At 46.1% G+C, this 140,419-nt stretch overlaps 5 protein-coding genes across 13 annotated transcripts in view; 4 read left to right on the top strand and 1 right to left on the bottom strand.

Annotated features, from left to right (window-relative positions):
* The first annotated feature begins 7,154 nt into the window (after positions 1 to 7,154).
* On the top strand, positions 7,155 to 12,145 carry LOC101941952 (olfactory receptor class A-like protein 1). Its single transcript, XM_042852691.2, has 2 exons — positions 7,155 to 7,510; positions 9,417 to 12,145. Exon 2 carries the CDS (start codon positions 9,875 to 9,877, stop codon positions 10,826 to 10,828), a length of 954 nt encoding a protein of 317 aa, XP_042708625.2. The 5' UTR covers positions 7,155 to 7,510; positions 9,417 to 9,874; the 3' UTR covers positions 10,829 to 12,145.
* Positions 12,146 to 26,486: 14,341 nt separating this feature from the next.
* Positions 26,487 to 61,160, top strand: CAMK1G (calcium/calmodulin dependent protein kinase IG). Of its 3 annotated transcripts, none has more exons than XM_005303580.5 (13): positions 26,487 to 26,703; positions 35,447 to 35,564; positions 48,030 to 48,158; positions 49,236 to 49,310; positions 50,923 to 51,061; positions 52,420 to 52,543; positions 53,770 to 53,845; positions 54,351 to 54,463; positions 54,998 to 55,076; positions 55,472 to 55,559; positions 56,487 to 56,902; positions 57,472 to 57,600; positions 60,523 to 61,160. In XM_005303580.5, the coding sequence occupies exons 2-12, from the start codon at positions 35,473 to 35,475 to the stop codon at positions 57,560 to 57,562; spliced, it is 1,422 nt and encodes a 473-aa protein (XP_005303637.1). In that variant the 5' UTR covers positions 26,487 to 26,703; positions 35,447 to 35,472; the 3' UTR covers positions 57,563 to 57,600; positions 60,523 to 61,160. The 3 variants fall into 3 exon arrangements, with proteins under 3 accessions (XP_005303637.1, XP_005303638.1, XP_065447552.1); XM_005303581.5 differs by having other exon boundaries at positions 26,597 to 26,703; positions 60,414 to 61,160; XM_065591480.1 differs by lacking the exons at positions 26,487 to 26,703; positions 35,447 to 35,564 and adding an exon at positions 42,763 to 42,965.
* Positions 60,092 to 122,339, bottom strand: LAMB3 (laminin subunit beta 3). 7 transcript variants are annotated; one of them, XM_065591477.1, is made up of 24 exons: positions 122,204 to 122,339; positions 107,259 to 107,323; positions 106,249 to 106,403; positions 87,234 to 87,348; positions 85,845 to 85,918; positions 84,974 to 85,165; positions 83,582 to 83,645; positions 82,877 to 83,070; positions 81,516 to 81,636; positions 80,571 to 80,759; positions 80,298 to 80,453; positions 78,842 to 79,038; positions 76,036 to 76,147; positions 75,272 to 75,644; positions 74,402 to 74,562; positions 72,501 to 72,709; positions 71,332 to 71,391; positions 70,738 to 70,941; positions 69,748 to 69,892; positions 66,875 to 67,082; positions 65,424 to 65,565; positions 64,765 to 64,941; positions 63,621 to 63,774; positions 60,092 to 62,030 (listed from the first exon to the last, which is right to left on the bottom strand). In XM_065591477.1, the coding sequence occupies exons 2-24, from the start codon at positions 107,305 to 107,307 to the stop codon at positions 61,897 to 61,899; spliced, it is 3,585 nt and encodes a 1,194-aa protein (XP_065447549.1). In that variant the 5' UTR covers positions 107,308 to 107,323; positions 122,204 to 122,339; the 3' UTR covers positions 60,092 to 61,896. The 7 variants fall into 7 exon arrangements, with proteins under 7 accessions (XP_065447549.1, XP_065447550.1, XP_008169961.2 ...); XM_065591478.1 differs by lacking the exon at positions 122,204 to 122,339 and adding an exon at positions 108,288 to 108,353; XM_008171739.4 differs by lacking the exon at positions 122,204 to 122,339 and adding an exon at positions 108,234 to 108,330.
* A 1,450-nt stretch (positions 122,340 to 123,789) lies between these two features.
* On the top strand, positions 123,790 to 125,109 carry G0S2 (G0/G1 switch 2). The gene is made up of 2 exons (XM_005303578.4): positions 123,790 to 123,927; positions 124,622 to 125,109. Exon 2 carries the CDS (start codon positions 124,653 to 124,655, stop codon positions 124,962 to 124,964), a length of 312 nt encoding a protein of 103 aa, XP_005303635.2. The 5' UTR covers positions 123,790 to 123,927; positions 124,622 to 124,652; the 3' UTR covers positions 124,965 to 125,109.
* A 12,853-nt stretch (positions 125,110 to 137,962) lies between these two features.
* The window catches only part of LOC101932631 (11-beta-hydroxysteroid dehydrogenase 1-like), a 9,633-nt gene continuing 7,176 nt past the window's right edge, over positions 137,963 to 140,419 (top strand). Inside the window, exons 1-3 of the mRNA XM_005303577.5 lie at positions 137,963 to 138,334; positions 139,004 to 139,134; positions 140,147 to 140,258. Coding sequence (XP_005303634.3) covers positions 138,247 to 138,334; positions 139,004 to 139,134; positions 140,147 to 140,258 — 331 coding nt within the window. The 5' untranslated portion in view covers positions 137,963 to 138,246. The remainder of the gene's footprint in view (positions 138,335 to 139,003; positions 139,135 to 140,146; positions 140,259 to 140,419) is intronic.

The raw sequence follows: 140,419 nt of genomic DNA, 5'->3' as shown, positions 1-140,419 counted from the left end.
TCGCATTTTTAATCTTATATCTGAATGTCTCTCCTATTAATATCTCCCTCTGGGATAAGAGATTGAGGGGAGGACAAGAATAATTCCATTCGGTCATGTTACTCTTGCGAACCAAAGCCTGTCCATTTGTTAGCAGCCAGAACATTATAACAGACTCTTGCTAGGAGCATAAAGAACAGTAGCAAGTATAATCATTGTTAGATTAGCCATGACAATAATGAAAATTCTGCATGTTGACAGAGGCCACTACAGTCTGCAGCCCAAACCATGTATCCTTCAGAGTAAATGCTGTGGGTACAGCCATACGATCAACTGCATGTTGTCAAACCCTAATTCCCATCATCATGATTTAGCTTGCAAAACCAGTATGCAACAGCACAGCCCTTGAGTGAATTTGCTGCCACGACCTATCTGGAGCCATCATGTAAAAGTACTAACGGACTCTGATGTAATTCCTGTTTCATTTCTTAATCAACACCCTGCTGCTCCCAGTGGGAGACTCTGTGGCCACCGTTCAACATAAATACTGGAAAATAGCTGTATTATTATTTTTTCTTGAACATATTTTGGCAGAAAGGTAAAAAAGGATTTGCATACGATCAGGCATAGCCTGGTCTGTTTCTGTTGTGCTATCAATTGTATCAGTTGTTTATTCTTATTGGTCCCATTATATGTTGTCTTATTTGGAGCTGATAATGTTACAGGGATATTTGTTTTCAGGGAAGCCCTTGAAATTTAAGATGCCCTGTGTAACAAGGATCTGACATACAGTGCTAATAAGAAATTGAGGGGGCCTGGTTCGTGACTGCCTTGCACCTTGTCATGTCATTTACTACCAAATCTGAATGGTACCATTTTAAATCCACTCTGCCTCCACTTTCCATTGGGATACAGATGCAGGGAAATAGTGAGCTGGGGTCTGAAAACTCATTTCCTGGCTCCAGCCACGTGATCTGGGCCAGGGCTCTAAAGACTAAGTCATCTGTCGCATACAGTCACCACTAACGTTACCTACATGTTTTTGTGTTTTCTGAAGTTCTAAAGTAAGATGTTGTAGACAGAACAGTGAATTCTATCTAAAACTTCATGAAGTGAGACAAACCTATCACCCTAAGGAAACAATGAAATGGCGGGGGTGGGGAGAGTTTGTTTTATTTTTGTTTTTAAGGGTTTTTATTATTATTTAAAACTTTTGTCAGTGGAACATGCAGCGTCCAGCAGGATAAATGTTTTGTTCTGAATCAGCAAAGAAAAAAAGAAAATATCCTGAGCGGCAGATACCAAATCCTCCTGCTGACAGAGCATCCAGTCGTGTATAAGATCACAATATAATTCACAACTGTCATTAAGTTTTGCATCAGCTACGTGTTATCCCTTTTCTTAGACAAATCAGATGGAAGTGACTCTCCAATGTTCCATTCCATAGCGGAGTCAGGAATATAACTCAAATCCTAATTACGTTTCTGACATTTCAATACATTGCAAAAACCAGTACTGTGTATGAATGCCAGGATTGTAACCACGGTGTTGAGAGGTATCATCTTGCTGGTGTCAATGTGATAAGGGCAGAGGTCAATTTAAAATAATGGGTTGGAGGTTCACTCTCCCCTGGGGAAGGAGAAGAAATAAATAGACTTGGTGACATTTGAAATATGGCTGTGAGATAATTTCTGTCTTCAAAGGCATATGCAGGCTCTTCACAGGTGCTGATCTACATGCTGCATTTAGCAAAATGTCTACAGATTCCCCTTACACCACTTTGATACATCTGCCTTTTGCTAATTGGGCACTAATCCACATAATTGTTAGTGGTGGTTTGAATGAATGCAAGTTGACAGGTGACTCTTTCATATAAATGTATTACAATTGTAGGCTCTTGTGTATTGCTGAATGTGCTCTGTATTACAGTGTTAGGTTTGGAATGTGTTCCCATTCCTAGAGGGGGAAGCCCATATAAATTCTCAGTCTCAGCCGATCACTTATTCCAGACTCCTGAGCTGTTTAAAATCCCTAATTTTCCAAAAGTGAGGGATTAAATCCTTTCAATTGACACTGAGTTTATACACTGTCCTTTTGTAGATGGATACCGGCCTCAAATTAGCCACTTCAGACCTATTATGTAGCCTATGAGTAAAAGTTTTCTAAATCATGCATCTTTGTTTCAAGAAACCTGCACAGCTTTGACCCTTGCCCATAACATGGAGATGGCTAAAAAGACCCTTTTAGATCTTTTCCATCTCTAATTTTTAGGAGTCCAGGTTTTTCCATCATATCATCCTACACTGCCAGTACTTCCTGACAGTGCTCCAATCCATCCATGTATATTATAAACAGATTACACTTGATACAGTGTTATATTTTATATAGTCTGGATAACTCTCCAGAAGACACATCCTAGCAAATCTGGAGGTTTTGGTAAGTGAGGTTGACAAGTAATATAATATTTAATATGTGCCATATTTGACTTTACATTTTATCAAGAAGGCAATGGCAAATGATTGTCAGTGAGAAAGAAGGGAGACATGTAATGATAAAAAGGCTTGCTATGTTTGTGTACGGAATGCAGGTATATTTAATGAATATGTGCAAAGTGAGCATAATGGCAGTTGACCAAAATCATGGATTGGAAACTGAAATAGACACTGGTCTAAATTTTTACATAAGTTTTCAGACTTTAATTTTAATCCTGCGTCGAAAGGATTCCTTGTTGCATGAGCTGATAATGGAGAATGCATTCAGAAAAAGTTACTTGTTTTGGACAGAGCATCACCTGAGGCTTAAAATTGCCTCGGAAGATGTCCACAAATAGCACTTTGTTTTCCTTACTGTCCCCATTCAGTTTCACTGCAGGCAACAGGCAGGAGTCTTCAGAACCTCTGAATGAAGCATGGAGAATCCAGCAGAAACTGAAGAAGCCTGGTCTCTGTCTCCTGCTGCTGCACGTGTTTTTGTTTGCATGTTGACAACGTGACATGGACGGATCCCCTCTATGCCTCAGATAGACCAGCTGCAGATGAGGGTTTGTTTGTTTGGTTCCTGATATGCTCTTATTCCTGTTTATAATCACGGCCACTGACAAAAAGGTTCTATTAAGAATGAGGTCAGCAGTTCAGAGTAGAATCCCATGGATACACTTTCACATGTACTGGAGTGAAGATAAAACAGCATGTTCATGACTGTAGAATTCACTCCCATGATCTATCCTATTTAGAAAATACCATAGGCTTAATGCATTTAATCATTGCATTGCCACCTTCTGGATTGTACTCGTGCTGTGACAAATTTTAGGCTTAGGCTTCCCTGGGGCTGACAAACAATGCTGTTACACATAGGAAACAATGTATATTCTGGCCCATGTGTACCTGAGGACAATGATGGGATGAGTCAACATGTCTATTATTCACCACCTCAATGATCAAGGATAATTGAGCTCTGGTCAGACAATGAAAACACATAGAAATTACTCTGTGTTCCCAGTAGTGACTGCTGAGAAACCAGCAATAGTTTGTTTTCCCCCTCGACCCAAAAGTAAATTCATCTCCTCTTTAGAATGTTAGCTTTTACCTGGAGCTTAGGTCAGAGTCTGGTACAAAGCACAGCCCCTTCCCCTCTAGATACTCCTGACTGTCAGTAGAGGGGCAGGGAGCGAGAGGTGGGATAAATCCTTTGCCCAGCACTCACTGGCCAGGTATGAGGGGTGAAGACAGTAAGCTGCATCCTTTCAAAGGCTGTGGCATCTTAACCCCAACACTCAACCTCCTCTCCAAGAGCAGGAAGAGAGTGGTGGAGGGAAGTGTACCTCAGAGCAGCGTTGGTGGCACAGTGCCTTCTCCGGCTACTGCTGGGATGGTGCAACTCATAGACCACCATTTGCTCATGGTTGTGCCTAAAGGTACAATCTACCCCCAGATGTTTTGGCTTCTGCCCCTTGCTGGCTTTATGGAACTCATGCAACAGTTCCTCTCTTTGGTCCTCCTGCTTGGACTTTCATAGACAGCTAGTGAGAGTGCTGCCAAGAGCCATGTTTCAAGTAGCTCACGTGAACCTCTGTTAGGAATACGGCATTGACTGACCTGAATTGTCCTTGCCTGTGGGTTGACATCATTTGCATCTTCCTGGCCACTGAGATGCTTCCCCAGCTCTGCTGCTCTCCAAGGCAGTGGGGGAGCTTCCATGAAGAAAGTTAAAGAACTAATTTTTTAAGCTCCTCATTTTTCACTTCTTACCCTAGTGCAGACAACATTCAGATTTCATGAGCTTCTCCCTCCCCAGATGCACAACATCAAGTTCTGCTTTATTATGGAGCCATAATTAGCCCCTGGAGAAGGCATCTACTTAAACCTCCATAATTAGTACTTAATTTCTCTAAAGCTAATGAAAGGCCCTTTTAGGTTCCTAATTGGCTGCTACCTCCTATTAGCATTCACTTTGAGCATGAATTACCAACTTGGGAAATAAGTTACTTTCACAGGAGTAATGCAGTGGCTGGGGACGTGAGCAGCTTATCAACCCAGGAGTGGAATGGGAGGATGTCTTGGACTGCTGGCCAAATACGTTTCACGTTTCACCCACGTTGCAACTGCAGAATGTAAACGAAATCTGCTGCCAGGTGTCGCTTGAGTTGGAACGGTCTAGGCACAAACCCAAACCAGCTGTGTTCAGGGTGCAGGGCACCATCTGAGTTCTGTAAGCTCCATGTGGCAGGTATTTGTCTCATGCCACTGCCATTTTTAATGACATCCCTGGTTAGGCCCATAGGTGGGGCCTCCAGATGTAATATCCTGAGCCTTTCCCATTTGAGATAAAGGACCAGGCCCAGAGGTAGGAGCAGACGCATAAACCTATATATACCAATGCAGTGAGGCACTGAGAGGCCATACTGACCCTCAGGCCTCCATCTTGTCTTGTCAAGTTATCCCCCCATAACATGGCTCTCCTCAGCACAAAGTTATGGTCCTGTCTCCCATCGACTAGCTTCAGAGAAGACCCATACGAGAGATTGTTGACAACTACAAATTCCCAGCCATAGGAAATCTTGAGTGTTCCGGGTTTTTTTAAAAAAATGAAATATCCTGCAAAAAATGTATTTTGTAAGAAACTGAGAGGCAACAACATTTTTACTGCAAAAAAGTTAACCAAACTGGGGGAGGGAAAAAGTTTTGACCAGCTCTCATAGTTATCTTTGGACATGCAGCTATCAGAGGGGACACATTCGTTGGTATAAATGGAAAGCCAAAGGCTAAGAGAAGATGAAGTGATCATTGACAAGCTTAAAAATATTTTTTTAATTCAAAATTGGCACTAACATGTATAATGCTCACCCTTTCCTGTCTCTGTTGAGTCACTGACCAGGTGAAAGTTAATGGTTCCTTATGGCACTTCTTTTTAAAATACTCAAAAATCCTGAGACCTGGCATTCCCTGTGACCGTAGAGAACAACACGACCTGATTAGCTACATATTCTCTATGCCACACCCTACTTTATAAAGCACTTTGAAATGCCTGGAGCTTTAAAGGTACTAGAGAAAAACAAACTTTCCCATATTCAGTATCCCTACTGTTTCAGGGCAGACTGTGGTATGGATTTCTGATGGATGCAAACACACATACTGAAAACTATTTTGGCATATTGCACAAGAGTTTGAACACTTGAAGGAATTTAGAATTTCTCCAGCAAGGATCATTTTGAATAATTCTAAATGAAATATTATCATTGAACAGCTTGGAGACTTTCATCAAGCTTCAGTGAAACTTAAATGCACTGATTCATATTACAAAGGTATTTTGCAAAAACCAGACAAACAATTGTGCAAGCTTTTACTGTTCTTTACAGACAAGTGTCTCTCTTACGTGTAAGGACATGCTTCAGGAAGATGGGCCTCTCTGTGAAAACAGAGTTGCATCAGAAGAGACTGTCTAGATTTATTTAGAGCTTATTAATTAAGCTCTAGAGTAAATGTACCATTGAACAACTTAATTAGCAGTATGTTTATTAGGAGCTAATTACATAATCCCTAAGCATTTTTTAAAATTAATGATTGCCGCTTAGTCCACAGAATCTAATTGACCAAGGTTAAGGAGAACATGCAAAATCTGTTGCAGAGTCCTTTTGCTAATAGAGTTAATTATTTACTGTTACTTTCATTGTACAAACAGGGACCTGGAAAGAGCTGCTTAGCCCAACAGAAATTCACTGTTGCATCCCACATATACACAGAGGTGTCCTCAGGAAGGAAAAATGCTTCCAATATGGTAAGAATTGGAGGACAATGGACAAACCAGTTCAGATAAAGTAATTTTCTCCTCGCTTTCACCATTTTGAGTCCACACACTGAAGAATAAAGTCTTTGTGCCACAGCACCTTCTCACCTAGGAATCCAAAGGCCACATCAGAAAATTTAAACATGGATCTCCCATAAGACAACACAATGCATTAATGCTGAGACACTATAGGTATGAACAGCTATGATTAAGAATGAAAGTAATGCCTAATTTTCCTATTAATTCTTCCAAAGCATAATCTGTTTTTATACCTAAAGTGGAACCTAGGAGTCTGGACTAAGTCTCAGGCTGGTTTGAATTATTTTTGTGTAACATCAAAAGCCACCTGTTGAAAGGATTACAGGAAGATTTTGTTTTTTTAGGTGCTGTCCCTTCTAATTCTGACACCACTTCTCCTGCTAGTCCTTTGATTAACATCTATTAGCAATTTAAACAAGTCTTCCATGCTCATGATGTCTTGCATAATCTCCTTTTTGTGTTCCTGCTGGACTACATGGTGTCATTCAGTCTCCTCCCTGTCAGGGCCAGCTCCAGGCACCAGTGAGGGAAGCACGTGCCTGGGACGGCACATGCTAAGGGGTGGCATTCCCTCCATTCTTGGGGCGGCACAGTCCGGGCGGCTGCACTTCCCCCGCCCCCTCTTGGGGCGGCAAAAATGGTAGAGCCAGCCCTGCTCCCTGTTCTGGGCTACGTTCTATGGTTTCACTCAGTACATGAGGGGGAAACCTTGAAATGTCCATGCCTCTGATTCTCACCACACCAGTCTATGTTGGTGCACAGAATTGTGATCTGTATAAGCAAGAGCACAAAGGCCTGGAATTAAAAGTAGCTATGTAAAGACTAAGAGACCTATGGATCTATTGCTGTAGCTCCCAAACACTGCATCTCTGCTCTCCACTATGCCTGGGCTTTTGCCAGTATGCTGAAGATTTACATGTAGCGTTTGTTTTCATATTCTAATTTAGACTGTCCGACTGTATTATGATGTTTCAAGAAGAGCAGATTTTTGCAATCCCATGCTGGGCATCCCAGAGCCCATGCATGTCTAGTAGAATATATGGGATTAATCTCAAGCAAGTCAACTCCCAGCTGAATTACACCCCAGTAGCGAGGGGGAAGTATAAAGAGAAATCTGTTTGGTGCCAGCTTCAGTCTCACTGCTGGAACTCATGAGAAGGCAGGGACAAGATTGCAACAAGAAGTCTTGAATCATTTCCTGGAGACGCAGGTATTGTAGAATAATTTTAAATATTGCCTTTTTCATTTAACATGGTGTTTGACTGGTAACTGTTGCCCTGGTTTTGTTTTCAGTATCTATTTCCCCTTAGTAGTCTATTTTAATTTAAAAGGCATTGACCATTTTGAATAATGTTTTTATATAGGAAACATTTTATTGGCTTATTCTTATAAAAATTAGGGCCTGGTCATGCTTGGGTGGTAAGTACTCTCAGTTCTCACTGACTTTAACACAAGGTGAGGAAATTCAAGCACTTTTTGATTGGGCCTTTAAAAGCAGACCTAAGATAAGAAAAAAATATATATACACACTTTCTTGTGGGAGGTTAATAACGCCTTTCACCAAAGAGAGGCAAACCAGGTCTGCACTTCTTGGAAGTTCAAAAACAGATCCAGCAATTAAGAGATGTGTATTTATCTTTCTAATAATGGTAAAATAACTGCTTTGTCTCATTATTTCTTTACCAATAATTTGTATAGTGCACTTTGATGGAAAGGCACCTGGGTTGTGTAGGTAAAGCAATGCCAAAGATTAAATATCAATAACTGGACCCAGTCATCTGGCTACAGCTCCCCCAACCCTCTTGTAATTACATAATATTACGTTTTGTTAATGTAGTGGGAGTCTCCAAATAAGAAGGTCCTAACTATATCTTTATTGAGAAACAAGAATCATTAGAAGTATTCCTGGACATAAAGAACACCACCCCGGCGTATGGTTTTTATGAGATGTTCAGTACACTCATCTGTGTGCTGCAAGGTACCTGCTTCTAAATGGCCAATGACCCAAACACACAAGGGGTGTGTATATGCAAACTTTTGAAGTATTTTTCAAATGCCATTTTTTCGCAAGTTCTGTTTTTTACTTTTTTGCAATCTGTTGAATTAATTGAAAATCACTGTTACAAAACCTATTGCCCCTGGGGATTTGAACACCCTCAGCGGCTTGTGTGCTATCTCTGCTCTACTTGCTCCATCGCCGGAATTAACCCTTTCTAAATTGACGTTGCTGGAAATAGGCACCCAGGCAGATGTATTAAAATAGCACATTTCATGCTGAAACTGGACTGGGAGCATTGGAACAATCTGGGGATTTTTTTTTTCTGATTACGGCTTTTATGTCTCAGTGAAACTGTGACCAGAAAGCAGGCTTTCATTGCGATGATTTTAGGGAGCGTGCATTCTTCTCATATCTGCTCTGGAACTTTTTACCTTACTCATCAGACACTACATCTTAATCCATAAATACAATCAATTTCAGACAGTGCCTTACAAGTTTTCAGATCTTACAGAATCTAATTGATTACCCACTTCTGAAAATGTTTCGTTATAGAGAGAGGCCTTACATGGATGCAAAATCTTTGCCAGCCGTGCAAACGAACTTGCTATCGGCTTGAATGAAAACACTCCTTTGTGCAGAAATTCCTGTCAGGATGTTTCAGCATGGTCTGGAGGAATGAGCGAAGGTGTAGGAGTTGGAAGGTTTCCCTGCCTCTATCGCAGACTCACTTTATAGCTATGGACAAGTCATTTCAGCCCTCTGCTTCAGTTCCCCATACGTAAAATAAGGACAATAATATTTACCTGCCTCTTTTGGGGGGTGTTATGTGAATTTAGCTTGTAAAGTGCTATATAAATGCTACTTATTATTGATAATTAAATAAACTAATTCAGTGCATAAGCACTGTACTGATTGGCACTCTGTAAAGACCTACATATAGATAGCATTAATTAATTTTGCCAGTTGGTATTGTGACCAGCAAAAATTAATTCTAACACCTGTTCACTAAGAAAAAGCCTCAGACCACCGACCCTTTTCACATAGGCTGTTGAACAGCCATCAAAGTAGCACCTGGAGCACAATCTTGTGACTGAGCTTTGTATGTTTGCTTTTGCAGGATGGTCCTCGGTGCTCTTTCCCTCACAAATTGGACATGGCTAGTGACACCTGAGCCCATTATTTGATGAGGATCTTTAAGAAGGTCAAAATCTGTCCTAACTCTCTGTATGTAATGACACCTCTGACGATCTGAATCCGGGTTTGAATCCAGAACCTTCAGTACCACAACACAAGCTTTTAACAGTTGAGCTAAAGGAGTAACTTCACTAACTGGTAGCATTAGTAGGTTGTTTTCTTATATTGGACCAAATGTTAGAGGGCATTAAAGACACCCACTTTGCAAGTACATTATATGACTTGAAAGTCCCCAGTTTCTAATGTACATACCATTTCTAATGCACAATGTCTTTGCTTTGCAGAATATACAGAATATACTAACAAATAAATTTTTTAGTCTCTAAGGTGCCACAAGTACTCCTGTTCTTTATACAGATCCATCCATTTGCAGGATCAGTTATGGGAGCCTGGTTCATCTTTGACATGGTTGGCTTAATTTTATTGGACATGGTGGGGATCCCAGGGAACCTAGTCATCCTCTATGCCTTCACCCACATGTTAATGTGCCATGGAAAAGTCACGCCCTCTGAAATTATACTGAGCAACCTCGCGCTCTCCAACCTCCTGGTTATCCTGACCCAGGGGATCCCCATCACCCTCAAAACCTTTAGGCTTCAGAACACGTACAATGACCTGGTCTGCAAAATTACCCTCCATATTTACTGTGTGGGCAGAGCCATGACCATCTGCATCACCTCCCTGCTGGGCTGTTTCCAGTGTATCCTCATTGTCCCATCTCCTTGCAAATGGTTGCGCTTGAGAGAGAACCTGCTGAAAAATCTCTCCTCAGTTATGATTTCCATGTGGTGCTTCAACCTTTTTGTGTGCAGTACCCACCTGGCTTATTCCTCCTCCCAGGCTGCTGCAAACTCCTCCATCATCAAAAGCCACACTGTGGTGTACAACTTCTGCTACATGGTGTTCCCCAACCACCTTTTGTACTTCGGAAACGGGGCGGTGTCTGTCATTCGGGACTTGTTCTTCCTGGGAGTCATGACTCTTTCCAGCTGCTACCTTCTCTCCATGTTTTATCAGCACGGGAAACAGGCAAAACATCTGTTGGGGCTGCACACAAAGCACGCGGAGATCCAGGCAGCCAAAGCCGTGGTGGCCCTGTTAATCATGTACCTTCTCTGTTTTGGGCTGGACAGCCTTTTCTGGATCTCTACCCTCTGTATGTATCCTGTCTCACTGAGCCTCATTGATGCCCGGATGTTCCTTGATTCCTGCTACTCGGCCATCAGCCCACTGCTGATTATCCTGACCAACAAGAAGGTACAGACAGGTTTGAAATGTGCAACCAGGAGGAGACAGTTACCAGGTGTAGACAGCATCTCAAAGTATATCCAATAAGAAACAAATGGGCCAGGTAGCAACTTTCAGGCTTAAGGCTCATTCAGCTTTGTTTTTAATATTGCAGTTATTATTGTTTCTACACACACACACACACACACACACACACACACACACACACACACACCCCAATTCATACTTCACGTATCTCAGAACAACAAAACAAAAAAACAACAAAAGTAAATTCTCCATGAGGCAGAGTGAAAACACAGGGTACAAAAATCTGTATTTGACTGTACACCCAGGCAATAACAAGAGAGGAAGGATGGTCTTGTGATTAAAGCATGACTCAGGAAACCTGGTTTGATTCCCACTTCAGCCATAGAATTCCAGTGTGAGTAGAGAAAGAAATTAGTTTCCTCCCATCTAAATAATTAACAAAGTTTCAGTAAATATACCTGAAAACTGGGGTACATTTTCTGAAATAGTCAAATTGGAAAGTGATGCATGCCAATAACTTTGTTGTAAAGTAACTTCCAGACTTGTTAGATTGTTCCTTGATGCTCTGTAAATGTGCATTTTATCTTCATAGTATGTGTCTAAACCCCGGAGAAGGTGTCACAAGCTTAATAGGCATATTTAAATTCAATATATGTCACTTATGCATTTTGATGTCTATCAAACAAAAGATGAAAGCCACATCAGAGCCAAAACCAGTGGTAGACTTTGAACATATACAGCACTGCAATATTTAATGTCTACAACACAAATCTCATGTTCAGATAGTAAAAACTAGGTTTTATCCCAGGGTTCTGTGGCCTTGGTTTCAGAAGTGCTGAGTATCTGCAGCTCTCATTGAGTACAGGTGGATATGTGGATTCTCAACACAATGCAAATCAGTCTTTGGCAGGCTGCATGTCAAAACTGTGATATAACTATGACATATGCCTCTTTAAAATGTGTGAAAAATTCCCCAGCAACTTTTACAGCATGTTAACCAATAGGCTGCAGAACGCAAGTGAACTAGTTAACCAATCATCTTTAAGCTGAGACACTATTAATAATGCAATTTCATCACCTAACACTGAGCTGTAAGGGACTGCTCCAGTAGCTTGTTAACATAGTATGTTTCAAAGTTATTTTAAATTTGTGCAGGAAGTTTGTGCTAGTTTAAATGTTATAAAAATCATTCTGAAGAATAAAAATCAAATGACAACTCTCTCTGAAAAATGCCACTGTTTTCCATTTGCTTGAATGACTAAGACAAGAATTTTTTCAAGCTGATGTAGTTGTTAACAATGCTGTCCACGCTTGACACTGAAGATCATTGCACTTGTGGATCAAGTCAGACATCACGTAAAATTATTTGAATTTCCATCAGGGGAAAAGATTCTGTTCTATTAAAATTTAATAAACAACCCACTTGTCTGTTCTTCTGTTACCCAATACCACTTACATTCAATGCAAAAGATTTGAGCTCCTCTCACCTTCCTGATGATAGACAGACACACACACATCTACACAATTCTTCTCTGAGTAGCTGTGACTAATTGCCTTGCATCTCAGTGCCACTGTGATTATTACTAACCTCCCTCATTAATTTCATAGGACAATATTTGAAGGCTGCTAATAGTGTCTCTCTATACTTCTCCTGATCATGCTCATTGTTCAAACGAAGGTGCTAATTTAAACTTTGAAAAATGGAGTTTCTTGCCACCTTGCGGTGCAGTACCTCCTACACCATGCTGTTAGGGTTATGGCCAAGAATAAACACCATTGCCCCAAATCTAAGGGATATTCTCTAGGAGCATCTGCTCACATACTATTGTTCTACAGCAAGAACAGAGCCTTAATTGCATGTCCTATATTTTAAAGGTGAAATCTAAAGTCTCCTAGGGAAAGGCCATCATAAAATACCTTATGTATAAGTGCCACTTATATGAAAAAAGTTTATTGTATGAATCTTGCATTCCAAAATCTGTCAGAAGATTATTCCAGTTAGGTTTTATTTATATGGCTAGAAAATAATTTGTAGGAGTTGGATCAAACTTTAGAAAATAAACATTGACACTTTGAGAAATTTCTGTCTATGGCATATTCATAAATCTGTAGAAATGTCTACAGTGTGATGACTGGATCTAGAATTTAAACTATTTCTCAGTGCCTCCCATTCTGGCTGCATTTCACTGTGTCTGGTATCTTACTTACTAATAAGGAGGCTTTTTAAGCATAGACAGCTAAGCAAGACCAACTATTAAATCAGAGAGCCACAATACATCTTCTGCTCCTTGTCTGCCAAGTGTATAAATATTCAAAGACCTGGAATTGATAAAGTTCATTAGAAAAGATTAATGGTTCACTTGGGAATAATTCCAGAAGGGAACTGAGTTGAATGTGTAGGTCAGGGAGTTATGAAAGAATAAAAAATATAATTAGACTATTTTCTTAATATATCATTAAAAATCAGATACTAATAGATTGCATACCTGTTATGCGCCTCACTGAAGTTGCTTTGGGGTTCAGAAATTGGAAGGATAGTCTGTTGTGGTGAAAATTGCCTTCATTTCCTCCACATGCATCTTACTGGAACAATCCTCATTTGAATTCATCGGTAACTGAGGCATGTAAAATGAACAGTACGTTTTGCAGTGTAGAAGGAGCTTCACTGAAGGTTCATCCAACTCACTTTTTTTGGTGGGTCCTAGCTGAATCCAGTCACAACCCCATCAGAGAACTGGAGGATAGCAGACTGAGGTGAGAGAGAACTAGTGAGAAGTGTTATGGGCAAAATAGCATTGATCACAGTGACTGCTGAGAGTATTGTCCTTGCTTTTCTCGTATTTGATGGGGTCAATAGCCTGAAAGAAATCTCTCCTGAACCCCCTTTTCTGGCCTTCAAACTACACCCCAGCCTCACCAAGCTCAACTCCAGAAGCAAACTCCCCATAGACCAGGACCCACCTACTTAAAGAGGTGCCAGACCCTACCAGAACAACAGATGCAAAACCTGCAGCCACATCTCCACTGCTATGGTGATCAATACTTCCCCCACCTCCCCTGCAACACGCCTTTCAAGTTCCAACATGTGGTGTACCTCATCCAGTGCACTAAATGACCCAATAATGACAACGCAGGTGAAACCAGACAACCATTATGCTCTCTAATGAACTCACACTGGAAATTAATAAAAGACAAAAGCACCATCTCCACCCATGGGCAAAAACTTTTCACATAACGATCACTCTATGGCTGACTTATCAGTCCTCATCCTCAAAGGAAACATGCACAACAGTTTCAAAAGATGAGTCTGAGAGCTTAAATTCATAACTTTGTTAAACACTAAAAATCATGGTCTTAATAATGACATTGGATTTATGGCTTATTACAATAATCTGTAACCCATTAACCCTCCCTTTTCTGTCCTACGATTGCAGAGCTGTAAACAGGCCACTTCACCTTGAGTGGTCTCTTACAACATGACTTAAATAACTACTTATGCTAAACAATCTGTTCCACCTTGTATTTAGCTGTGACACTCAGACCTGAAGAAGAGCTCAGTGTAAGCTCAAAAGCTTGTCTGTCTCACCAACAGAAGTTGGTCCAATAAAAGATATTACCTCACCCACCTTGTCTCTCTACTAAGACTAAATTGTGCTTTTTGGCATAGCCCTGAGCACTGAATGGAACATGAGCCGTGCTGTTCCAGGGGCAACCTGGAAGGCAGTGTGACTCCATGTATCAGAGGGGTAGCTGTGTTAGTCTGTATCCCCAAAAACAACGAGGAGTCCAGTGGCACCTTAAAGATTAACAGATGTATTTGGGCATAAGCTTTCATGGGTAAAAAACCCACTTCTTCAGATGCATGGAGTGAAAATTACAGATGCAGGCATAAATATACTGACACATGAAGAGAAGGGTGTTACCTTACGAGTGGAGAAACAGTGTTGATGGGGCCAATTCAATCAGGGTGGATGTGGTCCACTCCCAATAATTGAGGAGGAGGTGTCAATACCAAGAGAGGGAAAATTGCTTTTGTAATGAGCCAGCCACTCCCAGTCCCTATTCAAGCCCAAATTAATGGTGTTATATTTGCAAATGAATTGTAGCTCTGCAGTTTCTCTTTGAAGTCTGTTTTTGACATTTTTTTGTTGAAGGGTGGCTACTTTTAAATCTGTTATAGAATGTCCAGGGAGATTGAAGTGTTTTCCTACTGGCTTTTGTATGTTGCCATTCCTGATGTCCAATTTGTGTCCATTTATTCTTTTACATAGAGACTGTCCAGTTTGGCCAACGTACATGGCAGAGGGGCATTGCTGGCACATGATGGCATATATCACATTATTAGATGTGCAGGTGAATGAGCCCCTGATGGTGTGGCTGATGTGGTGGGGTCCTCTGATGGTGTCGCTAGGGTAGATATGGGGACAGAGTAGGCAACGGGGTTTGTTACAGGCATTGGTTTCTGGGTTAGTGTTTCTGTGGTGTGGTGTGTAGTAGCTGGTGAGTATTTGCTTCAGGTTGGAGGGCGGTCTGTAAGCGAGGACTGGCCTGCCTCCCGAGGTCTGTGAGAGTGAGGGATCGTTTTCCAGGATAGGTTGTAGATCATTGATGATGTGCTGGAGAGGTTTTAGCTGGGGGCTGTATGTGATGGCCAGTGGTGTTCTGTTATTTTCCTTGTTGGGCCTGTCCTGTAGTAGTAGATGACTTCTGGGTACCTGTCTCACTCTGTCAATCTGTTTCCTCACTTCCCCAGGTGGGTATTGTAGTTTTAAGAAGGCTTGATAAAGATCTTGTAGGTGTTTGTCTCTGTCTGAGGGATTGGAGCAAATGCGGTTGTATCTTAGGGCTTGGCTGTAGACAATGGATCGTGTGATGTGTCCTGGATGGAAGCTGGAGGCATGTAGGTAAGTATAGCAGTCAGTTGGTTTCTGGTATAGGTTTCTGGTATGTTACCATCACTTATTTTCCACTGTAGTGTCCAGGAAGTGGATCTCTTGTGTGGACTGGTCCAGACTGAGGTTGATGGTGGGGTGGAAGTTGTTGAAATCCAGGTGGAATTCTTCAGGGGCCTCCTTCCCGTGGGTTCATATGATGAAGATGTCATCAATGTAGCGCAAGTAGAGGAGGGGCGCTAGGGGACGAAAGCTGAGGAAGCGTTGTTCTAAGTCAGCCATAAAAATGTTGGCATACTGTGGGGCCATCTGGGTACCCATAACAGTGCCGAAGACTTGAAGGTATAAGTTGTCCCCAAATCTGAAATGGTTGTGGGTGAGGACAAAGACACAAAGCTCAGCCACCAGCTGCGCCATGGCCTCATCAGGGATACTGTTCCTGACAGCTTGTAGTCCATCCTCATGTGGAATATTGGTGTAAAGAGTTTCTACATCCATGGTGGCCAGGATGGTGTTTTCAGGAAGATCACCAATGCATTGTAGTTTCCTCAGGAAGTCGGTGGTGTCTCGAAGATAGCTGGGAGTGCTGGTAGCGTAGGGTCTGAGGAGAAAGTACAAATAGCCAGATAATCCTGCTGTAAGAGTGCCAATGCCTGAGATGATGGGGCGTCCAGGGTTTCCAGGTTTATGGATCTTGGGTAGCAGATAGAATACCTCTGGTCGGGGCTCTAGGGGTGTGTCTGTGTAGATTTGTTCCTGTGTTATAGCAGATATAGATATAGCAGACTCCAGAGTTGCCTCTGGGAGGAACAGTGCCCTCCTTTGCTTCCCCTTGATCCTGGATTACTAGCAATTTTCTAGCAATAGTAATTAATTCATAAACATCATGAGTATATATTTTACTTTTACATTATCACTCACAATTAGCTGTGGGCTCCTGGGGGGACTCTGCTGTATTTTACACTCTGCAAAGGATTTGCAAATGTGATTGAACCTTGCAGGGATCAGATTTCCCAGAAGATTCCATATGTGTATCCACTGGGCACTGAAGTAGACAATCCTGCTGTTTACAATACATCCAAATACAATTCTCAGAGGCACACGGTGTCTTTATCAATATCCCCCTCTGATGCATGTCTGACTTTAAAGGGAAAACTCTGCTGCAACAGGAGATGGGTGTAGGTGACTCCATCAGCAGGATGGACCCCAATGAAGTATTACGGTCTCCATACTGCTTAGGGGGCTCTTTGCTGCAATGGGAAGTGTGGTCTTTCAGAAGCTGTGTAACATCTAAGGGCTTTCACCACCCGTAACAAATACATGATCTCACTTGTGAAAGCACTTTTCACAACTGTCATGGCAATATCCAATGTGCCTTAGCTGACGTCTACCTCTGGATGTTACATTCTGCCTCTCAATTCCTCCTGCAGTTTTCCATATATGGATTCTTCTCTTCTTTTAAGCTCTTGTGCATTGTTGTTATTGCTGATAGATACATATTTTGGGCCTTGAATTTGAACAGCAACTCAACCTGACCCTAACATTTTGCATTTGCAACTCTTTACTTCAATTTCCCCATGTGTAAAATGGGTACAGTAATACCTACCACCCTGCCTCTTAGTTCTGGGGGAAGGATTAACTGCTTAACAGCACCTTGAAAATTACAGGGACAGATATTAAGCTTGAGAAAATCAGTGTGGATACACAGCAGCTGAGGATCTGATCACATAATGTAGTCTATAGATGCTTCTATGTATATAAATGAAGCTTTTTAGTCCCTCTAAAGCATGGCTAGTAACTGCACACATTCCTAGTTATTACAAACTATTTCGTTGATCTCTGAGAATAAGGAGATATGTATAATTGCTATGTAAGTTTCACTATTAGAAAAAGCCAACCACTAAGGAAAATAAAAAACATTACAACATTTTATTCTGCAAGGAGCACATAATTAAATTAAATTTAGCTCAGAGGAATTGATCCAAACATTTAAATCCCTCTGCCAACTCCTTAGAAATCCCATATGTCCTGCTTTTAAAGGTCCATATAAAAAAAAAATGTTTTGCCTCAATCAAAACGGTCCTTTCATTGGTTGTACTACACTGCTCTCTGCTGGCACCATGCTGGGATTTTCTGTAATATTACAGCTAAATAATGATAACGACCTATGCCTTGATCCCACCAACTCTCACCAGCCCGGCAGGGTGTGCTGGTTGGTAGTCAGATGTGTAGATACAGTAGAGTACTGCAGGAAGAGTTATTACTTGTTTCAGAGTCAGGCTCCCAAAAGTGCTGGGCTTTTTAAAAAGAATAAATTTGTGGGTTCTTTTTATTTCCCTTCTGTTTTTTAAGCATTTGGGTGGCCACATATTCAAGCTCTTTGCTGCAAGCAGAAGGGCCAGAAATGTCCTCTCTTTCTATGAAAGTGGAGATGCTCACTCAGCGCGACTCCAAATATTGTATCACTCGTGATAAAATCAGGGTTGGCAACAACGTTGGTGATTCTTCTGTCTGGGTTAGCACCAAAGCAACCCCCCAGCCTGATGTTAAGGGCACTGTCTGTCCACACTCTTTATCTGATTCAAGGTGCCTTCATCTTAGCAGGTCGAGGCTATTCTCTTGTTGTTGGGGGTGTTGTTTATCAGCTGTAGCAGCAGCATCATTAGGGCAAATCCCAAAGCGATGTAGCCTCCTTGCAGATGGAACATGTCCCAGGAGATTGATATCTAGCTAGGTCCTTAAAACAGTCTGCCAATGACAGACATAGAGTGAACATCCAGCCAATTTTATAACAGCACCATCTGATCACTGACTGTATAGCGGCATTCTTCGCTAAACATGCTTTACTATAATTTTGTTAGTCTTCCATCCTAACAGTAAACGTTTCTCAGCTGAAATGTAAAACTCTGGTCCTGGTTTCTGGTGGCTTCTAAATATCCCATGGCACATCCAGCATTCCAAATTGCCAACCTACAGTTTTCCTGCTTTAAAATACCCTCCTTTAGCTCCAGGTCAACAATCCCCCAGAAACTCCTGTGACCTGCTGTCTTGTACCCTGGTTGCTGTTTCTATTGGTCTCTGCATACTGAAACGACTTAGAATTTTTCGACATTAGAGATTTTTGCAACCGTATCGCTACACGGATGTGCAATGTGTAATACTCAGTGTAATGTGCTGCACTGAAGTGACTTACCCATTTTGAAGTCAGGGTAAGTCACATGAGTGTGGCAGCTTGCATCCATGTAACTCCGTCAGGTAGATAAACCCTTAGACTCAGCTCTGCACATGCCCCTCTGGGTCAAGTTTGCAGGTGCTGGCAAGGGTCAGCGTGTGCAGGGATTGGACCTGGTGCTGTGAATAAACAAAGGACTGTAGTCTTCAAGGCTATCAAACCAGCAACTTTCAGCAGCCATTTTAATTAAGGAAAGCACCCACCCACTCACACACACACACAGTCACAACCGAACACAGAGATTGTTTAGGGTAAGCTGCCATCATGCTGGGAGTACAGGAATAAAAATTGCTTGGGAGAGTGGGGCCTATAGGGCCAGGAAAGTAATTTATACCAGTGCCCAATTTCAGAATGATGATTGAGATGACAATATTTTCCCCTAATATGCAAGATTCCCTGAGTCCTGTTATTAGCACCAGGGACCTGTGATTGGAACAGGAATCCTCAGCTAACTGTCACTGTACACAGTCTTCTTTCCAAATCACATCTTCATCCTGCATGTCATGCTGGGCTTCATTGCTCTTTACAGAACATGGAGACTCTTGGACTGTGCCTGTAATGCCTCCATATCTCCTGCTGCTTGCTTGAGATCATGTGTACATGCTGTCTGCCTGGGCCTAAAGCATTGCCCTTAAAGATGAGACCCAGCTATGGTATTCAGACCCAGACCTGAATTTCTCCAGATTTCAGAGTGTTGTATAGATCCTGGGGTGCGGTAAGAAATGTTTTTTCCTATTACACATAAAGCCACACAAGTTGTGTACAGTGGGGCAGAGGGTTGTGTGTTTCCTTCAATATTTCTACTTCCATCCACAACCCACAAGTGTAAAAAGTACAGAGGGGCTGAAATTAGAGAAAATTAGATGTTTATCTAGATTCTTGTGAACCTCAAAGTTTTGGGGGTTGATTCTAGTCTCTATAGGTTCTTCTCCTCAGTGTGATATCTGAGTATCTTCCAGTTGTGCAGTGAACAACGTGACTAACACCTGTCATGTGTGGTGCGTTCTTTCACCCTCTCCCAGGGTGGGGAGGACTGTGTGAGCAGTGTAGGGTTTGATTTTTTTTTTTAATGTCCACACTTCTCTGTGTTTATATAAGAGAACACAGGTCAAAGACATGTACTTGGCACTGGGAGCAGGGCGGGCAGAGGTTGGGATGGACCTTAGTTCCTGTGGGAATTTGTTCTTCATTCAAGTTCTGGCAAAGACTCACCAGTGCGGGTTAGGGGGAGAGGGGTTCTAGTTGTTTTCCATATGCCTTTGACTGTTCCTAGTAGAAATCCTCTTGATAAACAGAGCAGTTGCTTTATCAGTGGTGATATTTCTTGCTAACTGATGTTGCCATCCAATTACACATTTTGCTAATTCAAATTCAGATTGGCTTCCAGGGGAAACTGACATCAACAACAAAATAAGAATTCCACTAAGGTTCCTCACTTGCAAATTACTGCATTCATCATACATATTGATAATAACCAAAGCTGTGAGGGGCTTTGGCCTAATTATCAGACTAATTAAAAACAATCCTGTATTCTGATGATTAGAAAATCAGTCAGCTGTAAGAAAACACAGTTTTGGAGTGGTGTCTCTTTTGTTGCAAAATTACAACGCTTTAAATGTGGTTGATGGATAATTCTCACAGCAATCTATAAAACCTTGTTTCCTGCAGTCTCATTACTGGAGTGCCCTGTTGATGGGGATTCAGTGTTCCAACTTGGGAATTCAATATGACACACAAATTCTGCATTTGGGCACTTAAATTAACAGTTAATCACTTGAAATGAGGAATAGTGCAGATTTTCTATTAGGGTCTGGATCTGATATGCAGAAGTTTAGGCATGCAAATGCATCCATAAACTGTGCTTACAATTGTGTGTCTCATTTGCAGCACAAATATCATAATTTGGGCTTGCAGCTGTGGTCACAGTGCATGTGAAATTACCACCTGTGTCTAACTCTTCATTTGAGCATGCAGTAGTTGTGATTCCATGTGTGCACACAACTTCTGAGCCTACTATAAATTAGCATGTATAAAACTGAGTTTGTGGTGAATATCTTGTGTTCTCCCCTGATATGTTTGCCCTTTGTGGTTCCCGTGATGCCACAGAAATAATAGTGTAGTAGAAATAAATGATACATCATCGGGGTCAATGAACTGGTGATAGTAAAGCACTCTGAGATCCATTAACTGTGGACTGTGGAAATGCAAAGCATTATAATTACTGGGTCAATTCCTAGGAGATACCAACCTCCTGAACGTCTCACTGGCTTCAATGGTAGATGCAGGTGCTTAGGCACTGCTGAGGTATTGGCCTGAATCACTTATTTTCCTGAATCCTGGAAACTGAGTTTAGCTTGTGTTAAAGCAACTAAGGGTAATGGTGCTGAGATTGTGCTCTGGAGAAGTCTAGCTTCATTTCTATTCTTTTCTTTTGCACCCTAAGACAAAAAAATCTTGCTGCCCTGTTGCTCGTCTCCCTGGCAACATTTAGATGGTGTTTCTCTGTTTTCTTTCCTCCTCCCACAATCCACAGAAATGTTTCCTGGCAGATCCTCAGCTGGTGTAAATCAGCACCGCTCTGTTGCCTTTGCAGGGGCTGCCCCCTGTTCTTAGCTGAAGTGTAGGGAAATCCTCAGCGGGTGTAAATTGACTTAGTCCAATAAGTGCTGACTATTAGGAGCAGCTTCTGTCTGCAGGGCATTGGAGCTGACCCTTCTCAGGATCAGGATCTGAGAGCATAACCAGACTGCTTCCCTTCTCAATCTCCCCTATATGTTCTTACCCCTCCATAATGGTTTATTGTTCTTCCTGATGTTCGTTGCGGAATATGCTGAAGGATACAACCCTTCTCCAATCAGCCTGCTCTAATTTCATAAACGATCTGGAAGAAGTGAGGTGGCAAAGTTTGCAGATGATACAAAATCATTCAAGATAGTTTAGTCCAAAGCTGTGTCCGAAGAGTTACAAAGGGATCTCACAGAACTGGGTGACTGGGCAACAAAAGGGCAGATGAAATTCAATGTTGATAAGTGTAAAGTGATGCACACTAGAAAACATAATCCCAACTATACGTACAAAATGATGAAGTCTAAATTAGCTGTTACTCCTCAAGAAAGAGACCTTGGAGTCATTGTGAAAAGTTCTCTGAAAACATCTGCTCAATGTCAGTGGCAGTCAAAAAAGCGAATAGAATGTCAGATACTATTAGGAAAGGAAGAGATAATTAGTCAGAAAATATCATAATGCCTCTATATAAATCCATGGCACAATCACACTTTGAATACTGCGTGCAGTTCTGATCACCTCATTTCAAAATAGATATATTAGAATTGGGAAAAGTACAGAGAAGGGCAACAAAAATGACTAGGAGTCTGGAACAGCTTCCATACGATGAGAGGTTAAAAAGATTGTGACTGTTCATCTTAGAAAAGAGATGAGCAAGGGGGGATATGATAGAGGTCTATAACATCATGAATGGTGTGCAGAAAGTGAATTGGGAAGTGTTATTTACTCCTTCACATAACACAAGAACTAGGGGGTCACCCAATGAAATGAACAGGCAGCAGGTTTAAAACAAACATAAGGAAGCATTTCTTCACACAACGCACAGTCAACCTGTGGAACTCATTGCCAGGGGATGTTGCGAAGGCTGAAAGCATAACAGGGTTCAAAAAAGAATTAGACAAGTTCATGTAAGATAGTTCCATCAATGGCTATTAGCCAAGATGGTCAGGGATGCAATTCCATGCTCTGGGTATTCCTAAACTTCAGACTGCCAGAAACTGGGACTATATGACAGGGGATGGATCACTTGATAAATTGCCCTGTTTTGTTCATCCCCTCTGAAGCATCTGGCATTGGCCACTGTCAGAAGACATGATACCGGAGTAGATGGACCATTGGTCTGACCCAGTATGGCTGCTCTTATGTTCTAAATTATGCCTCTGCAGAAGCACTGGCTTTTCTTTTAACAACTGCTAGTTTTATTCAAATCCATTTACCACTCAGTGAGTGGCCCTGAATTGAATAGCCTATTTTCCCAGAATTCTAAGGTGCAGGGTTAAGAGGCACCATCTTGATAAATTTATTTCACAATAAAGCACATGGGGAAATTTTTATTCCTCTTGCCTCCACTGGATTATTGATGTTGTTCTCAATACTTCTCTGAAGGCCAAACTCTGAATACAGCTGGTGCAGGAAAACTCGATGGCTCTTGTCTACCGAGTCTAAATAGAGCCATTCTGCTTGTTTCTTTGCTCGATCAACTTTCTTCAATAGCTGTTTCTAACCTCCCCTCAGTATAGTCATGCTCCTTCTAAAGCTGCTATTCTGGTCTTTGCATTGTTTCCCATTCTGAATACAGTAAATATCACACAAAAGCCAAAGATCGCAGTGCAGGAAGTTTTGATTATTTTTTTCACGTTGCTTACTTTTCAACCATGTTCACAAGGCAATCGGGTCATTCTGAGCAGTAAACTTAAAAAAAAATTACTCACATTTAATTGTCATGACATTAACCAAATGCTGGCTGCCTTAATGCCCAGGCACAAGGCGCTCCAGCCATCAGTCTGTGACAGGGTAGAATCAATACCAATTCCCCAGCAAGCAAGGGAAGTGGTTCTAGAGTCAATCAAGAGGAGGAACTCTCATCACCCCAGTGAAAAAAGAGGGGAAGCTGCTCCTCCAAGCCAGGGAGAGGAGGGGAGCTGAAACCCAAGCTGGGGAGGTATGTTTCCTGTGGTGTATGGTAGCTTGCTTTGAATTACGGTTATAAAGAGTTGCTCCTAATAAAAGACCTTGCTGCTTTGTCCAGTTTCTTCTGAGTTGCCCCACCAGCTTCCTTCAGGCATTTTGTATGGTGCTCATCACTGTGATATCTGAGTGTCTTATTCAAGTTTGGCTATGGTTAAGCATTCCCTTTTCCCCAGGTTGTCCCCTACTTAATCAGGGTCTTGGCTTACAAGACTGTTTCCTGAATGGGGCATTTTGTTGGCCGATGTGGGACTGGGGCTAAAGCATTGAGCAGTGTCATGCAGAATGTATTTTTTTATCCATCTGTGCAGGATAAATGCAGTACAATTAAAGTGAAGTGCCCAGATTAACTGACTGCAATGTTTCCAGGGAGCAGACATAAACTGAACCTGGAACACTTGCCCCATGCTAGACTATGCTCCTCTTTCGTGCCAATCTGATGTACCCTGCAAGCTTATTATTAATTGTTTATATGCTAGTAGCTCTTTGAGGCCCCAGCCAAGACTTGTATCCCATTGTACAAGGCACTGTACATACACTAATAACAGACAGTCCCTGCCTCAAAGAACTTGTGATCTAAACAAACAAGAAAAAGGAAGTATTTTACAGGTGGGAAACTGAGGCCCAGACATAAGTGACTTCCCCAAGGGCACAAAGGAATACTGTAGCAAAGATGGGAAATGAATCCACATTGCTTGAATCCCAATCCAGTGTCTTAACTAGAAAACTGTAATTCCTTTGCTGCTATTGAAATTCTAGGTAAGCTCTGCTTTGTTATTTTTCTTTACAGAAATGAATTTTAAACTACTAAATGCATGAACAGATTTATAATAAGACCAGAATGGGAATTATGGTGAAGAGCTGAGCAGTGAAGGCGACAGAGATAAATGACCATTAATAATGATGAAAAAATACAATTGATCTTTTTCCTTAAAACTAAGATGAAGGATAGGAACAGAATATGAAAATTGGCAGTTCTTTTGTTTCAATGGGAGTTTTGCATGAGCAAGGAGTGTACATTTGGGCCAGCTGTTCATGGAATAAATTCATCTAGGCCAATTTAAACCAACTGAGAGGTCTGGTGCTTGGCTTTTAACTGATGTATCTGATCGGAACATGGCCAATATCTGCCACTAGAGGGCAGCATATACTTACACATTTAGGGGGATAATGTAGACAGCCTCTGTGCCCGGGCAGGCTGGAGATTTTTGTTATGAAATCCATCTTTCTTTATTATCACTGTGAGGCAAAGTTATAGGCTGAAGTGCCATTTGTTTTAGATTGGAATGCAAATTCCTGAGCCAGAGTCCTGCCCAATGAGAATCCTCTGGCATTTATATAGTCCAGAGCTAGGAGCTAGGAAGGACGTTTTCTTATAAATCCAGCATATTTTTTTAACATTAAAATTTCTGCCGATGAAATATTTGCTCTGTAGTGTGGGGAAAAAAGTTGAAATGTGCTTCCAGAGGAATAGAATTCATGGTCTCATTGAAGAATTGCCCCTCAGTATTCTGTGTATGACACAATGAACGGAACTGACCTCTTCTGACGCTGGAAGAAGTGTGGGCTAGTCTTCGCATGGATTGGGATTGGGAGCCAGGGACTTGGATTCTGTTTCCAGCTCTGCCCACCGACCTGCCACATGATCCTGGGCAAATCTGTCTGGGCCTCTGTTTTTCCTCCCAGACTGAGTGGCAGAGCAAATGGTGGTGTAAATGGAGGCAGGATAGTATAACTTGCACTAGCATTCAGTGTGTGTGTGTTTTTGCGCATGTGCAAAACAAGTGTGACACTCGTGTTGTGGGGGCAGGAAAAGCAACAGACAGGAGAGTGCATGATCAAGTAAAGGGAAGATTGTTAAACTTTTTAGGGCAGGGTCTGTAACTTAATATGTGTTTGTGCAGCACACAGCACAAATGGAGCCTTGATTCTGTGTAGGGCATACAGATGCTACTGGAATACCAATAGTCATTGCAGGTGAAATGCAGAATACTAAACTGATGTCTCCCGGTTCATCTTTGAATTAAACAATAGTAAAGCAAGGAAAATAATGTGATTATCCTGTATTGACTAAGTGTTGCTTTATTCCTGATATCGGATCAAATTCTGCACTGAATCATACCCTGTTTGTTCATGCAAGCCCGTTATCTTATATGAGGGTATAACTCAGCTGGCATTTCTGCCAATACTATTTTTATAGCCATCCCACAATATTCTAAACTATCTTAAAACACTCAAACAGCAACTATTATTTCCTATTTTTTACTATATGGAAGCTAAAAACATGGTACTGTTGAAAACTAGACAAAAAACATTGGCTGGTTTCAAGAAGCTCAGAGTCCCTGACAATAATAATACCTAGCTCCTCTGATAGCACTTACGGCCAGAGACCTCAGTGCGCTATAAAGGAGGTCAGCATCACTAGCCCAGTTTTACAGATGGGGAAACTGAGGTGCAGAGAGGCTTGTCCAAATTCACCCAGCAGATCAGCGGCAGAGCCAGCAACAGAACAGAGGTCCCCTGAATCCCAGTACAGTGCTCTGTCCACTAGGTTCCACTGCCTCTCTCTGAACATTTCCAATGTAATGCAAAAGAAAGTCTGACAAATTTGTATACTGAGAAGCCGAGTATTTGAGAAAATCAAATTACTTTGCATTCGACGCAAAAATGTTTTGATAGGAAGTGCTTTCCTTGAGAAAGGGCATTGTTGCTGTTATCATAACCAATCCCTAGCTCACAGGTGGGGTAAGCCTTGTCTGTAAAGTGCTTTGGGATCCTCAGATGAAAGGTGCCAGGTATTACTGTTATTGCCAGAGGCGGGTGGGCGGGGGGAGGAGAGAGTGAGAGGCAGAGGTGCACATCCACAGACAAGCATATCCCGATAGTCAAATTACTCCCCTTTAAGTGCTGCCTGGTTACCATCTCATGAAAGAAATCTCCTGCATTCCTCCCCTTTAATCTCAGTTTATTGCTAGCACCAGACCAGTCTCTAATCCCCGCAGACCTGTAGGAGTGGAACAGGAGTCAGAACAGGAGCTGCTTCATCTGTGATCATTTGGGTAAGCGAAACATATTTTCTTAATAACCGTTTGCCTTCCTTGCCTGTTCTGTGCACAAGACTTTAGGTTCTGTACAGTATTTTCTGTTTTAAGGTCACTTTTATTATGTCATAACAAAAGGAGTGGAGTACAGCGTTGCAGAGGTGGTTAATCTAATATTTCTCAGCTCGCATATGTTACACATGTGACCTCATATAATATGGGTGGTACAGTTTTACTTGTAAACTATTTAAACTAATCTGTTTACCTGGAAAATGTGATTCAGCAGAAGTTCATCCCTGACTCCAAATTAATCCACTGCTTTGATATCAGTAGCATAGTTGGATGAATATAAGATGTTTAATGTAGGTTTGGTTTTAATGCATAACAGCTGGGTTTCTCTGCTGTTCACTTCCTCATTATGCTGTCCCCTAAATGTGTCTAACACTGTCTGTGTCTGTTCATTCATTTACATGCAGAACAATTATTTTGTTGCATTTTACAAAGGAAATCCTTTTGACCCTGTATTCCCACCCCATCCTCTTTTGTATGTACTTTTTGTTCTAAAGATAAAACCACTCTTCATTTCCCCCCTCTCATGCATTGTTGTCGCAAGATTATGAATCAAGTGTTACGGCAGTTTTGCTAAGGAAATTCAGAAGAAGAATGTCTGCAGATGGATCTGCTGCTGTGTGATACGAAAGCTGAACCAATTTCTCAGGGAAATATTTAAGCAAGATCATAACAACACATTAAATTCTAAGTAGTGATGCGTCATTCCCTGGATCAGACTGTACAAAGCAGCAGTCCGGGTTATTGCTCTAGTCTCTGAAAGAGCAAAAAGGTTAGGCATGACAATTGAAATTATTTGTCATTTACAACACAGACACTTGTCAGCCTGGAGTAGCAGAAGGGATCGATATTATACAGTCCTGCATGGTTAATTAATTCATTGTTGTGTGGTGGCTAAATACATTAAAATAATACTTAGCACTTCAAAAGCCTTTACAAGCAGTAACTACTTAATGAGTATTTCCATTTTATTATGCAAACTCAATATACTGAAAATAAAAAGAACGCCTATTGTTCTTGCATTGCCAAAGGGGTATGGAAAAGATGAACATAGAAGTCTTTTCTCACTCTGACATCTAGGATTCTATAAGAATGTATTTTCCAAGCACGTATTGAGTCTATTCTGCTCCTGTTCTTTCTTTCCCTGTGTGTTTTCCATTGATGCGAATGGAAGATACACAGAAAACAAAAGGATAATACACATACTAATAGAGTGTCAAGAAGACATTGACAGAAGGAATATAAGTGTATGTTAAGTATATAGATATAACACATATATGCAAAATCGTTAGAAAAATATGCCAGGCCAAGCACAAAATCTTCTTGCCCAATTTTTACCATGATATTTTACTTCTCCATGGAAAAATAAAACTAACACAAACAAGTGAGTAGAATTAGTAAGTATTTATTTGTATTGCGGTAGTGGTCTCAGGCAAGGTCAGGGTTTGCACTAAGCACTGAATGAACTAAGTAAAACAAAGACAGTCTCTGTCCCACGCCACACCACTTTCTAGGATTAGGGCAAATTACAAGAGGTGCATAAACAGACCAGTGAGGGAAGGGTGGAGGACAAGGTAAGAGTGAAGATAGGTGAATTGCATAAATCGCCAGCCGCAGGTCGGAGTCGTCCAGGGATTTTTGCAAGGCTTCTGTGTTGTGTGCAATATCCTTGTGAGACTAGTTCTTTAGTAAATGTCTGGCCGGGGGGAGGAAGACTTTTGAAAGTCTCTATGTTCTGCCATGAGACGAGGCAGATGGGCTCTTTGTCAAGTACTTACCCAGCCCCCATATCTTGGCACCCCATAAACATTCAGTGTATTTAGCTCACAGTAATGCCTCCTAGGCCACTGCTCCCCACTCTGGGGCAGGTAGGAGAACTGGGATGGGAAGTGACTGGCTCAGTCACACAAGCTGGCCTGTGGCAAAGCATGAAATGGAATCTGGATCTCCTGAGTCCCTGCCCCAACCCATCCCTAAAGCACAAGATCATCCTGCCTCTCCCCAGGCACAGACAGGCAAAAAGTAACTGCCCGCATAAAATAGAGGGGGTAGAAGGGGAAGCTAATCATATGATCAGATGAATGATAAAGGAATATATAGACACATGATTCCTCATCTAAAAACAGTATCCGTTAAAAAAACCTGTTGCAAATAGAATTAAGTATAACCCTCCCCCCTGGAAAGATCTAGTCTGAATGAGCAAACATCAGGCAACACAAAACTAGTATTCTAATGGGTGTAAGCAATAGAGAGAGTACATTGTGCAAACAGATATTGACTTGATCTGTTAGCAGGGAGTGCTGGAGAGGGGCAGGGTATGAGCTCAGAGGTGGTTTCACGTGTCATAATTCTGCAATTGCCTGGTAGGTTTCAGATGAGTACTCAGCCAGGGATCACACTGAGCCCAAGTGCTCTTTTGAACGTCACATGTTGGATCTCCTTTGTTTCTGGCTTGGGGACTGTCTCATTTGTTCTTCAGTGTTGCACACAGCTGGGTCCCAAACGTCCCAGGGAAGGGGCTCCCTTTCTCTTGCACAGTTCACTGCCTCACTCACGTTTGGATACTGTCTCCCATTTTTTTCACAAGCTGAATACAAGCAAGCCTGAACTGCTGGCCAGCGGCTTCCCCGCTGCTTCTCAGATAAGAACATATAAACATAAGAACATAAGAAAGGCCGTACCGGGTCAGACCAAAGGTCCATCTAGCCCAGTATCCTGTCTACCGACAGTGGCCAATGCCAGGTGCCCCAGAGGGAGTGAACCTAACAGGCAATGATCAAGTGATCTCTCTCCTGCCATCCATCTCCATCCTCTGACAGACAGAGGCTAGGGACACCATTCCTTACCCGTCCTGGCTAATAGCCATTAATGGACTTAACCACCATGAATTTATCCAGTTCTCTTTTAAACTCTGTTATAGTCCTAGCCTTCACAACCTTCTCAGGTAAGGAGTTCCACAAGTTGACTGTGCGCTGCGTGAAAAAGAACTTCCTTGTATTTGTTTTAAACCTGCTGCCTATTAATTTCATTTGATGACCCCTAGTTCTTGTATTATGGGAATAAGTAAATAACTTTTCCTTATCCACTTTCTCCGATCACTCATGATTTTATATACCTCTATCATATCCCCCCTTAGTCTCCTCTTTTCCAAGCTGAAGAGTCCTAGCCTCTTTAATCTCTCCTCATATGGGACCCGTTCCAAACCCTTAATCATTTTAGTTGCCCTTTTCTGAACCTTTTCTAGTGCCAGTATATCTTTTTTGAGATGAGGAGACCACATCTGTACGCAGTGTTCGAGATGAGGGCGTACCATCGATTTTATATAAGGGCAATAATATATTCTCAGTCTTATTCTCTATCCCCTTTTTAATGATTCCTAACATCCTGTTTGCTTTTTTGACCGCCTCTGCACACTGCGTGGACATTTTCAGAGAACTATCCACGATGACTCCAAGATCTTTTTCCTGACTTGTTGTAGCTAAATTAGCCCCCATCATATTGTATGTATAGTTGGGGTTATTTTTTCCAATGTGCATTACTTTACATTTATCCACATTAAATTTCATTTGTCATTTTGTTGCCCAATCACTTAGTTTTGTGAGATCTTTTTGAAGTTCTTCACAGTCTGCTTTGGACTTAACTATCTTTAGCAGTTTAGTATCATCTGCAAATTTTGCCACCTCACTGTTTACCCCTTTCTCCAGATCATTTACATTTGAGTTCTTTCAGAACTCTTGGGTGAATGCCATCTGGTCCCGGTGACTTGTTAATGTTAAGTTTATCAATTAATTCCAAAACCTCCTCTCGTGACACTTCAATCCGTGACAGTTCCTCAGATTTGTCACCTACAAAAGCCAACTCAGGTTTGGGAATCTCCCTAACATCCTCAGATGTTCCATTTCATGACCTAGCCCAACCATCTCTCAGGAGCTTAGCTTCCTGCTGGGGCCCATGTGAGTTGGCTGCTTGCTCCATGTCATGGGAATGCCCGGCTGGGAGCTTTCCACACACTGGCTGGTCAGTATGTCATTCCTCACCAGTAATGGGGGCATGCGTAGTTCTGTTCCAGTGGTACCTACAACTCCTTTGCTGCTCTGATGACAGCTGTGCAGTGGCCGGTGAAAAAAGGAATTAATGGCTGTTAGTCCATTTCCTCGTGGACAGGTGATGACGTCACATAAATCACCATTATAGCTGGAACCAAATGGCACCTGTGGAGCACAATGATTGGATGGGATTGGGGTACGTCCCTTTGGGGAAGAGAGGAGGCATATCGGGAGGGTAAGGTGCTGCTGGTGGCTAATCTAAGTGCTAGAATTGGGCCAATAATTCATAATCATTATTTTGACCAATTTCCTCCCCCCTCCGCCCCCTCCCGGATACAAAGCAATGATCTTCATCATTCAGATTTATTCAAGCTTTGCAACTTTTACATTTGGATACATCATATGAAACTCACTTTCAGTCAGTCCTTAAGCATTCATGCTTAAAATCCATTTCTGCGAGTGATTTTTCAGAGAGCAAAGGTGAAAGTGTTGAAAGAACGGTCTTGAATGAAAACCTGCTTACGAATTCAAACAAATATATGCCAGACAATGTTTTGCATTAATTGCTCCACGCTGCTAAGAACTCTTCATCAGCACTAATTAAATAAACCGCAAAATAGGGCTGCTGTCCACAGGACTTGCATTGAACTGTCTGAACACATCAGAATCTATAAAGTGGATAAAAACTAAGTCTGATTTGGCCGTTAAAGAGTATATAGACTGAAGCTGTCATTCTTTTGCAGCTGAGTCAATTTCTCTTTCAACAAAGTTGAATTAACCTTTGAAATCTCATGTTAGGGATCTGAAAATCATTGTAGCTCTGTTAATTAAGGTAACAAAATCAGCTTGGCAGGAATCAAAAATCTAAGCTCACTGTCATGAGACATTATTTTCCAGCCTCTTTTTTGCTTTGGTGCTCTCTGTCTCTTCTGAACACTTATTTTTTCTTTAACAAAAGACTCCATTTTGTCTCCCAAAGATTCAGCCATGTCTTAAAGTCTTTTATGGAATGATGTGATTGATCGTGAGTAGTGAGAAATGGAGTGTCTTAAAGGCAGTGCTTTCAGCATGCAATCTGATTCTGCTAAACGGAGAATTTTCAATGCATTTCCTTAGTACGCTTGGCATGGGGGAGTCTCCTCCAGTATCCAAGGTCAATGTTGGTTCCAAAGTTCTTTTCTCAACTCAGCTGAGAGCCTCATTGATCATTTTCTAATATGGACTGTTAGATTTGATCTTATTAAGAATACTCATAGAATCATAGAATATTAGGGTTGGAAGAGACCTCAGGAGGTCATCTAGTCCACTCCGCTGCTTAAAGCAGGACCAACACCCACTAAATCTTCCCAGCCAGGGTTTTGTCAAGCCGGGCCTTAAAAACCTCTGAGGATGGAGATTCCACCACCTCCCTAGGGAGCCCATTCCAGTGCTTCACCACCCTCCTAGTGAAATAGTGTTTCCTAATATCCAACCTAGACCTCCCCCACTGCAACTTGAGACCATTGCTTCTTGTTCTGTCATCTGCCACCACTGAGAACAGCCGAGCTCCATCCTCTTTGGAACCCCCCCCCCCCTTGAGGTAGCTGAAGGCTGCTATCAAATCCCCCCTCACTCTTCTCTTCTGCAGCCTAAGTAACCCCAGTTCCCTCAGCCACTCCTCGTTAGTCATGTGCCCCAGCCCCCTAATAATTTTCATTGCCTTCCGCTGGACTATCTCCAATTTGTCCACATCCCTTCTGTAGTGTGGGGACCAAAACTAGATGCAATACTCCAGGTGTGGGCTCACCAGTGCCGAATAGAGGGAAATAATCACTTCCTTTGATCTGCTGGCAATGCTCCTACTAATACAGCCCAATATGCCGTTGGCCTTCTTGGCAACAAGGGCACACTGTTGACTCATATCCAGCTTCTTGTCCCCTGTAATCCCCAGATCCTTTTCTGCAAACCCTACTCATGGTAGAGTTGATACTGCACTTCACACCTTCCAGACCTTTCACAAACATTAACTAATTCTCAGAGCACGTCAGTAAGCTCCAGTAAGTAGTGGTATTATTTATTTGTATTATGGCAGTGCTATACAAAGTCTCTGCCCTGAAGATCTTACTGTCTAAATAGACAAGGGCAGACAAAGGGTGGGAGGCAAAACAGAGGCACAGGGAGAAGTGACTTGCCCAGCAAGTGGCTGATAAGAACTAGGTTTCCTGAGTCCCAGTCATGTGAGCTGGGGAAATCAAGACAGAGAAGAGTGGCATGGGCTCAGGCCAAATTTTCAGGGTGCCACCTAAATAAGTGTCCTGATTTTCCAATGTGCTGAGTGCCCACACCTCCCACTGAAGTCTTTGCTAACTTGCCTAAATCCAGGTACCTAAGTGTAAAAGTGATGGTATACGTGACTGCTCGACAGCCATCCTGCAAGTCAGTGGTAGAACTGGGATTAGAACCCAAGAGCTGCTGACTCCTAAATCTGTGGTCTGACTATTAGAGAACACTGCCTTCCTGACACACTGCAGAGTAACCAGCGGCGGCTCCAGGCACCAGCGCTCCAAGCATGTCCCTGGGGTGGCAAGCCGCAGGGGGCACCCTGCCGATCCCTGCGAGGGCGGCAGGCAGGCTGCCTTCAGCGGCTTGCCTGCGGGAGGTCCGCCGGTCCTGCGGATTCGGTGGCAATTCGGCGGCGGGTACGCCAAAGCCGTGGGACCGGCGGACCTCCTGCAGGCAAGCCACCGAATCTGCAGGACCGGGGACTTCCCGCAGGCATGCCACCGAACGCAGCCTGCCTGCCGTGCTTGGGGCAGCAAAAAAGCTAGAGCCACCCCTGAGAGTAACAACAGAAGAGGAGAGGGTATCATCATAGAGACCTAACTAACTTTCCCTGTAACGAGTTGGATCCCTCTTTCTGTTCATTAAATAAGATGAGTAGAAGCAAGATGAGGTGCTGCAGCTCTGTCGTCCCTCTAAACCTGTGGTTCTCAACTCGCGGCCCATGGGCTGCTGGTGGCCCAATCAGCACACAGCTGTGGTCCATGTGACATCCTCAGGGCCATACAGGTAGTATACATATTCTGTGGATGCGGCCCACGTAACACAGAGAGCTGCATAAGCAGCCCACAGTGGTAAATAGGTTGAGAATCACTGCACTAAATTTACAGTAATTGTCCTCTAAACTCATGTGTTCACATTCCCAGGCCTTGCACTTTGCATGCAAATGTGCAGGTAGCCACCATAATGAAGAGATCCCATGTGACTGTTCTCATGAGTTGAGATGGGGCTGGAAACAATGGAATGGAAGTCCTCTGTGTGGTGATTCCTAAGGCAGCTGCTGATTCACCAAGGAGCATGGAAAGAAAACAAAGAGAGCCAGTGAGGGGTAGACATTACATTTAAGGAGAGCTTGTTTGCTGTGCTGGTTGTGTGGAACGGGAATAGACTGAGCTCTGTGACAGCTGCTGCCTATGCTGTGCCTGGGTCATGGATAAGTACCAGGCTACCAGCCTACTGCACTGTCAACCTGACATCTTCCATCAGAAGCAAAATTAAGACCAAAACCAAAACCCCACCTCTGTTTGTGACATCACAATTCTCTCTACAGCCACCATTGTGATGTCACAAGCTGGTGACTCCACATAAGGAATAAGCAGTAAGGAAAGGTGGAGATTCCTAAGTAACAATCCAGTCTCCATGCAAATATCCCTAGTAATAAAAAAACAAAAGAAAAGTGATACAGCGCATACTAGCTAGATCAACAAAATCTTTAGTAAATTTCCTTTGAGTCAACACCAGCTCTTTAACCTATTTTAATATTCAAGCAATTAAGCAACTCTAATATAACCTCCCTGCATCTTCAGTTGCATCTAACTTTAATCCATTATATCAAGGGTGCTTTATTAGGTTAGCATTAGCAGCCACCCAGCAAGCATAATCACAGCTTTAGCCATTATATATTCAGCAAAATATAAACATTTGTAATTGCCAATCGCTCACATTTGTCATTAAATGAATATCCCCAAATGACAAGTCCCACCATATGAGTGCTAAATTCTCAGCCAAGATGTCTAATATTAACTGAAATGCACATTTGGAATCTGATGCAATTTGATATGTAAGATCCAATAGAACCTGAAGTCTCATCTTGTTAGTGGCTGTGAGTGGAGTGCACTGGTAATTTTCAAGGAGAGTGATTATTTTGTGTCAAATTCTCAGAAAAACAATTTTCCTTTTAAAGGGGTACAATTTGTACTTGCATTTTTGTACTGGCAATTGTGGGTAAAATTATTTCATCATTCTACCTGGTAGTCACATGATTTGCACCAGCAGTTTATTTTGTGGATGCAAAATTGACTTCCTTGCATCTTGGCTTTGACAGAGTCAAAAGGAAATGTTCAAAAATCTCTAAAAGAGAGGTTTCAGAGTGGTAGTCTGTATCCACAAAAAGAACGAAGAGTACTTGTGGCACCTTAGAGATGAACAATAAATAAATAAATTTGTTAGTCTCTAAGGTGCCACAAGTACTTGAAAAGAGAATCCAAGCAAATGGGTACTTTGCAGGACACTATGCAGAGGTTTAAGTTTTACACACCACTGGCTCCTGCTGTTGATACTGTGAATACCTGACCGCTCAACCAGTGCTCTTCCCCTCTTTCTGGCAGAATTCCCCGCTTCAGCTCTGGAGAAAATGGGCCGCAAGGAAGTGGATGACACCCGTTCCTGGAAGAAACCGACCAACAACATCCGAAAAACATTTATCTTCATGGAGGCACTAGGATCGTGAGTACCGAGTATCATGGCTAATCTCTGGCCTCCTCCAAATTGGAAGCAAGGCTTTTACAAGCTAGAACGTGTGGTAGAAGGAGTAAAGCACATGTTACTTAAGCAAGAAAGAGATGCACTTTAAATAAAGTGAAGAATAAAACTGTTTATTTAGTAATGGAAGGTTCGGACAATCTTTGGGAAATAACATCTTTACGTGACACTAGGACAGGTCTGCCAATTTCCTCCAAACATTTGAAATGTATTTACACCTTTTGTACCCCTGCCTCTCAACTGCATTTCAAAGGCTTCACTGTCTCTCCATCTCCCATTAATTTCTATATCTGCCAGCATGAGAGACATCCAAAATTGAGGACAGATCTGAGAGTCAGGAAGTCCTGAATTCTAATCCGAGCCTTGACAGGAATGACCTCTCTGGTGTAGAATGAGTCCCTTAATCTCTCTGCCTGTTTTCCTGGGAGATGAAGGGAGGTTGTGCCCTCTTGATCCTGGGTGAGAACATTTGGTAATAGGGCAAAAAATCACTGGCAGTTGTACAACCCCAAAGCGTTTCATGCTATTTTCATTAATTTATGTTTGTAAAATGCTTTGAACTACTTTGATGAAAGGTGCTGGAGATGTGCAGTACAAGAATCTTTATGTATAGTTATTTGATTATATTGCTATCGTTTTTGTTGTGTGTGTATGTGTGTGAGACCTCCTGCCTACACACCGGCTCACACACACAGTTCTCTTGCTGCCAGCACCTTCTTGTCCATAAGGATCAAATTCTGAAAGGCAGCCTTTATGTTTGCAACTTCCCCCACATTTACACATGCAAAACAGAGGAGTAAGATGTCAATCCAGTTTGCTCATGTAAATGTGGAGCCTTGCTTAGAACCATGTTGAAACCTTGGTCCTAATCTGCAGTAAGAAAACTGATGCCTTTCTTAGCTAAACATACTCAGATCCGCTGTGCTTCTGCCTGGCACATGGATTTCAGGATGCAGACTGTACTTGACGTGCACAGATTAGAGTACTCATAGTTCAGTATAGCTACAGTCAATACTTGCATTGCAAAGAGCAATCCCATTTCCAATTTTGTGTAAGAAAAAAAGCAGGTGCCCAAGCCAGTTACTGAATGGCTGAATCTGCACGAAGCTTTCCTCTGAAAACAATCCCCATTGCTCTAGCACTGGTGCAAACCCCAGTGTATACAAGACGCCTGGGTTTAGGCAACGTGTGGTCTATATCTCCTTGGAGCAGGCCTGCTCGGGAATGTGCCTCCAAAGCTACTTCAAATGCAGTGTCACTTCCCAGCTCTCTGCTCCGTTTGAGTGAAAAGTAATATGGAAGCTGCCTGGAGGCATGCTGGGGTGACCAGATGTCCTGATTTTATAGGGACAGTCCCGATTTTGGGGTCTTTTTCTTATATAGGCACTTATTACCCCCCACCCCTGTCCCGATTTTTCACACTTGCTGTCTGGTCACTCTAGCCTCAGCTAGCACTAGGAATTTATCTGTACAAAATCCTGCCTGCGCATTCCTATGTGGTGCTGGGTGACATCTTCTTTCTGCACACTTCTGTTTTGTATACCTGTGCCCCTTTAAGGCCAACATGCTATAATAACCTGTGAACTGCAGAATCTTGGCATTGTATCAGCCATTGAAGGGTTTGAAGCCTGCTGTGATAGCTGTGTTGTTTGTTCTGGACCTTTCCTCTAGATTCACACGAGAGTGCACGCTTCATTCACAACTCTCAGTCTGCTAGAGAGAGGTAATGTTTTCTAATGCTTAAAACAGGAGGCTGGGGGTCTGTTCCTGGTCTTGAGATGGGATTGTTATCCAATAGTTAGAGCAAGGGAATGGGAGACAAGACTGCTGGGGTCTACTCCTGGCATTGCCTTGCTGTGCAAATGTAAGGAGGCAGTTTAGATGTGCCTGTCATCTCCAAAGGGTTTTACCAATTTCCTTGGACTATGAATAGAGTGGTGGTGGTGATGATATCCTAGAGTAGAGGTTCTCAACCAGGGGGGTACGTCTACCCTTGGGGGTACTCAGAGGTCTTCCAGGGAGCACATCAACTCATCTTGGTAGCATAGTGGGCAGGGTAAACACCCTGCAAGGGTTAGAGACCTTGATTCAATTCTTCCCTGGGCTGTATGCGAAGCAATCTGAACTGACAACCATGAAGCTTTCTTGTTGATGCTGTTCCACTTTAATTATCTGTTAATTGGGCCAAAGCAAGACTTAAGCCTAAGAAGCTCTCTGTGGTGTAGTGGTCACAGCACTTACCTGGGATGTTGGCCTGCTTGGCTGAAATCCCTGCTGTAGCAGCAAAGGTGTTTCATTTGAACAGGGAGCTCCCTCAGTCTTGCCTGTTGGTGCTGTTCCCCTTTACTTAACTATGAATTGGGACAGGTGAAGGGCTAGGATCACTCTATAGTCCAGCGGTTGGGTGCTTGCTTAGGAAGTGGGAGATCCTTGGATTTCCTCCCTCTGCACCTTTAGAAGGGTTTTGAATGGGGAAATCCCAACTCCCAGGTATAGGGCTTGCTTTGGCTCAATTAACAGTTAATTAAAGTGGAACAACTTCAACAGGAAAGACTAAAGGAGCCCTACCTCAAAGTCCAGCACTTAGGACATTCACTTGTGATGTAGGAGAATGCTGCTTAAATCCCTTCTCAGCAAACAGAAGGGGGATTGAACCAAACTCTCCCATAGTTTGGGTCAGTGGTTCTCAGCCAAGGATATATGTACCCCTGGGGGTACTCAGAGGGTCTTCCAGGGGGTACTCAACTCATCTAGATCCGTGTTGCTCAACCTGGGGGGTGCAGCCCCCAGGGCAGGTCATGGGACAGGTTTAGGGGGATTGCAAGTGCAGGGCTGCAAGTAGTAGGGGTGGCAAGAGGGCAATTGCCTGCGACCTCATGCCACAGGTGGCCACGCAAAGCTGTTACATGCTTCAGACCCCGGCAGTGGGTCTTGGGCTTCAGACAAGGCTCACAAGTGAAAAACAGGCTTGGGTATCACACTGAAATATAAGTACAGGAATGTGACCAGGATCCGGGGGGGGGGGGGGCACACTCAGATTGCTTAATCAGAGCAACCTGCAAAGAATGGGGCAGACATCCCCAAAACTGGTGGCTATCTCTAATAATTAAATTCACCAATCCAGCCACAAAACAGCTTCTACAATACCTTACTGGTCACCCAGAAGCCAAAAATACAGTTCCCTGAAAACAATCCAGCCTTCGGATCCCACCCAGTCAGCCAAGTCAAATCATATATAAAGTTCTAACAATCCCAAGGGATTGGATACAGCACCAGGTCAATGAAAATTTCAGATCTTACCCAAATACACGCTTACAGCCAATTCTTATTAACTAAACTAAGGTTTATTCAAAAAGAAGAGAGAGAGTATTTGTTCATATCTGTATGTATAACGATCTTTTAACCAAATTCTTAGGTCAGTTTCATAGTAGAGATGGTGAGCTGCTGAGTTGCAAAAAGTTCTTTCAGAATCAGTGCCACAGTTCACAGTCCAAGTAGGCAGCCAGTGTCCAATATCAGGGTGATCCAAACTGGAGCTGGAGACCTCAGTCTTGTGACTCAAACTTCCCCTGACGAAGCCTAAGCAGGTCTGAGATACAGGATTGTAGCCCTAGAGTTCTTTTATAGATCTCTGGCAGGCTGTCGATAGCCTCTTGATAGCAGATATTCCTTTGGTGAAGCATTGTGGCTTTGAAGTAAAACCTCCTATTTCCTATGTATACACAGGTAATTAGTTGCATTCATTAGCATCAAGTTATTATCCATTACACAGTTCATAGACAGTTTACTACAAACTTCAAAGAGAAATATAGACAATGATATTATCACACCCAAGTTTCATCTAAATGTTAATATTAGCTTTTGAGCTCTGAATCAATAGAATATAGTAACAGACAGGAACTGTTTGGTTACATGGTTAACATCTAACAAGATATAAGTAAACACAGACCAATACAATCACTATCTTCTTCCAATTCTCTAACAATACATATTTGCATTCCAACGTTCCAGTCTATCTAACATGGCTTTGTTAGCTATTTATAAGGAATGGCCCTAAATACCATTCATATACTTTTCTATTATGTCCTTAAAGGTTGAATTTGGATCGTTTAGCCTGCTAGTTGCTTAAACCTCTCTGGCCCAGTGTTACAAATATTTATATTCCAATTGATTTATTTGATAATTCTATGGTAAAAATGAGACAGTAAACCATTTATCAGTAAGTGTGCTGTGACACTTGTGTATTTTTATGTCTGATTTTGTAAGCAAGTCATTTTTTAAGTGAGGTGAAATTTGGGGTATGCAAGACAAATCCGACTCCTGAAAGGGGTACAGTAGTCAGGAAAGGTTGAGAACCTCTGTCCTAGAGCCCCAGCCAGGAATGTGGTTAGAGTCTACACTACTCTTCAGCATGGGTTTTACATTTGGAGAAGCAGAATGGCCCATTGTTCGGGAGCAGGAATCAGAAAACCTGGGTTCCTTTCTCGATTCTGCTTCTGACTCTTCGCATGATTCTGGGCAAGTTGCTTCACCTCTCTGTGCCCTGGTTCCTGCATCTTTAAAATGGGGGTGACACCACTTGCACACCTCCATAAGGAATTGGTTAAATACCCAGTGAGGTGCATGGAAACTTAAATCACTTTGATGAAAACTGTTTCATCGTGCTCATACTTCAGAAAAGCCACCACACGCTGCTGAATTACACGGAGAAAATGGGATCTCTTTTCCTAACCGCCCCCTTATAATTCTTTCATTCTATTTGACAAACAAAAGCACTTTGTTTTCCAAGAGCCCCTGAACCTGCTCGGCTTCCGCATCAGTGGCTTGATTGTGATTTCAAGACTGAGTGAGCAAAAGATTTCTCCTTCACATGCTGCATCCTATTTAATTCTCTCTCAATGTCTGAGACTCCAGCATCGCACCGTAAGTGTCTCTTCCCCTACCTCCAGTCCAATCAGGATGTTGCCTCGCTCCCCAATTATCCCTCCAAAGCTGGACTGGCTCTGTGAGTAATGGGTTGTTTGGGAGACAAGCAGCTGTAATGACATAACTGCTTAGTCACTTTCTCTTAAATTTACAAATCTGCCTCTTAAGTTTGCTCACGCTGACATCCACATTCTCAGCCAGCCACAGATGAGATGCCTTACGCACTCAGAGGCTCACCCATGGCTTTGGAAATGATACTAAAAGCAATTTGGTCCTGTCTGCACTAGCTTCCATATACAGCGCCGTCATTCTCTTTTGGGTCTAAGAAAATATCAGGAAAACAGACTCTCTGGAGATTTCTAGAATATTCTAAATTAGTCTTGGGTGCTCCCCTATTTTCCTGTCTCCTTTCTGGGCTCAGAACTCTGCAGCTGCATTACTCGATTCCTGTTTTTCACCTGTCCTCTGCTTTCCAGCTCATTCCTTCAGTGTATCTCTGCAGGGAGCATGCTCCCCAGTTCCCCAGCTCAACCCTGCATTGCAATATTACAGGATTCCCCACATATTCTTCTTCCCCCTCTGATCACTCTGCTCTTTCAATGCCCTGGGTGAAGAGGGGGGACGACCCTGGCAGAACGTAAACAGTAAATATGTAGTTCAGGTCCTCAGACTCTGGCTGCATTGCACTGTGCAGTATAAACAGAAGTAGCAAGTCCCATAACAAATAATTCCACTCCTGCATTTGGATGAAGAGCAGCAACTCTGCCTTAACCATCCATCTGCTGCTACCCTGAACAATCAGATCTTCTGGAATCATACACTGGGGGGATATAAGGGGGGAGGGGATCAGGAGAGGTGGCGAAATGATATGTCTGTAGCCATAGACAGCCTGCCAACGGCCCAGGCGGGACGCAGAGAGAATAAGGAAGCCCACTGCTCAGTTTTACCACATGCTTAATGAGGAGAATGACCCAGACACAGAGAATATTCGTTTGGTTTATGTTCCAGTCTGCAGACACCACCATGTTACTCCAGGGCAATGTTAGGAGGAATGAGAAGGGCTGCAATGAATGCAAAGCACTTCATTAAGGTCCCTCAGGTTGCTCTCTGGAAATACTAAAATAAATAAGTGCAGTTTATCATTCGCACGGTAATGGTTTAAAATCTGAGGGCTTGGTTCCCTTGAAAATCCCCTGGAATTGACAGCAGAACCTGGCCCCAGCAACAGGTCCAGATCCAAACGTGACTGTCCCTGATTCTAAACAACAACCTGGATCTAAGCCCCCCCCCCCCCTCCCCACACACACACACTGATTAAGGGAAAAGCTCAGATCCAACTTCTAGTTCTACTAAGAATTGATATGGCCAGTGCTCGTGATTAATACTCAGTGAGCAGGAAAGATGCTGTTTTACCTCTTCCCTTATCCTTCCTGTCACATTAGGTTGTCTTGTCCGCCTGTCGTAACCTGGTCCGCCTGTCGTAACCTGGTTTGTACATTCTCTGCGACACAGGCACCATACAAGCACTTCTTTAAAAGACAGCCCAGTGCAATACAGCCCTAATTCCTTGACTGGAACCCTTCGATGCTATAATACAGTAATAACATGGGAAGAGTTTTATTGAATTAGGATTTTAAATGAAAATTTCCCAGAGCTCAGAAGCACTTAGATGCATTTTCCATTCACAATACAGGCTTCCAAGCAGACCTCAAATATGTAGGATTCTAATTTTTATTTTAGTTGCTTGGAAATTTGCTTTTTTCTCTCCTCTCCCCACCATATTCCACCTTCTTTACCACTGACCTGTTCCGTGCTGAATGTTACATCTTGGGAAGTTAACCGCTTGACTAGTTCTCGTGTGTGTACAAAGCTGGTAAAACTTTAAGGCAGTGGAGTGCGAATCGGGCTGCTTTTCAGAGCAGGGAATTCTATAAGATGAAGCTTTCCTGTGACTTAGGAACCTGCAGTTGAGCTTCCATGAAATTCAGCATGGTCTCCAGAGTTAAGCTGGTGCTGTGAACTGAACTTGGCCATGGTCAGCCCCAGAAATGAGTTAACTCAGTGGTTCTCAGCCAGGAGTACGTGTGGGTATGCAAAGGTCTTCCAGGGGTGTACTGGCTCAGCACTGGAGTGGAAGGGGTTAAGGCAGCACTCTTAGCAGCAGAAGCCCCGCCCCCTCGACCTTGCTGGGCATGTGCCAACTGCTGCTGCAGTATAAAAGGGAGCAGCCCAGCCCAGTCTGGGATGACTGCTGAGGAGGAAGGATGCACTTTGCTGGCTCCAGTTGAGGAGCAGCCAGGAACCTGGACTGAGCAAGCAGGAGATGCTGAGGCCCAGGTGGGCCCCCAGGCACCTGTGGATGCCCTAGGGAAATTGCAGTTGCCACCTGAGGTGCCCTGAGACGCTGAAGACACCCTGACTTCAACTACAGGAGTCATGGTAGGAAGCAGCCCAGGGAGGGACTAGCCAGTGTCCCTGTAGCAGTTGGTGTGTTGTGGGTGGCTTCTCTGGTGGCTTTGTGGTGAACCCTGTTGCTACTACCAGGGCCTTGGGCTGGGATCCAGTGGATTAAGGAGGGCCTGGGCCCTCCTACATGGCTTTCCCCCTTGTGGGGCAGCCACTGGGCTGTGCTTCCCTGATGCTGAGGGGAGCCCTGCGGCCTCTTGGCCATGCAGCCCTGAGGCTGAACGCAGCCATATTGACTTAACTGTCGGGCTACCATGTCCTTGCCTCACCCCCTGGGTGATGGGGTGTACTGGCCCTGTGACAAGGGGGTGCATCAACTCCTCTAGATTTGCCTAGTTTTACAACAGGCTGCATAAAAAGCACTAGCGAAGTCAGTACAAACATATAAACTGACTTGTTTATACTACTTTATACGCTGAAATATAAGTACAATATTTGTATTCCAATTGCTTTGTTTTATAATTATATGGCAAATGAGGAAATCAGCAATTTTTCAGTAATATGCCATGACACTTCTGTATTTTTGTCTGACTTTTTTGTAAGCAGGTAGTTTAAGTGAGGTGACACTTGGGGGTATGCAAGACAAATTGGACTCCTGAATGGGATACAGTCATCTGGAAAGGTTGAGAGCCACTGAGTTAAATTATCCAGCAGCACTGTGAGGGGAGTGAGGCTCAAGGGAAGCTGTGTTCCCTTCTAGCCAATTTGTTGATCCATAATTTTTTGATATGGGGGTGTAATTATTTATTTAGGAATGAAATGTGGAACAGATGCTCTAGCATCTGATCTGTAGGTTGTTCATTTCCTACCATTGCATTACAAACCAAGATGGTATTAGAAATGAGGATTTGTGCCACATGCAGTGGGTGTTTCAGTAGGGCAGCATTAATTAGCACTGAAGAGAGTTGAGTAAAATAAAGGGAGATATCAGTAAAAAAAACCAGAAATAAATGGAGGCAGCAGTATCCTAGGAAGTTCCAAGGATTCCAAGTGCAATAGAAAACCAAAGAAGTAGCTTAAGCCATTTAAGTGGCTTTCCAAGGGAGATTGTCCTATCAGGCAGCGTGGGTCCCAAAAAAACCACCTGTTTTGTGATCACTTATTTAAAATTATTCATGGAAAAAATGCCATTGCAAATCCAGTTTGTCAGGATTTCATTCTCAATGTGACACTCCTGCTAAGGGGAGGGGGACAGGCAGGATGGACAGATGTGAGTACGAGGGACCAGTTTGTCTATGCTTGTATGAAGATGAGTATGAAATAGAAGAGAGCATGGTGGGTACTGAGCCTAAAAGTGTCCCAATGGGAGATGCTGGGTGCTGAGAACTCTGGAAAATCTGGTCCTTAGTTAGGTGCCTGTAAATGGAAGTGGAGTTCTCTTGGGAAAATGGGGCTCCCATTCCAGGTGCTGAGCATTTTAAAATCTGGCCTTATGTCTATGAGGGTGTTCAATGAATTAAAGATTGGGAATCAGGAACACAGGGAGATGAGGGCAAGACAAGGTTGCGCAATAGTGATTTGTTCTATAGAGTTGCAGAAAGGGATGGGTGGGGGACCAAACTGAGTCTGGGCACAGGACAATTGAAGTCAATGGGCTCTCGCCTGCTGGAATCAATGCTGAATTTGGTCTTGAGGGTGAACTGTGTTCCCCTTGGAAACCTTCTGTTTGATGCCAGTCTGGATTGGGCATGTGGCTTTGGAGAGTTTTCTGCCCCAGACTGCTCCCTTCTGGATGTCCAGGGAGCGCAAACTGAGAACAGCACTGTGATGGTTACAATATCAAGAGAAAACGTCCCTTCCCCGCCCCCCCAACAGCTCACTAAGATATGAGAAGACTCTCTTCAGTGTAAGATGCTCACACCTTAGTGCCAGTTAATCCTCAGTTGATTCCGTGTGAAACTCTACAAAGGTTGTATCCTTAACTTTTAACTCCCTAGACTTGCTGCTTCATAAACTTTTCCCTGATTTCTGCTTCCAGAGTGACTGGAAATTCTCTTGGACCATCCCTGCTCCAGGGCCAGATAAAGGGCCCCTTGCACAGCTCCAGAATACACGGAGCACCAAGGTAGCTTAAATCGGAGATGGTCTGATTTGAGAATCAGGCCCTTGCACTATTTGTGCCTTCTGCCTCCATAGCCTGCTGGAACCACAGTGCAGGAGAGACCATGAAATGGAAGGAAGTTTTTTCCCCCAAAAAAATGTTTGAACCTCAGAACATCTCAGGATTCACTCTGTTTCAAACAGTCATAGACTGGTTCTACTCCAATTCAGTTGGCTCTCCCCCAATGCTGACTATGATATGATCTGCACCTCTCCAGGCCAAGCCAGCACAGTCGCCCATCTGTGGGGAAGGGCAAAAAGGACATGTCAGGGGCTAAGATACATGGGCAGGACCCTGAGTAACGTGGCTCAGGGAATCTTTCTCCCTACTGCAGGCGAGTCATATCTGGAGCTGCTTTCGTCTTGCTCTTCTTTTTGTGCATGAGTCACTGCCGCTGGCTAGCAACTGAATACAAAATCAACCAGCTGTGTGCCAGATGGGTACCACTCTGTGCTTAGCCAAGCTATCTGCACAACATACTGGGCGCTTTATTGAGTGGGATATGAGAGTGGCACGTTTTCTGTTCTTGCTAGTTATTTTCATTACCGTAGCATCTATAGGTCCCAGCTGAGAACCTGGCCCCATTGTGTTGGGTGCTATATGGACACATGGTAAAACACTCCCTGCCCTGAAGAATTTACAGTCCAAATACACAAGAAAGACAGAGGAAGAGACTTGCTCATGGTCAAAGAGCTGGAAACAGACCCCAGGTCTCCTGAGTGCCACTGGATCCCCATTGGATCTCGCTGCCTCTCAAACCATTTTTCTCTTACGTTTTCTTCTCTATCTCCCTTAAATGCTCACAGCTCTACTGGCAATTCTGTGTCAACACCATCCGTTAATCTGACGTGCAGGTGATGAGGATTATTTGAGACGAGCTTGGTGCAGTGGCACCATCACCTGACACGTTTAGCTGCCTAAGCAAAAACCTTTAACAAGATTGTAGGCTTTGGCAATGTTATAAATATTCACCCTTCGTTGTAATGAGTTGAACTCTGCTATGTGGGATGCGTTGGACACTCATCCATTGCATTTTAATTCAGGGCATACAGTTGTAATCTGGTTGTGCGAGAAGCCAGGGCCAAAGCCATCCGATGCCAAAAGGAAATGTTATGCAGTGAACTGGGTTTATCCAGATATTTCACATTTGATTGGCAGAACTTGGATTAATGCACAAAGCACCCAAACTGTTTTTCAATCTATAGGCAAAGTAAAACTCTCACCTAACTGACATGCAGCCACCTCTGGGGCAGGACACAGCCATTCAGTTCAGCTCTGAAATGTCACTGACACAGAGCTGGGGAAATGAATATCTGCCTTCATTGAAACAGCAGAGGGATGCTGAGGAGGCAAAAGATAATAAATCACTCATGTTAGAATTTGGCTGGGATTCCATGAATACCTCTGCCCTGGCCCAAAAAAAGTGCCGTGGGATCTTTAACGGTAATGAGTGGACAGGTCTTTGGCTCTGTGCCTCATTAGACAGGTGCCAATACATTCTCCTAGCTGGGATTGCATTAGCATTTAGCATGGGGAAATCCTGAGAGTGGGTCCCAACAGATTAAGGTGCAAAGGCTGAGAGGCAGTAAAATGCCATGCCCTCGGCTCCATCTCCTTTCTCCTGTTCAGATACTGATCACTGAATGCCTGTGCTGTCAAGCGGTATATGGCACCTGCCTTTCCTGAGATGGACTCTAAATCTGACACCACAGGAGTCGTCTCATGGGCTGGCATGTACATAAGGAGCTATTGGATTGTCTTTACTGGTGTGGTGTTCTCCTGACTGTTGCTACTGTGATTCTGTATCCAATCTCTCTTCCTTTTATCTATCTGTCAGGAAGGTTCCATGCTAGATGTTCTGTGTATTCAGCCCTTTCTCTACTCACTACCTGCTTTTCAAAGAATGGCCCTACACCATTGGGCACCTTCACACACTGGAACTGAAGTGGGTTCTCTATACATTGGGTCCAGGGCCAGTGCAAGGAAGTTTTGCGCCCTAGGCAAAACTTCCACCTTGCCCCCCCCCAGCCCTGTGGCAGCTCCCCCCCTCTGCCCCGAGGTGCCCCCGCGGCACACACCCCCCTTGGGGAGCCGTGCGGCAGCTCTCCACCCCAGCTCACCTCTGCTCCGCCTTCTCCCCGAGCACGCCACCCCCGCTCTAATTCTCCTCCCCTCCCAGGCTTGCAGCGCCAAACAGCTGATTGGCACTGCAAGCCTGGGAGGCGGGAGAAGTGGAGCGGCGACCGCGCGCTCGGGGAGGGGGCGTATGAGCACTGTAAAAAAAAAATTGGGGGGACCGCTTTTTGGCGCCCCCAAATCTTGGTGCCCTAGGCAACCGCCTAGTTTGCCTAAATGGTAGCACTGGCCCTGATTGGGTCAAACCATGATCCTGAATCAGAACACACCCTAGATTTGGGCTGCCAGACATTCACTTCCAGATCTGTATTTTTCAGCTTTAACTTACCTAAATTAGCACATCTTTGTCTGCCTCTTTCAGAAAAGATTCTTTGTTAGGTGTCTGCAGGTACTGATCATTTTACATACATCATAATAAATACATTGAGTACTAGAAGTTGAAGTGAAACTCTATAGGCTTGGTTAACAAGGTTCAATCAAATATTTTCTTTGTTTTTAATACATCTCAGGTTCTTGTCTCCCAAATATTGCTGATCCCTTGCACAGTCTTAAATTGTACATTTCCAAATGGCAACATGAAATCAATAGAATTTTGAAGCCATATATACATCACAATAATGGTATCCTAGATATGTGGCAGCTAATTACAAATGCCATCCACTTATAGTGGAAGCTTTAATCATTATTCGATTACTTGCCTGCTTTTTACTGCAGCTCCTTCTCCGCATGTATTTGCTTCCAGCTTACAACTTTGCCATCTATTGAAACACCTTTGTCCTTCATCTGTGTTTTCTCCGTAGAGGTGCTTTTTCAGAAGTTTTCCTAGTGAAGCAAAGGACCACTGGGAAGCTCTTTGCTCTAAAGTGCATCAAAAAGTCCCCTGTCATCCAGGACAGCAGCCTGGAGAATGAAATCGCAGTGCTGAAGAAGTGAGTATAATTTTGAATGTGAAGCAGAGCAAACTATTTTTGCCTGACCTGCACCTTTAGAACCAAAACCATCGATCACCCTAGGTATAACGGCCATTTGCCGCTGCTGCACAAATTTGCATCTCATTAAAGGTGGAAGAATGAGATGAAAAGAAGATCAATGTTTGGTATTTATTTAAATGATCAGAAAAGAGGGATATTTGTAAAGTTTATTTACATATGCCCCTTGCCAAGCCCAACAGTTTTGCAGGAGAACCAGAAAAAGAAACCGACTAAAACCAAACAGCATAAAGAGTGACAGGAAAATTAAATTTTCACCACTGTCTAAAAATAACAATAGAGACTTGTCCTTCGCTCACCAAAGGAATGCAAAATGCTACCATTTTGCTTTGACAGTGTTTAACACCCACTTTGCACTGGTGTAAATGGCGACACACTGCAGGGCAGGAAAGCATCAGCCACAAAGGAGCGAATGCACGTCAGCCAGGCCCACGTGGACAGTCAGTCTTCAGCAGGCTAGTGCAGGGTCAGTTCACACCTCCGCTTGCCACAAATTAACGTTCATGCAGACAAGCCCTGATTCTCCCCTCTCACTCCTGCATAGATCAGGAGTCACTCTTTTGGAAGTGAGTGGAATTTTGCCCAGAGAAAAACTGGTGTGAAACAAGAGGAAGATTAGGTGCATGACTTTCAGCTTGACAATGCATCTTAACCTTTTAAGTACATAAAAGGTTGTTACAAGGAGGAGGGTGAAATATTGTTCTCATTAATCTCTAAAGATAGGACAAGAAGCAATGGGCTTAAATTGCAGCAAAGGAGGTTTAGGTTGGACATTAGGAAAAACTTCCTGTCAGGGTAGTTAAGCACTGCCTAGGGAGGTTGTGAAATCTGTCCTTGGAGGTTTTTAAGGACAGGTTAGACAAACACATGTCAAGAATGGTCTAGTTATTACATATTCCTGCCTTCAGTGCAGGGAACTGGACTAGATGACCTATCAAGGTCCCTTCCAGTCCTACACTATTATGATTATTCTCATCAAATAAGTTTGTAACCTCTGTTCGTCTTTGCTGGTTGCAGAATAAAGCATGAAAACATTGTGACCCTGGAAGACATTTACGAAAGTGCAACCCACTTTTACCTGGTCATGCAGCTGTAAGTATCTCTTTCTATGCTTCATAGAAACAACCATAACATTTTCCTGGGTGCCGAGTGTCCATTTCAGCATTCCCATGCAGGATTCAGGCACTCAAATCTGAAAGTCAAATGCACAAAAATATCCACTCTGACATGTGCTTCATCAATGAACTGTGAACAACAGGGTTTGAGATACAACTACCCTAGACATTTCTCCATTGTGCATGGGCCTTCTTTTATATTAGTATATTTCTAAACTCAGATCAGGATCTAATTCCTCACCGTTTAGCCGGACAGGAATGGGCAAGTTTCTAATTAAAGCTATGCTATGTATTGGGCCTGTGAAAGGGAAAATGGGCAAATGTGTCAGCAGTAAAGAAAGCAGCTAGCTGTAAGGAACAGTTGAAGGTGTCCCTGTTGTGATGGATAGATTAAGTGTGGATTCCTCTAACGAGGATTGTTTTACTCGGATTAACTCTCAATAAATCAGGTCATGTGATGGAGGCTGGAGACAGCTCAACACACGAAGCTGAAAGTCAGAAGGGAAACCCCTCCAAGCCCCTGGGGGTTCAGACAACCAGGTAGCAGCAGCATAACCCAAGGCAATTTGGGTTTAAGAAATTTTCCAGTTGTACTTATTGGCTCCTTAGGAATTATACTAGTGAATTATTTATGGAGCATTTCAAATGCTTGTCTCAGATTGAAGAGCCAAATTGGCTGCATCGAGGCAATAGGTTTCAGGGCTATCCCAAACTTTGCTATGTACATGTCATGGGGCTGGTACACCCTGTCACCCTTTGGGGGAAGGGGGAAGGAGCGTTATGGCCCCGCAACTGAGTTTAAATGACCACTCCTAGTCTTGAAGCAGTATGGCCTAATGTTTCGGCATTGTCAAGGTGGTCCTCCTACACCGGGCTGTGTGGCCTAATGGCCGGAGTCCATATAGCTGCCCTCTTTGTCAGGGCTGTGTGGCCTAGCAGCCAGATTGGTTGGAGGGGTGGGCCGCTGCCTCAGGGTGGGTGGCAGCCAGGGTAGGAAGACCTGGGCCCTCCCCACTCCACGAGGTCCCAACCCAGGGCCCTGGCAGTAGCGGGGTTGCCTGCCACCAGTTTGGCAGGGATCCTGCCAGAATACTCCAAGCTAAGCCCCGGTTTTTCCCCTTTAAGTTTCCCTGAGTCACTTGCTACCCGTTCCTCCATGGCTTGTCTTGGGATTCCCAAGGCCTCTCCTCCCTGTGGTGTCAGATGTCGGGGGGTCATGGGTCATCACCATCTAGCTGGTCTCCATGACCTGAAGTGCTGCTGGCAGTCCCGCTACAAGAACCTGCAGCCCATGTCCCTTCCCTTTGGCGGTCAGTCCCGCCTGAGCCGAGTTGCTCCCTTTTATATCCGTGTTCCAGCTGGAGCATGCCAGGCAGAGCTGAGGGGGCGTGGCCTCCTTGGCCCACAGAGTAGGATTAACCCCTGCTGAGCCAGTGTTTATGCATCCATTGGCACTTGTGCAAGGAAAGCCTAGATACCATAGTGATTGTGAGCTAGATAAAGATCAAGTAAAATTTCCTGCTCTTGCCTTTTATTAGTTTTTAATATCCATACTCTTTAGCTGATGGTGTGTACTAACTTCCCTTCAGGGTGTCTGGCGGGGAGTTATTTGACCGAATTTTGGAACGAGGAGTTTATACTGAGAAAGATGCAAGTGTAGTGATCCGACAGGTCCTGGCAGCAGTGAAATATCTCCATGAGAATGGAATAGTTCACCGAGATTTAAAGGTATGTAGCCCCTGTGCTTTTTGGAAACAGCATTGCCCTGTGATGTTAACAATGTCTGCAATGCAGCACTGCAGGGTTCACTAGAGCACACAGTGAAATTCTACTAATGCTCACCAGCTTTTTAAGATCATGTTAATATCACTATCACCACCCAATAGATCATCCCCTTGGACTTTCATCACCAAAAGCACACAAGGCTCCTATGTAAGGTGCAGGGGCCACTCCATTTGGTGGTAACAGTAGCAGGTTGCACCAAACACACGTATCCATCAAGGTGTGCTCAGTGAGTGTTAACCTGACTCCTGAATTCCACAGAGCCACTGCCTGGAATTGGAACCTCACTCTGTATTCTGTGCAGTAACTTTCTAGAGGTTTTAGTCTGAGTCATCCTACTGTTCATTCTGCTGGCCTAGTAGTCAAAGAGCGTCTTGAAATGGCAAGTGAACTGTTTACAAACCAATTAACTCCAATGGCTCTCTTGACATAGGGGCCTCTAAAGAGAGGTCAGTGGCATAATCCATTGTTTATACCAGTGTCCCCTGGCGCCAGCAATAGGAACTACATATACAAGCATATGGGTACGTAACAGGGCAAGTCATTGCTGGAGACATTGCTGGTGAGAATACAGACATGGGCCTATTCTGGCCTGGATTCTTTAGACAATGTCACTTCAGCTCAGGATATCAGAAGTCAAGGTTATCAGTTTTTCCCCAAATAAGGCTGCAGCATCAGCAACAAAATACAGAACTCCTTTGGACTGAGTGTCAATATTGAAGTAAAACTATCTGTACTACGGTAGGGTCCAGGGGCCCCACACATGTAGTGCAAAACAGCCCAGGCCCCAGGGAGTTGACAGTCTAGGTTCTAGAAGGGTGCTTATCTGATGCTCATCTCTGCAGTATCTGAATGCCTTGCTCTCACTGATGGGTTTTTATCTTCAACAGCCCTGTGCAATAGGGAGGTATTACCCACCCTTCTAGAAAGGCAAGTGAAGCACAGGGTAGATGAAATGACTTGCCCAGGGTCACTCACAGGCTGTGTGGCAGTCAGAGCTAGGAAATTAACTTGGGTCTCAAGTCCCAGCCCAGTGCCCTACCCACTAGAGCATCCTTCCTACCTAAAACAAAACCAATATAAGAGGAAACTAGTTGGTAGAGCAGACAACAGGCATGGTGGGGAGAGCCTAGGAATGTATTCATCATTTTACTGATGTAGTTTTAGAGTCACCATTATATCCCTGGCCACCATTATTTTTATTTGTGCATGAACAGAAGCACAAATGAACCTATCATTTGTTGATTGTAGTTGTGCCTCTTTCTCAGTGCAGCATTTAAATTCTGACCATTTCTTACCGACAGCCTGAAAACCTGCTTTACCTGACTCCTGAAGAAAACTCCAAAATCATGATCACAGACTTCGGCTTGTCTAAAATGGAGCAGAATGGCATCATGTCCACCGCTTGTGGGACTCCAGGATATGTTGGTGAGCAAGGGGGAAAGGATGGACTCTCACTGATGACCTACATGACACAGGCCCACATAAGGCACTTTCCGGAAGAAAGCCACAAAATAACATGCTTATGCATATTAGTAACATGCTAATAATAAATACATTATGTAGGCTACAGAAGAATCAGATTAGGGACATATTTTTTAAGGATGGCAAAATCTCAGAAGGCTTAAAAGAGAGTGTGCAAAATAAACTTTTTTTTAAACATTTTCATCCTAATCTTGAAGTTATTCAAGAATTCATTTTCTAATTTAAAAATTGAAAGCAATGGAAGTTTTGCTTGCGTAAGGATTTCAGGATTTGGCCTGTAAGAAGTAGTTTTTTGGGACATTCCCTTGTCTGGTTAGCAGAACATGTCTGAGACAGCTTGACCTAATGGCTTGAGATCTCCAGCATTCCAGCGTTCTAACCCATCTCCAAATTGCACTCTGGCCTTGTGCCAGTCAATCAGCCTTCCTTTGTATGTTGCCCATCTGTAAAATGTATTTATTTCATATGTCTAAAATGTAACAGTAGGGAGCCCATTCTAGGTTCTGGACCCTAGTCCATAAATTGAAAATCACAATAAAAACAAATTAGTATAATGACCCATATATCACAAGGGATGCTAGAACTAATTAATGTCCAAACAGCATTTTGAGGCTATAAAGTTCTGTAAGAACAACCAAGTATAAAAGGTAAAACAGAGAACCTGGCTCTTTGAAACACACAGGAACTGAGATCCAAAGGTTGGAAGCTGAAGCTAGACAAATTCAGACCATAAGATAAAAAAAAAATGTAACAGTGAGGGGAATAACCATTGAGGGTTTACATGGTGGATTCTCGATCACTTCAAGTCTATAAATCAACACTCAATGCTTTTCTAAAAAGAAGAGGCCGATAGCTCAACCAGAAGTTATAGGCTTGGTGCACACATTACTGAGCGAGGTTCTCTGGCCTTTGTTATGCAGGTCAGACTAGATTATCATCATGTTCTTTCTGGTCCGAAAATCTGAGTCAGTCGCCTTGCTGCTGCTTGGGATTTGGTGGGTGGCAAATGCACAGAACTGTTTATGCACACAGCAGACACTAACTCCCTCTCCAGTATGAAAGCCTCACAAACCAGGTCGATGAGAAGCCATTTTTTTATGTCAAATCATTCACTATCCTGAAATGGTTTATATTGCCTATAACTTTGACTTGCTTTTGATTTCCTGTAGCTCCAGAGGTCCTAGCACAGAAGCCATATAGCAAAGCTGTAGATTGCTGGTCTATAGGAGTCATTACCTATATCTTGTGAGTACAAGCCAACAGCACCCTTGCTTTTTTGACACATGCTCAGGATTCTTCAGTGGTGTGGCCCCTTGTGTGACCCCCACATATGCTTGTGCAAAATGAGTGTGACATGCCACCAGCTTAGGAGCCCCCATTTGTTCCCAAGGTGAAAGGCAGTGAAACTCAGTGTAATAAAGACCGCAGTCCAATTCACTATAGAGCCCACCCCCTGCACTATTCCTTCAGTACCATAACTATCACTCAGCATCTCCTCTGTTTCTAGGTTCAGCTGCATCCCATTAGCTGCACACCAGCTGTGGCTTTGTCCTGACATCGCTGCACCGAAGCTTTTAACCTTTTTCTGAATTGTTTCACCCAAACCGTGCTGTATGGTGAGGATACATACAGCATCGTCCTCTATTCTTCACTTATCCCTGGGATACACACCAGCTGATCCTGGTAAAATTAAAAAAAACTTGTGTGCGTGGAGAGAGGAGCTAATCCACTTCTTCCTGTTCTGCTCCAGGCTGTGTGGATACCCTCCCTTCTACGAAGAGACAGAATCCAAACTGTTTGAAAAGATTAAAGAAGGCTACTATGAGTTTGAGTCTCCATTTTGGGATGATATCTCTGAGTCAGGTAAATCTCACGCACTGGGAAGCACATTATTAGCACCCTGTCCCCTCTCAGGCATACAACATCTGCAATCCAGAATTCTCCTGATCTTGGATAGGCTGAAATCTACAAGGGAGTGCAAGTGAAGGGGAGTTAAGTGAATCACATCCTCACATTTTCCACAGCAAGTTATTCTCTTTGCTTCCTGGCCACAGTTAAGGGTTTCCATGCACCTTCCTCTGAAGCATCTTGTACTGGCCAGAGTCAGAGATGGGATACTGCAGTGGGTAGGCCACAGGTCTGATCCACTCTGATAATCGCTACATTTTAGCAATAAAACTTGACCCATCTTCAGTTACATTGCTTAAGGGGCCATGTTCTCTCCATGGAGCACGTGTCCATTTTACCTTTGGGACGGTGTTACAATACTGTGAGTTTAGACATGGAACACTTAACACTTAAGCAGCACGTTTTATCTGCCAGCATTTGTTGTGTCAGCTTTAGGACTACTTCCTGTACGTGCTAAAACATGATTCTATCTCTGTTTCTCACAAACAGCCAAGGATTTCATCGCTCACTTACTGGAGAAGGATCCAAATGAGAGGTTCACCTGTGAGAGAGCCCTGAGGCACCCCTGGTGAGAGGAACAGGTCTCCTACCGTGTGCATGTGCACTTAACATTGCCAGTCTCAGCATTTTAGTACTAGAGGGCTATCTGTAGCCTACAGAATGGTGATGTGTTACTATTCTCTAGTATTTTCTTTGCAATCTGACTTGGAATGTTCCGTCTGTCCTTTTTTGTGAGGAAAGTGGTTATTTGTGCACAGTTCACCTTTAAGATGGAGGGGAAACAATCCCACTGATATTTTCTCAACTCAAGTGTGTGTGTTTGTATTATGTTTTGTTGCTGTTTTTCCTTTGGGTTTAATTACTCTTGATTGAATGTACAAAGCAGTTAGCTGCCTCCAGAATATGGAATGCCTCTCAAATGCCATCTGCCTACAAGCCTGTTTCTTCTCTCCCCATCTGCAGGATTGATGGAAATACAGCCCTTCACCGGGACATATACCCATCTGTCAGTGCTCAGATCCAGAAAAACTTTGCAAAGAGCAAATGGAGGGTAGGTTGTTTGCCATTGGGAGCTCTAGAACCATTTCCAGCGCAAATGCCAGTTGCTGCCATCTAGCCAAGAGCACACCTTCAATACCATGAATAAGCACCCACAAATTGGACCCCTTCCCCAGAACTCAGTTTGGACATCTTACATGATCATTATTTATATTATGGTAGGACCAACAGGTCTCAACTGAAATTAGAGCCCCTCTATAGTGCTGAACTTAATGCAAACACAACCCCACACACAAAGGGTGGGGAGAGGATGGATTACAGTCCCATATTACACCTGGGAAACTGAGGCACCAAGCAACTGACTTGCCTGTGGGAATTGAACCCAGGTTTCTTGTCTTACCCACACACCTGTCCTTCCTGTCAGCTAATCGTGCGAGATTGGCACTGCTTCCTGGTTGCAGTGAGGTTGGCAATGCTGCAAGAACAGCCTCTTCCAAAGTTCTTAGTTACTTTGTTCAACAAAGTGAAGTGAAGCACTGGAATGGGGTCCCTAGGGAGGTGGTGGAATCTCCTTCCTTAGAGGTTTTTAAGGTCAGGCTTGACAAAGCCCTGGCTGGGATTATTTAGTTGAGGATTGGTCCTGCTTTGAGCAGGGGATTGACTAGATGACCTCCTGATGTCCCTTCCAACCCTGATAATCTAGGATAGGGTTCAGTTTTGAGCTAAATCTTGCAGCTCTGACCAGTCTGTAAGCAACAGTAAATTCCACAGCTGACTTATCAAAAAGGGGGTGGGTGAAATTCTCCCCTGCCTTTGCTTATGCCAGGGTTGAACTTGGCCCATCAGAGCAGCATGGCACTGGGCAATGCAACTGCAGTAAATCACTATTCAGGAGATATCCTCCATTGACACTGCAGCATCCAGGTAGCTTAGCAGCTTGGGAGATCGTCATGGTTGTTTTATGTCTCCTCTTGCTCAGCAAGCCTTCAATGCTGCAGCTGTTGTGCGCCACATGAAGAAACTCCACATGAACTGCCATGCACAGCCTGACATGAGCCTCCCTGTCATACAAGTGTCAGAAGTATCCAGACTCAACAGCCCTATGGTCACCAGCCAAGAGGTACCCACTCAAGACAAGAAGATGCTAATCCCCATGTTAGCATGTCCAATTCCTCCCAGCCAGCTTGACCAAAACACCCGGATGACACAGAGCAAGTCACTAGATCACTTGGTTAATGGGTCACTCCCAGTCGACAAGTGCTTGATCCTGCCGGACAATCAGAGCCCTCCAACTCTAACTTCTTGCGGTTGCAGTTCAGCCTCTGAGGGGCATGAGAAGGTGAAGACCATCTTCTGTTCGGAGTCAGCGCTACTTAAAAAAGCTGCCAAAAACCAGTAGGTAGCCACCTTGTCCATTCTAAATACTGACCCAGGTTTATCTTCACAGCACAGTCCCTGCAACCAAGTGGCACTGGGCTTTGTGGAAACCTGGCGGATGCATTCCGTTCCAAGCACCAGGTGTAGGTGGGAAAGAGGGGAGGGGAAAAGGACAGATGGAAATTTGCAGTGGTTGTATAGGTGTGGCCAGCCAAACCCCCTCCCACTCCCTTGGAGGGGAGCCTGGGGCATCAGGTTGAGACACATTGGCCAGGTGACATGGCAGAGCTTGCAATGTACTGATGTACCAGAGGACTTCACTCCCCAGCATCCTCAATCTGGTGCCTTTCCATAATTTGGAAGGGCCTATGATTTTTTTTTTAATTTTTTTTTTTTTTTTTTGCAGTTGCTAAAAATACTGGTCCTGCTCTTCAGCTGGCATTAATCATAGCTATACCATCTGAGTAGCTGGCCCACTGTTAATATTAAAAAAAATAGTTATTTCTGCTCAATGGAAGAATGGACCTAGATTTTGCTCTTCACTTTTTTTGCATTTTTCTCTTTTCACCCCTCTCCCCCCAAACCAGTCACTTCAAATCAGAGGTTATCGTACCCATGAAAACCAATAACAATTCATACCGTGGCACTGGGCAAACTGGTGTGTGTTTGGTCATGTGATTGGCAAGTCATCCATTTGAGCCAACACGTCTTTAACGGTAAGTGCACCAAGATCAATAGAATTATTGCTATAAAATGAAGCAAAAAGTCTGGCTTACAGAGTTTTCTGGGTGGAATAAGTTTGTTTTGGTTGTAATCATAGCTGATGGATGTCGTGGCAGCAAGAGTCTGACAAATTGAAGCATCTTTCAACTTCTGTTTAGACCAATTCTGTGAATCCAGGGGCCAGATTGGTTTCCATGGGAATTGCTCGCATCCTGTTGCATGAGAATAGGGCCCCTCTAGGTTCTATTCTGTAGAAGAGAGGTAGCACATAGGCCTGCCATTCTGAACTATACGCAATTGGGCGTTATTAAATCAGAGCAACTACACAGTGGCCAGGTCTGTGACATGGGATAAGTAGCCTCTGGCTAATGTCAGTAGTGACCGTAAGCTGTTGCCATATGACTGCTCTGCGGTAGCCTGTATAAAATGTGATTTGAAGGAGTCAGTCCAGCACAGAGGAGGCAAGTGTCCACATCACACAAACCACTAGCACGGTCAGCACTAACTGGCTCCTTTGGCATTCTCAGCAGACATCCAGGACTGATTGGGCCATGGAACCTGAACTACTTTCCCATCCTTAGCTGGGATCCACCCAAGTCAGGTCTGAGGCACAGTGACCCCGCAGCATAGGGAAGCCTGCACTGCTACCCAAAGCTCTGCTCTTGATTAAAAGAGATCACGTAGCAGAGGCTTTAGGAATGTCTGTGTGAGTGTGGAAGTGGCTTTCAGGACTGCAGATGAGATGAATTATGGATTAGTTAAGCAGACATTTGCACTACTGTAAGTAAGCACTAAGAAGTATTACCATTAGACATTACATGAAGGAAAATATTCCCCAAACAAAAGTAAGAATGTTAGCTCAGTTCTCCTCCCAAGTAGATGTTGAGAAGTCAGTCTTGCTTTATATCAGGGGTCGGCAACCTATGGCACGCGTGCCAAAGACGGCACGCGAGCCGATTTTTAATGGCACACTGGAGCCTGCCGGGACTCCAGCATGCCATTAAAAATCCTGCCCAGCCCAGCCCGCTCTCCTCTGCCCTCCGCTCCCCCCGCGGGGGCAGGGAGCAGAAGCATAGCCGTGCGCATGGGGTGGGCAAATGACCCCACTCTCCCGGCACGGCAAGCCGTGGGGTCCGCACTCCTGGGCCGGAGCGCAGCAAGCTGCCGGCCCCTCTCGCGCCTTCTCCCCTCCCCTGGAGCTCTGCCGCCGTGCGCGCAGCGCTCTGGGGTAGGGGCTGCGTGCTCCCGTGGGGCAGTGTTTGGCTCCGCGGGGAGGGAAAGACGCTCCCCGCTCACCCGGAGCCCTGCCGCTGCGTGCAGAGCTCTGGGGGCCGAGGCTGCACGCTCCCGCGGGGCAGCTTATCAGGCTCTGCGTGGAGCCTCATGGTAAGGGGTCTGGGGCTGGGGGGGCTGGATAAGGGGTGGGCATGGGGGCAGTCAGGGAGCAGGGGGGGTTGGATGGGGCATGGGAGTCCCGGGGTCTGTCGGGGGGTGGATAGGGGTCAGGGCAGTCAGGGAACAGAGAGCAAGGAGGGTCCTGGGGGGGCAGTTAGGGTGGGGGGTCTCTGGAGGGGGTGGTCAGGGGACAAGGAGCTCGGGGGTTGGGAGTTCTTAGGGCGGCAGTCACCCAGCCCTCTCCCCTGAGCCCTGACCCCCCCCCCCCCACATACACACCCTGCCCTCCACCCTGAGCCCCGCACACACCCCAGACCCCTGCCCTGAGCCCTGTACCTCCCTCATACACACCCAGCCCTCTGCTTGACTACTTCATCCCACCCCCACAACCCTAGCCCTGACTCTGGCACCCCCACACATCCCCAGCCCCCCCTCTGCTCTGACACCTGCACCGCCCCACATCCCCAGCCCCCCCATACCCCATGGACCCACCACATCCCCACCCAGAGCACCAAACGGGAGCTCCTGCACCCCCCCCACATTCCCATCTGCACCCCTCGTATCAAATGGGAGCTGCCCAGGTAAGTGCCCCACACCCGAACCTCCTGCCCCAACCCTGAGCCCCCTCCCTCATTTTAGCTCCTGGCCCGACCCTTCACCCCCAGCCCTGTGCTCAGTGCACTGCCACCCTCAGCTCAGTGCAGAGAGAGGAAGAGAATGGACAGAACCAGGGAGAAGGTAGGTACCCACTGTATGTGGGGAGGGCCAGGACCCCAGACTGGCAGCGGGCTGAGTGGATCTGGGAGCCAGGATCCTGGCTGTCAGAAGCCGGTGGATGGAACCCCTGAGTGGCAGTGAGCTGAGCCGCTCAGACCACTGCCGGTCTGGGGTCCTGGCCGCCGGCCCCACACAGCCCACTGCTGGTCTGGGGTTCTGGCTGCCGGATCCTTCCCACCAGGGTCCTGGCCGCAGGCCTCGCTCAGCCCGCAGCAGGCCTAGGTGAACAGAACCCCAGACCAGCAGCGGGCGGAGTGGGCTGGGTGGCGTAAGATCAACATTTTAATTTCATTTTAAATGAAGCTTCTTAAACATTTTGAAAACCTTGTTTATTTTACAATACAATACTAGTTTAGTTATATAATATATAGACTTATAGAGAGACCTTCTAAAAAACATTAAAATGTATTACCGGCCCGCGAAACCTTAAATTAGAGTGAATAAATGAAGACTCGGCACACTGCTTCTGAAAGGTTGCCGACCCCTGCCTTATATTATGGTTCCAATTTTTATATAAAGGGTTAATAGATGATAGACATGAGCATATGTGTTATAAGTGGCTTTATGCACATCAGTAGAAGGTTATCAACCTGTTGGAGTCTATTTCAATGTATTAATCCTTTATAAACTACAGATTAACAAAGCCAAGATGGCCCTGGTGCTGTTTGTTAAAGCAATGTGTGCTGGAGGAACTGTCCACTGAAACAATTCCAATAGTGACTTTGAACTCTCTCCTGTTCCAGAAGGGCTGATTTACTCATTTCTGCGCTTCACAGCCAGACAGCAATAGCACAAGCAAGAGGAGAGGAGACTGAATCCTGGCAGAAGCAGATGGAGAGCCATTGTCTCAAAGGAGAGTGGCCATTTGTTGGAGAGCTGCACACTTTTTACTCTTAAGTAATCCTTCAGAGCAACAACCTTGAAGAGTATCTGGCTCACTAGAACATGGAGCAGTTGCTTTAGAGAAGGGAGGTGTATGGGCACAAGGCTTCTGCTAGCACCTTCCATGTATATGACACATACATCATTGCACAAGGCTGTATCTTGGTTCTTAATATATATTGTGGAGTTGTTCAATGTGTAACAAATGTGCTGCACAGTATAATTCTTTTAAAGCAAAGCCATATGGTGTTTATTTAGTCACAGGCATCCCAGCAGTTTTTACAGTCTATACCTCTCTGTTAAGACTTCAACAGGCTGGAGCTCAGATGTAAGAAGTCGTCCAGTAACAATGGCCTGTCTTGGGTGTGCAGTTTTCCTTTTAAGCTGTGAAAGGAGAGAGCCTGCTACCATCCTCCACATGCCTGATGATAATCAAAGTGAGGTCTGAATTCCCTGTTTCCAAGTCTGTAATTGTGTAATAAACACCGTGCTTAATAAAGCTGACTTTTATTTTGTAAAGTGACGATTGGTTACAGGTGGAAGTACTCTCTTAAATCTCCCAAGACAAATTCCCACGGCCAGCGCAGAGTTGTTCCCTACACTCTTCTGTCTGCAAAGTATTGTTTGAAAATAAGCAGGTGCTGACGAAGTCAATCTGGGTGGTATTTAACGCTACCTTAGAGCACCACTGCTCTTACATTTGTGTAAATAGGGCTTTTAGTGTTTACCTCAGTTAACCACTCCTGGGAATGGTCTTATATTTAGCTGTGGCCTTCATCCTGCCCCTCTTATGACTTTCTTTGAAGAACTAAATGCAATATACCAGAAAAGGTTATTTTTTTTAAAAAGGCCAGAGTTGAGGTTTTCATTCAAAAGGTGAAATCCAGGTGCTAAAATGAATAAACATCCCCTATCAAGTTGGCAAACCTCATGCAGAAATAACTCCTTCCAAAAGGCTTTATTAGTTACTGACATTAGATCCATCTTCCCCCTTTCCTAGAGCCACTCAGTGTGGCTTTAGCAAGGCCACATAACATTCATTCTCCCTAAGGGACCTTGTTCTTTTTTGCTCCATGCTAGCTATTTTCTAAAGGTACAGTAGGTCTATTGACAAAGACCTTGAGAACAAGAAACTTCTACGAGCCAGGAGATGGGACTAAGTCCCCCAGTCAGTGTTCGAACAGAAGGCAGACAATGCAATTACATGGCGAGATGGAGCCCCAGCAGCTCATTGATTAGCAACTGGTGTAGTATGTGATTCGTTCATGGATATGATCGTTGATCTTTTCCACCTGCTCCTTCAAGCCTGCGAGGCTGGCTGACTTGACGATTAATGCATTGTTGCTTTTCTGAATTTCCGTTTCTATAGCTAAGGAGAGAGGCAGTTGGAGTTAGGGGAAGATAGTCCAGGAAAATTCTATTATGCCCTCAAGCCTTCATCACCCTTCTGAAAATCTACACCCTCTCACCGTAAGTCAGGAGAGCACTATCAGAATCCAACAGAACAGCCAACCATGCTAGCCCTGCCTAGGACATGCCCAACCCCAATCAATAAGTGCATCATAAAGCCACTCCTCCACTGTCCAGGGCACCACATAACATCAGTCAATGTTTCTTTCCAATAAAGCCTGCCCCCCCACCCCTCCAATAAAGCTACTCCAGACAGTGACCATTGACGTCAATGGAAATTCCATTGCTGACATCAATGGCTGGGCAGAAACAAGCCCATACTGTATGCACCTCATGTTCTGGAAGGGAAATTGCACACAGGCCTATTTAGCAACGTCAAGACTCCTTGCTGAGCTCAGCAATCTACAAGCAGCATTAAGTGCCTGGTACGAACAATAAGCAGCAGCATCCGATCAAATCCCTGACACGGAGAAGCACCTTTGATAAATGATGTTCACTAGAGCCACTGCTTTATCACTGAAAGCGGTGCCAAAGCTCTGGCCTGATAACTACTTGGGCTCAGTGCCATTCTCCACCAGCTTGAAAGGCTCGAGCTTCTGACCAGGGCACTTAATCTGCCCCGTGGCTGGCACCCAAAGTATACTGAATGAGGCCCTTAGACACGAGCGCTGGAAATGGAAATGAGTGCATGGCACATCAGCGTACATGAGATGAAATAGAGAAGCAGGTTATTGAAGCTAGTCCAGAGTGGCACAGTGGAGTTGGTACATTGGCTTTTGCTCTCCAGATGCAAGTTCCGATCCCTGCATGGGCCACAAGGGATTTGGTGGAGTCTCAACCTCAGTTCCCCATGCATGCCTCTCACAAAATGCCCACACCGCTGGCATGGAGGGGAAAGGTACTGAAATTACACAGCAGGGCCCAAATTCATCTGGGGTGAGGCCAGGGATGAACATGGTATGAGATTTCTATTACTCAACCCCATAATGTTGCACTGCAACATTATCTAGGAGCAACAGAAGCAGCAATGGGAGCTGAGCAAAATGCTGTGAGGTTCAGTGATGTGACAAATGGGGGGCACATTAATCAATCCCTTTGTCATGAAAACCACAAAGCAGACTCCTTTGTATTCAGAGCTAAGTTTAACCAGTTGTCTGGGTTTCTGTGGCTAACACATTTGTCCTCCAAGGTCTTTACTTAGGAGGATGTTTCTGGTATCTACAAGCAGAATCACTCATTCAGGGCTTGGCTAGATTAGGGGAATTTGTACTCACATCATTACATTACATTCCTGGCCAAACAGAGTTTGCATAGGGGTTATTCACCCTGCTGGTTTACAAGCCCCTTCTTACACCAGTGGATTACACCTACACTAGGGCTGTGGATTAATGTAGAGGGAGGGGGATGAGGAACCTAATATAGACAGGGCTTCAGCCATCTAATTCAGCACCACTCCCTCTCAGTCTTCTATTCCTCTCACCAGTGAGAGCCAGCAGCCCCTCTTCTCCCCTTGGAATCATGCTCTGATTGCCTGCACAAATTTACTTACTTTCCATCCTGAGCATCATAGCCCAGGTTTCTTCAAAGAGCGCTTTTGCCTCCATGTCGATACTTTGAATCCTGCTGCCCTGGGCTCCCAGATTTGAATTCTGTCCCATCCGCCTCTTCAGCTCAGCATATTTTTGTTTGACCTGTTCAAATCCCTGTAGGAAAGTGAACGAGTAGTGCAGGTGAATTCAAGCAAATAAATGAGGTCCAAGTGATGAATGACCTCTAGACACTGTATTGGAGCTGTGTGTTATAAATGGCCATTATTACTACTGTAGAGATATTAAAGACCCTAATAAATTTACATACTGGTTTCCAATGCCTTTATAGAAACCAATAATTCAGCATCATCTGGATTAACGTGTAGAGTACTGGTCACCCCATCTCAAAAAGATGTGAAGAAATAGGTGTTCAAAGAAGAGCAATAAGAATAATCGAGGGCCTGGAAATCTCTCACGTAAAGAGAGGTTGAAAAGCTTGGCATTGTTCACTATAGAAAGGAGATGAAGAAGAGGGACAAGATAATAGCATATCAAATAATGAATAGTTTAGAGAAGAGAGAGAGAGAGAGAGATCAGGAACTTCTTTTCTCCCTGTTTCATAACACAAGAAGAAGGGGACAGTCAAAGCTGATGAAAGGAAATTCTTTCTCACATGTGTAATGAAATTGTGGGACCCATTGCCTCGGGAAGTCATTGAGGCCACAAAATTAGCTAGATTCAAAAAGGGATTGGACATGTCTATGGATAACAAGAATATGCAGAGTTACAATAGTTAATGCTAACAATTTTTGGCAAGGATATTCAACCTCGTGCTTCTGGGCTTAAATCAAACTAATTGTTAGACCAGGATGAGACCTAATGTGGGGGCAGATTATCCTACTTCTGCTACTGCAGGGTTCTTACACCTTCCTCTAAGACATTGGGTGCCGGCCATTGGCAGAGCTGAGATAAGTAGACTAGATGGACCTTGGGTCTGAACCAGTCTGACAATTCCTATGTTCCTAAAAACAGAGTAATTCACTTTCCCTGCACCAGTCAAATATGTTCTGCATTTATGTGGCTTTGCTCCTGCATGAGAATAAGAAGCTAGTGAAGGATTATGGGCAGAGTCATTCCTAGGGTCCTACGAGACCTCCTCCGTACCTGCTGAGCGCTCCTTGCTTCTTCACTGGCTTCTTTTGCTCTCTGCTGAGCATCTGTGGCCTGCAACCGATTCTGCTCCGCCTTGTGCCGCAATTGGCGGATTCTCTCCGTGAAGCTGTCCAGCTGATCCGTAATGTCTCTCATATTCTTCTCCATTGGAACAAGGACAGCCTGGATCTAAAAGCCAAAGGTGTTTGGTATTTAAAAGAAAAGCTCCTCCCAGAACATCATTAATGATATATCATCCTCACAGGCACGCTTATGATTTATTATTGGTCTGTAATACAGACTCAGACGTGAGTACAGCCCCCAGCCAGGGTCCCACCATGATAGGCTTTGTTCAGCTCGACAGAACAAAGACAGTTCCTATCTCACAGAGAGACAAGTGGACAGATGGGGTAGGGCACAAGGAGAACACAAAGAGAAAAACAGTCAGACTTTTACAGCAAGCCAATTTTGCTAGGATCCAGCCTCTTTTCTACATGGTGGGGCATCATTGCATCAGCAGGGTAGGATGAAAATGGGCGGGTTCAAGGATGTGATTAGTAACCTACCCACCGTGGCAAGGCACTTTGCAGGGAGTTCCAGGAGAGTTTCAAAGGAGCAGCGTGCAGGCCACGCAGCGTTACAATGCCAGGAACGCAGCGTACATCACTCACCTCATCAATGCGGAGTTGGATGAGCTGAAGGGAATAGCTGGAGCCACTGATAGCATCCTGGGCTTCCTGGAGCACTGCGTTTGCTTGTCTCAAATTCTCCACCACTTCTTCCACGTTGCCCTCTACTGCGTTTGCTCGGTTCCTGGGGAAATGCAATAGGGAAGCATGATTAAATCAACAATGTATCATTGTCATTATGACAACACAGTATGAGATCCTGCTTTGTGGCTCAAAAGTTAAAAAATGGCAGAGGGAAATAAGCTAGACAAGGGGAACATCTTGCAAAGAGACGATGTGAAAAGCTTGTAATAGAAGCCAGAAGTCCTAAAGCCACTGTGCTTTAACCACTTGACCATGCTGCCTTCTAAGAAGAGAAGCAGTGCTGTACTTCCTACCACTAGGATGAGGAGGCAGGATGGGAAAAGAAACCAAAGCCTCCTTTAGAAGTACAACTGCTTCTAATAATTGGTCAAGTGAGGAAAGATGAATTATTTAAGGGGGAAGAAAGTGCCCAATTGGTTGCTTAAAGTTTTACGTCCGTTACACCGGCTGCCAGTTTGAAGTGAGCCTTTTTACTTTCCCCTGGAATGTCTGCACGCAAAGCCAGACTCCCCTAACTCATCGCGTTCAGCTGGGGTCAGATGCTCTCAATGGGTTTACCCTCTTATCCCATTAACCTTCTCTCCAGAATATTGCTACGACGGAGTCGTCATAAAATAAACCCATTGCAGCTCTACAAGGGCGCTCTGGTGGTGGTGGTGGTTGTAAAGGGACAAGCCTCCCCACTTTCATCAGGATAGTAAATATGCCATTTAATGCTCTTGTCCTCTCCTTTAGTAACTGTGCGATTATAATGGAGATCCTATTACTGGGTCCCTGGAAATCCCTGTTCAGCTCTATCATCTCTCATGATAGGAGCTCAAAAGAAGCAAAAAAAGGTTCCCATTGGTCAGGGAAAGATCTCCCCACCCCCGTATCTATAATGAAGGGATGTCAGACTATTGTTATTAGCAGCAGGATTTATTATATGCATTGCGATATCAGCTAGAGGCACCAGTCAAGACTGGAGTCCCATTTCTCTAGATACTGTACAGACACACAAGTTAGGGGCTAGAATCTCAGCTGATATGAAGCAGCACAGCTCCCCTGAAGTCAATGCAGATTTACACTAGCTAAGGATCTGGCCAGCAGTCAGGTGAAATTTGGTTCCGGTAATTCTGGCAGCATTATCCCAACCGTGCTGTGTAACGTGACTCAGGCACAAAGGTGGTGAATCGGAGAGGGGGAGTTGCTGGAAGGCCACGTGGACAGTGAGCAGCAGGATTGAAATGGGAGTCTCTCTCTTCTGGAGGGACTTGAGGAATGCAAATATAGGGCCACTTCCATCCATTTCCGTGGACTCTGGGTCAGGCCCATAGACTCTCATCCCATTAGCTTAAAGCCCAGCTTACCTTGCCTGTTCAGCCTCTTGCTGAAGCCTCTTGGCCTTAGCGATATCCCCAGCTGTTTGGGTGAGGATGCTCTCAGGACACTGCAGCTTAGCAGCCAGGTTTCGGATCTCAGTCATTTTCCTCAGGACCGCAGCAGTGTCCGTTGGGAGGCGGAGTGAGAGGACGTAGTCGCTAACCTCCTGGATGGTAGCAGGGTCAGTGGCTGGGTCTAGAGAGTTTACAAACAAACAAAAAAGTCAGGAAGAGCTGCAAGAATAGAGTGCGGGCAGGTCTGGGAGCACAGCACGGGGAGCCAGAATTCCAGGGGGTAGGCAATGCAGCAGGTGACCGTAAACACCAGGTTCAGGGGTTACGAATTCCCAGCTCCTCTAGCTCCCGCTACCTCCTCATTCAAGGAGTTGTGTGTGTCTGCCAACAGGCGGCCAGATTACCACTAACTTAGTCCATTAGTGTATCCCCCATTTTACAGTCCCTCCTAAGGGACCCTAGGCAGTACTTCTGCCAGAGCCACTTGCTACGCAGATAAGATGTTCTGTGTGTCGCAGCTGTAAGTCACTCTTTGTGGTTCCTACCACGCAGGCAGGGTTTCAACTGTGTGAGAAAATCCAGGAGGCGATTCTTTGACAACTGAACCCTCTGAGCTCAGGGGAGTCCGATCAGTTGAGCAGAGAGACAATGGGCCAGATTCGGCTTTGCACAAGTCAGTGCAGGTCGCTGCACCAGCTAACGCTAGGCATAAACTTGACCCTTTGCTTGGAATAAAATAAGAACTGGCTGAGATTTAACTGAGGACACTGCCAAACACTTCAGCCAAGCTTCCAGCCAGAGTACTAAGACAATACCTTTGATTTGACAAAGAAAGCTGTGAGGCTAAATGTGGAGCACAGTCTGACACTAGCAACAGACTGAGTAGCACATGTATTCCAGGACAAGCCTTCTCCTAGATCACCACTGAAGGTAACAGATCTGAGAGAGAAGAGATGTGCACATCCCAAAGGATGTTAGGTTAGTGATTAGCTGGAGCTTGGTAATCTCTGTAATACCAGACAGTGCTGAATGACCTGATTTTCTCATTCAGCTAATGCTTATGAGGTTGATCCGTTATTAAAATCTGCTTATGAATTATAGGTCATCTCACTGGTTGTTGGGCACAATAACTTCTTTCACCTGGTTAATAATCTGCACCATAGAAGATTTGCTTGAGTTTATTTCAGGTCAGCAAGTGCTGCTGGAAAGCTGGTGTAGGTCTGAGTGCTGTGCAAAAACCACCATCATAACTGATGCTAATTGAGGGTCCTCAAAGGCTGTCTCGGCATCGAGGCGAAGGAGAACGTACTCTGCTCTCAGATGCTAGGATAGAGGTACAATGGCAGTGGAAGACATGTGAGGAACTGTCTCCCTGCTGCCGCTGTACTGTACCTACTCTGCAGATGGAGTTCTTGGTGCCCCGGGGCTGCCAATCCAGCACTTTTCACCTCTGCTAAATTTAGTTGATTTGTTTCTAACTGTTTTTTTCCAATTTGGAAAAGGAGAGTGATTCCTGGACAGCTGCAGGAAGCATGGACAGATTTCTCATTAACTTCTACAGTACAGAAGGCCGAGGTCTAGCAATTTCTGCCCTCCCTACAGCCACTTATGGTAACGTCACAGATGGCATTTGAAGGCCATTAAGGCAATGGGCTAAATCTGTCCCTGGTGTAACTCCGTGGAGGTCACCAGGGTTACACCGCCAGTAGTTAATCTAGTTCTGTGTGAATGGCACAATCAAAGCTTGACTCTGAAGATGTTGGTCATGGTCAGACTGTACTTCTACACCCCAGGGGAGAACTAATTTAAGTTTCAGGTGCTGAAGGCTCAAACCTATCTAGATATAGTCAAATACCAGAGCTGACTACATTCAACTTATATCAAAGTTAGTCCATTTTTGAATGCAAGTCTGCTGTCCGGGGCTCACGGTGCATTAGTGACATTTACACTCTTAGGCAAAGCAAAAGCAGCACTCCCTTTAAAAAGTGTTGTATCAGTTTAACAGTGTTAGAGTAAGAATATTAACCACATCTGGTTCCCTAGACAATGCATTGTGAACTGATGCAAGGATGATATTGGGAACTGCAAGATATTATTAGAACTAAGAGAACTGTTCACAAAAAGGCCCAACACCAATCAGAACTTGCTTGTTCTCAGGTCTCATTGAAACTCGGACTGCAACTCAAATATTTGCAAACCTTTCGAAAGCTCCTGGGCCTTTTTTCCAGTAAATCTGAGGCCAATTTATTGTTTCCTTGCAACACGAATTAGGTGAAACTGAGCCATTTTAACTGAGTTTTGGGCTTCATTTGAGCTCTAAATACAAAGCAAACCTTGGAGGCGTCCAACGTACATGGATCAAAACCAAAGCAAATATTTGTACCGGGAGACAAACCCCTGGGTTTCACACTGCTGTAGTTATTTTATTTCCCCTGCTCTTCAGAAAACACATCTAGGGAGCTAGAGCTGGTGGGGATCCCAATGGCCCAGTGATTATGTAACTCTTTTGTCAGGATTCCATTTCTCAATGCAACCAAGAAATCCTCTCATGAGATTTAAAGACTAAGCGGAGAGCACAAGGCCAGATCTTCAATGGTTTCTTTAACTGTACTCAGAACTGGCACATCCAGTGTAACCAGCCAACAAGCCCTTGTCCAGGTGAATAGGTGTAAGCCAGGTTGGGGGAGTGATTCCCTGACCTGTTCTCACCCCGCCCTTTTCTTGTGGCTAAGGTTTTCCATCCACAAAGGGACATGCATGGGCATGCTGTGGGCTTAGTTAAGGAGTCCCTTAGAGCTTTCCCCTCAGTGTCCTGCCCTCGCATGCATGGAGACGGTTGGATTTACCTGACAGGAAGTTGCGGACTTGCTGGATGAATTGCTGGATGCGTCGGACGTCTCCTTCTATCTGGGTCCTGGTTACACTTACTTGGTCCCCGAGACGTCGTGCATTGCTTTGGATTTGGTTTGCAGCTGTTTCTGCTGCCCTGATCTGCCAACAACAGTGCCCCCGGTAAAGTCAGTTTCTGCTTGACACAAGACAGCCTAGAACGCTCACCAGCCCTGTCCAGACTCTGCAACCAACTCCCTGGGTGACCTTGGGCAAGTCACTTCACCGCTCTGTGCCTCGCTTGCCCCATTGTCAACAGATGGGAGGAGAGGCTTGAGGGACAAAGATTTAAGATAGGATTTTCAAAACAGACTTTCAATGGGACTTGGGCTTCTAAGTCACTAGTCTCCTTGGAAAATTCTGCCCTTAGCATGTGCAAAGTGCTCTGAGATACTCAAATGAAAGTCTGTAGGAAGGGACTAATGTGGCTACCGTGTATATGCTGGGTCCTAACGAATGATTGTGCAGAGAATCTGTAGCATCAGAGCAGCATCGAAAGGCTTGAGAAGTTTAAGGTTTCCAAACCCCCACTCCATCTAGCACTGCTGCCCTGGAAATTCAGTGAGAACAAGCTCCCTGGTGACCTTCCCCGAGTGCTGGAAACACCTGGAGAAGAGCTGTTCCCTGGGTATTTCAGACCTTTGGCTTCCACTTTCAGAGGGAGCCAGGACATGCGAGTCAAGCACAGAAACAACCATTTTTTTTAAAGAAGTTCTACTGACATTTCCAAGCCACCCAGGAAATTCAGGTTTAGGTGAAGTTTGAGGTGAGTTATTTGAGCTTTCCCTAGCCCTGCCGGGGTAAATATGCCGGCCATCCCCCTCTCTGCTTAATGAAGGTGACACCTCCATTGCAATGTATCATGGGAGCAGGTGAATGCACAGTGTGTATGCTAATCAGCCCCTCCTTGCCGTTACCTGTGGAAGCTCCTCATTCCCTGTACCTACCATCTGCATGGTCTGCTGGAGCTGAGTGTTTAAGCCATGGAGCTCTCTGGTGGTCTTCTCAGCAGTTCTGATTGCGCCCTGTGACAGCGGAATGATCCCTCTGCAGCTGAGGCCTGTTCCGCACTCCATTGTGCTGTCCTGCGGACACAGCTCCCCGTCACAGTGCCCAGGGGTACAGGCCTTGGATCTGACACCACTGCAAATCTAAACACAGAGAGAAGCCGCATGCTGGTGAGAAGGCTCTGATGGTATTGGTGCTACTTCTCCATCAATGGCACAAAGACCATAGCGGAGATGAACTTTCCAACACAGACACAAGAGAACAGGTGTATTTGCATATCCATGGGTGCACAATTCTTTTAGGACTATTTCTGGTGTAGCATTCAGCACGGGCTTAAAGGAGAGTGCATGCAGGCGTGGCTACATATGAGCGTAGTGCAGGAGTGTAACAGAAGATGCACACAAGAACAGTTCATGGAGCGTAGTGAAAGGTATGTCTTGCAATACAGAGCAAATACATTCTGTGGGGAAGAGTTTATACAGAGCAGTGGAGGGTATGCACAGATAGCTGTATGTAACTCAGGGTGAGCATACCTGGGTACAGTAAATGGAGTAGATATTTTTGGAGGCAGGTATGCACTCACTATTTGGCAGCTGTCAGTGGCAAGGAAAAAATGGTATCGTTTCCTGTGCTCTTGTTATCAGATCTGTGAGCAACAGAAGAAGCTCCATACAACAACACAAGGGTGTCTAGAAATAAGCTAATACGCTTCAAAGGGACAGGGCACGCCTGGTCTCCAAGTTATATGTGATGCCCACGATACCCTGCAACCCACAGGTTTGGGATTGCAGTCACCTTCTAACATTATCACTGGGGTCTATTCAGTGAGGATGCCAAGAGGAACAGTCTGGGAGGGTTCAGAACTGGTGCAGGGACTGGCATTTACCCCCTTCCTGTCAGAGGCAGGGATATGTCACCTGGGGGTGGCTCTGATGCTGTGAAAAGCAGCGAGATGAATGGGTGATGGTCTCCACAGCAACATACATCAGGAGACGCTGAAATGCGTCTCCATGGCAATAGCAGAGCAACGTAGGGAGGAAAAAGAAAAGGAGACCTTGACCAGAAATCAGACAGCTCTTGGAGACATAATGCAGTGAGAACCGCTGAGGAAAAGTTTCACTGGTGGGGAGACCATCCAGTGCCGTGGTATCTGCTGTTACCAGACAAGCAATGCTCAAGCTTGGCTCAGCTGAATAGCACCTGCCAAGAGCCCCAGGACCACACCCCTTCGGGACCTAAAACAGAGCAGTGATGCATCCTGTGGATGCTAGAGATCCCCGCGTACCATGCTAGGCTGCTTGGGTCAAGGTGGAGTAGTGCAGGCTGGGACCTCTACCCTCTGTGCACTGCAGCCGGGTCTTAAAAATGAAAGTGTCTCCTAGACAAAACATAGGCCTGCACTGCAAGCAGAGGTGCGAGCACAGCACGTGTAGACATGCTCAAGCTAGCTTTGATCTAGCTAGCTCAAATACCAACAGCAACTAAGTTGTGGCATCACGACTAGCCACTTACGTATATACCTAGGGTCCTGGGTGGGCTTGAACAGCCTGTGTGATAGGTGCTCAAGCTAACGAGATCAAATCCAGCCCTGTTTGTACCCACGTGCTGCCGTCACACCTCTGGCCGCAGGTAGACGTATCCTTCGTCAGAGATGCTTTGACCACCTCATTTCAGCCTGCGACAGGATCCATGTCTGCTTCACCTTATTTATAGTTGGTGTCAAGTTGGGGGAGGAGGCCATCTCGCCCTGGAGGGCCTCCAGCCTGGAGGTGTGGTCTGTAAAGCTGCTTTCCAGCCTCTCAGTCGTTCTCCGGTTCTCCCTGGATCGAGTCAGCAGGCTGGAAGTGCCCGTTATGCGGTAGCTGGCGTTGGTGGAGCTCTGGTAGGCAGAGCTGACAGTCTTGAAGGCTCCTGCAGGAATAAAACCATGTGCAACGTGAATGGCTTCATGACTCATCAATGCAGTAGTGCAACCTAAACCATGGGATTGATTTTAGCCTGCTGGAGAATGTGTGGTGGGGAAGGGGGAGGAAGCCGCGCGAGTGGTTAGTCACAAGGATAGCGATTAACGGTCCTTTTATTGATTGCTTCACTGTGAACTGCAGCCTCCCTTGTGTGTCTAAGTCTGTCTTTGAGCTAATGGCTGTAAACAAAACCAGAACAAAACACAGACAGGTCCCGATCCTGGGCTGCATTCCAGCCACCCTCAGTGCAGTCCAGGAGCAGAAGCTTTATGGCACGTCTATGGCTTTCCCACGCCAATCCTGGGGACCTACAGGGCCTGGAGTAGTCCATGGGGGGGCTGCTCTATCTCACACCCATCTAAGAGGGACTGTCCTGATAGCATGGGATCACGTGATTCCCTGGCCATTCCCACGTTCCCCTAGCCAGAAACCCTCCACTGGGAGCCAGAGGAGGGGGCGGCACAGGCGTGGCTGCAGGAACTTCGTACCCCTCTATGGTTATTCTCCTTTGCTGGAGCGGAGCAGTTGGAAGTGGCTATAGGGGGACCAAGGATGTGGACCCACAGATGAAAGGAGAGGAGTGACCCCTACAGGGCAATGAAAGAGTGAACTCACTTTAAAGTAAAACAAACCACTGGTAAAACCTTAGGTTGAAAAATGCAGAGGATTCTGGGTGGGATTCTAGTATTCAGCTGAACCCCACAACATCTCAAAGGGAATCTCACTACAAACCGCCGGGAAGCTCACTACAAACCGCCAGGCTTTTCTTGGTTTCCTGCTGAAGCTATTAAGATTCTCAGGTTCTCCATCCGACCCCACCAATCCGCCCAGCGGAGGACCCCTTTGGAATCACGGCAAGGGAGTCCTGCTTCCTCTCTACTGCTCAACAGACACGGACACCCAGCCCTCAATGGGAGCAATCAGAGAGAAGCAGATGGAACTGCACAGAAGAAAGATGGAATCTACCATAAGCCTCGGAGGGTGTTCTCCAGCGCTTCAGAGCAGTGCTTTGCCAGCAAAGCCGAACAGAAGTACAATGTGCAATGAGTCAATGAGGGAAAGCAGAAAACAATAAGAAATCTTTAGGGAACTAGCTATAGCAGGGATGTGAAGGCAATCCACCAATATCATCATCACAAGGCCTAATTAGCTCTTCCCAACAGTGCCTGACAACCATTTGGCTCTCTCTTCTACCCCATCACCTCTTCCATCTGTGCAAAAGCTTCATTCGTTCAGCTCCCTTCTAGTCCTGGTGACAGATTCTCCGAGGGGCTTTTATTTCCCTTGTTTAATTAAGCTCAGGCTGTGTTTTAGGAGGAGAGGTGCTTCTGTAACATTCAGAAGAAAGTTTGTGATGTCTGGGAGGGAAATCAGCTGGACTGCTGGGATACTAGTAGCAACACTGACCTTCTGATGCTAAGCTTTGGAGACGAATTCTACCAGCTGTAGGTGCAAACTTGCTGATGAAAGCTTAGAAGTTTGGTGGAAAGAGCACCTCTAACCTGCATAACTATTTGCTGATCCTAAATTGCCCATCGACACAGAGATGCTCCTCACCCATCCGACTGGTGGAAAATTAGCCAGAATTGCAGTCACCACGGATGGTCGAGTACAACTGCATTGAGCCAAAACTGCCTACCTGAAAGGTCTGTGCGGCGGCTGGCTTCAAACTGGGTCTTCTTAATCTGGTACTGCCCATTAATCGAAAGCAGGCTTTTGTCCAGGTCTTTGAGATCATTGGCTAGAGAGAAGGTGTCAATCACAAAGGGTAGGTTGGGATTTATGCCCTGGACCTGCTGTCTGAAATCGAGAAAGGAGAAAATAAAATGAACCATATTAGAGAGCACCATCTGTCTGTCTCACGTGTATTACGTGTAGAGAGCCCAGCTGAGATCAGGGCCCCACTGTGCTAGGCATGGTACACACATAGCAAGAGAGAGCTGAGAGTTCCTGCCCCAAAACTTCAGCATCCGAATAGATACCGGACAAAAGGTGTGAGGGGAAACAGAGGCTTAGGCAGGGGAAGGGATTTCTCCCGATCACAGAGGAGGTTGGTGGCAGAGCCAGGAATGCATCCTCAATCCAAGGTCAGCACTGCCTCTCTGCCTTATCTGTCTGTCTAATCATCTGGGGCGATAACTTCACTAGGATGACCTGTGCAAACAATGGGAATGAGGGGCTCACAGTCGGTTCTACCCCGTCTGTGGATTAGGAGGACAGATAGGTTGGCAGGATGAGCACATATGGCAGGACCTCCACATTGTGCGATCGCTGAGCCAAGCAGACCTATTTTAAACTGAAGAACAGGCAAAAATATTAGTGCGATTAAATGTGTAGCGTGCTAAGTCTGTATGTTGAGCCCCTCTCTAGTATTAGGTCCACACAGGATAAGAGCCTACTACTGCAGCCAGCCCAGGGAGTGCTTCCTTTGGTTCAAGTGCTAGAGGCCGGTATGGGGTTCTTGGCACTGGGAACGGATCATCTGTACAAGTGAGGAGGAGTCCTTTACCTGATTGCTGTGAGCATGCTGGACACCTGACCCAGGCCCTGCTCTGTCACTAGTGGGTTGCCAAGGATCCCCTGGATCTGCTGAACACTGCCTTCCGCTTCCAAGATGCGGGTGCTGAAGCCAGCACCCCCCGTACCCAGCTGCAGTCGTGAGGTGGAGTTTCTCAGGCTGGCTTGGCGCAGGCCGAACCGGCGAATGTCGCTGTCGTAGGTCTGGAAGCAGGAGTGGCACGTCTCACAGTGGGGGTAGTTGCTGCAGTAACCCCGCTGGCACTGGTCGCAGCGAGGCCCAGTAAAGCCAGGGCGGCAGAGACAGCTGCCTGTGGTCTTGTCACATCCCATCCCCTCCGTGCCCTGGAAATTGCAGTCACACTCTGTTGGGTGGAGAGGGGGAGGTGAAAGCCTGTGACAGGCAAAGCGGTGCTGCTAAATCAAATCCCCATTGAATCCCGCTTCCCTTGCATGGGCCCTCTGTGGAAAGGAATTAGAGTGGTGAGCCCCAACATCTCGCACCTTATCCAGGATGCAGAGGGGAAGGCTCTTGCATGGAGGGTGGCAGGAAAGGACCCAGTAGGAGGCAGTACTAGGCACACGGAGGGATGGGAAGAGGAACAGAGAGACACAGGGGGGCTGTTCCAGAGGGGAATGGTCTCGTCTACCAAAAGCAGCAAGGTTTTGAAGTGGCAGGACAAGGGCCAGGAGATATTTTTAGAAACAACAATTCCCTGGTGCTGAAAAACAGTGATAAAAACCGATTGTACGGACCTCTGCATCCTGTCCTGATGTCACCGTAGGACCCATCTGGACAAATCCGCAGGTGGGCAGCAGAGCAGGTACGCCCCGCGAAGCCTTCCCGGCACTGACACTGCCCTGTGAACTACACCAAGAGAGGCACATCAGTGGGGAAACAGCTTTGAAGAATGTCTGTAGGGAGACAGGGGGAAAGCCCTCCTTTGCTTGTTCTTGAACCAGCAAATCACATCCCCTCTTAGCAATGTCCCCTTTGTAGCAGGACTAGTGTACAGAGTCCCCGGCAATGGCAATCCCATGCTTTCCCTGGGGAGAAAGTCTCATCAAGCTAGTGGGAGGATGTCTCCTGGGGTTGGGAATCACACTCCCAGCTCAGAGACAACTTAAGAGGCCTGAATCCTTGCAGCCCCTGTTGGCTCAAGCGCTTTTGACAACCCACATCCCTGATGTTTGAAAAAGTTGGCCCGAGTCCCATGCTAGCTGTGATGAGAGTTCTCCTCCCCTCCGCGTCTCCTGCACCATGGAGACCAAAGAGCTCTCTCTCCATTATTCAAGCCCTTCTGCTCTGACTCATTGGCTCAGAATCTTTACTAGGCCAAGGGCGAGAAACAAAGAATGTAGCACAGGATTTGATGTTTCTGCCATCGGAAGATGCTGATCTTACAGACTGTAGACAATGCAAATGCAGGGATATTACCATATCTCACATTGACAGTATGTGGGGGGGGGGTGGAGATTGGGGAGAGATCATCAGCTGGCTTTAAGTAGGGAGATGTGAGTCCTTAGACACCTGTCCCCACACTGCTCTGACTGGTGACCGCAGCTTGAACCATTCTAGGGGCCCACTCAGTCTCTGAATCACCCTCAGAACCTCAGACCCCTGCAGTGCCCAGGGGAATGCAGGAACTCTGAATTTCATTCCCCTCAGTCTCCACTGTGCATGCCCAGCTCAACAAGGCCCCTTTCCAATGCTTGTATCAGCTGGCAGTCCTCTGCAGCCAATGTCTGTTACTGAATTCATTGCATGTTCCACTCTCCCAACAAAGAGACTATAATTAAGGGCAAAATACCTGCTTGCTCTGCTTTAAAAGCCGATGATTTTGCAGGGTCATGCTGCCCCTTATCCTGCCCCATACAAGTGCTAAGCTCAGTCTGCAATGAGCCATCCCAAAGGAAAACTCCAGTCCTTGGTGAGGAAGACCCTCTTTCCTTTACAGGGGGAAAGAATCAACTGACACCCAATTCTCAGGGACGGCTATAATGCAAGAATACAACCTGGGGCTGAGATTGGATTGTGACTCGAGACTTGGGCTCAAATCCCTGCTCTGCCACAGACTTGCTGTGACCCCTGCACAAGTCACTTAGCCTCCCTGTGCCTCAGTTCCCCATCTGTAAAATGGGGATAATAATCCTCCCTTTGTCAGTATCCTCTGTTTTGACTGTAAGCTCTTCCAGGCAGGGACTGTGTCTTATTACATGTCTGTGCAGCTCCTAGCGCATCGAGACACCAATCTGAGCTAGCCCCTAGGGATGTCTACAACACAAATAATAAACAAATAATTTTGATTCCAGATTTCAAACAGCCCCATGTTCGAGATGTTCAGACCTCAGGTTTTCATTTTATGTAGGATAGAGGAATCAACCACAAAAACTGGATCTGGGTTCGAATCCTGAATCCTCACAAAGCGTGGTCCCAGTTGTTCGATTTTAGGACCCATCTCCAATTGTTAGAATTGGCATATTTTTCCCAATACATAACCTGAATTTTCCTTGTTCTCCTCTCACGGATTAATTAGGATAATTAGTCCCCCTTCTCCTTCTCCCACATCTTAAGAGCTCCTATTAGGATTTCTTTGCTAAATAGCAGACCTGTCAAATGGCTTAGCCTTGTCTTTGTAATTACTGGTTTGTCTTGCTGCACTCTATGAAGGGCATGATGGACTACAGACAATTGCCGGGTGCTTTAGGGACATGTGATGCAGCCCTTTCCTTAAGGGGAGAGGCAGGTTCCATAGAAAAGCAGCAAGATGAGACCATCTAATAAGCGGTCTCAACTCTGCGATCACTCGATGGCACAATACCATGTCACCAGGGCACACAGCAGGGGCCCTAGCTTGTGCTGCTGCTTGTGACATCCTCAGCTGTTCTAATAAACCAGCCAGCCCAGTTCCCTTCTCAGAAAGCTCCATTCAAGCCAAGAGCAGTGCCAGCAGCACTAACAGGATTATTTTTAGAATTGACTGAAAAAACTGTGGGGAAAGAGAGGAAACTGCAAAAAATTGTGCTGAATTTTTTTCCTAATTTTTTTTCCATAGAAAGTTCATCAACATTTTGAAATTCATAAAATTTCAGCCAGTTCTAATGAATACTATTGCCCCCCATTTGCCTATCTGTGGAATTTATATGGTCCCCGTTACTGCAATATTGGAGTGCCTCGCAACTGTTAATGTATTCATCCTCACAACACCTCGATGAGGGCTGTAATCCTTATGGAGAACCGCAGCACAGAGAGACTAAGTGACTTGCCCAAGGAGACACAGGATATCTGTGGCACAGCAGGGAACTGAACCCAGGTTTTTCAAGTGCTAACCTAGTATCCTGACCCATCATCCCACCCACGGCACCAAGCTAATAGTGCTGTTACACAGCCATGGTCACACAGGGCTTTAGCAGCTACCGAAGGGGTAGATGGAGCGCAAAGTGCTCCCCGGCAGCGTGACATGCGATACAATGACCCGGTAGCACAATGCCTGTCCACGCCCAGGATTCCCACGCTATTGCTGCCAAGTTAGCTCCCTAGGCTGAAATCTGGGGTCTGTACCTGGTTACACTGGGGGCTGAAGGCGTTGCGAGGGTCGCAGTTGCACGGCTGACAGCCTTGGCCACTGGCGATCTTCCAGTGATTGGCAGCGCACTGATCGCAATTGGCTCCCACCACGTTGGGCAGGCAGAAGCACCTTCCTGTTTCGTCGTCGCAGGGCGCGTCCTGGCGTGTCCCCAGGATGTTGCAGGCACATTCTGAAAGGCAAGGAGACTTGTTCAGCCAGCGCTGTCATTAGAACCGGGCGATGACCACTCCAAGGCCAGGGGGATAGTCAGGCTGCTTGGGGGGGCCAGATTCCTGAAGGGATGTCTGCTTTAAAGGGGCAATGAGCATGCAGGAAGGGTGCAAGAGGGGAACTAGTTCAGGGATCCACAGGATGGCAGCACAGGGACAAAGTCTCTGCAGGCCTTTCCCTCAATATTCAGAGACAAAAGGAGGCAGCTTCTATACCACCTCCCCTGTGCCAGAGTCTGGTGACATCAGTGCTACTTATCTGGTTTAATACAGTAGTGTGCAGTCAGACAATGCACTATGACATTGAGGTTATGACTCCAAAGTCTCTATGACCCTGGGGTCTCTGTTCTCCCCTCCTGAGCCCTATCTAGTGCATGATGGAGATAATTCCATCCAGCCTTTTGCTGATCTTGTTCCCCATGCCAATGACTGAACCTGAGCCCACACTGCCACCTGCTGTAGCACAGATGCCACCTCACCCCAGCACTGCACTGTCTTTAGCAGCTTCTGAGGCATTTGCAGAATCCAGTGTGAGATGCACATGACTAGCCCTGGGCGAATGTAGATCTGGAGGTCCTGGCTCTGTTCAAATGAGCACCCAAGGGTGTGAGTACATGACACCCCCACGCTCTGAACCACCAGCCGGTGATGCTCAGCAGAACAGGTTTTCTCATCAGCTCCCAGAGGGCCCTGCTTGTTGCCAAGCTGAAAACCAGTTCTCTTCCTCAAGACTAGGACACAGCCACTGCAGGGCTGGGTTTCAAAAACCTTCACTGGCCGGGGTTTTGTTCTGCAAGCCCCACACTGAGGCTGGCTTGGAGGCAGATCTCATTCAAAGCTCTCCGGGAAGCCACATAAAAGGGCTGGGTTGGACCCACCTTTCTCTTATGCCCCTGGAACCAGGCAGCCGGGACGCACCATGAAGAGGCCTCCGCTCCAGGTTCAAGCACTGACAGAAAGCGCAGAGTGATTCTGAATTTATCCAGACAAGTATGTTCCCCCACCACCTTAAAAACCCACCTTCTCCTAAAGCCAATGTGTGCATCTGCTTTCCTAGTTTCATTCGTTTCAAGGCCAGAAAGGACCCTTTGATCACATAGTCTGGCCTCCTGCATAACCCAGGCCAGAGAATTCCCTGTTGCCCCTATATTCAGCCCAGTAACATGTGTCTGACTAAAGCATCTTCTAGAAAGTGGCAGTAGTTTCTGTGCTCACTCACTGTGGCATCCCAGGGGGTTGGCATTGGTGAGCTGGGTGAATCCGGGCTTGCAGAGATGGCAGCGGTCCCCTTGCACGTTCTCCTTGCAAACGCAGCGTCCGTTCAGAGGGTCACAGCTGGACCCAGGCACCGTGCCGTCCGGATCACACTCGCAAGCTGAAAAACACACACCTTACATAAGCAACAGCGACAAGGAGACCACGGAGAAGTCGCTGGGAGTGGAAGAGGCAGGTCTCCCAAGGAGATGGCCAGCACCCAGGGAATGCCACTTACGCAGACAGGCTTCTGGATGGGTGACATCTTGTCGATGGTTGCGGAAAAAGTAGGCCTTGCAGCGTTCACAGTTCCTCCCCACTGTGTTGTGCTGACAGTCGTCGCACACACCTCCACTCACCCCACCACTGGCTTGGTACACAGCTGGGTCAAAATGGCACGTCTCCGAGTGACCGTTGCAATTGCACCCTAGAAAGCGAGAACATCCCGTTTAAACGCTGATCATTCAGAAACCACCAGCGGCTGGAGTTCTTCCAGCTCAGCACTAGATGGCACTCGATCCTCGTGCATCACATTCACAATAGCTCTTAACTATATCGTAGCATTTGGAAGTGGGCACTGCCAGGTTGTGTCTTTGAGGGAGGCTGTTGCTGAGGTTAAGCTCCTTGGGGCAGGGACTAAGTCTAGGGGAGGGCTGTCCAGCATGTTAGGACCCTGACCCTGATTGGGTCCTCTATGCACCACAGCAATCCTAATATAGCATAATATAAAATAAATAACAGGAGCAGATATTTCTGGGACTGGTTTTGCAAAAGCCATATTGGGATGGTTTGGATCAAGGTCTATTATTATTCTAAACCCCCAAGTTGTTCGGATGAATGGATTCAGAGTTTTGCCCCGCTCTAATTATTGCAATGCAATTCGCTTTTTAGGAAGATTCAGAAAATTCTCAGTGTCCAAGTTAGTTGTACCCACAAGAACTTGGCATGCTTTTCCAAGCTGAGCATAGACAGCATGGGGGAGAAAAAGCCATTCACTCTGGGTCAGGTCTACTGGTGAGAGCCACCCATTTTTAGATGGTGATGGGAAATAATAAAATATAAAGGGAATTAAATTCATTGCCCAGCCACAGCCCCAGAGTTACATCAGACAGATTTCAACTGGTCTGATGGGTTTGGCGAGGGTAAGAGAGGAAAAGAATGGCTGGACGGTGGACAGACATACTCCGGCATTCATTGGGGTTGCGGTCTTCTGCGGGTCTCCAAGGCTGGTCATTGTAGAAAGCTGCGCAGCGATCGCAATGTGGGCCGGCGGTGTTGTGCTGACACACACAGTGTCCGTGAACCTGGAACAGAGACAAAACTTCACACCCTATTTGCTGCCAATCTGTTAGCTCACTGTGATACACACAGTGACACACACACACACACACACTGTGACACACACCTCTAGCAGTAGCTACTCCTTCTGGTCCCACTGCTCATTCCCCAGTTAGACTCACCTCTTTTTCCTGTCAGTCTGTGAGGACCAGAGCAGCATGGGGACAAGCTGCCTCTAGGAAATACGTGTAGATAGGGCCTGATGCTGTTAACATGAATTCCCAGCAACTACGCCAGGTATCTAATGGCAGGGGACTAGTACATATGCCAGCAGGCAGAAGACTGTATTGGTGAATGTCATTTAGGTATGAAATAGAGTCAGCTAGGAGCTTTTGGGTCTCCTGGAGCCAGGGAAAGTGAAGGCTTGCAGTGGCAAAAGTTGCAGTTACACCCTCACTTCACCGCTGTGATGTGCAGCCTGAGCCCTGGTCTACATTACAGAGGTAGGTCGATGTAAGGCAGCTTACGTCAACCTCATTCTGTAAGTGTCTATACTAAAATGTTGCTCCCGCTGATGTAACTCGCCCACTACCTCGACTTATCTCCACCTCCGCGAGAGGCGGAGCACTTAGGTTGACGTAGTTAGGTCAATGCAGTGTCAGTGTAGATACTGCATTGTTTACATCAACTTGCCTTTCAGAAGCCATCCCACAATGCCCCACAATGCCAGTAAATCGGTGCGAGCGCTCCTGGTGAGGACACGCATCGCCGATGCAAGGAGCGTAGTGTGGACATGCAAAAGCAGTTTAATTACTGTGGTGGCTGTAAGTCAACGTAACTTAGGTCCACTTAATTTTGTAGCATAGATTTGCCCCGAGTAAGAATCCGTGCAATCAACAAGCACCACTTCGTAGACATTTCCGCCTTCCTCTTTGTGCATTAAAACATTACACACAGTGTGCTTTGCACGGAGCAAGCAAAAGAGCTCTGTTTTCCTTGGATCCTGTAGCATTCCCCCCATCCTCCTAGCTCAGGCAACATGGATCAGCACTGTCCCTCAATTAGCATGGGGCCTGCGTTAAGCAATGTGCAGCGCTCCCTCCCTCCTAAGGGCTGATCGTGCTGCTGAAGCAACACTGACAGTTCCTAGTCCCAGTGGAGGCCAGGACTGGGGCAGGAGCCTGGTGTTAAAACTAGAACTCGGGGATGGTACTGAGAACTGACACAGCAAAGCACTTGTCTCCTGGTTTTCCCTTGTGCTCTCACCTGCATCATGGCACTGGGGTCTGTGGGCGGGGCCCTGGAGGAAGTACAGCGGTCTGCGTGTCCATGGCAGAAGCAGCTTCCCTGAACTTGCATTTCGGTCACAGCATAGAAGGCGCTGGGTGAGCGGTAGCCCTGCTGCGGGAGGCGAGGTAGCTGGGTGAAGTTAACTCTCAGGTTGGTGAACTCTCCCAGGTCTGTATGGGAGAAGAGGACAAATGAGGAGGAAGTAGCGCTGAAGTCACAGGCCGGCAGGGAAGCGAATGAGGCAGAGAGAACCAGTCATGGCACAACTGGCATTAGCTGGGCCCCTTTGTTGGCACCATCAGGACAGAGATCAAGGAGCAGAGAAGACTGAAGTATTCTCCTACCCATGGGATGTACGTCTCTCTCTATGGCCGGTCTGCAGCATATCTGTGGGACATTGCGGGGGAGGGAGGGAAAGTGAGATCGCTGCTGTGTGGGCTGTCCCTGCTCTGTGGGTTCATTGTATAGAGGTGCCCGCACAGCACCTACTACTAGCATTAAAAGCTGCTTCGGAAACAAAGCACCTCGCAGCGCCACGTCATGCACAGCTTTACAAAGACTGACTCATCTCCAGGGACCAGCATCCTCCACCTGGTGCTTAGTGCCTACAATCTTCTCCTTTTGCACAAGCAACCCTGGGAAACCCCCCTCCCCCAGGTATAAATGAGGAACTGTGCATACTACTGATGCTTTGGCTGCGAGATGCGGCGATGCCGGATGCCAGGTCAAGGGGGTTGAATTTGACCTGAGGAGAAGAACACAGAAGCAACATGTAAGATAGTTACAGGGAAAAAAAATATGGGTCTTTCTTTTCACCTCCCAACCATCTAAACAATGAAATGCCTGCTCTGGAGCTCCCTCTTCTGGAGAAAGCGACACAGAGTCCTGTGGCACCTTATAGACTAACAGACGTATTGGAGCATAAACTTTCATGGGTGAATACTCACTTCATCAGACGCTCCAATACTTCTGTTAGTCTATAAGGTGCCATAGGACTCTTTGTCGCTTTTTACAGATCCAGACTAACATGGCTACCCCTCTGATACTCTTCTGAAGAGTAGCAGTTCCTGAGGACCATGCTGAAGGGCAGGTTAACGTCGCTGAGGAATCAACAACAATTCCACCAAAATGCCCAGCTGCCCACAAGTCAGTAGGTGCCTTTATGCTTGGGGCGCATGAATCTTCCCGCAGGGCACTCCCTAGCCAGTCTCACCACCCTGCAGAACATCAGCAGAAGGTTCTCTTCTCGCTGCATCTGGGTGATGCCAGGGTCAAACTATAGACTATGGGCAGAGAATGCTACTGGGAAGGAGAGAGGGCTACTGGGGAGTTGAGAAGGTAAAAATGGGGAAGCTAGGTGTTGGAACAATAGATGGTCACACAGCTCTGAGTTTGCTCTGTGTCTGCACAATAAGAAAGTTGAACAACCACTTGGCTAGACCCCCAGAGCATGTAAATAGGGCAACAACATTCCCGTGTTTTATTAACGTCTGAAGAAGATATAGAGAGTGGAGGTGAGCTCTTTGGTTCGTTAATCACAGAGCTGCACTTCGTTCAACAGCCTGCAGTGGGCATTGTGTCCCTCCCTAGCTTCTCCTCTCCTTTTCAGATCTCCCGGCTTTCCACTTAACCCAATGGGGAAGAACAACTCCCTCCACTGCAGGAATTACTGGGCGAAATCCCATGGCCGGTGCTATTCTGGCGCTCTGACGAGCTGATCATGTTGGCCCTTTCTGACCTGTGAATCTATGAAATGGCAGGGTGGCCAACTCCAGTCCATGGGCCATAAGCAACCAGAGGTTTCCATAATCAGTCCATGCTGTACTTATGTTGAATATGAAGGTGCAGCCCAGAGAATCTACACTTCCCAGTAAGCGGTGCTCCCAAAGGCTTGTTGCTTGGACCAAGACAGAGCATCACATGCTGGGAGCACTAGTTTTCATGGGAAGCTCCTGCATATTCAGGATGAGCGTGGCTGCAGTCTGCTCTATTTTATGGCCTTCTGGGTCCTGTCAGGTTGCTAACCTGGCCCTCCATGTGGACCTAAGGCAACAAGTATCACAGACATCGTACCTTCCCCCCGTGCAGAGGGTGCCCCTGGTGGGTCCGCAGTTCCTGACAGCGCACATCCTGCCAGCTCTGGGGGGAGCCTAGGGGGATCCGTGGAAACGTGGCGGCGCAGTCAGAGGCCAGGTACTGATAGATGGTCCAGGTCTCGCCAAAGTCGATGGAGCGCTCGATCAGCATCCCTACAGGCAGAGGTGCCTGGAGGAGGGGGGGTGGGGATGAGATCGCAGAAGTGCTGAGCACACACAGAGCAAGAAGCCCATTTTTAATTCCTCAGTCCCCTCTCCCACATGAGATGCCCCGATTCTCCATGCATCTCCCCTTCCCTCCCCACAACAGAACTCACCCCCTCTCAGCCCTACTTCCTTCTACAAAGCCTTCGCCACGTGGGCCAGCTCCCTCTCGATCCTCTGCCACTAGACATAGCCTCCCCTGAAGCCTGCTCCAACTCAACCCCTCTCCCTGTGCTCATGGCCTCCCTCCTGGCTGGTTGGCTGACCTGGTCAGGGACCAACAGGGATGCCCAGGCTGCAGATCACTGAGTCACCTCTAGAAAACAGCCAATTATTTCTGGATGAATCAAGAAACCAATCTTACAAATACAGTGGAAGGAGGGTGGGGGCATGTGTGCACATCTGTGTGTTTTCACACTCCGTTTCCAAACACACTTTTTAAAGCAATAATAAACCAACCTCTGGAAGGAGCAGAATATATATTGGTGCCTTCGTGCCCAGGCGGAGACATTTGTTTGCCTGTTTGTCTCAGTTGGAGCCTGGAGGGGGCTGCGGGTTTACATTCTCCTCTGCTTGCAAGGGCCCACGGGCCTCTCCCAGCACAGCTTATAACCCACTAACTAAAGCGCAAGCTGCTCACGTACCCTGAAGTCCAGCATGATGCTGCTGAGCTGGAACTTTTTGTCGAGATCCAGCTGCAAGGAGACTTGGTTCACGTCTGAGGAGACACAAAAGGGCAGTTTTCAGAGCTGCAGACCTCAGAAAAACAAAACCTTCACCCATCAGAGCCAGGTCATTGTAACCTGCCCAAACCAAAACCCTGTTTGCGGACTCCACAACCCTCACCCTGTCATGTCCATCATTATTAGCCACTGGGGCCTCTCGGAAATCCACTGGCATCCTTCTGGTGAAAAGCTGGTGCTTTCTAAAGGGCTCTTGTTCTGTTTGCATCAGTGATGGGTTCCTACTGGAGCCCAGAGCCAAACCACCACTTTGGGCATGTTCAGGTCCAGATCCAAACCCACAACCAGAGCTGACCCTTCATGGAGCCCGATCCTCAGCTGGTGTAAATCCACAAAAATCCCTGGATTTCCGTGGGATTCTTTATACCAAAGGGGAGTGTGAGGAGTTTCACTGTTGTGATGAGAGCTGGTCTGGGATTTTCTGATTAATTTTTTTTTTTTAATCAGAAGATGCCAATTTGTCAAAACAGAAACTTTTTGTAAAAATGTATCAGTTTGGATTAACCTTTTGTTGGGAAGATTTCTCAGGTGCAGGGTGGAATTTCAGAGGAGTGGAGAGCCACAGAGACCCACCAGAACAGACAATAGCCCAATGCAGGGAGTAGGGACTTGAAGTGGGTTTCCCAACCCCACTTTCCTACCAGTTGTATAGAGAGCTATAGATATGGTCCTAGCAGATCATGTGCCAGGGTTTCTTCCCTGAAATCTTTTAAGGCATCCGTAATGGAGACTCGTAATTATGCTAATAAGCTGCCTGTAATTTATAAAGCAAGCAATGCTAGCTATATCTCCCCAGGATATCAGTGATCACACCCATAAGGTCAGGGTGCTACCATTTAGGCAAACTAGGCGGTTGCCTAGGGCACCAAGATTTGGGGGCGCCAAAAAGCGGTGCCCCCAATTTTTTTTACAGCGTTCCTACGCCCCCTCCCCGAGCACACAGTCGCCGCTCCACTTCGCCAATCAGCTGTTTGGCGCCGCAAAGGAGAATTAGAGCGGGGGCAGCATGCTCGGGGAGGAGGTGGAGCAGAGGTGAGCTGGGGTGGGGAGCTGCTGCACGGCTCCCCAGGGCGGGGAGCTGCCGTGGGGGGGGGCTCAGAGCAGGGGGGGGACTACTGTGGGGAGGGTACCTCAGGGCGGGGGAGGGGGGGATCTGCCGCAGGGCTGGGGGGGGGGGGCAAGGTGGAAGTTTCGCCTAGGGCAAAACTGACCCTGCATAAGGTGTCCATGAAAGGCAGCTGCAGCTTCTGGGATGGATCCTAGCAGCTTGGAAGAGAATCCGGTACCTACCATTCTGGGACTGCCACCAGCGCATGTGTCCTTTGGAGGAAAGTACGTTCTCCACCTGGTGACTGTTGTGAGTATGAGGCTCTCGGGAGTCGCATCGGCAGCATTTCATCCTCCACTGAAAGGAAAAAGGAGGCAAACATCAGATCCTGACTATGTACAAGGCCCTGCAGACTCTGTAGCAAGTGGGAACGAAATTCTGTTGCAAAATCTCTAGATTTGGCAGCACTCTGGGCTATTTCTATAACCTTACTGGCAGGAGGACATGAGATAAACCCATATGTTCTATTACATCGGGACTAAGAGAACATAAGTGAATAAGTACCATCTCTTTGCTCAGATTGCTGGCCACCACCAAACCACTAAGGGGAAAAACAGGGTTTTCCAGCATTGCACCATGAGACTATTGCATTCAGACTCAAACAAACCACCCAAGATTGAAAAGTGGTGCATAAGATTCAGATAAATGGCCACACTCGAGATGGCAGCTTTCCGCACACTCAATAAACAACCTGTGAGATTTGGGCCAAAGTTTTCAAAAGCAGCTGCTAATTTGGGGTGTGTTTGTTGTTGTTGGGAGCCCATCTTGGGCCTGAATTTCGGAGCAGCTGGGCAGCATGTTGATGCAATGGCTTCTGTAAAGGCTGGCAGTTGTCAGCCATCTCCAAAAGGTGTCGGAGGTTTGCTCTGGCGATGCGTCCAAGAATTCAGCCCAGAAATGAGACTGTAAATCCCATGAGGTCAGGAGGGAGGAAGGGACTCAGTTTTTCCAGTTATTTATTTGTATGGTGGTTGGGCCTGGAGACCCCCAATCAGGGACCGGGGCCCCATAGTTCTGGCTATCCCGACACACACACAAACCGACAGACACACGCACGACAATCCCTGCCCCAAAGAGTTTATAACCCGAGTAGCCCGAGTTATACTTAGTCAAGCCTGCCTCATGGCGTGCCAGCTTTTTGATGGAATTTGTACCCGGAGAGGCTGATGGTTAAAACTCACCTGGCTTTCCCCTGACCTTGGGGGCTGTTCCCCCTGCACTGAGCCTAAAGGCCACTCTGACTTACACAAAATGCCACGAATCATCAGCATGGCACTGGGCTGTCCCAGCCACTCCTTTCCTCCAGCCGCACCTGCAGCCTGGCAGGAGAGTAGCATAAGAATCCCTAGAGCAGCTCTGTCTCACCAGAGAATCACCACTTAGACAGAGGCAATCTTCCCTGGAGTAGTTCAGCTGGATTTAGGGCCCAACTACACAAGCAATGCAGCTGCACCGCACCAGGAAATGAAGCCCAGTATGTCCCTGTTTAGCTACGAGCTCTTCAGTGCAGAGAAAAGACTGCAAAGCTGGTCTGTTATCTTCCACAGTGATAGATGCCTTTGGGCCTTGCCCATAGCTGACGGCTGCACTGGATGGGCTGAGGGATGTGTGTAAAGCAGAATTCTCAGTAAGGAACTCAGGGTGACCACAGAGCAAATGTAATAGGCGCCTATATAAGACAAGGCCCCAAATATCAAGACTGTCCCTATAAAATCGGGACATCTGGTCACTCTAAAGCAACTAATCATACTCCTGCTCTCTGTTTCCCATGTTACATGAACCATCAACCTGCCTGGGTGGTGGAGGGGGATGTTGCCAAATGGAACGCTGAAACAAAGCACGTGGCGGGTGAGCAGATGTAGCAGATTGGTTTGGTCCTGCAAGCTCTGGAGCTTGGGTTGCCAAGCCTCCAGGATTGTCCTGGAGTCTCCAGGAATTAAAGATTAATCTTTAATTAAAGATTATGTCATGTGATTAAATCTCCAGGAATACATCCAACCAAAACTGGCAACCCTCTCTGAAGCCTTGGCTCATACAAACTCCAGAATCCTATTCTGCATGGTGCCGTGTTGTCTACACAGCACCCCCGGGCCCCCTTGTGAGTGGCATGATTTGAATTTGTTTTGACAGATTTGAAGCATGTGGGGAAGGGGGGTGCAGTGTGTTTATTTTGACGTTTTATACCCCGGAGACAGTACATTTAAGACTCAACTTAACACCTCTGGGTTCTGGTGTGTGGCAAATGCAAACACAAATCTTAGCCTGAGTGTCTGTACAGAGGGTGTTTAGATGGTGTCATGATGTTGGTGATGAATATATATCATTCAAGCTGATCAGGAAAATATGTATTTCTCCCCCATAAAAAATGTGGGGATTTTTTGGTAACTGAAAACCAGTTTTGGGGGGTTTGACAAAATCCCAAATATTTTAGCCAAAACCTTTTTTTTTTTTTTTTTTTTTTTGGTGCAAAAAACTTGTTTGCAACAAAACCCCATTTTTTTACTACAAAACTTGTTGTTGAAGAAATTCTACCAGCTCTAGACACAAGTTCTCAGTGTCAGTGAGCCTTTTCCACACAATCCAGTGGGGCTGTTTATTTGGGTGAACAGAAAGGCCTTTATCTAAAATGCTACATCTTAGCCCAGCCTCCTCTGCTCCCTCTCCCTGTCAGCGGAGCAGAGTGCAAACAGCTTAGTGGGTGAAAGGTTACTGGGTGGAAAGTCAAGCGGACCAAAGTTCATCCCTTGAGAGTGTAATTCAAGAAGCAAACTGACACTGCAGTCAGGCAATGTGGGGTATGTACAAGGGATCCATTACAGGCTGGTTTCTAGAGATGGGGAGAAACAGGGACTTAAGGGGGCCCACAAATATGCAGGGAAAGAGTGATCGGGCAAAGCTAACGCCGTTACTTTTGGAAAGCCTTTTGGGTGAAGCACACTTAGGCTTGGTTGCATGTATATGGAAATCCATGCAGTAGAATTTGATGGAGGGGAGTGATAGGGTCAGGAAACAGGATAACAAGGTTTGACAGAGCAGCAGCAGGGCTGATGGGGAAAATTGGTTTGCACGGGAGGAAATACTTTACAGAGGGGGTAATTCAGTTGTAGGCGGATATCCCAGCTGAGATGGATGTTAACATGGTTGACAGAATGGGGCTCAGATACTGTGGTAATACGCATGGTATAAATGCCTGGATTAACAGAGGTACGAGGACTGATGTAGAAAGGGCATCATGGAAAGGCCTGGCGGTGGGGAGGGAACGATGGCTGGCAGGTATTACAGGTGATAGGGAGCAGGCAAATTGAGACTTCCATTAGAGAGCTCTCAGCCATGCTTGTAGCGGGTCCATTGCTTCACACTGATTCAATAAACATTCTAGGCTTCAGAGTGACCCACAGACCAACTGACAATCCTGGAATCTTTGCATATAGATCCTCACGTGGTAGGTCAATGCCATTATCTCCATTTTACCGGTGGGAAACAAGGCCCAGAGAGACTAAGCGATGGGGTCTGTGGAAGAGCAAGTTCCAGGCTAGTGTCGTAACTACTGGGCCTTCCTTCCTCTCCTCCCTATCCCATAGAGGGATGTGACTTATCCCTCAGTTCGGGGTATAAACAAAGCCAAAAATTCAAAGGAAAATCCTTACCCAAATCTGTCATTCGTTGCCTGGGTTTATCAGGAAACACATGAAGCCGAGCATGGTTTTGAATGGAAAACCATAAATCAGCCCTAGATTTATGGGAGGAGGGATAGCTCAGTGGTTTGAGCACTAGCCTACTAAACCCAGGCTTGTGAGTTCAATCCTTGAGGGGGCCACTTGGGAATCTGGGGCAAAATCAGTACTTGGTCCTGCTAGTGAAGGCAGGGGGCTTGACTCGATGACCTTTCAAGGTCCCTTCCAGTTCTAGGAGATGGGATATCTCCATTATTATTATTATTATTATTTATTATTATTATTCAACACTGGGCCCAGATTTGCTTGAAAGTTTCACAAACCTGAGGTCAGATTAAGGCCTGACACAACTCTGCTGAAGACAATGAAACTCCAAATTAATAGAGCTGCAGCCGCTTACACCAGATCTGAATATAGTCTGTGGCTTGATTTTAATTTGTAATAAAGTCCAAAACCAGGTGAGTTGCAGGTAGATCTGGGTTCCACTAAGATAAGAGAGCTACGTGGATATTGCAAACGGTGGTTCTGTGAATATTCATTCCTATTTTTAAATGGATTCACTTCAGCTGTGTTTGCATCCTTTCTGTTCACTTTCTGCAAATATCCTAGCACAGGAGGTTACTTGCAGGAATATTTGTAGAAACAGCCAATCTTAAACTAATATTGTAAACAACACAGAATGGTGCATGTATTCAGAGCAGCTGCAGAAGCAGCGAAAGCAGGACTGCTTCCCTGGAAGGAGAGAGTAAAAGGGTGCTCAACCAGAGAAATCCTTGTCCCCAGCACCCCTTGTACCAGAGAGCTGCCCCATGCTCTGGGTAAACGAGGACCCAGCTGTTGCCCTCCTACCCCACACCTTGGGGGGAAAACTGCACAGTGGAACCAGCCAGAAACTTTAGCCAGTGGGAGCAGCTGCAGAAGCAGCCAAAGCAAGGACCTTCGGAGAAGTCTCTCTGCCCGATACCGATTGGCTGTTTGCTCCAACCCTCGCCCTCCATCTCCCTCACAATCTTTTCCCCTTAGCTCTCTCCATACTTGACCCTCTTCTCCCCTGCACTCTTTACCCGCCTTCCCTCTGGCATCCCCTCTCCCTTCACTTTTCTTTCCAGTTAGACAATCTCCTCCTAGTTAAACCCACCCCAAAAGAGGTTGTGGAACTGGACACGCCATTTGCCACCATCACATTGTTTGCAATACTTGTGTGTTATACCCCTTCCCCCACCCCAGGTCTGTCTGGTCTATGCGGATTAGATGCTCTTTGGAGCAGAACTATTCTGTTTTTGTACAGGACAGTCTTGGTTGGTCCTCAGGCACTACCCTAATAAACATGTTTAATAAGAATAAAGCAACCTTAAACTGCATAATCATGAAAGTTCCCTGGTAGTAAGGGTTACGCTCACCCAGTCAGGGAACAGAGAAATACCATGTGTCCAATAAAAGAATTCAGATTTCAGATTCTGATTACTCATAATGTACTTCTCACCAAGAAGCTACAGACCAGGGATTATCTGCAAAAATTAGTGAACAATTTCCAATCAAGATTCAACATAAGAAACGTTCTCAATGTGAGAAAATTTCTGATGCGACCACAGAGAGTCTGAGGGGAAAGGAAGAGTAAATTCATCAGCTAAATTATTCATTAGGAATTATGCACTCAGCTTTGTTAAGACCGTGTCACACAGACTTCGGCACAAGTAGCTTCTAGCAGCTAAAACACAATGCTAGGTTTTGACAATCAAGCTTTAATTGTTTTTTAAAACACAGCTCCACATAAAGCCATGGTAAAAATGTCTGGGTCAGACTGAAACCATTGAAGCTCAGCTCGGGAATCACTGAGAAGCTGTTTCCTAAGCAAAGCTTCTGTTTCAATTTACTGGCAAAGGCTCCCCCCCCCTTCCCTTGGTGCTTCAGTGACCTGGAGCTCTTTAAATCCCACCTGTTTTTGCTCAACATAACTCTGTTACTGTGTGAAAGGTCTGCCTGCTGCAATCCCAGCGGAGGCTGGCATTGGCCGAAAGCAACGCCAAGCCACTTTGGCTGAGTGCCCCGTGCCTCCCAGCCAGACTGAACACGTCCGCACTTGGAGACTGAAATAATCGTTACATGAAGCAGCAGCCTGGAATGTTGAAATCTCACTCGCATTTTTAAAAAAAACAACTATTTTTTTGGAAAGCTAAAATTAACTTTGGAAGCGAAACCACATTTCGCTGGCTCGGGACAAATTGGGTAACTTTTGCATTGCACAAGAGCATTTTGCCATTATAGAGACTTGGGCTGAAAGCAGAAACTATGTGTCTCAAAGTTCCCCAGGACAGAGGGAATTACCGGATATCACAATAGAACTGTTGATTAAAAGGAGGTTTACCCAGAAAAATCCTCCTTTTTCTGTCTACTTCTCTTTCACTGCACTGTCATGGCTTTCAATATAGATTCATTTAGGTGCATTTCCCACACTATGTGGTCTAGTGGATAGGGAATTAGACTGGAAGAAGGAGATAAAGATTCTGTTCCAAGCTCTGCCAGTGACCTGCCGTGTGATCTTGGACAAGTCACTTCACCTTCCTAACTTTCTGTTCTGTCTACTCAGATTGCAAGCTCTTTGTGACAGAAACTGTCTTCTGCTTTGTGCATGTACAGTCTCTAACATTGGGGGCCCCGATCTTAGTTACAACCACTATGTGCTACTATAATATAACAAGTAGGTTCTAGACTATATAACAGTAATAATCCCTTGCAATCCTGAGCTAAAGAGTGTTATAGAAATGCAAACCCCTTTATAAACATTAATTCATTTAACCTCCCCAAAAAGCAATTTCAGGTAGGCGAATAATAATATCATATTTCACAGATGAGACCTTAGGCACAAAGCGGTGTTAGGACATAACCGGGCTTGTGGATGCAGGCACAAGTCGAATTGAGGGTTTGAACATGAGAAGTTGCACCTCTAACCAGGTTCTCAGATTCACGACAACAACTGAATTGGGCGCATACAGATTCAGGCACAAGTTATGCTCACAAAAGGAGACCGAGGGAAAATTTGCCCCTGACATTAGATTGGAGATTAGATACCTGTAGATAGATTGTATGCACTCAAGTGAGGACATAGCGTTTGTGTGGGGGTATCAGAGATTGTGTGTGTGTGGCTGGTTTGCACATGTTCTAAGTGAATGTAAGTATTTACATGCTTTTGTGCTTTGTGAGAGTGTCCAAAGCAGTAACTCTTTCATACAAAGGCAAAACTAAGCTGTTGCAATCCTCGCTCACCTCCACTTTGGTCTCATTCTCCGGTGACCTTGTAAACCAGCTGCTGCTTATCCTCGCACTGCGGGGTAGGGGTGGGGAGAGGTTATCAGGCCACTTAGAGAATTTTAAGCTGACAGACCGACCAGAAATATTTTAAATAGCTCTAGCTGCCAATGTAATACTGGCTTACAGCCCCTAAAAATAGAACTTCCTGGTGCAGAAACCAATCTAAACTAGAATTACTGATCTCTCAGCAAAAAGGGAAAACTTCCTCCCCCGCCAGCCCCCTCTGGCCATAGTATGGAGACCCATGATTCCTCTTGACTTTAGGGTCACGTTTTTGACTCAGCTTCTAGAGGCATCAATGTCAGTTTGGCTGCCAAAATCCAGCTTCCCCTCTTGGGGCCTTTCATGAGGTCTATTATGGGAACAGTTATTGCCGGTCTGAGTTTTATCTGGGGAGAAGCTGAAAGACTGCAGGGATTTTTTTTTTTTTAAACATATAGGCCTCTCAGGAACAATAGCAGTAACCAGAATAAGTCATGTCAGGACAAGGGCTGCCAATAAAGCTGGGTTACGTAATATATTATGTCCATGTATTTTAATTCCCCATTAACAACACATATATGGATAAGTTATGCCAGGCTGGATAGTCTCATTACGCCCGTAAAGCACCCCATCAAACCATAGACGCCCTAAGCTTTTCAACAAAAAGCACTGAAGAAATATTGCCCGATATGCTGTCCGTGTTCCAGCTCCCAAGATTCAAGTAGGCAGCTGAACGTGAAACGCAACCCAAATCGTTACATTTCACATCATTTCAAGTCAGAACCAGAGGTAAGGCAAGGAGGACAGGGTCAGGTTTGGCAAAACCACAGGTGATTTAGATCCCAGTTTGATTTTATCTAGCCCCAAAGTCTGAAAAAGGATGGGGGAAGAGGAATGCCTGACCAACCTGATCGCCTTCTATGACAAGATAACTGGCTCAGTGGATATGGGGAAAGCAGTGGACATGATATATCTTGACTTTAGTAAAGCTTTTGATACAGTCTCCCACAGTATTCTTGCCAGCAAGTTAAAAAAGTATGGATTGGGTGAATGGATAAGGTGGATAGAAAGCTGGCTAGATCATTGGGCTCAACAGGTAGTGATCAATGGCTCCATGTCTAGTTGGCAGCCAGTATCAAGCGGAGTACCCCACGGATCTGTCCTGGGGCCGATTTTGTTCAACATCTTCATTAATGATCTGTAGGATGGGATGGATTGCAATCTCAGCAAGTTAGCAGATGACACTAAGCTGGGGGGAGAGGTAGATAAGCTGGAGGGGAGGGATAGGGTCCAGAGTGACCTAGACAAATTGGAGGATTGGGCCAAAAGAAATCGGATGAGGTTCAACAAGGACAAGTGCAGAGTCCTGCACTTAGGACGGAAGAATCCCATGCACTGCTACAGGCTGGGGACCGACTGGCTAAGCAGCAGTTCTGCAGAAAAGACCTGGTGATTACAGTGGACAAGAAGCTGGATATGAGTCAGCAGTGTGCCCTTGTTGCCAAGAAGGCTAACGGCATATTGGGCTGCATTAGTAGGAGCATTGCCAGTAGATCAAGGGAATTGATTATTCCCCTCTATTCAGCACTGGTGAGGCCACATCTGGAGTATTGTGTCCAGTTTTGGGCCCCCAACTACAGAAAGGATGTCAACAAATTGCAGAAAGTACAGCGGAGGACAACAAAAATGATTAGGGGACTGGGGCACGTGACTTATGAGGAGAGGCTGAGGGAACTGGAGTTACTTAGGCTGCAGAAGAGAAGAGTGAGGGGGGATTTGATAGCAGCCTTCAACTACCTGAAGGGGGGTTCCAAAGAGGATGGAGAACACAGATGACAGAACAAGGAGCAATGGTCTCAAGTTGCAGTGGGGGAGGTCTAGGTTGGATATTAGGAAACACTATTTCACTAGGATGGTGGTGAAGCACTGGAATGGGTTACCTAGGGAGGTGGTGGAATCTCCATCCTTAGAGGTTTTTAAGGCCCGGCTTGACAAAGCCCGGGCTGTGATGATTTAGTTGGTGTTGGTCCTGCTTTGAGCAGGGGGTTGGATTAGATGACCTTCTGAGGTCTCTTCCAACCTTAATCTTCTATGATTCTATGAATGTATAAAGGGTTTCAGCTTTGCCCTATCTGTAAATAGGCAAAGTGACATCAAAACCCAGGGCAAATCAGATCTGGGACCTGTTTTATCCAAACCCCCAAGTTTGGGGCAATTGGATACCAGGCTGCGCTTTTAGTCAATCCCTTGCAAAAAAACCAACCTGCCCCAGGATTCCATCTGAAGCCATAATTCTGCCCAGACTCGTTACAAAGTAGGCTTACATTTGCTGAGGTTTTGGCAAGCTTTCCAGCAAACCTGACAAACTCTGGGGTCTGTAATGACACCCGAAACCAAGCAACATTCACTCTCACTACTTACGGAATTTCCCTAGTAACCTGAACAAGAGAAAACAGTTTTGTTATTGCATACAGAACTACTGAGTTGAGCTAAGTAGTTTGTCTTCTGAAGCTAGTACTGGCCAAAAATCATTGCTGTCTGGTAACCAGAGTGAAGTCTGTTAGGTGGCTTGTGATTGATTCTTTGTTGGCAAGGTGGGACCAGTAATTTATCTTTTATGGGACCAACTTCTGTTGGTGAGAGAGACAAGCTTTTGAGCTTACACAGAGCTCTTCTCCTTTGCTGGCAATCAAAGCAGAGGCCAGGGACTGAATGGGATGTAGACACTAAACTCCCCTCTGATTCCTAGTCTTTCTCCATCAGCCTCACAGCTGAGGCACGCTTTCTGGAATAGTGCAGGAAACTTGCACTATTGCTTCTTGTGCTCCACATAGTTTGTGGATAAGCTGATTCCACTGCTGGACAAGGTACAAGGTACCACTTAAATCAAGGAATCGGCTTTGCTTGTTTCCAGTGGACCCATCCTTGTCTCGGTGTTGTCTAAAGGTACTACACTGTGCCTTTCCCCGAATAAATATTCCAATGAGACCGTGGCTCCCGCTGCTGTGACAAGAGCGTTACGCTGCTCTGAGCCTATTTCATTTGGGGTCTGATTCATTGTCATATTGAGAGTTTGGCAGTTTAACCAGATGTCACTCAAGGACAAGAGCACAATCTTTTCAGGATATGGGTTATATATTCCTCCTGGGAGCTTAATCATCTCTATATATTTTAGCATGACTTCCTTCCTGCTTTCTCACAGTAAACACACAGCTCCACAGTGGAGGTTTATCATAACCATTTCTAATCAAGAAACATGCCTAGTGGCAAACACCCATAGGGTATCTGGGGACAGCATGAAGCCTGTTCTCAGCAAGAACAGACATGTGGTGCATACATTTCTAACCACCTCAGGCCAGATCTGATACCCTTCTTCCTGGGGAATAACACTTTACCCCAGGAATGATTCTTTCCATTGGTTTCAAGGATGAAAGGGGAGTGGATTAAATAAACAAAAATCAAGTAAGAACACACATGAGGTTTCCCTTCAAGCATGTATCAAAACTAACCAAGGGCATCATTTCCATTTAAAAGGGAAGCACATTTAAAACAGGCAGAAGGAGATATCTGTTCATGAAACGTTAACCTGTGGAATACTCTGCCACTGGATGCTAACAAGGCAAAAGTTTCAATAAACAGGTAACTATTCATCAGAATGAGATTAGCTCCTACAGTTACACTAACTATGATAAACATTAGAGGCTCACATCTTTGATTATAAAGAGTAGCTAGATATAATTGAAAAGGCATGTGCAAAACACTAAAGTGACAGGATATATTCACCCCATGATCTGGGTGTGTAACACTCACATACTTTCCAATAAGTTTCAGATATTGAAGGGAGAGACCCCTGTCTATCCATCTTAGGCATTTACATGGGCCCATCACGGGCTGGGAAGTAAGGCACAGAGAGGCTAAGAGTTGTGCCCAAGGTCTCACAGGAAGTCTGTGGTAGAGCAGGGACCTGAACTCAGGTCCTAGGCTAGTGCCCTAACCACAGGGCTATGCTATCTCTCCAAAAATGCCCCTAGTAAGGTGCTCATTACTCATCTCTTACTGCAATAAATTTTCATTTCTACCATAATCTGTAAATGCCGCTGATTCTCCTGCCTCACTGCCATGGGGCGACTATTGACAATCCTTGACTAAACAATGCCAAAGGCCTGCTAATGACCCCTTTCCTGCTCTCTGTTGGAGGTCAGCAGGTAGACATTGCATGACTGGAATCAAAGGTAAAATACCCTGCAAGCTGCCAGGAGCACCTGCTGGACAGGTATCTCATAGATAGCTATCTCATAGAAGTGCCTGGGTCTAGTTAGGCGACACTCAGTTCATTAGTCTTTCTGAAAAGCAAACGTGTGGGCACCTGTTTTCAGGAGTGCCGCCAGCTTTTTTGCCGCCCTAGGCGGCAGAAGGTGCCACCCCCGACAGAGGCGCCAGAAGGTCCCCCTCCCAGAAATACCGACGACGACCGGGGCGGCCGAAGATCTGGCCGCCGCGGTCGCCGCCCCCCAAATGTTAGTGCCCTAGGCGACCACCTAGGTCGCCTAATGGGTTGCGCCGGCCCTGCCTGTTTTGCTTGCTTAGAGTCAGTTCAGTTCCCTCAGCAAGACATGATTTACAATCTGCTAGTACAACAATCTGGAGGAACCATACGGTGCTGTTTATCCACACGCAAAAAAGTCTGTTGTTAGGGTGTTAAGCTGATGTATGGTACTCTGCTGTAATTTGTTCATCAAGCAGGGTGCTGTGCTGTCTAGAAGCATATGTAATGGTTAGCGTTTCTGCAGCTCAGCTCAGCTAAAGTTGGCATAAACAGAGAACAGGGAAAACCAATAGGAATGGGTTTTCCCATTGTGTGACTCATACAGGTTGAGATGTATCCTTTGTAGGACTGAAGCAAAGACAATATGAAGAAGAATAAGAAAAGGTTAGCCACTGCAATTCCCATATCAATGTTTTCTGGCAAACCAATCCCACAATGCTAGGCTTCTACCGTCAGAAGGACAGAAATAAGAATGCAGTTATGGATATAGACACCTTCTATGTCCAAGGCATTACAAAGCAATGCCTTAGAACTAGCCTTTCCCCAGAGAAAAGCTGAGTTTAATTCTGCTTTGGGTCACAAATGAAAAGAAGCTTGGTGACTCATGGGACTGGGAAAGGGATGCTGAGTCTTTCCCCATGAGGTTGCTGGTTCTAAGTTGTCCAAGGACTATTGTACCATCAGATGGCTGTTGGGTGGCCTCTGGGAAGTGAGCTGGTGGGGTTAGACAGAGGAGTGTACTTTCTACATTCCATTCAGTCCTTGGCCAATTGGGGTTTCTGTGATACAGAAATTGTACTGAGATCTACACTCAATTCAGATAGCCTGCATACTTCAGCAGCCATCAGATGGCAACAATAAGATGACCAGTTTGGGAATCATTGGTACATTCCCTTTTACTGATATTCTTCTGTCTATTTGGCAGTAGCCAAAATGTTTCAGTGCTTAGATACTAACATGATGGGTTCTATGAGTAAACCAAAGACTGATGGACGAGGTGCAGCAGCACCTCACCAGATTGCCAATGTATAGCTCTCATTTGTCATTCAAGGATTCTCCCCTGTATTACAGTCCCCTGGCCCTGCATTTTGGGGATTAGGTGTATCTATCACTTCACACCTCGTCACCTGCCGTGCCCATGTTACACAGTCCTGTTATCACTCCGTATCTCACTACGATAAAGATGTCTTCTCACTCTTCATGGCTGTTATGCATTGACTGCCCAGCAAGATAATGAAGGAACTATCCTTGACCTTATGCAAACAAGGTTTTAATATTCAAGGTCTTTCATACGATAAACCTCTTGAGAAAGTTAGGGTGGCAGGGTCACCTGTAATCCTCACAGATTAACTGCCTCACCATGCAAAGCTGAGACCCCGAGCAGCACCTCATAGATGTGGAAGCATAATTTGTTTCTATCAGACTTTGTGTACATTTCAAAAGATTTTTGCAATGATGTGCAAGGAACTTGGAGTGCTTCAGTAACCAACTCACAGAGTGAACAGCAAACTCACAGCTATTTCTAAACCCAGGCTATGTTTTTATGCCTAACATACTCTGTAGCCATGCAGGAAAATTCCAAAGATTCCAAGAGGAGCACCGCTAGCTCAGTGCCCCACCATCTTTGCCTCTGCTGTCATATCAAAGGAAGCAGCAAGGTGCCCACAGCACTGCCCCAGGCTCTCAAGAACGGGTGATCTCATGATTAAGGGGGAGATTTTCAAAGACAAAAACAAAAAACTAGCTAGGCACCTAACTCCCATTAAAATTCACTGGGAATTAGGTACCTACCTGCTATTTGTGTTATAACTCAGAAAGGGCGTCAGAAAGGTCTGAGTTCAACGTTTACCTCTGCCATTGACTCACTGTGTGACCACAGACCTGAGACACATCACAATCTCTCTGTGCCTCAGGTGCTACTTCCTTATGTGACACTTTGCCCATCCTGTTTATTTAGACAGCAAGCTCTTTGGGGCAAGGACTGTCTCTCACTATGGAGCCCTGATTTGACTGAGGCCTCTTGCTGCCACCAGATACAAATAACAAATATAAATAAAGAGGTTTTGGGGGGGGCGGGAGGGCGGGAGAGGGGAATTGAGATTTTGAACTTAATATGGTATGTAGGTTCTATGACCAGAAAGGGAGAGAACTGAAGACACATCAGACATAGGGCAAATATATCATCAACCCATGCTGTTGAGCCAAGCAAGCCATTTTTGCTCAGCCAGTCTTCACAGGAATACGTGACTCTGGGAAAGGATCTAAAGCCTTGTAACGGGGTGCGCCGACTCAGGGGCTAACTGAGCCCCCGTCACTCAAATCCACCCCATCCACCCCGATTACATGAACCAGGCATTGACTGAACAACAGGCAGTCGGCCGAAGGCCAATTAGCTGAGTGCAGATACCACTCGGGGCTAATTGCGTGGAAGCATCCCCAGCAGCTAGGACTATATAAGCAAACAGGAAGGAGGTGCTGAGAGCAGAGAAAGGAGCCTGATCGAAGGCTGAAGGAGGCCAGGCTAGATGCTGCTAGTTCTGTTCCCTTTCCCAAAAGCAAGTGGGGAAGCTGGCTAGGGACTGTAAACATACATAGAGAACCCAGTAGCCCCCCCCACACAAACACCCATACACCTGTAGTAAAAATACAATAAAATACAGTGGTGGGGAAGGAGACCTGGCTTTGTTGTGGTGAGTTGCCAAGGCTGGAAAGGCCCCTCAGGGGACCACCCCATGACAATGCAGAGTCAATCTGTGGAACTCTTTGCCAGAGGATGCTGTGAAGGCCAAGACTATAAGAGGGTTCAAAAAAGAACTAGGTAAGTTCAAGGAGGATAGGTCCATCAATGGCTATTAGCCAGGATGGGCAGGGATGGTGTCCCTAGCCTCTGTTTGCCAGAAGCTGGGAAATGGGTGACAGAGGATGGATCACTTGATGATTACCTGTTCTGCTCATTCCCTCTGGGGCACCTGGCACTGGCCACTGTCGGCAGACAGGATACTGGGCTAGATGGACCTTAGGTCTGACCCAGTATGGATGTTCTTAAGCCTGTTGAGGTCAATGGGACTATTCATGTGTTTAGCCACATGGCTGGATGAGAGCCCTCATCAATGGGGTGAAATCCGGGCCCTATTGAAATCGATGACAAAACTCCCATGGATTTCAATGGGGCCACAATTTCCACCAGGTGTTTGAATCGGAACTGGCTCTGTGCATGCAGGCCAAGGAATGAATGCACCATGGACATTGCCCTCCCTGCATCACTCATAGAAGTGGTGTCCCAGGTGAGGGGGGAGGCATCTAAGTGGGGTTGGGAGGGGGGAGAGGGTGTTAGAGAGAGACCTCTTATCTCCACTAGGATTTTACTTTGTTTTAGCAGACATACGGTAAGAACACACCTTTTTTCCTAGTGAAGACAAGGCAACTTGTAGTTTGGACACGTTGGCAGCTCAAGGCAAACCCTCGACTCTCCCTTAGTCTTTACCACGATTTGCTGACACAAGTTAAAATACAAACTGCTGTCTTCACCAGGAGTTTACCTCATGTTAGTTACCACATGTTAGCTAACACGAGTCAAGAACATACCCTTTCCCCCCGTGAAATACTATGCTGGATATTTAAATAAATAAACGATATAGGGGCCTAATCCAAATCCCAAGGAAGTCAATAGGATTCTTCCCGCTGACATCAATGGCTACTGCATCACGCCCTGGTCTCCTTTCAGCAGCACCAACCTTCCCTTAACAATGATTTGTTTTAATTCATTCTCTCTCGCTTTTACTTCCTTTGCTGACTAAACTCTCCCAAATTCTAAGTATTTTTCCAACAAACTCTTTGTTTTGTCAGATTTCCCTCCTCTCTCACCCTTCTTTGCTATATATGGCATCATCCCTCCTGGTCTTTGCTCTATGCCTGAGTTTCAGGCCCTGACTAGCAGCCAGTGGGTATGAAGTATAAAGGTTAGAGGGAGTCACACTCAGAGCACTGGAAGCAGACCGTGGACCAGGGGCTTGGGATGACGCCAGCATCAAGAGACCAACTGGGATTGCAAAAGAGCGCACTTTGGGACAATTCACACTGGCACCAAAATCAGACAGTACACACCGGCCAGAAGGCCGGCGAAGGGGAGGGAGCAACACGGGAGACAGAATGAGAGTAACCCCTCATTACATGACCACTGCTGAGGTTGCAAAATGGACTCTAAATCTGCCAATATTTGGCACGGAACAAGTCACGTAACACAGTTGTCTAAAGAGCGTGCAAGGGAATAAAATGGGAATAAATAAAACAAGCTTTTGTACTAGGGGGGAATTCACTGCATAGATTCATCTTAGCTCAGGATGCTTCGACTCTAGAGGCATTTCAAGAGGGGAAAGATTAGGGAATGAGGAGTGCCTGGGGAGTGGTCCTTCTAGCAAAAGCTGAATAATTCCTAACACTCATTGGTCACTGCAGTTGGGAAAGAGGAGCAGGAGTGTATTTTAGGTGACAATGAGCCTATCCGTTCAGTAAGGGAAAGGATCAAGCATGTGCAGATGCCAGGGAAACAGAATCACAGACACAAAACAGATAGACTCTCCTTTAAACTGTACCTCCATCTCGGTTATCCCAAACCAAGGGCTGGATCCTGCCTGGGGCTGGGTGCGTCCTGGCCATCTCTATATTTCCACAGGAGCTGAGGCCAATCAGACCTTCCCAGAATATGGCCCTAGGGCTGGTTTAGTTTGAGCTGCAGTTACAGACAGCAGAGAACTGTATTGTTCGGATTATTATTATTGTACAGTGGGCCTGATTCTGCTCTCTTTTAAACCAGGTGGGATGAGGGAACATAGGGATTCAAATAATAGATTCATAGATAGCCACCAGGATTATCTAGTCTGAAAAGAATCTCACCCAATAATCTCTGCATCAAGCCCATAACTTCTGTTTGAACTACAGCATATCTTTCAAAAAGGCTTAAAAACTCAAGGCAGTGGAAAACGTACCACGGCCCGAGGTAAGTCAATGTTGTTACGCTGGTTTAAGTGAGAAATTAAGCCCATTATATCTACCATATGCAGATCACCAATTAGCTTAGCTTTCGGAAGTTCCTTATTCCCGAGAGGAAAGGACAGGCTTTTCTTTAGCTAAAAGAACACACTATTTATTCAGGGGGAGGTTTCAAAGGCACAAAGGCAGTTAGGTGCCATTGACAGCCAATGAGAGTTGGGCACCTAACTCTCATTTGTGCTTTTGAACATTTCCCCCTCATTTATTAAAACCAGGGGATTAAATCTCATGCCAATCAAATTTGCAATCTTTGCAAAACCTTGAATCCCCAAGGCCTCACCCATCTCTGCTTACTTTAGTTCAGTGGCCTCAGTTACACGAGGAGATGCACCATGAGCCCATGCTGTCTCTTCCACAGTAACATCATTGTCAGAGATACAGTCCAGGCAGAAATGCCCACAGCTAACTGCTGCCCCATTCCTCCCCAAATAAAACGTCCCTTTTACAAGTGCCTCATGTTGGGACTATCTGCCCAGCTATCTGGCCCTCAGAGCCTCCACCTAGGATGAGCCTCAGACACCCACCTGCATCTGTCAAATAGAAGTTGGGTTTGGTCAGATGAGCAGCCATAGCTTAGATGCTCATTCTGGACTTTCCAGGTCTGTCAGATCTCACATAAGTTTTTAGATACTTCCTGTTCCCTCTCAGCCCCCAAATGCCATGAGAAGAGCACAGGGGTAGGAGGCTTGTATGGGGCTTCACCCTAACATTGTGGAACCAGCCTGCAGTCAGCAATGGCACAGCTGAGAACATGGCATTTATAGTAAATAACCCGGACTGGTGCACAATGCAGCCGTTGTGTATTAATGGGAATTGGGAAAAATAAACCCCGTCTAGGACAAAACCAGAAAAAAAATGCACTATTTGTATTGTCCAAGAGTCAAGGTGATAGACAGTCGGGTTTTTTAAGTAAAGAAGTCTGCTTCATTCACAGCAGCAAAGCAATTCGGTGTAAAGGTATCGGGACACACACAAAAAACCCATCAGTCCAGCAAAAAGATCTGTCTAAAGTTTTTGATACTGAACCAGATACAAATGTTCAGGTCTGAGATTAGGCTAGATTATAGACAAGAGGCGTTCAGATACAGGTTCTATCATGTCCAAACTATGGCAAGTAGTTGGATAATTTCAAACAGCTACAGAAGTGTGTAGATCTTTGCACACACGAACATGGTTGCTAACAAGTAACACCCAGGCATTTCCTGTCATTTTCCAGTATAAATCTGACTCAGCGGAGCTGTAAAATTACTGTGCAAAATACTGGCCAATAAAGGTCCATCATTACCTCCCAAGCATCCCTCCTTTATGAGCCACACCTACTTTCACGGACCCCAATTTCCACTCCAGCACTAAACCCGCACCTATCTGCGCTTCCATTGGTGGCAGTTATTGAGATTAGAAATCACTACAAGGATCTAGGAAATGGATATGCTAAGGAAATTAACCCCACAAAGAAACCAGTAACTCACTTGGTTTGGGAGATTGTTAAAAAAAACAAACTTAGGCTCGGTTAGTGAAGTTTTTGGCCCATCATGGTTGAGTTTCAGCTGAGCCTAGGGAGAGATCTTTGAGATGACCTAGGATAGAGAGCTGACAATCTTTGAGTAAGTCTGAGCTGACTCAGTTCCATGTGAAATCCCAAGGAAACTCAATAGTTTTCCATAGTTTCAAGCTGAAAATGTTGCTTCTTAGGACAATTTCTACTTTGAATTTCACTTTGAGCTTTTGGGTTCTAACAAATCCAGAAGTTCAAATGTACCTTATATGAATCCAACCCACTGTACCGGGCCTTGTCTACATACACAAGTTGTACCGCTGCAAATATACTGCGTAGCCAACTCGGCACAGTTATACCCACATAAAAGTACTTATCCTGGTATAGTTCCCATACAGGAAGGGGAGTAAGATATACACATATAAGACATCCTTTCACTGGGATAGCTGCATCCATCCTAGAGGGTGTACAGAACATAGTAAAAACATCACACTCCAAACTGAAATGGTTATACCAGTACAGAGACTGTGTGTAGACCAGACTTAAATGGTTGAAAGGTCTGACTCAGCTCTGACTTATACTGGGGAAATGTCACATCCTGAGCTGTCAGCTAGAGTTAGCAGCAAGAGTTATTCTGGGTTTATTATCCCAGCGTTTGCCCAGATGGCTGGGGAACTGGCCTCTCTGTACCATTTTTAATGTGCCCATGAAATAAAATACTGTCTAGTTCAGGATGCCTCTTGGTGCCAGCTGCACTGTGCTTCACCCTGTTATGAAAGGCCCTCTTTCCCGGCACCTGTCAACTGCTCAGAACTTTCCAATGGCAATCACCTAGAGGCAGGATTAGAACAGTGGCCTTGGACTTGGGAAACCTGTGCTCAACTCTCAGTTCTGCCAGACTCCCTGTGTGACTTTGGGCAACTCACAGTCTCCCCGTGCCTCAGCTCCCCAGCTGTAAAACAGGGATATTAGCACTGCCCTGCCTGGGAGGATTAATACGTTAAAGATTCTGAGATGCTGAGGCACCATGTAAGTACCTAAGCCAGACAAAAAGCAGCATCGCTCAGAGAGGGGAAAACAGGAGTGTAATTAGCTTCCCTAGGTGATGTCTGTGAAGGCACAGATATCTGAGTTGAACGTACTTCCTCATATGATGTGCAGTAGGTCTCGGGCTTCACAAGGCCACATGTCGACGAGGCTTTTAAGTGATGGATTCGTCCTATCAGCAGGTCTCCCGCAGGTGGGTAGCAGGCACCGTGGGAACAGGAGCCCTGTGCATCCAGGAGCAGTGGCAATGCTAAAACAACACAAGAACAAGCCTTTAATAATGTTCTATGTTACGCCACAAAATCACCATTGCTGGTGACAGTAACTGGCCTGGCTAATTGGCATCCTCTGAGGTAAGGGAGAAGAATGAATGGGTGAACTACATGAGCCCAAGCGGAGTGTAAAGGCAAGATGAAAACACTCAGCACAAGTGGTGAAAAGCAAACTCATTTTCTTCCTGAGTTGCACATAAGGAAAATGGGTTTTAAATAATTGGGCCTTAGTAACAATCCCTCCTTAGAGCTCTCCTCTGCCAAGATGTCTCCAAAAAACGTGATGTCGGTTAGGCGGCTGGTGTGCCGAGACCACTGCCTGTCATGCTGACCAATGGAGTCTCGTTGTCTCCTTGTGCTCGAGCTGTATCCACCTGTTATCGTTAACTCTTTGGGACAGGACCGTCTTTTCATTCTGTGTTTGCACAGCACCTTGCACCCTGGGGTTCTGGGGCCATGACCAGAGCTCCTAGGTGCTAAGGCAATGCAAGTAATAACAGCAAATACATAGTTCATAACCTAGAAGCATCTCGTGAATCTCAGATTCTAGCTGTTCTCGCTGCTCATGAAAGACTAAAATCATTTCTCACAGAGGACCCCTATGGATCACCCTATGTACTAATTAGCTCTGCGGGAAATGTAGGCAGCGTTTACAACCAACTTGACTGAACAACAGTTTTTACAGGAGCTAAGGGCAACGTGGCTCATCGCCCACCCAAATATCCTGGCCACTTTCAGTAAAGCACAGCAAAACCACTACTAAACAAGGGCAGATATTAAGTGGGGTCTCCTCAAGGCCCCTTTAGAGGCACAGATAGGATGGTAAAGCTTACCCAGGAGAATGAAGCATGTCCATACAATGGGCCGGGGGGGAGATTCCATGCCTCCAAGGACTCACCTGAGACAGAATTTGCAGCATGAATGAAACGGTTCAGAAAACGACAAGCGAAAGCACAAATCACCATCCTTTTATCACCCTCCCTTCCCGTTTTACGACAAGATAACTTCCTTGACTTCAACAGAGTTCAACAAGCACAAGTGAGAGAGGAGAATCAGCACTTTGGATTGTCCAGAGTGTATATTTAACATTTAAAACAAATGGACAAGCCCCCACTTTTGTTTTTAACCTTTTAGTATAAATACCTGCTCATGAATGATAAAAAGCTCTTCGATGAAGTAACTGGCTGTATCTTTGCATCTTTATTTTATTCTCTAAAGTGACCAATAGGTATAAACAGAACAATTTACTCTGCTAGGATTCTGCTTTCATGCCTAACAGCCTGCTTTTTCAGAGGTGCCAAGAACCCACAGTCTCACGGACTATAATGAGAGTTGTTTGTGTACAGCAGCTCTGAAAATCAGGTCCCAAATACACAGCAAGTAGACACATTTTAACAAACGAATATACTCCAGCCAGGCCACTTCTTCACCTGCCTACAGTGTAGTTATGTTTGCAGTCCCACCCTTTATCCTTTCTTTTTCAGGCTTTATTCCAGCTCAGGTTCAAAGTCTTTTACAGGTTTTGCAAAGTTGAAAAAGTGCAGCAAAGTACATGCACTATACAAACACTTTCCATTTGTGTAACTTAATCATATCAATGTTCTCGCTGCCTGCAGGAAACGCCTGCCAGCCCTCCGATCTCGACAAGAAATCCCTCCCTGTGCTGCCATTTTCCCTGTGTAACACACAGCACTGGCAGGGCTCACTGCTTGTCCCTGTCTCCTGGGCAGTGCTGTACATACCTGGCTCAGGGGCTAGACTTTTCTTTCCTCTTCCCCCGGTATTGAGCAGCTGATATGAATTCTCACCTGAGTCCTGATGGGCTGTCTCCTTTCACTCTCTGCTTTTAAATGCAGCCTCACCTGAGGAAGGAAGTTCCTGTGGCGAGGGTGCGGCAATGATAAGGGAGGTGATTCAGGACTCTTCAGACGTACACACCCATTTACTGTGTAACTCATTACACACTCCCGAGACAGCCTGAGACAGAAGGTCCTTCTGCACTGTAATGCACGTGAAAAACCCTACAATTAGCCAGCAAGTGGACTCAGATCTATGAATATACACTTCAGCTTTAGGAACATCTGAGGACGGTGAGACAGTTTCACAGCTAATGTTCATGTAGATCATTATAATCCAGACTGATTCTGAGCTGCTCGGATGTTTACCTGAAGGGCACATATCCTGACAAGAGTTTGGGGATCATCATCAGTATCAGCCCCATTTTACAGATGAGGAGTTGAGGCACAGAGAAATTAAGGGCAATGTTTTCAAAGGAGCTCAGTTCCCATTTAGCCACCTAAATAAGTGGCCAGATTTCCAAAGGAGCGCAGCATCTAATGCGCCAGGATTAGAACCCAGATCTCGCAAAACCCAGTCTAGTTCCTCAACCACATCCTTCCGTTTTGGATCCAATTCTGATCTCATTTACATGATAGCACTGAAGGCCTCATTTAGTTCTGAGTTGCTCTGATAAAACAGCCCAGTGTTACGCGAATACTAAGTCACTCGGAGTTGGATTGAGATCCACCAACTCATTGCACACAAGAGGCTAGCCTGCTGCTTGGAGAGTAGTGGCTTTCAGGCACTGCCTCTGCGTGCTGCATTTGAGCAGATGCAGAGAGGCAGAAAGCTGTGTGTTCGTTTGCCAATCCCCCAAAGCCATGCAATTCTCTGTTCTCACTCCCTCCTTTTAGGGTGAGATCCAAGCCCCATGAATATCGATGGCACCCAGATGAGGCCCTTAACCTCACTGGAACAACCACCCCAATAAATATCTGGTCTCCAGCTGTTAAAGCTGTTGCACCAGAACACTGGCTGTTAAAAAATTATTTTGACTCTTAGATCCTCAGCTGGTGTATGCTGGAATAGCTCCATTGGCTTCGCTGGAGGTAAGCCAATTTGCTCAGGCAGAGGAGCTGGCCCTTAATGTAGAGAGAACAATGAAGGTTCAAAAATAATCTGTCCCCTAAGGCTACCACATCTGAAACCTTAGCTCAGAGATTTAGGTGTGCCAAGTACGCTGTGTGGGCAGGCAGCAGCCTGGGCGTGCCTACATTGAATGGGCTGTTCATAGGCCGATTAATAATGGTGTAATACCACATTTTTCACTCTGGAATCTTAATCCAGCAAAGCATCACCCCGCAGCCAGCAGCTCACAGCATGTTGAAACCAAGCGACTAAACATCCCTCACAGATGTAAACTCAGCGTCTGAACACTGGTGGCTTTGTGGACACTGCATGTGGAACAGCCTAGCTGTGGGACCAAACCCCAAACTCCAGATCCAAACCTTCCCAAGCAAATCCACCCATGGTAATAACAACACTTTGCACTCATATAACACCTTTCAGCAGGCCCCAGATGATAACAGTGACCTGACAACGCAAAGCACCAACTGGGTCCCTGTATCTCCTGGTGGTAAATGCCCCCACAACCAAGCTAAAATGGGACTTCAGAGCATTGGTACCTAAATAAAAGCTGTACCGTATCCTTCAGGACCAACACTGACTAACGGACCAAAGAGAGGCTTAGAAATCAGAGATGGGTCCAAACCCAAGAGCTGAATGCTGCAAACCTTGAGGAAGTCTGGATCCAATCTGACCCCAAACCTGTCGCTGCCCCGGACAACCACTGCATATGACAGAGCCAATCCTGCTGCAGGCAAGAGACCATCCGGCTGCCTGTGCCTGGGACAAAATGCAATGCCCCCCATTCTGAATGCCTAGCCCATATATCAAAGGGTGCTCTTGTGGTCAAGGCACCGTACTTGAGAGAGGTGGGTTCAACTCCTACCTCTGTCACACACTGCCCGCGTGACCTGGGGCAAGTCACTGAATTTTCTTTTGCCTCAGTTTCCCATCTGTGGAATGGAGCTAATAGTCTATCACAGAGAGGTTCTGAAAATAAATTCATTAACATTTGAGATGCCAGGGAACTACATATGTCTGAGCACCACTGATGTGAAGTACTTAGGGCCTGTTCTGATCTGTTTTGGTGGGAGCTGGATCCGGGCCTTAATACCCCATGTGAATCACGACAGAAGTTATTATTATTTTTGTTATCATAGCACCCGAATCCCATTGTGCTAAGCACGGTACAAACACAGAACAAAAAGACAGTCGCTGCCTCAAGGAGCTTGCAATCTAAGTCTTGTTCTCATTTTCCTAGGGATTTCCTCTAATGGCCCCTTCAAAAGCCAAATTGGGCTGGGTCTACACTACCCGCCTGAATCGGCGGGTAGAAATCGACCTCTCGGGGATCGATTTATCGCGTCCCACAATCGATCCCCGAATCGACGCTCTTTCTCCACCAGCGGAGGTAGGAGTAAGCGCCGTCGACGGGAAGCCGCAGAGGTCGATTTTGCCGCCGTCCCTACAGCGGGGTAAGTCGGCTGCGATACGTCGAATTCAGCTACGCTATTCGCGTAGCTGAATTTGCTATCTTAAATCGACCCCCCCCCCGTAGTGTAGATGTAGCCTTGGTCACTTCAGTGGCAGCACACTAGACAGCTTGGACAGCACTGCTCGAAAAGGGTCCAAGTGTCCTGCCTGCTCTCCCCATTACATCCGGGGATCCTGAGCATTAGATGCCACATACCATGGTGATTCACAGCCTGATAAGGGGATGCGAAATCCCAGCCTACCATAAAAGGCAGAGTGTTGCAATTCTGTGGCACAGACGGGGTGGAGCAGAGAAACATAGACAGACCCACAAAGCAGCTCAAAGTCTATCCAAAATGTTTTATTTCACTCTCCACCTTCTGCCCCAGGAGAACACAGACAGGAAGTAAACAAGCACCTGGTTAGTCAGGCTCTACTGGCTGAAGCAGGAGCAAACGTGAGGAATCGCCTGATTTCAGGAAGGTAGAATAACAACAGCCACTGTAATAGAACTAGGGCTTCTGGTGTAGGCTGGTCCAGGGATGAGAGATCCAACCTGGGAGTCAGGAAAACACAGTTCAACTCCTTACTCTACCGCAGACGTGTGTGATGTGGAAGAAGTCGCTTACTCTCTGTGCCCTCGTCTGTAAAAGGGGAATAACAGGCCTGCCTGCTAAATACTAGTGAGATAAGGTGGGTGAGGTAATACCCTTTATTGGACTAGCCGCTGTTGGTGAAAGAGACAAGCATTGTAGCTCGAAATCTTGGCTCTCTCACCAACAGAGTTGGTCCTATATAAAGATACTACCTCACCTGCCTTGTCTTTCTCATATCCAGGGGCCAACCCTCCTCCCACAACACTGCAAATACTGTAATATTATATAGCAGGGAATAAAATATATTAAAGACTGGGGGAGCATATAAGTATCTAAAACAGATAGAATTGCAGCACAGTCGTGCAATTTTTATTTTATTTATTTATTTATTTATTAAAGAGGGAGCATCCATGGACATAGGAGGGGATTGGAGGGACACAACGCCGGACAAGTTTTAAATGTTTTTTTTTTTAATTGTCTACGGCTGCATTCCCACATGCTAAGGTCCCTTCAGCTCCTGCAAGCTAAGGAGGGTTGGGCCCAGTCAACCCCCAGATAACTGACCTGCAATAAAAAAAATGAGTCGCGTCAGGAAGTGGTTTTGGTGATTCAATAGCTAGTGCTCTGTCCTCTTAATCAGCACAGAGCCGGTGCCCCAGGGTGGTGCTAGGCTGCTGACAGTGCCCTCTGTGGGGTGCAATACCAAGGCACTAAGTACTCATGGCCACTAACGATCTTATGGCACTTTTCCCATAAGTTTGTTGTCCTATCTGGACTGACCTAGGACTTCAATTTTGCCTCCCTAAACTCCCAGTGAAGTTTCATTTGGATCGGAGAGTCTCCACTTCCTGCGCTAATCTGTGGAGTAGTGTTGCTGCGAGAAGCCAGACAGCTTCCATATTCCACCTCAGAGGCAGCACTTTGGAACTGGAAGAGTTCTCCATCTTGAGAGGCTGCCCACTGAGCAGCAGCTGGGTACAGACAGCGCATCCATGTTCACGTTGCTGCCAATGGGACATAGATTTTAAAAGACTCCATCCATGCTACCCTAGCAACAACCAATAAAGACACTGCTAGTTTGGGTTCAACCGCAATGTGGAAAGGGCCAAAGTGGCTTGAACATAAATACTCCACAGCTCGTTGGCTAGGAACTAACCACCCAACAGAGACAACTGATGGAGCGAGGGGTGGAAGGATCACTCACACTTCTAAGGCTTGGTCTACACTAAACCCCCAAATTGAACTAAGGTACGCAACTTCAGCTACGTGAATAACGTAGCTGAAGTCGACGTACCTTAGTTCGAACTTACCGCCGTCCAGACCCGGCAGGCAGGCTCCCCCGTCGACTCCACGTACTCCTCTCGGCGAGCAGGATTACCAGAGTCGACGGGGAGCACTTCTGAGTTCGATTTATCGCGTCCAGACTAGACGCGATAAATCGAACCCAGAAGTTCGATTGCCTGCCGCCGAACCAGCGCGGTAAGTATAGACAAGCCCTAAGAGACACAGACAACGCTCTTCTTCAATTAACACTCTCTGCAGTACATTGCGTACTGGCCACACGATATCACTGCGTCCTGCCCAACCCAGGTGAAAGGAAACAGAGCTGGATGTTTATTGGCAAAAGTTAGAATCCATGGCAGCAGAGGTGGGAGATGCTGTGACATGGCAGTTTCAGATACTGGTATCAAAGCTGAGGTGCTAACATGAAAAATGTTCCCTCCCCATCCAATCCACTTCCCTCTGTTTCTTCTTCTCATTTTAAATAGAGCTGGTCAGGAAACTTGTTTTCCCCTGCAAAAAATGTTGCTGAAAACCAAAATTTTCATTTTTTGTCAAATTTTCTTTAGCATTTCTTGGGTTTTCAGTGCCAGATTATCCTGGTTTTCTAATGAAAACCCAATAAATCTCAGCAAAAATGGATGGTTTCTGTGAAAATATCCATGTTGTAAAAAAAAAAACTCGATTTTCCGTTGAAACAAAAGATTCGGCAGAAAACGTTTGACCTGCTCTAATTTTAGTCTCTTTTCCGTTATCCAGGAGTTCATTCCAGAGAGCTGTGCCGCACCTGGTTATGTAGGCCAATGCCTTTGCTTAGGATCTGAATGCAGTGTGAGTCAGATATTGATAACTAGCCGCAAACAGGAAGCATATCAGGCCTGTTTGTTTATTGCTTTGGGCAGACAAGCTCTGAAATGATCCACCTCTCCCAATTAGCAATGGCTCAGAAGGAACCACCATTTGACTAACTGGTCAATGGGAAAACAGATTACTAGATATTAGTCAGCTGATCCATGCAACTGAATTGCCCAAATGGCTGGGAATGGACTATTTTGCAGTGCAGGTAAATTATAATAGCTAAACCTCCCGAGAGAGAAAACAACAAGCTTGGGACTAGAGCTACTGGAAAAATTTCCATTGAAGTTTAAGTTCTAAAATCAAAAGAATATTTAGTTAAATCTAAAGTCAAAAACCCACTTTTTACAATTTTCAAAAAACTAACATTTTTCAACTTTTTAAAAAGAATTAAACAAAATGAAACATTTCCATTTCTTTTTAAATTTTTCATGAAATATCCTTTTTAACCAGCTCAACTTGGGACGCAGATTAAACCAGTTCTGGCCCAGTCCACACCGAAACCTTCCCCTAAAAGCAATTTTGAATGTTTAAGTAACTTTTTGGACCCATTTTTTTTTCTATTTTCATACCCTTTCAAGGTTCCTGATACCTTCTCTAACATTAATAGACAATTTTAAATTAACTAGGCAGTCAGCAAAATACTATTCACTACACTTTGTCTAGCATGTAGCTAAAGGAACAAATTAAAATGTGTCTGTCATATGTGTCACTTTCAATAAAAATTCAAGTTAGTTTGCAGTGTGTATAATAAAGCTGGGTGGATTTTTTCAAATTTTTAAATTTAAAACAAACAACGGGAAAAGACTTTTTGTAGGAAAAAAGGTGAGTTTTCTCCCTCTTTCCCAAACAGCTGGTGTATATAGTCAATAGTTTATAATCTATGTTCAAAATGTTTCGTCGCAGTCCAGTAGCAGCATAACATATATACCGCCAGTCAGATTGGATGGCTGAGGGCGTGGAGTAGTGCTGGTTGCAATTTTTCTGTTGAAATATTTTTGTCTTTGACAAAAAATTGGCTGTTTGACCAAAATGAAAATTTTCACAGATAATTTTCACTTTGAAATTTTTCAATTTCTTGACAAAATCAGTTTCTTGATTGATTCTTCAGTTAAAATTGCTGATAAACATTTTCAGGTTTTCTCCAAAACGTAACATTTTTAGTTTCGCTTGTTTCTGTTTTTTTATTGTACATATGTAATTCTTTTAAAGCTTCTCCGAATTTCTGTTTGTTTTCGGTTTGTTTGTTGATTTTTCCTAAGTTTTCTGAGAAAACTAAAGTGGTATTTTTTGATCCACTGCAGTTTGAGGATCAGTCTTTGAGGAAGGCAAGAGGCAGAAGTTCCACTACTGAATAACTCAGGAGTAGCATTAATGAACATCCCGTGAGAACCACATCCTGATTTTCCCCATCCACAAGGAACAGCTGGCCCAACACAGCACTTCATGGGAGAGTTACAGAGAACAAATGAGGGGCTCCAGAGACAAGTTCTGCCTGCCAAACAGCCCAGGAGCCCAACTGAAATTGCAATTGCAAACAGCATTATGGTTGACAATTACCCATTTTCCACTTCTAAATGCTGATTTGTACACACAAATGTGGGCTTTACACGTGCAATTCAGGCAGCCACTTTGGAAATCAGGGCCTTGTCTGTGCAACGCTTCTGATCCCATCTATGCAAAAGGTGATTTGCTTCATTCTTTTTGCACCCATTACCACTCTCAGAACCACAGACCACGTGCCTTAGCCTGCTACCTGGCTTCCCTACCAGTCCCAGCAACTACATTTTCCAGACACTATTGCCTTTATTATGTAACTTCTACTCCAAGCGGGGAGCCATCAAATCATTTACCTACCTGAACACGTGTTTATTAGAGACAAAGTCCAAATGCAGCTGACCCTTGCCCGTATATGGGACATGTGGAACTGGGAGATGTGGCAATAGGCCCTTCTGCTTTAGCAAGACAAGGATGAAAATAGTGCTGTGCAATATTTGGGGAAATTTCGCTATCTGGCAGAAAGTGGGCATTTCCCTATGTCTGACTGGGCTGGGCTTCTCTTGGAAATGAGATGCAAGATACTTGTGCAAAAACAGCATTTCACTGAATCGTAGTTGAGAATTTCCCTCCAACTGTTAAATAAGCAGGGCTGGATTTCCAATACACACATGCCAACCCGATTTCTCTCTTTCTGGTCTCGTTGATAAAGCTGTACCAGTTTAACTCAAGGTGGGAGGCTGTATCGATTTAGTTCAGAGGTTCTCAAACTGGGGGTCGGGACCCCTGAGGGGGTCGTGAGGTTATTACATGGGGGGGTCGCGAGCTGTCAGCCTCCATCCCAAACCCCACTTTGCCTCCAACATTTATAATAGTGTTAAATATCTTTTTAATTATAAGGGGGGGTCGCACTCAGTGGCTTGCTATGTGAAAGGGGTCACCAGTACAAAAGTTTGAGAGACCCTGATTTAGTTAAAAGATGCATCTTTGTGTGCGGACAAGCTTCCATGAGTTTAAACCTGGCTTGTGTTGGGTTAGCTTTCACGGATGTAAGAGCCTTCAGCGCAAAGTTGCACCTGTTTAACTAAATCGATGCAACATCACACTTTTAATTAAGCCAGTGCTTAAACAGAGCAGAAACTGAGGGTGTGGCCGTCTGACAGTTCACTCCAACATCCGCTACTGCACAGAGGGGACAACACCTTCACTTCCTGCAGCACCCTGAGAGTTTCCCATCCAAGGCCTGACACAGTGCTAGCCTGAGAGCCCTGACAGGATGACAGTGCAATATGGTGTGACTGCAGGCGTAGACAAGCACATGACATCCTACGTACTTGTTCATGTCCCTTTACCAGTGCTGACGGCTGGACCACTAATGATACCAAAGCAACATCACTAGGGCTATACTACAAGCTGTGGAATGTTTACAAACGTAAAAGGGTCACTAAAGATCAGCGCAAGGAGCTCAACACAAGCCTTGATGGTCAATATAACTTTACGACTCAGGGTCATTAATGAAACAACAGATCAGCAGCCAGACCTATGTTTCTGATACTCCATCCCTGCTGATGTGTCTGCAGGCATGAGCGACACAATGCACCTGTGGGCTTTACTGCAGCAATAAAGATTACACAAGGACACTTTCCTCGCCACACGGGTCTTTGATCGCAAAGGTCGCCGATAAGGGCTCCGGCATTTTCCTCTCTGGGACGGAGTGACAGGGTGATAGGTCCAACTTTGGCAAGAGAAGGGAGAGAGCAAATTGCACGCTTAGATGATCCAAACAGGTCTGAAGGGTTGAAGCGAGCACTCCTAAGGAGGATGTAGAGGTAGAGATGGGGTAGGGCACTAGACTGGGACTCTGTGATTCAACAAATCCTGCAGCCCTGAATCTGAGCCGGGGGCAGCTGACATGGGCTCGGGTTGCGGGGGCTCTACAATATCAGTGTGTACCTGTTCAGGCTCAGGCTCGAGCCCAGGCTCTGAGATGCTCCCCCTCGGGAGGTTTCAGAACCCTGAGTCTGAACATCTACATTGCAATTTTATAGCCAACCAGCCTGAGCCCCATAAGCCCAAGTCAGCTGACCCAGGCCAATCACAGCTGTGCCCTGGATCTTCTCTCAGAGTGCAGCCATACCCTGAAGCTTCTGTTCCTAGCTCTGCCACTTACTTGGTGTGTAGCTTTAGTCAAGTCACTTCCCCTCTCTGCTTCTGTTACCCCTCATTGGGTAAGTCACATCATCTCTCTGAGCCTCAGTTTCCACATTTGTAAAATGGGGATAATCAGGGGTGGTGAGCTTTCATTCCTCACTGTTTGGGAAGGTTCTGAGATGTTCCGATGGAGGGTGCTGTATACAGATGCACAAATGCCTAGATATTGAGGCTCTGGTGCCTGTGTTCTTTATCAAAACTTAGATAAAGGGAAAGGAAATGATGAGGTTTGCTCCAGCTTCCTTGGCTCTGCTGTCAAGCTACGTTAATCTACAATACCTGCACGTGACAAATCCTTTCCTGTCACTTACTACAGCCTCGGAATTGCAATATTTATTTGACTGAAATGAAAACTGAAATCTTAATAGCAAATGACTAATGCCGTCAGCTGATTAGCTATTATGCACTCCCATCCTGTACACAAATCACAAAGTTGATGTGCCCATGACCAAATAAGAAAATAGTTTCAGAGTAGCAGCCGTGTTAGTCTGTATCCGCAAAAAGAAGAACAGGAGGACTTGTGGCACCTTAGAGACTAACAAATTTATTAGAGCATAAGCTTTCGTGGACTATAGCCCACTTCTTATGCATCCGAAGAAGTGGGCTATAGTCCACGAAAGCTTATGCTCTAATAAATTTGTTAGTCTCTAAGGTGCCACAAGTCCTCCTGTTCTTCTTTTTAAGAAAATAGTCTTATTTGCATAGAACTATGCGCTGTCCTGTCCTGGGGACAATAAAGGTGTGACATTTTTTAAAAGAGTGGGTAGTCAGAAATTGTAAAACGTTTCCCTTCTTATTCAACACAACTTTGAGATGCAGCTGCTCACTCTTCTGACCAAGACGTGTTTTTTCCTGCTGGCACTGTAGAGTCTATGCAGCTCTGGGACGCAAGGCTGGATTTTGTTGTGCCTTAAGCACACCAGTTTTTTGTTGTTGTTGTTGCTGCTCTAGACCTGCTCATGTCTAATGGAAAAAAACCACTTGCTTGTCATCACATTTGCTACGTGCAATCCCACTAAGACAAATCCTCAACATTTTAGCTAACTTCCAACCCCCCACATTCCTTGCCCGTTGCTAACAGGATTAGACAGTCTGGCCCAGGTTGCATTTATTTAGTTTCAGATTAATTGTTTTCCCAGGGCCAATGTACATGGATTCTTTTTCCTAGGGAACTATCGCTATCTCTCAGCCTTATTTTCCTTGAAAACCCTTTAGCTAATTATGCATCTTGCGCTTTAGTTAAAATGGATTTATCCATATTCTCTGTAACAGTTATATCGGTGTGTCTGGCCCCCAGATATTGCTAGCTCTAAAAAAATTTAATTAAAAAGCACATGATTCCTATTTATTAATTTAACTCCATTTGCAGCAGGGTAATAATGCACCCTGTAAAGAGAGTTAACTGTGTTGTTCTTTGCTTGTTATGTTTTGCAGCTTGGTTTCTTAGCACTAGGATTTCTCCCCTTTTCCATTATACTTATTTTCTCTCATCCAGAGTTCTACAGACTTGGTTTGACAAATCTTTCCCTTCAGACTGGCTGCTCAGCAATTCCCAAATCTTTACAGAAGAGAGGAGATCAGTCCATCCTCCTATGTTACAGAGCTCAGAATTCACACTGTGCCTATGTCCATAATGACAGGTTTCAGAGTAGCAGCCGTGTTAGTCTGTATCCGCAAAAAGAACGAGGAGTACTTGTGGCACCTTAAGAGACGAACAAATTTATTTGAGCATAAGCTTTTGTGGGCAACAGCCCACTTCGTCAGATGCATATGATACTATATGTTCCATTCTAGGCATCTGATGAAGTGGGTTCTAGCCCACGAAAGCTTATGCTCAAATAAATTTGCGAGTCTCTAAGGTGCCACAAGTACTCCTCGTTCTTTATGTCCATAATAATCATCTTCCCAATTCCCCTTGCTGTTCACTCCTTTTGATGTTCTTCCTGCCACCAAATTAACACCCTGTTAAATTTCATGCCCACAGCAGCTTTAATCTTCAGGTATTAACATTAATCGTAGACATTAACCCTCTGCATGACACTCCTTCTCAAACCCAGTCTGCACACCAAAACTGCACCAATTTAACTAACTAGCTATGTGAATAACGTAGCTGAAGTTCGAAGTACCTTAGTTCGAACTTACCTCGGTCCAGACGCGGCAGGCAGGCTCCCCTGTCGACTTCGCGGTACTCCTCTCGCCAAGCTGGAGCACCGCAGTCGACGGCGAGCACTTCCGGGTTCGACTTATCTCGTCCAGACGAGACGCGATAAGTCGAACCCAGAAGTTCGATTTGCTTGCCGCCGAACTACCGGGTAAGTGTAGACCTACCCTTAGAAATTAGATCGGCCTAAGAAATATTGCTCAGGGCTGAGAAAAATGTTGTGTCTTGAGCACTGTAGCTAGGTTGACCTAACCCTTGGTGTAGACATGGCTAGGTTGATGTAAGAATTCTTCCATTGACCTAGCTACTGCCTCTCGGAGAGGTGGATTAACTCATGAACTACAGCTATGGAAAAAAAAAACTTACATTGATGTAGGAAGCCTCTACACTACAGCATTATGACAGCACAGCTACGCTACCAGAGTACTGTAGCAGCTGTAGTGTAGCGATGCCCTGGACTGATTTAGGGCTTGTCCATCCAGGAAAGTGGCACTGGCATAACCTAAGGTGTGAATTTAAACCAAATACAGTTAAGATAAACCAAAAGAAGCTGCTCTTAAACTGAAATAAGAGTGTCCACACAGAGGTTTGCACCAGTTTAAGCTGATTGGTAACAGGTTTCATTTAAAGAAAAATAACCCACTTAAGCCAAAATAAGAGCAACCGCACAGGGGTTTGCAAACTGATTCAAGTTGAATTGGTGCAACTTTCCTGTGCTGAGAAGGCCTCAGTTAAACCTGTATAAATGCCTTTGGTTGGACACTCAAATAAAATTAAGAGTGGCTAAAATTAGTTTAATTTAACATTAAGATAATTAACAGTAGCCACTCTTAATCCAATTTAAACGTATCCACACAGTGAGGTTGCATTGACTTAACTAATGTGATATAAAAAACTATTTTGTTAAATAGATGCAATTTCTGGATGTGATGCACTGCGGGATTGTTGCCAACTCACAGGATTTGATCACAAATCTCATGATATTCATTTATTTTTCTTAACTGTGTGACTCCAGGGGCTGAAGCTCTATGTGAAAATCTCATTCTCAGCTTTCTTTTTAAAAACTAAAGTGGCTGCATAGAAAAGCTGAAGAACAAACCCTAAATGCTCAAAAATCAGAAGGCAAGGGGGGGAATTTTTTTTTTTTTTAAATCTCATGGTTTCGGGGAGCCTGACTCTTAGGCTACGTCTACACTATGGGGGGGGGGATCGATTTCAGATACACAAATTCAGCTACGCGAATAGCGTAGCTGAATTCGACGTATCTGATCCGACTTACCCCGCTGTGAGGACGGCGGCAAATCGACTGCCGCGGCTCACCCGTCGACAGCGCTTACTCCTACCTGGGCTGGTGGAGTACGTGCGTCGATTCGGGGATCGATTATCACGTCCCGACAAGACGCGATAAATCGATCCCCGAGAGATCGATTTTCTACCGCCGATCCGGGCGGGTAGTGAAGACCAGCCCATAGTTTTTGAACTCTTGGGCTTGCCAATACAGTTGATTAGTTTCTTGTTACACCTACAATGTGCTAGGCTCTGTACAACCCCAAAAAGGCACAGGCATTTCCTCAAGGAACTGAGACAAAAAGCTATGACCAGCTCTCCTTTCAGATCAGACTTTATTCCTTAAGGAGCCAGTACAGTCCTGTCCTGTCAGACAGTGGCTGTACAGCAGTTAACAAACAATCTGGTAATAATTACAATGCCCCTGAACTTTCTCTATTTGCTGTCTCCTCAGCATTTTTCTCTGTAATGCTCACTTTTCAATGTACTGAAGGAGGGAAAAAATGCCTTAAATATAGCGACCAGCTGTAAAATTTGTTGCCAAGTTGGAGGAAAAGGTAAAGAATGTAAAAAAAGCAACCACAGAGAACCAGCTGGCTCTTTAGCAACCTTTGCAAAAAATCCAGCAATTCAGTTTCAAATGCACTTGGGGAATCTGTGCATAAAATAACAGAGCAGTTTCAATATCATAATCTTTCAAGGGTCCTTTCCCTGACCGACCGTAACCTGTTCCCAGCAAGCAGCACCAGCAGTCCTTGGAAGGGGGAGGAGAGTGTTACAATGGTGAAGAAACTATAGTGCTTCTGCGACGTGCAGGATGTGTGGGGAAAGCGTGTGAGTGACTCACTGACTAGCCCTCGCTCACATACTGAATGAAACTCTGGGCCAGAAATAAAGTCCCAGATTTCAGTAACAAGTATTTATCTGCACATGTTAACTGCTGTATATTTATACCATGACCCAGATCTTGGAGACCGGCTATTTAGTGCCTCATGCAGGTCAGGGGTGTAGGTAGGGGGACAAGCCACCTTTATGCTCTTCCCCCCAGTCACTTTGTCCCACTGTGTTGTCCCAAGGATCCTCACGGCTACTCCAAGTTGCACTGGCTGCCTGCAGCCCCAAGACCATGCTCCCTCCAGCCCTCTACCGGAAGGTCTGAGGAGGGGAGGAGGAGCCCCGCAACTGGCTAACACTGCCTTTTTAGCTGCTTCGTACAACCAGAGTAGTCCAGAACAACTTTAACAGGCTCTGGCCCTGTACTGTACACGTTTGGGCACACACACAGTCACAGTTTACAAAGTGGGATCCACACCCACGCCCCCACCCAGTGGCTCTGCTAGAACAATCTCTTTGACCCAGCTGTACATGACACTATTTTCTCAATGGAACTTCACTTCTCTTTCCACTATAATCAACTGGACAAAATTTCCCTCTTAGCTCCACACAGTCGAGCTTGACTCTGATATGCTGTTCTCCCTGGCAGATCCACACACGGGGAGCGAGAACAGACTACCTGTATCCACATTCAACACTACCCTCTGGATCTGAGAGGAGAATTCTGCCCAAATTTCCCAAGCAGCTCTGAGGGATCAGCAGGCATAGCTCCCGCCGCGAGCAGGTATTCAGACCAGCAGTCCATCCAGCTGCATAAGGCTCTTTCAGACAAGGAATTGTTCTGTCCGTTGCTCAGCATTCACTGGCCCAGTGGGTGATGTAATCTGCTTTACGCTGATGATGCAATGCACTTACGGAGCAGGCAGCAGAGGAAATGTCAAAGTGCTACAGACTGTGTCATGCTTCCCATGAACATAACATACTGTACTTTACTTTCACACTCGTTTCAATAGAAAAGATTGCATGCAGCTGGCTTTCTTTTGGTTTCAAGATAGGCGAACTGAAGGCAAGAAACCACATTCAGCAAGTGGGGTAGGTGGAATGCAGCAGAGAGGGGGAGGGTATGTCTACACTACACCGACTACAGCAGCTGTAGTGGAGATGCTTCCTACTTGGACAGAAGGGTTTTTTCCATTGGGATTCTGTGTGGTTAATCCACTCTGAGAAGGGGTAGCTAGGTTGACGGAAGATTTTGTTATATGCAGCATTTAGCCCATGTTGTAACTGAGACAATCCATTTAGTCATTCAACATGATCAGTATTCGGCTGCTAGTTTTTGCTGCCTCTTTTCCTGCCCATGTTTCGCTGTATCCCTGGGCTGTGCAATTTCAACTATAAGGTACCAAAGAGAGAGCGATCAATGCATTCCCCAAGCTCCTACGTACATACTATACATCAGGGGTTCTCAAACTGGGTTTGGACCACTCAGGGGGTCCCGAGGTTCTTACATGGGGGGCTGGAAGCTGTCAGCCTGCACCCCAAACCCCACTTTGCCTCCAGCATGTATAATGGCGTTAAATATATTAAAAAGTGTTTTTAATTTATAAGGTGGGTCACCCTCAGAGGCTTGCTGTGTGAAAGGGGTCACCAGTACAAAAGTTTGAGAACCACTGCTGTAAATTACACTTTTCTGAAACACTAGGTCTTGATAAATTACCTTCCAAGGGCAATATTCCCCCTTTAAAGCCACACTGCTGCTCACTTTCCCCAAGAGCAGGGAGGGACATTACAATGCTTTTTGCCGCAGTTTAGGAAAGATCTGGGCAGATTCCAAACCTTGTGCATTTCACACATCCTTCCCCCGAAGGGGGTTTATGAGTCTGCAGCTGCCCCAGCCCTAGGCACGACCACTCCTGCACCCTCGCCCGCCATAAAGCAAACACATCAACCAGCCCACCCCTCCCCTGCCGACCGCCCGAAACTGGAGAGGGCAGAAACGTTTGCTACGTGACTCCCAGGCTCCAAGCCTGCCCAGAAGCCCCCTCCCACTTCTGGTGCCCAGAAGATGGATTAGGCTGCGTGATGCCTGCGTGATCCGGGCGTGATCTTCCCCTCTTCCTGGTGTGTCTGCTCTGTAGCTGGCGACCCCAGCCCCCGCAGCGACCCTCCGGGGGGCGGTCACCCAATAGAAACCCTGCTGGCTGCATGCTCTCGGGGCGTGCACAGCCCTGCTGGCCCCCAGCCTGCCTGAGCAAGGAGGAGCCGGCCCCGGGAGGGGAGGAGCCGCCAGCCACCAGGGCGATATAAGGCTCGGGGTGGCTGGGGGAAGCATCTGCCAAGCGACAGCGGAGAACTGAGCCGATATCCCTCGCTGCGAACCCGCGGAGCACAGCGCGCCCTGCGGTAAGTACAGCGGGAGCGGGGTGCAGTCCCATGCCCCCTGAGAAAGGGGACCACGTGCCGAGGGAGCCCCGGCTTATCCTGGGGGAATTTCAGACCCAAACACCGGCAGTTACTGGGGTGACCAATATCAGGGGGTAGCGGTGTTAGTCTGTAGCTACAAAAACAACAAGGAGCCTGGTGGCACCTTAAAGATTAACAGATGTATTTGGGCATAAGCTTTCGTGGGTAAAAACCTCACTTCTTCCCATGCATAGAGTGGAAGTGCAGGCATCACTCAGCCTAGGGTGACCAGATGTCCCCATCTTTAGGGCTTTTCTTTTTTTTAATATGGGCTCCTATTACCCCACCACCACCACCACCACCCCCTATTACTACTGAGCCATGGCTGGGAGTTCTTCAAACTCCGCTTTGCAACGGGGACTGGCCCGTGTGCATGTGGCTGGAGAACGGCTGAAGGGATCGCTTGGCGGTGAGGTTTTCGTACTGCCCATCACCGCCCTAGCTGTGTCTGTGTTTTCCTGAAACAGACACTGGGCCATGGCAGTGTTAACTAGTGTGCCTGCATGTGCCCTGGGCCTGTGCACTCTAGACAGACTCCGCTTTCTCTTGGAAGCAGCCCTGCTGAATGCAGAAGGAAGCCGCACTAGATAGCAGCTGATGGGTATCTCTCTTTTTTCCCTCTCTTGCTCTCCAGGTTTTGTGACCTTCCAGGTCTGCGGCCCTAGATGGAGACCATGCAGGAGCTGATTCCCTTTGCCAAAGAAATGTTCAGCCAGAAGCCCAGCAGAAAGATGGTCAAGATCTATATGCTGGGCAGCGTGCTGGCTTTCTTCGGGGTGGTTATTAGCCTGGTGGAGACAGTCTGCAGCCCTTTCACCTCTGAAGAGCAGCTACAAGAGGAGGAGGAGGAGAAGAAGAGACCTCCCCTGACCAAAGAGCACACTGTCTCCCAGAAACAGGGGGATTTGATCGTGGAGAAGAGCAAAGAGCAGGATGTAATGCAGAGGAACTTGGTGATCAGGCAGCGTGCATCCTAAGAGACTGCCCAGTCAGTGATAGGCATGCACAAGAGACTGCTGACCTGTTTGATCTCCAGGTGCGGACTCCAGGGAGAAGGGAATCGACACTGACTGCAGACGCAAGGGACTCTAGAGAAGTGACTATTATTTGCTGCCATGCAGCAGTTCAAAAACGCCACCCGTTGAATATGTACCCTTTTGTTGGTATAAAAAGGTGTAAGGTGCCCGGCATTTTGCACCAACATGTTTTTTTATTATGAATAAACTTTACAAATATATTTTGCATTATAAATAAATATTTTATACATTACCAAGCCTCTTTCTTTTGTCAGTCTTCAAAGAGGGATGGAGTCTTAATTCAGCTAAAGTTATTGAAATAAATTCTTCACAGCCTAATGCCTCCTGCAGGGTGGTGTTTATCAGGGCACTTAGGGAAGCATCCTAAGTTTGGCAGTGAAACAGTTGCTGAATGCTGTCACCTTCCAATTAGTACAAACACACAGTCAACAATAGGTTTCACAGTCAACAATGGGAGACCTGGTGTGGTTGGTTGGTTTGTTTGTTTGTTTTTCTCCCCCTTTTGTTTTCTAAAGCCTAACCTTTTTATACAAACCAGATATTGCTCACATCCCTGTATTTATAATCATACACAGAGGTTGGTTGGTTTGGGTTTTTTTAAGGATGGAGGCAGGGGCAGTGTAGCCAGATGTTGATCTCCGTTACATGGGTGTAAATGCAGAAAGGGATATCTGGCCCATTCTGTCATATTTCTAACAAGCTGCAGGACTAATGAAAAGAGCCTGATCCTGCCTCCATTAATGGTAATGGCAAAGCTCTCAAGGACATTAATACCCACTTCTTACATAGTACTTTTCAGTACCATTATTCCCATTTTGCAGAGGGGATAACAGACACAGAGCAGTGAAATGACTTGCCCAAGGTCACCAACCAGGCCAGTGGCAAAGCTGGGAATAGAACTCACATCTTTGAATCCCAGTCCAGTGCTCTACCCACTAGGACACACTGTTCTCACCAGACTGTCCTTTGAACACAATTTTCCTGCAATTTCTCACCTACATGGTCTTGAATGCAGCAGACTGTTAGCACCACATGCTTTAATTAACAAGCGAGTAGGTTAACTGTTTCCACTGTTCTTTAAAAAAAAAAAAAGATTGGTGCATGTTTGCTACATGTAACACAATGCTAGCAAACTCACCCATTCAGAAGTCAATGGGTCATCCAAGTATGGGAGGGGCACGTCAATGTTGGTTTCTACTTGCTAGAAGTTAGAAGCTGCAATGCTATCTCCAGTGCCCCCAAGGAGGCAGGGTAAACATTTCTCACACTAATTCCCTGCCAGGTACATGCTGTATATAGCATCAGGAAAACACACAAGCAATGTGCCTCTGTCTAGCCACAAGGGGAAAAAAGATCCCTTTTCTAATTTCTACAGAGAACGGGAGATCGTGGAAACAAAAAAGATAGGAAAGCAGGAAGGAACATGCTAGAAATATCCTGAATGGTTTCTAGATGCTAGTCTTATTTTAAGAATAAAAACATCCAATTTCACCCTTTCATCTGTGTAACCAACACCTGTTGTCAAAAAGGGCACATTATATGGGGAGAATGTCCCTGAGCCTGTAAAAACTTCATGTTCTGAATTAAACACAAGGGTGCACGTACATTTTCCATCTGGGAAAAAACTGGGATAGAAGTCAACATAAAATAGCACTTGAGAAATAACGTGTTTTATGTGCCAATCAAGCATTTCTCAGGGTTTCAGTTTCCCAGACATGACAGACGGGTCAATGCCTCATTCACTTCACTAGATGTTGAGTGTGCAAAGGTGAAGGCACAATTTAGCCTGAAGAAAACAGCTGAACCATGTCCCTGAATAATGCCAGATCAAGGACACTGATAGTTTTACAGCATACCCGGATCCTTTTGCTGCAGAAGGCTTGTGGCAGTGGAAAGAAAAATTTTGGGCCCATACTCCAACCCCCTTACTCACCTCGCTGCCCAGTCCTGTACCTTACTTCAGAAATAGTCTCGTTGAAATTGATTTTTGTTGTGCTTTTACAGCTCCTAGTAGCACAGTGGGGTCCTGAGCTATGGTTGGGGCTGCTAGGGGCCACAGGTGTGAATGTGATTTAAGTAAGACAACAACTGGGTCTTGACTTTATTCAAGCCTTTTTGGCTTCAAACTCTTAATATCTTATTCATTCACAGGACTAGACCTGCTTCACAGGTTACACCTGGTGCAGGACAATAGAGAAACCTAGAAAATGAAGAGAAACATTTCTTTTTTGCTGTCATAACAGGAAACCCCTGTGATGCAGAGTTCAGAGGCTTTAGATGAAGCCTCTCTGTTGAATGACCTGAATTTAATATGAGCCAGCAATTATTTTTATCATCCTCCAACTCTGTGCAAAGGGGCATTTCATTTTGTCTGGGATGACTGGGAGAGGGCAATCGTGTCCTTCCACCCGCTCCCCCTTTGAATAAAAATAGAGTTACCTAATTTCAGGGTTTATGAGCTTAAAGCAGAGATTTGTGCAACTGTCAAAATAGCTGCACTTTAGGCGGCTAACGGGATTAGACAGCTAGAATAGCCGTGACGATGCCAGTATGTCTAGAATCTTCTGAGCAAGTCCTTCCTTCCAGGATGCAGCCTTCTGATCTACTGTGATCCTGGGGGTCATCCCCTTGCAAATATTTCCCCCAAAGGTCAATCTGAAAGATCAGTTCTGTATCTCATTGATTCTGCAACATGAGTTTGCACTTAGTGCATAGAAAACTATGGCTTTTTACAGCCGTGCAAATTAGGCAAGTGTCAGTGGCTAAACTGCCGTGCAATAATGCCAGTGCAAAGTTTTACATCAAGCCATGTGTATTAGTTAGGGTTACCATACGTCCGGATTTTCCCAGACATGTCCGGCTTTTTGGGCTCCAAATCCCCGTCCGGGGGGAAATCCCCAAAAGCCGGACATGTCCGGGAAAATTGGGACATGCGGGGCCGGCGGTGCTGGGCCGGGGGCCGGGCCCGCGGTTGGCGGTGCCGAGCCGGCGGTCGGCGCTGCCGGGCCAGGGGCTCGGGGGCCGGGCCGGCGGTGCAGTGCCGGGGGCTGGGCCAGGGACCAGCAGTGCTGGGCTGGCCGGGGGCCCGGAGGCCGGGCCGGGGACCGGCAGTGCTGGGCGGGCCGGGGGTGCTCGGCCAGGGGCCGGGCCCGGGGCCGGCACCCCAGGGCCCGAGCCGACCCAGGCTGGAGATGCCAGGGGGGCCAGACTGGGCCGCGCCTCCTCCCCCCACACCCCACTTACCTGCTTCAGGCTTCCCGCGAATCAAATGTTCGCGGGAAGCAGGGGAGGGGGCGGAGTTGGGGCGGGGACTTTGGGGAAGGGGCGGGGGCGGGGCTGGGGGCGGGGCCCCGTGGAGTGTCCTCCTTTTGGAGGCTCAAAATATGGTAACCCTAGTATTAGTTCCAGTGCTTGTGAATTCAAAATAATGTCACAGTAACAGTGGTGGGTTGCAGGAATCACCCACTAAAGAAGAGCAGGTTTCAACAAACCCCACTTTCTTCATTATGGCTGGAATTTTCAAAGTGGCCTGTCATTTTGGTGCTTCCGTTTTTGAATCCCCAACTCGAGGCAGCTAGAAATTTAATGCACTTTAACTCGGGCATCCAAAAGCAGGAATTCTTGTGATGTTTTGGGGCTATACAAACAGCACAAACACTGTCTTTTGCAACTAAATGCCATAAGCAAATTGTATCTGTCAGATACAGAGGATAAAGTGTTATATCTGCATCATACATGTCCATTTGCAACTTCCAAAAAGATAGAGGGATTTTTTTTTTAACATGGGCTATTGGGCTATAGCTAAGAGCACTGGGATGGAATTGATTAGAGGGAAATGTAAGCTCAAACTCAGGAAGTTTATAGTGTGAAATAACATCACTTGGACCATTTGAAATTGGACTGCGCTAAAGCATTTAGGGCTAAGCTTTAGGAACAACTGTGCATTGTCTGAGGGATGAATGACATCCCCTAATACAGGGGTAGGCAACCTATGGCACGTGTGCCAAAGGCAGCACGCGAGCTGATTTCCAGTGGCACTCATACTGCCCAGATTCTGGCCACCGGTCCGGAGGGCTCTGCTTTTTAATTTAATTTTAAATGAAGCGTCTTAAACATTTTAAAAACCTTATTTACTTTACACACAACAATAGTTTAGTTATATATTATAGACTTATAAAAAGAGACCTTCTAAAATCATTAAAATATATTACTGGCACGCAAAACCTTAAATTAGAGGGAATAATGAAGACTCGGCACACCACTTCTGAAAGGTTGCCGACACCTGCCCTAATATGTTAGGTTTTAATTTCTATTATTCTGTTCTGTTTAGGGTATATCTAAATTTGGCTTATTCTAAGCAATGAATCAGGAAAAATCCCCTGGCACGTTACATCCCCAGGGAATGCAGCTGGAGTGAGATCTGGTGTACAGCTTCCCACAAGCTCACCAGGCACATCTCAAAAGAGGTTATGTTAATGCTGAGACTTCACTCAGGTCTTGGTAGCATGATGGTAGCGTGCTGCAGGCACTGCGGCCTTCTCTCACCTGCCAATGAACTGCAAGAGAATGGGTGGCTGGTTTTTTAGAAATGCCTAACTTGCTATTTGCAGGTTGGGGTCTGCTTGGTTCAAGGGCCTGCCACCTAAATTTAGGACTTCAGCAATCAACACCTTGAGAGAAACAAGCCAGAGTTTCTTTCAAGGGCACAGGGAGCGTGGCCAGTGGCCAGGGCTCACCCAGGCAAGCTGTGGTCAGGGTCCTGGAGATGATCTTTCCCGGGAGTGAGTTAGGTTAGGTCAGGTCACCCAGCAGATATGAACATCACCAACACACTATTCCACCTGTACTAGTGATGTGCAAACTCCGATGGTACTTGTACGTGGGGAGCTCTCACTGAGACCTTCAACCAGGAATACCACCTGAAACCTCCCCCAATCTCACCTCCACACAGGCCTTCTCACCTTCTCTGCTTAACACACATCTCCACACCGTTTGCCAAGCACTGTCCCCATTTGGGCTAGGGGCATTTTGCTGCTTCATTAATCCAAGATTTAGCACATAACTGGGATGAGGCTTGACACTGGAATGAGGTTTGTCGATGAGGTGAAGTGGTCTGAGGCGTGGAGTGCCAGTTCCTTTGGAACAGCGCAGGCGGTCCCATACCTTCTCCCTGGAGAACTAGCAAGTCAAGCCAGCTTTCCCCAAACTCCAGGAGCACTCTGCTAGGGGCCAGAACACCTTCTCCCCCCTGTCCCGTCACCTGAACATTGCACCTCATCCAACTGCCGTCCCTGTAATGCCTTCACACGGGGGCTGATTGCCCCCAAAGCACAAGGCCCTCAAAGCTCATAAGAAACACAGTGGCTGCTACTGAGCCGCAACCTCTCAGATACACAGCAGATTCCCACGCACCGGCCACCGCATTTGCACTGTCCAGCCACTTGTTTTCCCAACTTGCTCTTTTGTGGTTTCGACTGAGTTTCCCAAATCACGTCTGGAAGCCCCCAGTGGCTCCGGGGGCTGAGTGAACTGACTGTCGTCTCAGGCCCACGTGTGTTTGGGAAAGCACAATCAGCTCCCAAAAGGCAATGGTGCAATGTTCCTCGCGGCCATGTTCATACCGGGCATTGCACGGTGACGTGGCTCGGGCTCACGGACAGGACAGGATGGGGAAGGCGTTTGAGGCATAGGTGACCCTTCTTGCACACTGTCTACGCTGACCCCACAGGGAGACCTGCACCTACATAAGCACATATAGAACATATTTTTCAGTGCCAGTGCAGCTGCACGAGGGCTGGCAAGGGTACTCGTGTGCACAGGGCTCAGTCATTTCCAGCACAGGGTTCCTAGGGGCAGCTACCCTGATGCTGAAAAACAAACACTACGTTGTCTTGGGAGCTCAGGTTCCATGGCCCATTCAGTCCTTACCCCTGCTAACACTGGGCCAAGTAGTGCCGTGGTGATGCACACCTCTGGCCACTCTGAGCTGCACTGTACCTGCCTTTCGTTGAGCAATGGTCAAAGGCTCGATTGTAACCAAGAATGACCAGGAAGTGACATGCCCGTGTCCCATTCCCAAAGCCCAGGATGGCCTCTCTTTAGTAAGCCTTGAAAGTTCAGCTGGTGACATCAGCTTTTTCTTTATGATGAAACAGAAGCAAAGCTGCTTTTTTAAAAACCCATTTTAATTTCTACTATTACTATTTAATTTCAAACTATTGTGAATCCATCAGTTTTGCCTTGCCGGCATAAACCTGCCTACATTTTTTTCCTGTTCACTGTATTTGCTTCTAATACTCAAGCCGGGGGTGGCTTGTGTGGGAAGGGAAGCTACAGCAGATATGATTTGCTGCTTCACTGACCATCCATCAGGACATTTAAAAATGCACCTTTAAATTTACATTACATCCTCTCTCTAACAGGCTATGGGTTTCAACATCCCCTGTACAGAATGGCCAGCACAACGTCTATGCACCATTTATTTCCTTCAAGTGGGGTATAAATTGGACTTAAATGGTACAGAGCTGACCCTCTGCACCAGGGTGCATTTCTCCAAAGGGGAACAAATACAATAATGCCGCTGAGGTTAGTTCAGATGTGGCCGCGTATTCTGCATGCTGCCAATACGCTCACTTCAAGGGCACTCCTCACTTGCTCTCATAAATACTTTACTATCAGGTTGCTGGTCTTTGGCTATGTGCGCTGCATACTTCTGGGCTAATTTAGAAGCTACGGGCGATAAAGGGAATGAGAGAGGTGGTGCCTGGCACACGTGTGCGTGTTAGAAATGTGACTAATAGTTATAAGATCTGCCCCTTTGGAGGCCTTCTCAACCAAGGAGGACGTGTTCACAGCAGCAGCCGCCGCCGCCAGGAAGGTGCTGTTCACAAACAACATTCTACGTTTGGAGAGCAAACTTTGCTGCCTCAGTTTGGTCTCCAAACACATGAAACTCCTTGGCAAAAGGGAGATGGTGGCTGTTCAATGCAAACCACGTTCCAGCTACCGGTGAGTGAAAGCGACGACAATGTGCTCTGAGTGTAACAGAGCTGGCTGGACAATCATTTCTCCCCCCCCCCGGGAAAAGTTATTGAAAGCAAATTGTTATATAGTTCACAGCAAAAAAATTAGTGACGTATTTACGAAAACATTGTATAAAAGCCATTTTCCACTAAAAAACGGTTTCGGTGGAAAATTCTCAACCGGTTCTAGAGCTTAGTCCTGAGGCTGGAGTCTAAAGACTCCAGAGTGGGGTGGGCTGCTTGTCAGTCTTTCTGCTTCCATCCTTTCCCTGGCCCTCCTAGCATCTGGCAACCAGCCCTGAGGCCTCGTAAGGCTCACAGCGAACCTGAAACGCCGAGCTGATCAAATGCTGCAAAAGAAATCATGTGGGGATATGAGGCCTCTTCCTCCAAACACAGGCCTGGAAGCCAGGGACTCCGGGGTTCTAATCCCATTGCTGACACCAGGCCCTGGGCAAATCACTTCCTTTCTCTCTGTAACTGTTCTCCTGGTTTTGCAAAATGAGAAATAGCAACACTTGTTTACCCCTTAATCCTCCCAAAGCACCTGGGAGCCAGGCAATGTCTGTACCACACACTGAGGGTGTAAATAGCTACAGAAGGGCCTTTTATGTTTAAGAGAGGTGTAAGACTTCAGGCAGCACTCAATCCCCTCCCCTTCCCGTGAGCTCCTCCAGTTATTCAGGGTAGCGATCTGGGAAGAGCATGTTAATTACACTAGCAGATGACATTAAACCAGGGGGGGTGTTGCAAGCCCCAGTGAGAACAGAGAAATAGGAACCTTGAGAAAGATGGGCAGGAAATAACAACATAAGACAGAACATCAGGTGAGCCTAGAATCTGACACGCTTTAGGAAATGTTGCTAAACTTTTCTCTTCAGAAAAGGCTTTCCCCCCCATCACCTCCTCCTCACCAAACACCCCCCCCCAAAAAAGCAGCCTGAAACCAACAAGTCAAATAACCAAATAACAAACAACATTTAAAAAAACTCTACCCCCAAGCAAAGTTTTTGCCCTGAGAAGGGAGAAGAGCCAGAGACTCCATGGAGCTCACTAAGGACTTCACTATTGATTTTATATGGAAGGCGATCGGATAGCGTGGTGCTGGCAGTGGTGTAAAACCAACCATTAGATTAAAGTGTTCTTATTACCCAAGGGATTGGTGGGGGCACTATGCCACAGATGCCAAGTGGGATGGAGGAACCTGGGAAGGGTGACAGTCAGCAAATGAGGTGAGCTCCCGTTTCTGCGTAGCCTCCAAAACAGGCCCGTGTGATCTGGAACTGCATCTCATACCCTGCTCTCTGGTGACGCCACACCAGGAATACTAGGCTCAGCTCAGTTGTATGTAAACGTTTAGATAAAGTGAAGGGATGGAGGGATCTAGAGGAAACAGCGAGGACCTAAAACAGTCCAGTCTGGCAAAATAATGGGCAGGTGCTAATCCTCCGTAAGTATTGGAAGGGAGTTCCACGCCACACCATGGGGGAGATGAATAATTATGGTAGGGCAATAGGAATAACAGGAGGCAATTAAAGAACAGGATATTTGGAGTAAATAGCAGGAAATCAAAGCCTCTGGAGTGAGAGCCAGGCTGTAGAAGAGCCCCCCAGGGAAATGATGGAAGACCCACTGTTTCAGAGGTGTACAATTAGACTGGATAAACCACTAGGAAATGTCCTGTAGGGGACAAACCTGCCTTGCTGGAGAAGGACTGGGCCAGATAGGACATTTTCCATCTCTAGATCCCATACGTCTATGGTCAATTCAGATCACTAGTTCGCCACAGGTTTCCATACCAACCAATGCCATTAATGGTTTCTTCTGAAAAAAGCCCAGCTACTGGGAGGTACTACAGAGGCCAGCAGCCAAGAGCCACTCACCTGGAGAATGAAAGGTGTGTGTTAGCACCTCCCCCTACCCCAGCAAGTTCCCCCTGCCCAGCTGTTGCAATTTCAGTAGTGCCAAGAGCAGCCTTTAAGTTAGAGCTCGAAAGCAGCTTTGCGGGAAGGAGGATCGGATCCCCGTCAACTCCCCACAACAGCCTCGGGACACGGTTGGGCAGCACATGAACCAAGCAGGGCTGTCAACCCTACGCATTTCACCAGCCCTGCATTTTACATTGTTTGCACTGTTAAAAAAGCTGTCAGCCCACTGCTCGGACTCTAAAGCCCACCCCCATCCATGGGCTTCAGAGCTTGAGCCCCAGCCCAAGCCGCCACTTCAAAGCCCCATCTATGCAGCACTAGCACAAGTTCACATCTGACAGCTGTAGAGACATACCCCAAGAGCACTGGACTGGGAATCAGGAGACAGGGTTCTATTCTTGGCTCTGCCAGGAATCCTATGTGGACCTGGGGCGAGGAATTTCCCTTTTCTGTGCCTCTGTTTCCCCTCCCACCCTTTGCCTATCCTGGGTATTTAGATTGTAAGGTCTTTGGGGGCAGGGGCAGTCTCGCTCTGTGTGTTTGAACAGCGTTTTGCACGACGGGGATCTGAGCTCAACTGCAGTCTCTAGATGCTACAAATACAAATAACAATAGTACCCTAAGAGAGTGACTTGCCCATCCCACATAACATACGTATCTGGCCCGCATTGCTGTGGTATCAGAACGCCTCACCATCTTGAATGTTTTTATCCTCAACACCCCCCAAAGATGTAAGGACACGCTATTGTCCCCATTGTACAGAGGGGGAACTGAGGCCAGGAGAGACTAAGGGCCAGATTTCCAAAGGTATTTAGGGCCCTAACTCCCATTGCAATCAGTGTAAGTTAGACACCCGGAAACCTTTGCAAATCTGGCCTTCCTGACTTTTCCAAAGTCACACCAGAACTCTTCAGGGAATTGACTCCACCTCTCCCAGATCCTAGGGCCCTTGCCACTGGACCATCCATCCTTTCCACAGGTGCTGGGTGTATAGGTGCTGCATGTAACAGAGAGTTCATTCTTTTATTGTTCAGCCAAGAAAGGGAAGTGGCCAATTCCATGAACTCAGGGTAAAAACAAAAGAAGAAGATGGGGGAAGTGGCAGCGTTTCCCAGAACTCAATGACATTTATCTGACCAAAACATATTCTAAGTGCTTTTTATCAGCAGAGGATAAGTTAAGAGTGAAGAGAAATCTACACTTTAAGAGCAGTGCCCCACTGGCAGCTGGACAGACCTCCTGAGTATATTATTAACCCAAATCACCTGTTCCTTCAAAGCTATAACAAAGCACTGTCCCGGGTTCATCACTGGAGGGTTGCTTGTGTGTGTGCTGGGCTGCACACAGCCACTAGTTTGTTATTGTAGGGTTGCTCCTGAGTGCTGAGTTGCATCCCCTGATTGGTTATAGAATTGGGATGTTTGGGGAGGGTGTGGTACTTCAGGTTAACTCATTGGCTATGTGGAAGATGATACGCACTGAGGTTTCTCTAAATAGATGTGGGGTGTGTACAATTTCAGGCCCAGCCGGAGGCACCACAGGATCCCATTGCATTGTGCATCTGTAACGCAAACCATCTTGCCTGCAGACGAGGCTTTTATCCTTGTAAACGGAACTTTCCCCACCGCATGAATGAACATGGTCCAGAGAGGTAATCTCGTTAGCAAATGAAGCCCAGTCAGAGTGATGCCCCAACCTATATGTGCCACGGCACTGAGCCCAGAACGGCACGTGACAAGGTGTACTGTACTGTCCAGGAAGATCCCAGAGCTAGAGCTAGGCTGACGGTAGCTTAAGCCCACACCTATTATGAGACCTCTGTAACCGACTGGACTGAGGCCCGACACCCTGAGCCTTTGGCTGTTGCTCTGGAGTTCTCTTCGATTTTTCCTCTTTCATCTGAAAATGAATTGAGGGCTAGTGAAAGATGCTGCAGAGCCTCCCCTGGAGACAGGGCCGGCTCTAACTTTTTTGCCGCCCCAAGCAGCAAAAAAAAGCACCGCCCTGCCGTAACACCCCCTCCCAAGCGCCGCCCCGCCCCGCCGAAACACCCCCCACCAATTGGCGCGCTGCCGAAACCCCTCCGCCCAGCGCCGCGCCGCCGAAACCCCCCACTGAGCACCGCGCCGCCGAACAGCCCCCGCCCCCCACCGAGCACCGTGCTGCTGAACCCCCCCACATGGAGCCCCGCCGAACACCTCCGCCGAGCGCCGCGTAGCCGAACATCCCCGCCCCCCACGAAGTGCTGCACTGCTGAAGCCCCCCCTCCACGCGGAGCGCCACCGAAACCCCCGCAGAGCGCCGCGCTGCCGAAACCCCCGCCCCCCCGTGGAGTGCCGTGCCACCGAATATCCCCGAGTGCCATGCTGCCGAACCACCCCCACCCCGCGCGGAGCACCACCAAACACCCCCGCCGAGCACCGCGTCGCCAAACCGCCCCCGCCCCCCGCCGTGCTGCTGAACCCCCCCGCACGGAGCGCTGCCGAACACCCCCCGCCCCCCGCGAAGCGCCACACTGCTGAAGCCTCCCCCCGCGCGGAGCGCCACCGAAACCCCCGCAGAGCGCAGGGCTGCCGAAACCCCCGCCCCCCGTGGAGCGCCGCATTGCTGAAACCCCCGCCGAGCGCCGTGCCGCCGAATATCCCCGAGCGCCACACTGCCGAAACCCCCCCACCCCGTGCGGAACACCACCAAACACCCCCCGCCGAGCGCCGTGTTGCCGAACCCCTCCCCGTGGAGCGCTGCACCGCCGAACACCCCCCACCAAGCGCTGCGCTGCCGGAACCCCCCCTCCCCCGAGCGCCACGCCGCCCCCCGCCACCCCAAGATTGGCCACCCCTTACCAGGTGCCGCCCCAAGCACGTGCTTGGTTGGCTGGTGCCTGGAGCCGGCCCTGCCTGGAGAACAAAGACCTGCGTTTACCCACACAACAGGGTACAGCGTGCACAGCATCACGGCAAGTTTCCCGGCCTCCGTCCTGAACTGGAGGGACCACATCTAGCCGGGAGTTCAGTCCTGACTCTGAAAACCTGGCTCCTCTGGTGAGAGAGCCAATTAGTGGCAGTCAATTAGACAATAGGCTACAACGAGCTAAATTGGGAAAGCATCTTCTGAACAACCTGGGGCCTCCGGCTCAGCAGCCACAATGGCAACCATTTGCTGAATCAAGGCCCCAAAGGGTCTGTCTATACTGCAGCTAGGGGTGAGCGTCCCAGGGCTGGAAGACAGACATGCGCTGGCACGGCTTGAGCTAGCATGCCAAGAAGAGCAGTGTGGCTGTGATGGCTCAAATGGCAACTCAGGCTCTAAAGCCCACCCGACCCCTTGGGTCAGAGCCGGATCTCTGCCAGTGCTGCAGCGTCAACACAGCTATTTTTAGCACACTAGCTCGAGCCCTGCTCGAACGAGTCCGTCTACACAGCCTGGGAGGCTCACGCCCCAGCTGCAATGTGGACACAACCAAAGTGTGCAATACCCAGTCCAGAGCACTGCAACGCTGAACCAATACCCCCAACTGGTAGCTTTCATGGGCCTGAATTGCTTTCCTTGTGCCTGAACTGCAATACAATTGTAAGCTCCTTGGGGCAGGGTCTGTGTCCTTTTATATGTTGGCAACAGGGCCGGCTCTAGCGTTTTTGCCGCCCCAAGCACACACACAAAAAGCCGTGATCGCCATCGGCAGCAGGTCCTTCGCTCCTAGAGGGAGTGACGGCCCCGCTGCCGAATTGCCGCCGAACGGCCGGACGTGCCGCCCTCCTCTTCATTGGCTGCCCCAGGCACCTGCTTGCTACGGTGGTGCCTGGAGGCAGCCCTGGTTGGCAATAGTGCCTGAGTGCAGTGTCAGTGCTTAGCAGACAAATGATAATACAACGCAACCTTCTCCCACCGTCAGTAGGCAGTCTCCGATTCTCCCTACAGTGAAATTTGATGCTTTCCAGCAAAGGCACACCTCTTCCAGGATGTTGTGCAAAATACGGTACGTTAACGTAGGGGCAGGAAATATTAAATAAGCTGGCCAGAACCAAAGCGAAGCTGTCACTTAGGCTGAGATTTATTAACTCTGAAGAGGAGCAAATTAAAGGTTTTGATGGACCCATCAATCCCACCACTGTGATTTTTCCAAAGGTTGAACCTTTGGGGAGCTACAGTCGTTGCACTAACAGGTTTTTAAAGGTTAGGCATTGGCGCTTCTGTCTGGAGCAGCTCTGCAGAGGAGTTGTTGTTTTTTTCCTTCTTCTTTCATGCTTTATTATTTCCTGATTCTGCAGTGGGATGGGTCTGTTGGGAAAGATTTTCATTCCCTTTGTAGGATTGGTTTTGGCCTTCTGTTTTTATTCAGCAAGGGAGGATTTTAAACCTGGTAAGTTATTAAAAGCGAATGTATTTTAAAAATTAAACAGAAAAAGCCACGTTTGACTGTTTTACACAGGATGTGTACAGAGCCTGAAATGAAACATGTCTGGGCATTTGGAACACTGCAGATAATAGAACACTCTGCTTTGCGGAGCTTTCAAACTACATCAAGCAAGTAACACAGAGAAATATTTTCTTAGGAAACAGGTGAAGTAGGAGTTTTATAATTCGGATTTACGGGGGGGCTTTTAACATTCAGTTTCACATGATTTATGTTTGTAAAAAAAAGAGCTAGAAAAAGGCTATTTTACAAATAATTTTTTTAAAAAATCTTTAATAACTTTGAAAATATCTTTTTTGAAAATGGCTGGAAATTTTAATTATCGGAAAAAAAATTCATATCCTGATTTGCAACGTGATGGTTTTTTAAAACAATCTGGCCATGTCCCTATTAATATTGCTTTATTCACATTAGGAATTTTAACTATTCTTCTTACTGCAGTTTTCTTGGGACAAGGCAGAGAGTTTGCCTGGTGCAGGGTGGGCATGCTGGTTTGGGCAGGTTGTATTGGCTTGTTGTCCACTTTGGTTTCTTGACCCCTGCGGGGCACAGAGAGGGGGGGGAATCTTTCTCTGGTATCCTGGTAAATTAACATCCCTGTGCCTTGCTTTCCAGAGATGCTGAAAGGGAAGCGAGTGATTGTCACTGGAGCAAGCACTGGAATTGGAGAGCAAATGGCTTATCACCTGGCGCGGATGGGAGCCCATGTTCTGATCACAGCACGGACGGAAGCCAAGCTTCAGAAAGTACGTACCGAGCACACACACACACACACACACACACACACATGAAAGTCAGTCTTATGTCACACACATAGATGTACAAACACGCATGCACACTCACCATTGCAATGACATGATATGCGCATCGGTACACTCGCATGCTGATTCTCACACATGCACAAACACACACACACACACGCTTGTGAGTGCGCAAACACATGTACATATCCATGCTCATGGTCATGCACACGCATGAACTCTTCTTTTTATACATGTGCTGGTATCCGTGCTCACACCCGCTTAAGTACACATAATCTCATGTGCACTAGCACACAAGCATGCCCTCTCACTGCATTGCAGTAATATACACACGCCCCCACTCATCCTGCAGGCACAGACTTCCACTGCAGAGCAGATTATACTGGTAAATAGCCAGGTTGCTTCAGATTTCCATGGTACACAGACTTTGAAATCCCAGGAGGCTCCAATCCCATTCTCAGATCCTTTAGTGCCCACTGTTTAAAGCCAGAGCCAGTGGGTTCAACATAGTAATCCTATTGGAATCCAGGCTTTGCCCACCCACTGCTAAAGGATCCCCCGCAGCCTAAGGGGGGGTCCACAGGACCTGGAGACCAAAAAATTATGGGGGACAACTAATAAAAGAACAGGGACAGGAGTGAGGTCAAAGGGTCAAACGAAGGGAAACCAGACTTGGCAGTCGGAATGCACTCATTCTACCCACAGAGCCATGTCTATCCGACCATGGATGTAACACACTGAGGTTCTCAGAGGGTCATCAATGGGAAATGTGTTTCTACAACAGGGGTTGCGAGGTTATTACATGGGGGGTCACGAGCTGTCAACCTCCTTCCCAAACCCCGCTTGGCCTCCAGCATGAATAATGGTGTTAAATATATTTAAAAAGTGTTTTTAATGTATAAGTGGGGTGGCACTCAGAGGCTTGCTGTGTGAAAGGGGTCACCAGTACAAAAGTCTGAGAACCCCTGTTCTACAACATTCCGTTCACGTGTTCCAGGTCATCACACGGTGTCTGGAGCTGGGTGCAGCCTCCGCGCAGTATGTGAGCGGCAGCATGGAGGATGAGGCCTTTGCCGAGCATGTGGTGAAGGAGGCTGAGCTACTGCTGGGTACGTTAGCAGCTCACCGTCTGGAAATCGCCATCCGACCTTTAACAAGTGATAAAATGCAGATAAAATGTAGCATCACTCCTTAGCCACATTAAAAAAAACAAAACAAGAAAGGGCAGGAAAAATCGGAGGGATGTGGAAATGTCCTTCATCCTTCTCAC

This window comes from Chrysemys picta, chromosome 4, assembly GCF_011386835.1.
Source record: "Chrysemys picta bellii isolate R12L10 chromosome 4, ASM1138683v2, whole genome shotgun sequence".
Lineage (NCBI taxonomy): Eukaryota > Metazoa > Chordata > Testudines > Emydidae > Chrysemys > Chrysemys picta.
This window is presented reverse-complemented; position numbering and strand designations above follow the sequence as displayed.

Bases quoted from the DNA above. Each gene is read 5' to 3' on its own strand.
- LOC101941952 (XM_042852691.2), top strand. From the start codon at position 9,875: ATGGGAGCCTGGTTCATCTTTGACATGGTTGGCTTAATTTTATTGGAC.
- CAMK1G (XM_005303580.5), top strand. From the start codon at position 35,473: ATGGGCCGCAAGGAAGTGGATGACACCCGTTCCTGGAAGAAACCGACC. The intron at 51,062-52,419 runs GTATGTAGCCCC...TCTTACCGACAG, and splicing joins TAGTTCACCGAGATTTAAAG to CCTGAAAACCTGCTTTACCT. The intron at 55,560-56,486 runs GTAGGTTGTTTG...CCTCTTGCTCAG, and splicing joins TTGCAAAGAGCAAATGGAGG to CAAGCCTTCAATGCTGCAGC.
- LAMB3 (XM_065591477.1), bottom strand. From the start codon at position 107,307: ATGGAATCTCCCCCCCGGCCCATTGTATGGACATGCTTCATTCTCCTG. The intron at 81,637-82,876 runs GTGAGAGCACAA...TCTCTGTTCCAG, and splicing joins ACCCCAGTGCCATGATGCAG to GTTCACGGACACTGTGTGTG. The intron at 70,942-71,331 runs GTATGCTCACCC...CTCTGTGTTTAG, and splicing joins ACTCCATTTACTGTACCCAG to ATTTGCAGTGGTGTCAGATC.
- G0S2 (XM_005303578.4), top strand. From the start codon at position 124,653: ATGGAGACCATGCAGGAGCTGATTCCCTTTGCCAAAGAAATGTTCAGC.